Source organism: Phoca vitulina, unplaced genomic scaffold (genome assembly GCF_004348235.1).
Source record: "Phoca vitulina isolate PV1807 unplaced genomic scaffold, GSC_HSeal_1.0 scaffold11, whole genome shotgun sequence".
Lineage (NCBI taxonomy): Eukaryota > Metazoa > Chordata > Mammalia > Carnivora > Phocidae > Phoca > Phoca vitulina.
Window position 1 is genome coordinate 45,659,066 of NW_022589714.1, and position 115,674 is coordinate 45,774,739.

The window sequence follows — 115,674 nt, forward strand, 5'->3', positions numbered from 1 at the left end:
TCTCAAAGGATTCTAAACAATCTTGAGAAAGAGAAACAAAGTTGGAGGTCTCACATTTCCTGATTTTAAAACTAACTTCAAAGCTACAGTAATCAAAACAGTGTGGTATTGACATAAAAAACAGACGTATAGACCAATGGAATAGACTACAGATCCCAGTAATAAACTCTTGCATATATGATCAAATGATTTTTTTTTTTTTAAGATTTTATTTATTTGCGAGAGAGAGAATGAGAGACAGAGAGCATGAGAGGGAAGAGGGTCAGAGGGAGAAGCAGACTCCCTGCTGAGCAGGGAGCCCCATGTGGGACTCGATCCAGGGACTCCAGGATCATGACCTGAGCCGAAGGCAGTCGCTTAACCAACTGAGCCACCCAGGTGCCCGCGATCAAATGATTTTTGACAAGGGTGTCAAAACCATTTAAAGGGGAAAGGGCAGTCTTTTCAACAAACTGTGCTGGGAAAACTGGATACCCACATGCAAATGAATGAAGTTGGACCTTTACTTTGCACTATATACAAAAATCAACTCAAAATGGATCAGAGACCTATGCATAAGAGCTAAAACTACAAAACAAGAGAAGAAAACATAAGGGAAGAACTTCATGACATTGGATTTGGCAGGGATTTTTTTGGGTGTGACACTAAAATAAAGGCAACAAAAGAAAATATAGATGAATTTCATCTCAAAGTATGAAATCAAAGTATGAAATCTGCTCAGGTCTCTGGGTAAAAACAAAAGCAAAAACAAAAACTTGGATCATACACACACACACACACACACACACCTGTTAGAACTAATTTAAAAATTCAGCAAAGTTGTAAGATATGAAATCACACAAAACAAGTGGTATTTCTATATACTAACAATGAATAACTCAAAAAGGAAATTAAGAAACAATTCCATTTACAATAGTAATGAATACAATAGCAGTGAAAAGGCAACCCATGGAATGGGAGGCAATACTATGAAATCATATATCTGATAAGGGACTAATATAGATAAAGAACTCCTACAATTCAAGAACAAAACAACCCAAACAACCTGAATAAAAAATGGACAGAGGACTTGAATAGACATTTCTCCAAAGAAGATATACAAGTGAGCAAAAAGCATGTGAAAAGATGCTCAATGTCACCAGTCATTAGGGAAATGCAAATCAAAACCACAATAAGATATCACTTCATACCCATTAGGATGGCTATTATAACAACAACACTCCCCCCAAAATAGCAAGTGTTGGCAAAGATACAGTGAAATTAACACCCTTGTGCATGAGGCTGAAAATGTAAAATGGTGCAGCCACTGCAGAAGACAGTATGGTGGTTACTGAGAAAAACCAAACAGAATTACATTATGATCCAACAAGTCTACTTCTGGATATATATCCAAAAGAAGTTAAAGCAGAGATTCGGACAGAGAGTGAAACACAAATGTCCACAGCAGCACTATTCACAATAGCTAAAACGTGGAAAGGACCCAAATGCCCATCAGTGAACAATGGATAAACAAAATGTGGTCTATGCATACAATGAAATATTATTCAGCCTTCAAAAGGTAGGGAATCCTGTCACAGGGTATGACATGGATGAACCCTGAAGACATTCTGCTAAGTGAAATAAGCCAGACACAAAAAGACAGATATTGTATGATTCCACTTACATGAGGGACATAGAGTAGTCAGATTCATAGAGACAGAAAGTAGAATGGTAGTTTCCAGGGGCTGGAGGAGAGGGAAATGAAGAGTCATTTTTTAATGGGTACAGTTTCAGTTTGGGAAGATGAAAAATTCTGGAACCGGATGTGGGGATGGTTGCACAACAATGTGAAAGTACTTAATGCCACTGAACTATATGCATAAAAATGGGTAAAATAGTAAATTTTATGGTATGCATATTTTACCACAGACAAAACAAAACTTGGAAATTCTTTTTTTTTTTTTAAGATTTTATTTATTTGAGAGAGAGAATGCACACAGGCAGGGGGAGAGGCAGAGGGAGAGGGAGAAGCAGGCTCCTCGCTGAGCAGGGAGCCTGATGCAGGACTCAATCCCAGGACCCTGGAATCATGACCTGAGCTGAAGGCAGATGCTTAAGTGACTGAGCCACCCGGGCGCCCCAAAACTTGGGAATTTTTTCGTCCAGAGTGGGATGGATATTGAGTAGTGGTGGTGGTGGTGGGAGTAATCTCAGCAGAAATAAGGTAAAATCATGTCTGGAGGGAGCTTTCACGACCCAGGCCACTTGGGCCATCCACGAGAGAAAACAATCCTCAGCTTTAGCGCACAATCAGAAATTATAAAACACATGAGGAACTGAGCTCCTGCGAGCAGCAGCATACAAAACAAATTTGAGATAATAGAACAATCTGGAAGACTTTCAAATAACTATATTAATGATGATGAAGGAAATAAATAGGTAGCTGGAAAAGGGAGCAGGCAGATTTAGGAGGTAGAATGGAGCGTGGTGGGAGAGAATTTGAAGAGTTCAGGGGCTTGAGATAGAAATAGGGAGATTTAGAAGAAAACTTCCCAGGGAGTAAAGTGCTGAGACCCCGCCTGGAGGGGGCTGGACAGAAACGGGAAGGCCAAGGTTCTCAGATGCCTCCCAGGCAGAAGCAGGCAGGGTGCTCAGGCTGCCCTGTGTGGCCACCCCCGAGGCCTCTGCCTGGCCCCTTGACAGCAGGGAAGAACAGCTTTGTAGGCTCAGTACACTGGGCAGCATTCACTCGCTCCTCATTCATTCATTCAGCAAAGATTCACAGAGCTTCTCTGATGTGCCAGGCGCTGAGCTGGGTAAGATAGACCTGGTCCCCACTGTCATGAAGCAGGAGATCCACCAGGAAACATGAATAGCGTTGTGGGGAGAAGAGTGTGGGGCTTTCTAGCTGGGTGGCCTTGGGCAAGCTATTTCCCTGCTTGCTGGCCTCGGTTTTCTCATCTGTATATTGGACTTAGAACAGAAGCCACTCCATAGGATGGTTGGGAGCATTAAATGAGTTAATACACAGGTAGGTCTTGGGATAGTGTCTGGCACCTTCTAAGTGCTCACTGAGTTAGCCAGTATGAATGTATTTTTATTATTATTATTATTATTATTATTACAGGTGGGAGAATTAACAGGGCCTCAAGTTGTAGCAGAGAGAAAAAAATACAGCAACCTCCTCGCCTTTTCCCCTGGGCAGCTGGAAGGGGAGGACACGCATAACTCTAAGGGGCTGGGGCGCTGGTGTGAGTTGGGGGTGGGGGAGGGCGGAGAAGGAGGAGCCTGGTTTGCCTGAGAGCGAAGGGTGAGTTGGGAACAAAGACTTGGGAGGTTGACCATAGCTAGCCTCCGCGTCTGGGGACAAGGGCGTGCGGCCAGGAAGGCCCACTCTGCACGTGCACATTCCCGAGTGGTTCTCAGAGCCCTTGCCACGTGGGCGATCTCATTTACTCCTCATATGACAGCTCTGAGGTGGGTCTCGTCATCACCGCACACAAGGAAACGTGCTCAGAGAGGTTCTGTGCCTGAGGTTGGGGGCGGCTGGGACCAGAGCCTGGGAGCTGCCGCTAGGGGGAGCAAGAGAGCGAGAGAGCGGGAGAGCGGGCGTTGCGGGCCCGCTGCCAGGAGAGAGAGGCGGGGAGGACAGACGGGAGGTCAAGTTAGGGGAATGCGAGAGGGAAGGAGAGGGGGAGGGAGAGGTGACAGAATCAGGCACACAGAGGATTGGCTGTGGTTTTCATCAACTGTGTTGTTTTTTTTTTTAAAGATTTTATTTATTTATTTGACAGAGAGAGACACAGCGAGAGAGGAAACACAAGCAGGGGGAGTGGGAGAGGGAGAAGCAGGCTTCCTGCTGAGCAGGGAGCCGGGTGCGGGACTCGATCCCGGGATCATGACCTGAGCGAAGGCAGACGCTTAACGACTGAGCCACCCAGGCGCCCCTCAACTGTGTTTTTATCTGTAAACCAGGATTGGGAGGAAATAAACCTTTTCTTTGTTATTTTTAAATTTTAATTAATATAAAGTTATATATAATTTATTTCTAAATCTAAACTTACATAAATATATATTTATTATTTCTTTATTATTATGGAGTTATTATCAATACATATTTTACATCAAGTTTCATTTCGAATAGCAGTATACTTGCACCACAAAATAATTAAGCCAGAGAGGGGAAAAAAATTCCACCTCTAGTATTTTCTTCTTATCTCTGAGCAGGTGCTCCTCCAAGTGTGGTCCGTGGCCCAGTGCCATTCTGCCAGATGTTCGTTACTGTCCCTCGGCACAGCAGGTGCAGAAAACAAGAGCGAGACTTGAGAAACTCCTGCAGCAACCCAGCAGAGTTGTTCTACATCTGGGGAATCTGGGATTTACAAATTGGGGCTTGTATTTTGCATATCTGCGTTTCATTTCATTTTTCTAATAGTTAATTTTTTAACTTTTTATTTTGAAATAATCATAGACTCACAGAAAGCCACAAAGATAACACAGCGTTCCATGAATCCTTTGCCTAGTGTCCCCTCACGGTGACATCTTCTATAACTGTAGCCCAATATCAAAACCAGGAAAGTGCTGTTCACTGAATGACAGCCTTTGGTCAGATGTGACCTAGCCGTATATGTGTGTGTGCATATAGGTGTCCGTGTGTGTCGTTCCGTGCTGTTTGCTCTCAGATCCTGCAGTCCTCACGACAACCAAGACACAGAACCTAAAGCAGCTCTCTGCTTCTACCCCTTTAAAGTCACGCACGCCACCCCTAATGCTGTCCCTGGCAACCACGACTTTGTTCTCCGTAGCTATACTTTTCTCATTTTAAGAATTCATGTAAATGGGGGCGCCTGGGTGGCTCAGTCGTTAAGCGTCTGCCTTCAGCTCAGGTCATGGTCCCAGGGTCCTGGAATGAGCCCTGCTCGGGCTCCCTGCTCAGTGGGGAGTCTGCTTCTCCCCTTCCCCCTGCTCGTGCTTTCTCTCTCTCAAATAAGTAAATAAAATCTGAAAAAAGGTGGGGGCTGCAACGGGTCCCTGGGGCCGCACAACAAATCACCACAAACTGGGTGGCTTCAAACAACAGAAACGTATTCTCTCACAGTTCTGGAAGCTAGAGGACTGAGATCAAAGTGCTGGCAGGGCCCAGCCCCCTCTGAAGAATTCTTCCTGGCTTTTCCAGCCTCGTGCGGCTGCTAGCAATCCTCCTGTTCCTTGGCTTGAGGCTGTGTCACTCTGCCTGTTGTCACATGGCCTTCTTCCCTGTGTGTCTGTGGCTTCCCATGGCCTTCTTGGAAGCACACCAGTCATTGGATTTCGGGCACACCCTAATCCCAGAGAACTTCTCCTTAATTTGATTACATCCGCAAAGACCTTATTCCCACACAAGCTCACGCTCACAGGTACCGGGGGTTAGGACTTGAACATATCTTTCAGGGGGACACAATTCAACCCACAACAGTGGCTAGAATAAAAAATAGAGTCAACCACAAATCCTGACCAGGACGGGAGGAACTAGATCCTTCATACACTGCAGCAGGAGAACAGTTTGAAAGTTTTTATAAAACTAAATACATACTTACCATACATCTCAGCGATCACAGTCTTGAGCATTTATCCCAGAGAAACGAAAATTCACGTTCACCCAAAAGTCTGTACGCGATGTTCATAGCAGCTTCATTCATAATAAACAAAACATGGAAACAACCCGAATGTCTTTCAGCCAGTGAAAGGTTAAACAAACTGGGTACATCCCTACCATGGATATTGCTCAGCCATAGGAAGGAGTGAGCTGTTGATACGTGTCACAAAGTGGCTGGATCTCCAGGGCATTCATGCTCAGTGAAAAAGCTGATCTCAAAGGCTGCGTGCTATATGATTTCATTTACATGAGTTCTTTTTTTTTTTTAAAGATTTTATTTTTACTTATTTGAGAGAGAGAGAGAGCATGAGCAGGGGGAGGGAGGGAGAGGGAGAAGCAGATCCCCACTGAGCAGGGAGCCTGATGCAGGGCTGGATCCCAGGACCCTGGGATCATGACCTGAACCAAAGGCGGATGCTTAACCGACTGAGCCACCCAAGGGCCACTTGCTGCAGCCCTTCTGATAGGTGCGTGGTGAGGTCTCATGGGGTTTTCATTCGCATTTCCCGGTGGAGAAGGAGAGTGAACATGATTTTATGTGCTTGCGTGCCATCCTCTTTGGTAAAGAGGTTCATGTCTAATGCCCATTTCTAGTTGGATTGTTTTGGTTTTTTTCCACTGTTGAATTTTGATAGTTTTTATTTATTTATTTTTTAAGATTAATTTATTTATTTGAGAGAGAGATTGAGAGAGAGGCTGTCCTAAGCAGACTCCGCACTGAGCGAGGATCCTGACACAGAGTTCGATCCCACGACCCCGAGATCACCACCTGAGCCGAAACCAAGAGTCGGGCGCTCAACCCATTGTGCCACCAGGGTCCCCTTGAGAGTTTGTAAAAAGACTGGTCCTTTGATAGATGTGTGTTTGTCATTTATTTTTACAGTACTTTACCAAACTTGGTTTGTGACGGACTGGAAATGTTATGAAAACAAGCTGGTCCTTCGCCTCTGATCATTTGAGAAGCACAGTCCTAGTATGTTTCCCTCCTCTTTCCTTAATGCAACAATAGCACCCATACTGTGTTGGCTCCTGATGTTTGTCCCCCACATAGTTCGTTGTAAATAATTTCTCCAACTTGCTCTGTATCCTTTAAACCACCACCCACAGTGTTTGCACCATATGCCAGAGAAGGGCTGTGTATAGCTTCCTCAGCCAGTCCCCAAGCTCAGACATCAGCCTATTAACCACTGGGGGACTTAGGGACAACTGTGACTCACTAGCCTTTGGGCACAAGGCCTTTTCTTATATTTTGGATATTATCTTTTAGTTCCCATTCTCACCACTGTAGCTCAGCTCACTCTTTTATTAGGGTTCCAGTGTCAGAGTCAGGCCAGGTTGGCACTTTTTTTTTTTTTTTTTTTAGATTTTATTTATTTATTTGACACAGAGAGAGGGAGAGCACAAGCAGGGGGAGCAGCAGGCAGAGGGAGAGGGAGAAGCAGTCTCCCCGCTGAGCAGGGAGCTTGATGCGGGGCTCCATCCCAGGACCCTGAGATCATGACCTGAGCCGAAGGCAGATGCTTAACCCAGTGAGCCCCCCAGGCATCCAGGTTGGCCCATTCTTTCCTTGCATGGAAACAAAAGGTCACTGGTGCTGAATGGACCCCGCACCGCCCCAGTCCCAGCCACTTGATGGTAGAGCAAGAGCGAAACTTCACTTTGATTCCATCACAGTGGCTCCAAAGCAGGGGGAGCAGAGCGTGAGAAAAACAGAGATCCTTTTATTTTTATTTTTAATTTTTTTAAACAGAGATCCTTTTAAAGGACAGACAAGGGCCTCAGAGAGCATCAGAGAACCATGTCCAAGGGTGGAAGCCAGTCTGCTCAAAATGCTGAAAGAGACAGTCCTGATTTAGGGGGTCATAGAGAAGAAAATGCCAGGCCTCCTTCCCTCACACCCATTCGCTTTATGCCTCTTCTGCTGCCCCCCAGGCCGCCAGCTCACTTGGAAACTGCTGCCCTGGTTTTTCAGACCCATGTGTTGGGCAGCTGCGAACAGGCTCCCCCCCGCCCCCCTTTTGTCCTGAATCAAAGTATTGCCTCTCTTCCGGTTTCCCTCATTTTGCTTCTCACTCTCTTCAGCCCTAAGCAAGGGAAGCGAGATCTGCAGCTTGTCATGGACCACCTGGGCAGGTCCACCCGAACCCCTCCACGGCCCCTCTGCCCAGCGGGGAGACTGAAAGCCTCTCTCATCCCCCCACCCCACCCCCCCCGCACACATGCCTGGCACTTTCCCAGTTTGTGGAGTAGCTTCCTGCCTTTGCGTCCCCTGGGCCCCCACACGTCCTTCCTGTCACTCCGGCCTCAAACTAAAAGTGATACCTGTGTAGGGGAACCCTGCCAGCCCCTTAGAGTTTTTTCTTTCTGAAGCAGTTTCAAGGACCCCTCTCCGCAGTCTTCCTAAGATGGTGGGGTGTGTGGGGGTGTCCCCGGGGAAGGGAGCCACCATGGAAGGGCCACCTGGCTCCTGTGAGCCGGCAGGCCCGAGTTGCTGAGGGCATGTGCCTCACTCACCTGGAACCCATCGTCCCTTCCCCTCCAGGCCGCCCTGGGAAGCCCCCCTTCTTTGGACGGTGAGTTATCTTTGTGCTTCAGGGTCCTGTCTTCAAGACAGGGCCCAGATCTTTGTCCTTTGGGGATTCTCCAAGCCCAGCCAACACGGGACAGCATATAAACCGGGGCTCGGCAGATTTTTCCTAACAGCAAGTAAAGGCAATTTAATTTGGTTTAAGTATTTTTCAGTTAAAAAAAAAAAAAAAAGACATCTGAAAGATTGTACTCACTTATAAATAAGAATGGTGGGTTCAAAACTTGACTCTATAGATAGGACCAATATGTTAAAAATAATGCCCACCCCGCCTCCCCGTGATCAGGAAGGAGAGAGCAGAGGAGGGAGTCACACAGATGAAGACCCAGGGAGAGGCCAGGGAGGCCAGACAGAGAGGCCAGGGAGGCAGACTGAGCACCAGAGGAAGAGAGAAAGAGCAGGTCAGGGGGGTTCAGAGGCAGAAGCAGGTCGGACCCATCCAGGCGCTAAACATGTCATTCACTAGGTGTGGCAAAATCACTGACCCCTCAGACTTCACTTTGTTCATATGTAAAATGAGATCCTAACATCTGACCTCAGAGTTGCTGGGGTGATTCAATAAAAATGAAGGCCAAACACTTAGCACTTGGTAAATGGTAGCTGTTTTGAATAGACAGAAAGAGGCAGGAGGTTCCCAGAAGCCTCAGCAGGGGCTGAATGGGATCTGCTAATCGGGTCGGGGGTCTCATGGCTCTAGGAATGGGCGCTGAGGGGCTCTGAGGAGAGGGCGTCACCCCAAGGTGGGGACCATGACGACGTACTACCCCAAAGAGGAGGGCCTGGCTGCCTAGCTGACACCAAATATTAACCAGGCCCCGGCTCTTCGCAGCTCCGCAGAGGCTCCCTCTCCCCCCTGAAGGACCAAGCTCAGCCAATGCCCAAAGCGTGTGGCCAGGAGCCCTTGGCCTCCCCAGGGCTAGGCGCCTGGCCCAGACCTCCCCTGGGCCGCTGGCTTCCCGGTTCACATTCCTGACAGGGCATAGCTGTCCCAGGACTCTAATGGGTCATAAATGGCCCTCTTTGATGAGGCTGACCTTGCTGTCCCTGTGTCTTCAATCAGCTAGGACCTGTCAATTTAGGATGACTCCACCCCAGTTCTATGCTGAATTTGTGCAAGCCCCTTCATGAGTATGCAGGCATAAAACTTCCCCGGTTCTGGAGGGACACTGCTGTGGGAAACATGCCCCAACTTGTGTTCTCCCAACTTGTGGCAAGAAAAACTCTTCCTTTTTCCACTCTTTGGCTTGGTTGTGTCTCTGAGCTTTACACCCACCAAGAAGGGAACCCAATTTGGGGTACCAAATTTTGGCGACCCAGATAGGACCAACCAATTTGGGGTCCTCCAGCTCTGAACAGGTGACATGGTGGGCAGCTCATCCAGGGAATGCTGTCTACGTTGCTGGGGAAGCTGTGGGAAAGGGCATAGGAGAATCCCTCTTGGCACCTGATTTGTTGGGTCCTTGTACCTCGACTGGCTGAATGGACTCAGTGGCTGCTCTGGTCTTTTTTTTTTTTTTTTTTTAAGATTTTATTTATTTGACAGAGAGAGACACAGTGAGAGAGGGAACACAAGCAGGGGGAGTGGGAGAGGGAGAAGCAGGCTTCCCGCGGAGCCTGGGATCATGACCTGAGCCGAAGGCAGACGCTTAACAACTTAGCCACCCAGGTGCCCCTGCTCTGATCATCTTAATAGGACAATCCCTTCAGAGAGGCAAGTGGCAATTACCCCACAAATTAGCTTTAGGGCTCTGCCCGCATCTCAAGGGGGGAAAAGGAAGGACTCAGGGTCCACACAGTTAATCAGGTCTGGTCAGATTGGCTCAGAGAGTCTGAGGGATTTGTCAGGGAGCAAGAATTCCAATCCCTTTCAAGGGGCCTTGTAGCTGGACTAAGAATCAAATTGACATGAGAAAGATTAACAGGGAAAAAAATTTAATAGCATATGTACGGGGAATCCACACAGACACGGAAATTCCCAAGACAGCCAGGCAAAATAAGGTCAATATGTCATCCTGAACTAAGAAGAAAGGGGTAGGGATCTGGGACTTCAGAGGAAAGGAATGTCATTCACAAGACAATAAGAAGAGTTGTTTGGTAAATTAGATGTTTGCCCTGGGATACAGATGGGTCACTCAGACAAAATTTATCTCTGGTAGTAACACTTATTCTGTGAAAGACCCCAATATAGATTCTTCTATGTAATTAAAGGACGGGCAAAGGTTTCTCTTGAGCCCACAGGATCTCAATTGCCTTCAGCTGAAATAATCTTCATGCCAGAGTGGCCCATCTTGGGGCGGCCTGCCTTTGGCCCCTAGAGATCGTAAACGTCCCTGTCTTCTTGAGTCCTGGAGGCTGATGAGGGAGGACTGATCATTGAAGACCTCAATGAGATAGATCACAGGTTCTGGGAAGTATTTGTAGAGAGGCACCAGTTTGGTAAACTTGAGCAACTTGAGTGTGCCCTTTTAAATTATCCATTGGCGGGACGCCTGGGTGGCTTAGTCGGAGAAGCGTCTGCCTTTGGCTCAGGTCAGGATCTCAGGATCCTGGGATTGAGTGGCGCATCGGGCTCCCTGCTCAGCGGGGAGCCTGCTTCTCCCTCTGCCTGCAGCACCCCCTGCTTGTGCTCTCTCTCTCTGACAAATAAATAAATAAAATCTTTAAAAAAAAAAACATTTTTTTAAAAAAATTATCCATTGGAGGCACCTGGGTGGCTCAGTCGGTGAAGCGTCTGCCTTCAGCTCAGGTCATGATCCCAGGGTCCTGGGATGGAGCCTCGCATGGCTTCGGGCTCCCTGCTCAGCGGGGAGCCTGCTTCTCCCTCTCCCTCTGCCCCTCCCCACCGCTTGTGCTCTCTCTCGTTCACTCTCTCTCAAATAAATAAATAAAATCTTAAAAAAATAAATAATCAATTGGAAGAGTTTACTTACCAGCTTTCTGGAGAAGGAAATTTTCAGTGGGCTCAGAGCAGCTGAATCTGTGTCTCCACTAACCTTTATTATAGACCTTTTGGCAGTTGGAGACAAATCCTTTACAGAGATCCAAGGATATGGGGAACCAAACATTGATCTTGCCAGACAGCCTGTTAGAGGGCCTCCTGAGTCATTGCAAGTTTTTGGGTATACCCCAATGACAAAGAAAACTTGTTTTCTTTTATAATACAGCCTGGCCTCTGTAGGAGGCCAGGAGAAGCGGCCAGAAAACGGCTTGTTAAATTATAGCATACTCCAATAGCCCTATTGTAAGGAGGAAGAGAAGTGGGATGAGATTCCTTATGAACAATGCTTAATGGCCTTCCACCAGAATAAGGCATTGCAGAAGAAATGTGGGTTTAAACCTATCCAACTATCTAACTCAAGGGGTAAGACCATGCTCTTTTGGAGCGACCCCTGAAGACCCCTTAGACTTCCCTTTGCCCCAAAGATCCTGAACAGTTCCCCGGCCCTCAGCCCCATCTGCAACTCTGTCCCCTCCAGAACCTGAGTCTTTGCCAGATCCTGACCCATTTAAACCGCCTCTACCTTAACTCAGACCAGGGAGAGACTAATGGCAGACCCCCTGAGCTCAGCCCAACCACTGCTAGGAGTGGTAACTCTTATCAAAATGAGAACACTTGCCCTCTGACACAGATGGAGAAGGAAATTTGATCGCTGAACATGTCCCCTTCTCCCGCTCAGATCTGTGCAGCTGGAAACCGGATACTCAAGGACTCAGGGCAGACCCAGAGGGCTTTGTGCATCTGATGAGCACTATTTTTATGAACCATAACCTCACTTGGGGAGACATTCAAAGCATTTAAGTACCCTGCTTTCAAGGGGAAGAGAATGCAGCTGTCTTGCTCAGAGCTAGCAAGGAAGTGGACAAGCAACATGCTACCCAGCCAGACCGAATTATTTGGAGACCCGCTGAGGAGTCCGCGCCAGCCGCAGACCCTCACTGGGACCCAAATGCCTGGGGGGACCGGGAAAGCCTGGAACGTGATAGGAACCCACTCCTGAAAGGTATTAAGCCTGCCGACTGAGCCAGTGAACTGGGGCAAGGTAGGCGACATACAACAAAGAAAGGATGAAAATCCCTCTGCCTTTTTGGAGAGGATTGCAGATTGCCTTAAGCAATACACCCCCCTGGACCCTGAGGATCCAGGAAGGTCAGTAGTAATAAACATCTATTTCATATTTCAGAGTACTCGGGGTATTCACCGCAAACTTCGAAAGATTGCCATAGGACTCAACACCCCTATCTCCTAATGGGTTGCAGTGGCCTTTAGGGTCTTCAATAAACCAGGATGTGGCAGAAGAAGAAAAGGAAGCAAGAAGAAGAAATAGGCTGCCCTGCTGGCAAGGGCATGGCGGGCCATTCCGGGTGACCCAGGAGAAGAAAATGGGAAAGACACCGTGGGTGAGTGCCTCCTGCCCCCAGCACAGACCTGCAGGCCACCAGCAAAGCTGGGGCCTAACCAGTATGCTTACTGCAGAAAGGAGGGACATCGGAAGAGGGGGCTACCCTGACCTTCCCCAGAGGGAGGGCGCAAGCTAAACCCTCCTCCTTCCAGCTCTCTGGAACTGAGGAAGAAGATTGACCGGTCCTGGGGCTCCCAACTGGCTCCTCAAAGCACCACCCCAATCTCCCCCACGGAGCCCTGGGTTCCCTTAGAGATAGAGGGAGAGCCAATCGAGTCTTTGCTGGCCAGTGGCGCCACATTTTCAGTGTTGAGGACCCAAAAGGGCCCCCTCTCCAAGAGAGGATGTAACATCAAAGGGGTGTCAGGAAAGAGAAATACAAGAAAAGTTTTGGAGCCTCTGACCCGTGAAATAGGTTCAAAACCTTTAAAGCATCCACTTTTGTGTGTTCCAAAAGGCCCAATCCCTCTGGCAGGGAGAGATCTGTGGGTCAAACTGGGAGCCACTGTACATTTAAACTAAGATCAAGTTGGGATCAATGTGCCCAGAGCACAGCGGGGCTACACTTCGGGGCTCCTTAATGAAGATCCTGCTGTGCCAGGGCCTATTCCCACCCACATCCTTGAGCAAGTGAGGCCAGAGATTTGGGCAGGAGAGAAAGTAGGCCGAGCTGTGAACTCCCAACCTGTGAAAGTTTTAAGGAAGTCAGTGGATCGCTGGCCAAGAGTCAAGTAATGCCCCCCTTGACCAGAGGCAGAGAAAAGGAGAGACCCAGTAATAAATAAATCACTAGGCCAAGGCTTAGTAAGATCCTGCCAATCTCCCTGCAACACCCGATTTCACCTGTAAAGAAGCCAGGAATGGAAGAATATCGGTTCGTTCAAGATCTAAAGGCAGGAAATGAGGCGACACAGGTTATGCAGCCTGTGGTCCCAAACCTCTACTCTGCTTGCTCACCTCCCAAGCGAGAGCAGGTTTTATACTGTCCTGGACCATAAAGATGCTTTTTTCTGTACATCCTTAACAAGGGCTCACAAGAGCTGTTTGCTTTTGAATGGGAAGATTCCCCACTTGCAAAAAAAGCAGTAGTATTGCTGGACTTTTAAAAACTCTCCCACTATCTTCGGGGAGGTCTTTTTTTTTTTTTAATTAAAAAATTTTTTTCTTTCGAAGATTTTATTTATTTATTTGAGAGAGAGAGCACCACAAGAGGTGTGCACAGGCAGGAGCAGGGGCAGAGGGAGAGGGAGAAGCAGACTCCCCACTGAGCGGGGAGCCCAGGACCCCTGGATCATGACCTGAGCTGAAGGCAGACACTTAAGCAACTGAGCCACCCAGGGCGCCCCCCCCCCTTTTTTTTCAAGATTTTATTTTTTAAAATAATCTCCACACCCAGTGTGGGGCTCAAACCTATAACCTTGAGATCAAGAGTTACATGCTCCACCGACCGAGCCAGCCAGGCCCTCCTCTGGAGAGGTCTTGGGTCAGGATTTGAGAGGACTGCACCTAGAAAAGGGGACAGTCCTCCAGTCTGTTGATGACATTCTTATGGCCAGCCCAACAAAGGAGGACTCAGATCAAAATATGATAAAGGTTCTGAATTTTCTAGCAGAGAGGGGATATAAAGTGTCAAAGACAAAGACCCAGATGTCTAAGACAGAGGCCAGATATTTAGGATTCTTAATTTCTGAAGGAGAGGAGACTCATGAGCCAGTGTGCATATTGCCGGAAAGAATTTTTTTTTTTAAAGATTTTATTTATTTATTTAATTGACAGAGAGAGACGCAGCGAGAGAGGGAACACAAGCAGGGGGAGTGGGAGAGGGAGAAGCAGGCTTCCTGCTGAGCAGGGAGCCCGATGCGGGGCTCGATCCCAGGACCCTGGGACCATGAGCTGAGCCGAAGGCAGACGCCTAACGACTGAGCCACCCAGGCGCCCCCAGAAAGACAATGTTAACACCAGGCCACCTCTCAAGAGGGCTGTTCAGCTTCGGGGCACACAGCCGAGGGAGGAGGGGCAAGTAGATTTTGCTGGGATGCCTCCTGCACCAGGTGGCTTCAAATATCTCCTGGTCCTGGTTGGCACTTCTACTGGCTGGCTTGAAGCTTTCTCTTGCAGAAGAGAAAAAAACCAGGGAAGTAGTTAAAGCCCTCCTGCAGAATATTATTCCTAGGCTGGGGCCACCTCGAACAGTTCAAATTGACAGTGGGCCAGCCTTTACCTCCAACGTTTTGGCCGGAGTTGCTCACTCCTTGGGTATAAAATGGAAACTGTGGGGCACCTGGGTGGCTCAGCCAGTGATGGTGTCTGCCTTCGGCTCAGGTCATGATCCCAAGGTCCTGGGATTGAACCCCACATCGGGCTCCCTGCTCAGCAGAGAGTCTGCTTCTCCCTCTCCTTCTGACCCTCCCCGGCCCTGCTCATGCTCTCTCTCTCTCTCTCTCTCAAATAAATAAAATCTTAAAAAAAAAAAAAAAGGAAACCGTATGCTGACTGGAAGGCCCCAGTCTTCAGGCAAAACTGAGCAGGCTAATCAGACCTTGAAGAAGACATTGGCCAAATTGTGCCAAGAATCCCACGAACCATGGCTAAAGCTGTTGCCCATAGTTTTAACCCACTCCCAGGCGGCCCCCACAAGAAAGTAAAGACCCAGTCCCTTTGCAGTGATGAATGGGAGGCCGTCCCCGGGGATGAACGGGGCCCGGCCTGAAGTAGATGTGGAGACAGAAAACGCTGTAAAGCAAATAGTACAGTAAGGGCAAGTTGTGACGGGGCCAACCTAAGCTTCCTGTCCCCAGCTCATCCTTATGAACCAGGACACTGCGTAAATGTACAGACATGGAAAACAGGAACAGCCTCAGCTCGACTACGGCCTTATGGAATGGGCCTTATCTAGTACCGTTGGCCACTCACCCTTCCCTTCAGCTGGATCCGCCATCCCAGAGTAAAAAGAGCCGCTGAACCCCCGTCAGGCAGCAGAGAAGGGGACCAGGCGAACTACAGCTGTGAACCAGCATGGGTTCTCAAGCCCCTCTTCAGAAAATCTCAAGTCCCTCTTCAAATGGATTTCAGTTCGTAAGAGAAAACTAAAGGTAAGTCTAAAGCCTAAGTCTTCGTGGGAAATGGCTCCTTTCCTCCTATTTTGTCAATGGGACAAAGTCTTGGAACCTACGGATGCCCTCTCTCACCAGCCCTAGAAAGCCTAGCAAAGAAAGATAACCTTTCCTCTTATTGGTTGCGTGCTCGATGGAATCACACTGGGGATGAGCCAAATATAGAAATACCCCTTGTACCAGAGGTCTTTGTAAGTGTTCCGGTTAAGCCAACGGATATAACTATATAACTTACTCAGTAAAGGGGGGGCTGCCTCTGGGATCCCCTTCCCAGACAGGAGAATCAGATGCAACTTACCATGAAGTGGTGGGAATAGTACACACCTTGCCTTTCAGTGCTGTCATATGCATGCATGGTCTGCATAGACGGGAACAATCGCTTGGACCTTGCCAGCTTCCCTCTGCGATTATGTGGTAGGATACAATCCCACCATTCTCTAGTTCCAGTAAATACAAGCACCGAGTATAAGGTTAATGCAAGCCTCGCTTCAGGTAATAAAAAATATAATGCCTCTGGGAAATGGGAAGCCGAGTTAATCGGAACTAATCCAAATGGGAGTGAATGGGCTATAGATCAATAGTCTGGTAACACTCGGCAGCTTGTAAATGGTTCCCCTGAATATAACCTGACCAATTCCACCCATCCCTGTGCAATCCCTCAGCTCATGCCCTACCCTAATCTGCCGCTGAGCCCGTACCCACCTTTCCCGCCCTTTGTGCGGATGACTCTATGCCAGGAATAAGAACAGAGGGTAGAGATCTCTGGAAGCCCAAGGACCCTGCTGTAAACACTGATACTTGATCTGCAGAAACTAATCATACGTGGATCTGGGCCCAAGGGTACCCCACAGCCATCGTCCTAAAGGGTACTTGTTAACTTCTTCCTCTGTGGAAGAAATCTCTTGCTTACCCTCCCACAAAAAAAAGAGAAGGTCCTGTGTGGTGGTCTTTATTCTGCTGGAGGTTTATAACATGACTTCCCTGAGATCAACAGCCCCTATCTCTAACTTGGGCTCATTCCTAGCCACCGCCCTAAATGGGTCAGGAGTCCGATCAGGGGATCCGGGCTAAGAGGGACGTGGATTTTGGCATTTTAAGCACAAACAACCCCGTAATAGACCAGAATGGTGTTGGTCATTACTATCTACAGGGGCCTTTCCTGGCTCACTGAGACCCCAGAACTAGAAAAGTCCATCAGAAATATATCCATTCTTGGGGCGCCTGGGTGGCTCAGTCGTTAATCGTCTGCCTTCGGCTCAGGTCATGGTCCTAGGGTCCTGGGATCGAGCCCCGCATCGGGCTCCCTGCTCAGCGGGAAGCCTGCTTCTCCCTCTCCCACTCCCCCTGCTTGTGTTCCCTCTCTCACTGTGTCTCTCTCTGTCAAATAAATAAATAAAATCTTAAAAACAAAAGAAATATATCCATTCTTATTCAGCAATCTTGGAAAGCAACCATAGTGACAACAGAATCCCAGAAAACTGCCCTCCATTCTCTGGCTGACTTAGTATCACAAAATAGAAGGGCGCTCAGTGTCATCCCAGCCCAGGCAGGAGGTCCCTGTGCTCTCCCGGAAGAATGTTGCTTCTATATCAATACCTCTAACCAAGTTGAAGAAAGCCTAGAGGTCATAAAAAGAAATGTAGAAATAGGGGCGTCTGGGTGACTCCATTGGTTGTGCGTCCACCTCTTGGTTTCAGCTCAGGTCGTGATCTCACGGATCATGGGACTGAGCCCCACATTGGGCTCCCCGCTCACCCTCTGCCCCTCCCCCCACCCTCTCTCTCTCTCAGAAATAAATACATCTTAAAAAAAAAAAAAGAAGGGCAGCTGGGTGGCTCAGTCGTTAAGCGTCTGCCTTCGGCTCAGGTCATGATCCCAGGGTCCTGGGATCGAGCCCCGCGTCAGGCTCCCTGCTCCGCGGGAAGCCTGCTTCAGGTCCCTCTCCCACTCCCCCTGCTTGTGTTCCCTCTCTCGCTGTGTCTCTGTCAAATAAATAAATAAAATCTCTAAAAAAAAAGAAATACAGAAATATTAGAAAAATACTGAGCCGTGGCCCTGGGACTCAATCTTTGTCTATTTGGGGGATGGTTTTCATGGTGATGACCTTCGATGGACCCCTGTTAACACTTAACACTACTGTCCTTTTATTGTTTGGCCCGTGCATCTTCAGACTCCCAGTAAACCTTGTCACAAATTCAGCTTCAGCGCGTTCTGCTCAAGGGACACGCGGGGGAAAACAAAACTTGTCCAGCTTTCGTGAGAGTCTCACTCTTCCAGCTGGGGAGACCGCACGCCCATTCTGAGCAGGAAGCAGCTACAGAAAAACGACCTTCGGCCCTATGCCCCTCAAGGAGGAGGAGTGGTATATCTCAAGGAGGGGCGTCGTAGGCAGATAGGGTTAGGGGTCCTCGGAAATAGGAGGACGAGACAGCGCAGGGGAAGTCATTTTAGGCCTGCAGCCGTTTTGTGATCTCTGCCTGACCGACCGCACTACCGGCCCAAGCACGTTTCTTGCAGAACTTCCTGGGAGATGTAGAAACCGCGGAAGAACAGACCTCAGTAGTTAAGGCTTTTAAGGGAACAAAGGAACGTAAGAACAAACAGCCACTCCCAGGCCAGGAGATAGCCTAACCATAGTAGAGACGAGAAATCAGGGGTAAAACGCCCAGCGCTGTTTCAAACGGAAAGATCGACCTGATGCAATCGTTCAGAAAGGATTTGAAGCCTTTTGAGTGCTCAGATTCCGGACATGGCAGAGCCTGAGAACTGATGATGCTGACCCTTGCTGGCCCTCATGACTTTAACCAACTGAAACCTGTCAACTTAGGATGACTTTTACCCCAATTCTATATTGAATTCCCCTTTGTGCAAGCCCCCTCATGAATATGCATGCACCCTTAGCTTAACATTTCCCCAATGTTGTGTTATATGCAACTGATGAATCACGAAACTCTACCTTTGAAACTAATAATACACTATATGTTCATTAATTGAATTTAAACGAAAAAAATTAAATGAAAAAAAATGTCCCCAGTGTCGTTATTTGAAGAGACCCTGCTTTGGGAAAGATCCCCGGTGTTCTCCTGATTTGTTGCAGGTAAAACCCTTCCTTTTCCCGCTCTTCGGCGTGGATGTGTCTTTGGGCTGGACACCCAGCAAGAGGCGAACCCAGTGTGGGGTAACGTCCTTAGGAGTATGGGTCCCGGCTTGGTTTTGGAGCTGGGGTTGGGGAGCCTGTGGAAAGGGGCATGTGGTGGGAGTGCGGGGGCTGTGGCTAGGCAAGCGGGAGGGACACCCAACAGGTGTCTGTGACCAGCAAGTCAGCCTCTGCAGGTGTTTGTGCCGGACCCCATCATAGCTGGAAGGCTGCTAGATAACCATAGCCATGAGCACCAGAGGAGAGGATGCAGGACCCTGGTGGTGATAAGGGAACAGCCGAATGGCACACATAGGATAGTGTGGATGCAGGATGAGGAAGGTTAGATGTCCCCATACCCAGTCCCTTTGCCCAGTCTCCCAGGCAAGAAATCCAAGCCATTTTGGTGTCCTGTCTGTCCTATACTCAGTTTCCATCCCAGTGTGCACCAATGTCCAGCCCAGCTTCTTTAGAAATGTTTTACTATTGGGTGGCTCAGCTGGTTGAGCATCGACTCAGTTTTGGCTCAGGTTGTGATCTCAGGGTCATGAGATTGAGCCCCGTGTTGGGCTCCACGCTCAGTGAGGAGTCTGCTTGATATTCTTTCCCTCTGCCCCTCCCTGCTTCTCTCTCTCTCTCTAAAATAAATAAATCTTTAAAAAAAATGTTTTACTATGAAGTGGTCATAGTAAAAGACTAAAAGTATAGATAATAAAAAAGCATAGATAAAAGTATAGATATAAAAATATAAAGTATAGGGCGCCTGGGTGGCTCAGTTGGTTAAGCGACTGCCTTCGGCTCAGGTCATGATCCTGGAGTCCCTGGATCGAGTCCCGCATCGGGCTCCCTGCTCGGCAGGGAGTCTGCTTCTCCCTCTGACCCTCCCCCCTCTCATGTGCTTGCTCTCTCTCATTCTCTCTCTCAAATAAATTAAAAAAAATATATATAAAGTATAGATAATAAAAAAGATAATAAAGATGGAAGGAAGGAAGGGAGGGGGAGAGAGAGAGAGAAAGAGAGAAAGAAAGAAAGAAAGAAAGAAAAAGAAAAAGAGAAAAACAAGTTTTAGCAGGATCTGACCCAGGCTATCCAACACAGTAACCACTACCCACATTTGGGTAAAAGAAAAGATAATAAAATAAAGTATAGATAATAATATAGATAATAATATCTGGCTTCAGAGATAAAACATGGAAGCCCCCAGCATCCCTTCTCTGGACGCAAGCATTCTCACCTTTCTAGATGTAACCTTGGTCTGAATGTGTTGTTTGATATTTGCATGATTTCCATTGTACTTTTACTAAGCACTCCGTATCCACACAACGTGTAAAACTAGTTTGTATGTTTTAAAACATTAGCACTGTCCGAAGGAACTCTGTGGACCTGTTCATTATCTGCACTGTTCAAAATGGTGGCCACTAAGAGCATATGGTTATCAAGCACTTGAAATGTGCCCAGTGTGATTAAAGAACTTCATGTTTTATTTTAATTAATTGAAGTTTAATTTTTTTTTTAAAGATTTTATTTATTCATTTGAGACACAGAGATACAGAGAGAGAGAAAGCATGAGCAGGGAGAGAGGCAGAGGGAGAGGGAGAAGCAGGCTCCTCGCTGAGCCAGGAGCCCGATGTGGGGCGTGATCCCAGGACCCCGGGATCATGACCTGAGCCAAAGGCAGACAACACTTAACCATCTGAGCCACCCAGGCGCCCCTTAATTAATTGAAGTTTAAATAGCCAATTGTAAATCAAAGTAAAAATCAAAGCCAAAAGTAAATCAAAGGCTGATGATTCTCAAACACCCCCTTCACATGTGTCTTTCCTTCTCAGGAACCCAATGGCTCCTACCGCCTGTCGCATCTGAGCTCAACTCCTCTGCTTGGACCCAGGCCACCACGACCTGGCCTACCCTATGACGCCCTGTGTTTGCCAACCTCCTTCCAATCCCCTGCACACATCATGGTGTTCCCACCTCTGTGCCTTCATTTTCCATGTCAGGCTCCCATCTCCTCCTGCTGGAATGTCCATCTTCCTGCCCCTCCTTCACATACTGAAGTCCGTTAATACCTGGGAGAGCCTTGCTCAGGTCTCACCTTCTCTGGGAGAGGTTCTCACTCTGCAGCATCCGTGAGGAAATGCTCATGAAGAGCCTGCCCTCAGGGAGCTCACAGCCTGGTTTTTGCCGGTGATTCCCATCCACTCCGTTCCCAGCTGTCCGCACTTCCCTTGCAGCTTAGTGTGGACGCAGCTGTGGAATGGCAACGTGTGTGGGTAAGGCCGGCGTTCGCCAGGAGTGAGGGGCAGTCATGGCTGGCTTCCTGGAGGCCTGAAAAGGAAACTGGAGGTGGGAGGACCAACCACAGCGTCGCCCTGGCCCTCAGCTCCCAGCGTCGCTGCCCTGGAGGCCCTGAAATGGGTGCTTCCCTGGGCACTGCCAAGAGACTGACGCATATAAACAGGAATGCTTGTTTATAGGCTCACACTTCTCTCTGGAGACACATCACACGGGAACCCAAGTATGCCTGCTGTATTTTCTTATATTTACTAGATTTTTTTTTTTTTTTTTTTTAAAGATTTTATTTATTTATTTGAGAGAGAGGATGAGAGGAGAGAGAGAGCACATGAGAGGGGGGAGGGTCAGAGGGAGAAGCAGACTCCCTGCTGAGCAGGGAGCCTGATGCGGGACTCGATCCCGGGACTCCAGGATCATGACCTGAGCTGAAGGCAGTTGCTCAACCAACTGAGCCACCCAGGCACCCTATTTACTAGATTTTTGTTAGCATAGTTTCAATACTTTCCCTTGGGGGGGTGGGTGGAAAATAAGATTTTTAAAAATTTTATTTATTTATTTGAGACAGCGAGAGAGTGCACACAGGTGAGGGGCAGAGGGAGAGGGGGAGGCAGACCCCTGCTGAGCAGGGAGCCCAATGTGGGCTCCATCCCAGGACCCTGGGATCATGACCTGAGCCGAAGGCAGTTGCTTAATGAACTGAGCCACCCAGATGCCCCAAGATTCTTTTTTTTTCTTTTTAAACAAGAGAAAATGGAATATGGTAGGTAAGAAAATATGAGTTCCTGATTAGAACAGAGTGAAGAAAACTTGAGGTCAGGAAGGGAAGGAGAGAGAGTCTCAGCTCTACCTGGTGAGGAGAGTCCTCAGTTATGAAAGAGCAAAAATGGGGCTTTTGTAGCAAGTACTAAATGGTTGTGTAAATCAATACTTGGTTAATATGATAAAAATGTTAACATTTGTTAAATTTTAGTGGTGGGCACAGATGCTGTTGGAATTGAGAATATACCCAGAGGGTACAAACAAAAGACCTGGCCCGAGCAGCCACATTAAGCACAAGACATTGAAAAAAATGGTATGGTAGCTATACAAATATATGGGAAAAAAATGAAAGAGAGGAACACGCATATATAACTGATGAAAACCAAGTCTAGAAGAAAACGTCATCTAAAGAACAGAAAAAAATTCCCTATAGCATGCTGAACTACAGAAAAATTAAATAACAACATGATTTCAAGAAAGTAAGCAAAGATGAAATGACAGAATGAGGTAAGAGAACAAACTGAGTGCACTTTCATAAAACTAATGGATCAGAAATAACAAGTGGATATGGCTGAAAAAATAAATTGATCTAGAGGGGAGGCTTGAGAGAATTATGGGAAATGAGAAAAAAGATAAGTATTAAACAGAGAGAACACCATAGTTGTAAAAGATCAAGGTAATGAAACAAAGGAATAAACACAGCATCTGAAACAGAAAACCCCACAAATGGAAAAGAAAAAGTATTCATAAAGAACATATAAGCTGTGTAGAGACTAGACCTGAAGAGTTCTCATCACAAGGAGAAATTTTTTTTCCTTTTTATTGTATCTATACGAGATGACAGATGTGAACTAAACCTACTGTAGTAATCATTTCACAATATCTGTAAATCAAACCATCATGCTGGACACCTTAAATTTATACAGTGACTTGGGTCAATTATTTCTCAATAAAAATGGAAGAAAAAAAAAGAAAGAAAATATAAGGCATTTTTCCCCAAAAGAAGAATGGAAATGCAACTCAAAAGAGCACCCTTTAGTCCAGGAAAAACTGATAAAGAACCAGAAAGACGGAATTCTTCAGGCAGACAAATAAAAAAAAAAAGGGGGGGAAGAAGAAAATCGCCTTCATTTTAAGGGGGACTCTGAGGCTGGCCCGTCTTGTCCCTACCAACAGTCAATGCTGCCACATGACAATGTGATGTCCCCAAAGTTCTGAGCAAAAGGAAGTGTGATGCAAGAATGTTTTACTCAGCCAAGTTGCATTCAAGTATAAAAACCGCAGAAACATTCTCAAACACAGAAGGTAACAGCGTTCATGAGCCATGCTTGAGGAACTTTATGATGAAATTCAGCCAAGTAAGAGTCTGAAAACAATTCAGGGGTGAAAAGTGATGGTGAAAGTATTACGAGTGAGTCACAAATCAGCTTAAATATAAGATGAGGGCTATGTAACTTTGAGAATTATGGTTTCACAGCAGAAGGCAATGCATGGGTTTTGAGAATATCAATATACGTACAGATTAACACAAATTGAGAAGCAGAGGAAGAGATAAGGTGAGAGAAAGAGCAAGCGATTTGCTCATCTTCAGAGCCTTGAACCATGCCATTGAAAAAGAGAAACTTATTTTTAAAGATTTTACTTATTTATTTTTAGAGAGAAACAGTACACATGTGAGCAGGGGGAGGGTCAGAGGGAGAGGGAGAGAATCCTCAAGCAGACTTCCCGCTGAGTGTGGGGCCTGACGTTAGAAAACCTTATTAAGAATCATTCTAGTTTATTGAGGTTTCTCATAATCTTAACCTCAGAGAGATCTTTTAGGAACGGACATTTTTTCTGTGGGGAAGAAATGCCTACTTTGGTTTCTTTTTCTTCTGTTAGATTCACATAAAATTGCTTTCTTTTATTCTTTAAATAGCATGATTACTTCCATTTTAATAAAAGCATTTCTATCTCACCTAGCTAGAAGCATCCTAGGGATGCCTCATATACTGTTCATCTAATGTTATTAATTATCCCTGGGTGGAGATTTTCATAAGATCACATGAATTATCTTCAATTCTTTATAAGAAGAATGTATCACTTTGACAAAAATAATAAAGTCATTATTCTGGAAAAAATAAGTGTGAAATATGTCTTCAACATGGTGTCTGGAGGCTTGTCAGTTGGACTTAATAAGAAAGCCTAAAGGACATGTGTCATGTTGGAGGAATGTGCACTTATTAATAAGCTGGAATTCAAACTGAGCAAAAGAAAGGACATATCGAAGTTCACAAATAGTATCATGGGATAGGAATTACAACTTCGAACTAACAGCAACCTGGATGCAACTTGATCTACAGATTCCACACAACCCCAACCAGAATTTCAGCAAGTTATTTTGTGGATATAGGCAAATTGATTCTAAAGTTTTCTTTTGTTAAGACTTTTTTAAAAGTAATCTCTACACCCAGCGTGGGGCTCAAACCCACAACCCCAAGACCAAGAGTTGCATGCTTTGCCGACTGAGCCTGCCAGGTGCCCCTGATTCTAAAGTTTATATGGAGAGGCAAAGGATCCAGAATCACCAACACAGTATTGAAGGAGAAGAACAAAGTCGAAAACTGATACCATCCAACTTCAAGACTCAGTATAAAGCTTCAGTAATCAAAACAGTGCAGTATTGGCAAAAGACTAAGACAAACGACCAACAGAATCAATAGAGAGGTGAGAAATAGACCCATATGAATACAGGCAGCCGGTCTTTGACAAAGGAGCAAAGACAATACAATAAAGTGAGGATAATTTTCTCAAAAAATGGTGTTGAAATAACTGGACATCCACATGCAAAAAAAAAAAAAGGAATCTAGACACAGACCTTACACCCTTCATAAAAATCAGATCCTACCTAAATGTAAAACACAGAACTATACATCTCCTAGAAGATAACATGCAAGAAAATCTAGATGACCTAGGGTATGGTGAGGACTCTGTGTACAATGCTAGAGGCATGATCCATGAAAGACACAACTGAGAAGCGGGACTTTACTAAAATGTAAAACTTCTGTAGTACCGAGAGGCAATGTCGAGAGAATGCAGACAAACCACTGAGTGGGAGAAACTGTTTCTAAAAGATACATCTGGGGGCGCCTGGGTGGCTCAGTGGGTTAAACATCTGACTCTTGATATCAGCTCGGGTCTTGATCTCAGGGTCGTGAGTTCAAGCCCTGCATTGGGCTCCACTCTGGGCATAGAGCCTACATGAATGAATGAATGAATGAATGGCTGTTATTCAAAATACACAAAGAACTCTTTAAAACTCAACAATAAGAAAACGAACAACCTAATTACAAGGTGGGCCAAAGACCTGAATGGCACCTCAGCGAAGAAGCTACACAGATGGCAAGTAAACATATGAAACAATGTTCAACATCATGTCACAGGGAATTGTAAATTAAGGCAACAATGAGATTTCACTACACAACTATTAGAAAGGCCCAAATCTAGAACACTGACAATACCAAAGGCTGGTGAGAGTATGGTGTAACAGGAACTCTCATTCATTACTGGTGGGAATACAAAATGGTACAGCCATTTTGGAAAATTTGGCAGTTTCCTATAAAACTAAACATTACTCTTACCATATGATCCATCAGTCATGCTTCTTTGGATATTTAGCCAACAGAATTGAAAACTATGTCCATGTGAAAAGATGCACACAGATGTTTACAGCAGCTTTATTCATAATTGCCAAATCTTGGAAGCAACTGAGATGTCCTTCAGTAGGTGAATGGATAAACTGTGGTATATCCAGACAATGGATAATCGTTCAGCACTAAAAAGAAGTGAGCTATCAAGTCATGAAAAGACATGGAGGAACCTTAAATGCATATTACTAAGTGAAAGAAACCAATTTGGAAAGGCTACGTACCATATAAATCCAACTATCTGACATCCTGGAGAAGGCAAAACTATGGAGACAGCAAAAAACCAGTGGTTGCCAGGGGTTAGCAGGGAGGGAGCAATGAATAGGCAGAGCCTAGAGGATTTTGAAATCCTCTGGCAATGAAACTATTCTGTGTGATACTGTAGTGATGGATGAATGTAATTATACATTTGTCCAAACCCATAGAATGTATAACACCAAGAGAACCCTAATGTAAACTATGGACTTTGGGTGACAAAGATGTATCAACGTAGGTTCATCGATTCTAACAAATGTACCACTCTGGCCGGTAGTGGGGGAGGTTGTGTTGGTGGGGTGGGGGTACGGGGCCAGACAGAGGGTGTATAGGAACTCTTTCTGCTCAATTTTGCTGTGAACCTAAAAGTGCTCTAAAAAAATGAAGTTTTGTGGTTAAAAAGAAGAAGAAAAACCAGCCTAGATGTTTCTAGGAATTAGAGATGGTTCAGTAGAAGTGAGGCACAGTGAAGGAGGAGTGGACTGAGGCTGGAGGGGATGACCAGCACGTGTCCTGTGGGTAATGGAGTCACTGAGGAGTGCTGAGCAAGGAAGGGGGCACGTGCCTTAACAAGGGCACTGTGGCAGCTCTGTGGATGGTGAATGGAGAGGGTGGGGTGTGCTTGGGAAACAAGCAACTACTGGCAGAGTCGAGACAGGAGTGGAACTGTGAGGTTCTAACCTGAGACAGTGGCGGTGGGGCTGGATATGCAACAAGGAGGCAGAACTCTCCAGAGTTTGGTCCTGATCAGCAGAGGCTGAGAGAAAAGACAGGAGCCCTCCGAGGCTGCCACAGTCATGGCAGGAACTAGAGGTGCTTCTGGAGAGAACGGGTGGAATGAGCTCATGACACTCGCGTGTACAAACTAGGGCTCAGGCGAGAAGTGTGGGCTGTGTGCATAGGTTGGAGGTGACTTGGCCCCGGGTGGAGAGGACAACACAGGACTGAGATCTTGCAGGGAGAGTGTTTCTCCCAGGGAGAGAGAAAAGAGGAGAGCCCAAGGCAGGACAGGTGGGGGAGACCAATGTTTTGGAGACAGGCAGAAGAAAATACTACAAAGGAGACAGAAGTGGAAAAGAGGAGTTTCAGGAAGGGAATAGTGAGTCTCACAGAAGCCAAGTGCTACAGAGAGAGAAGGGGACTGAAAACTAGTGATTTTGCCACCTTTTCACATGGAATCAAGCCCTCCTCCCTTTTTTCTTGTTGAAGTCCAGCTTTCAAAAAGGTAAGTGAATAGCACCATGGAATGGGATGATTTTTGAATTTTTGAAGAACATATATTAGCTGGAGCAAAGGATGAATATACATTTTGTAAAAACAAGTATTTTTATTTTTATTTATAAGATTTTTCAGAGAGAGAGAGAGAGAACGAACACAAGCAGGGGGAGGGACAGGCAGAGGGAGAAGGAGATTCCCCACTGAGCAGGGAGCCCGATGTGGGACTTGATCCCATGACCCTGGGATCATGACCTGAGCAGAAGGCAGACGCTTAACTGACTGAGCCACCCAGGTGTCCCAAAACAAGTATTTTTAAAACTAACTCCGAACTTCTTGACTAATAATCCAATAATCATTGAGCAGGATGTGACTTAGCCTCAATAAGAGAACAGTGAAATAAATGGCATATCCACACCATGGAATATCAGCCATTAAAAAGGATTAGAGCTACACCAGCTGACTTGAAGAAAACTCTGGGACATACTGAGTAAGCAAAGCAACAAATGAGTGCCTGTAATATGACAGCATTTTTGATAAAGCAATGACAAAAATCTTGATTTATGATTATGATTAGAGAGCATGGAGGAGACCGTGGAAAGACACACAGGAAGGGAGTAAGCAATGTGGAAGAGGGAAAAGTCTGCAACAAGAAACGCAGGAAAGTAAGACAGGACACTAAGCAGCATGTAAGAAATAGGGTTGTTTTTTTTTTTTAAGATTTATTTATTTTAGAGAGAAAGAGACACAGAAAGAGAGCATGAGTGGGAGGGGCAGAGGGAGAGAAGATTTCAAGTAGACTCTGTACTGAGCGTGAAGTCTGACGTGGGGCTCAATCCCACGACCCGGAGATCAGACCTGAGCCGAAACCAAGACTCGGACACTCAATTGACTGCGCCACCCAGACGCCCCAAGAAATAGTTCTATTTATACATTTATATAAAACTTGTGTGTAGATAAAAAAGAAATTACAAAAAAAAATATGAACACAGCAAAATGACTTAACTCAAACCTGCACTGGGTTAACTGAGGGCCGAGTGTGGCCCTGATCAGTGGCAGCTAGCTACCGTGGGCCAGTAAGGGGCCTGGCTGACCTCCCAGGAGAACCGAGGACATCCACAGGGGAGGTGACACCATGATGGCATCTGGACAATGTGCAGCCAGCTGGGGAGACAGAAAAAGGCAACCAGGGTCTCATCTGATTTCTAGGCAAAGTGCAGGGATGGGGAGAAAAGAGGAATCTAGGAAAGCTGGGAGAGAATGTGAGAGAGGACAGCGCCAGTGGGGACAGGTGACCGGGAGGCCCCTGAAAGCCCCTCAGGGCTGCCTAATGAGTACGATGTGGTTAGAGGTCTCCTGAGTTATGGGGGAAGAGAAATCTGGAAATTTAAGAATGACACCAAGTATAGCAAAGTTCTTATCAACCATCATACACACTTTTAATTGCAAAAGTAAAAACTTTCATTTACATACATTCTTTACATGGCGGAAGTCTTTACAAGTTTGCAGTACATTAAGTTACCGTCAACATTCTGCACCGAACATGTATTAGAACAGCGCACACCATCTGGAGCATGCGTGGTTGGGACAGGTGTCTGCCTCCCTCGGCCTACTGGAACCTTCCCTGGTTCCCTTGAAGATGCACGGCAGCTGTCCCAACGCCTGTCCCTGACGAGGGTGGGGAAGAGGCTGAGCATTAGCTGCTGGCTTAGCTCTGCCCCTCCAGTCTGCTCCCCCAGCCTAGGTGTCTGTTACTGACCCTTCCACAGGAGGGAGGGAGGAGAGAGACCACAGCCAACATGTTTCTGAGGGGGACACTATGGCAACAAGTTGGCGGGGGGGGGGGGGGGAAGTTGCCGGTCATGATGAGACTAGGGGTTCTTGGGAATGCCATGTGTCTGTCTGATCCTGTCACAAATTCTTGTGGATAAGAGAGAGTTTGTTTCTGAAAGGGCCAAAAGTGTCCTGAGGAGCTGGAATCTGGAGGCTGGGACACGGCTGATCTTTGAGTAAAAGTGGCTTCACAGGATGACCTCACCTACCCCACAGAGCTGTTGTGAGGAAATGAGGTTAACTAAGCTTGGCACAGCTGATGGCCTGACTGCCCAGTTTCTGTTTGAAACTCTAGACTGGTTTCCCTTCTCTGCTCAGGTGCCTGCAGCTGGGGCTCATGCTTGGATCCATGCTGCCGATTGACAGACGCACTAAGTGGAGGGGAAATGGTCTCCGGGTCAGCCCCAGCCCCACCATGTCTGGACGGTTCCAGGCCTCCACTAGGAGTTACATAACATTTCTTCTCTCCACTCTTCTGAAAAGCTCTGGACATTTCCCAGTCTCCGGAGAGAGGAAAATGACAGATGTATTTAGCTCTAATGCTTAAATTATGCAGGGCAGGGAAACCAGACACTAAGGGACCTGGACAAGAGACAAGCTGGCTGGACGGTTTCTCACAAAGGCCAGCGCATAAAACCATACTGTGTCCAAGGGTGGGCCGACTTGGGTGTGGTGCAAACAGGGGAGCACCTGTCTGTCTTCTTGGGAGATGCTTTTGTGGAAGAAGCCACTAGATATCAGGAGGCTGGGGCTGAGGAGGCCAGGGAGATGCTGATGGCGACACAGCGTACTCCCAGAGCCTCCCATTTTTCATTTGCTACAGGGCTATCCCCATAAGCACTGGCACCTTCCAGCCTCCTGGCCCAGACACCCATCGGCGCTGGGTACAACATGCATAGCTCCAAACAGAATCTCAATCTAAAATGCCATTTAAACCAATATTGCACTGTATGTTAACTAAAATTTAAATTTAAAAAAAGGGGAGAAACGCCATTTAAAGCACATCCCACATTGCTTTCCTTCTTCTAATTTTAGTGGGTGATGGGTCACCGCTGAAAGTTAATGAGTGTGAACTCGTGAACTCAGGAGTTTCTCCTCCATCACTAGGAGAGCTCAAAAGCCTAAAGGACCCCTCTGATTAAGAACTGATTCTCAAGAAGTCACGATCACTTCTCTCCATGTAACCAGACAGCTTTGGCTCTTTCCCCTACAACTTGGCCTTCTCCTGTGGGCAAGGATTAGGTAAGAAGTGAACATTTGCTTTGGGGTTTTGAATGCTCATTATGGAAGCCACTGGTGAAGGAGCAAACTCTCATCCCAGACTATATTAAAATGAGTGAGGCCATTACCTGCAGCGAAGGAGACTGAGAGTTTTTAAAAAACAAATTGCTCCTACACAGAGGTCTATGCTGGATTTGGGAAGAAGGGACGAGAAAATGGAGAGCTGACAAACAAGTGAGGTAAACTCTAAAGGGAGCCACAACTGGAACTGGGCAGAGTCCCTCTTCTGGTCACACATCTGGAAACGTGTGTGATGGGAAAATGGCTGGACACAGCTTAAAGAGCTTTCAAATGGGGAGGGAGAAAGTGAAAGGATTTTTATAAAAGTCATCTGGTTAGATTCTCTCCTGTTCCCTTTCTGTCCAAAACAATCTTGAAAACAAACCCTGAAGAGTTCCTGGCTTGCTGACCCTCTCCCGAGGTCCTCCTGACCCAGTGCAGACACGCCCCAGGCAATTAAACCCACAGCTTCGCTCTCGGGCACCACACTGTGCTGAGGCAGGGAAACAATGTGCTGCAAAACCAACTACCTACTGACCTGCAGTTAACTGCTCTAAGCCCTGTAAAATGCTTCCTGTAAAATGAGGATCTAACACCTACTTGACAGGACTGAGTAACGATTAAAGGAGATCACGGAGATTGAGGCCCTCTTAGAATGGACTGGACAAATGTTACTATTCTTTCCCTCAGAAAATGAGTCCAAATCTGCCCATTTCTTAAACTGTTTTGTTCTTCACAAAATAAGTAGATTCTGTGTATTTGTTTTTTAAGATTTTATTGTTATGTAATCTCTTCACCCAACATGGGGCTCACGCTTACAAGCCCTGAGATCAAGTGGCATGCTCCACTGATTGAGCCAGCCAGGCGACCCTAGATTCTATGTTCATAAACCATAATATTTTACTCCCTCCCTTCCCTAAAAAAATTGAGTGTGGGGAGAGGATAAGTTCTGCCTGAACAGGTGTAATGTCTTGTCAATACCTGGCCCCTGCTGACGTCAGGGCATCTGGACATAAATGCTTCAAACTGGTGCCAAAGCAGCCTTTCTCCCCAGAGAGAGCTGGGGATACAAGTCTCTACTCTGGGTGCCTACAAGAAAAGTGAACCTAACCCACGTGTGGAGGTCACCACCATGTCACCTCTTCGTAAACACTCGAAAACTTGTGAGCATTTTGTTCTTCTTATGGTGGAGGTGGGGGGTTGGTTAGGTAGTCCCACCATGCCCCCCGACCCTTCCTCCTCATCTTGATGACCCTCTTTTGCACACAGGGTCATGCGGAGGGACTTCTGCTGCTCCCATGAGAGCTGGGTGAGCAGCACCCTCACACAAAGTCTCGGGCTGCCAATCCAGGCCATTCCTGAGGGAAGCCATTCCTGTGTTCTGCTTATCAGAATTGCCTTCAGAAGAAGGCAAATTACTTCTACGTATCCAGTAATTAAGAGCTGAAAACTCTCTTTGGAAAATTTCTCCCTTAACAGAAATTGACCTTCAATTCTGAACAGGATAGATTTTAAGCTTAGGAAATGCACGAAAATCTGTTTCTTTGCGGCCACACCATTTTTTTGTTGCACTGTAGACAGCTCAGGGGCTTAGGGGACTTTCCAGGAGATGCCTCAGAACAGCAACACATGCCAAGGGTTTCTCAGTTTTCAGTTTTGAGCTGAAGTGGATATTTTATGAACATTTAAGGTGAGAAGGGCAGGAGTGAAATGGGGAAGGAACACAGGGTAATTCATAAAGACAAAATAGAAATCTCAATCATCAAAACAGTTTCTTTTCCTTCTAAGAAACCCTCTTTTGTTAACCCGAAGGGCCCAACTGAAGAAAACTCTAAGGAACTTGTTTACATATAATCCTTCTCCATGCACAGCAGGGGTAAGGACACTGCAAAGGCTCGAAAAGCTTGCGCAAAGCTGGCCTTGAAATGATCCCTCTGAAATAAGACCTCTTAAATCATAACTGCTCAGCAGCATGACTTTTATATGTACAAAAAATTTTGTTTTTCCTGTATTAACCCACACAATGCGCAGACTTGTTTAAGGAAAAATTCCCTCAGGTACCGTTTATCCTAATTTCATTGAAGTCCATGGAGGCCGATTATTTCCACCCTGAGTTCTGTGAACCATTCTTGTCCTTTACAGGCTCACAAAGCAAGTCTTTCAGTGCCTTGCTGATCCCCACGGCTGCTCCTGCTCGGGAGATGTGCTAAGGGAGGGCCCAGGGATAAGGTACAAGGACACCTCCAAGCACTCAGAGGAAGGACCCTGCAAGGAGTCACACCTCCTTCTCTCGCCACTGTCTGCCTCTGGTCCATTCACTCTGCCATGGACACCTGTACTCATCTGATTTCTGAGATTCAGAACCAGGGGCCACAGTCGGGTTTTTTTCTTCAGCTTGGTGACAGCATGACTAGAGGCCAGGTATCTAGCAGCCTCAATAAACGAATAAAGGGGGAGAAAAAAAGAGGAAGAAAAGTATCCTTATTTATACCATTTGATTAATACATATTAAAAGCACTTGGAGAAAACAATGAGCATAGGGAATCACCCAACTGAAAGAACATAGCTTTATATTTTTACGAACAATAAAAATACCTCACCTTGTTTCCTAGTACAAAGAGAAAAATCATTTTAAGACAGAAGATCCCAGAGTCGCACACCCAGCTGGCAAACACGTTGGGTCTGGAGTCCCTTCCCCAACCACATTACAACATCAGCTTGACACAGCTGTAAAACATCTTCCCTGCAGAAAGCTGGACCCTAAAGATCAAACCCGGGGAGGCACCCTCTCCCCAGGCCAGCGCTCTAACTCATCCCCTCTGAAGACACTTGGTAAATGCAACCCAGTTGACAGAAACTGTGCTGCCTCAGCAGTAAAGGGCTCTGGACCAGCCAGGGAGGGGGGGACCGGGAGTCCAATTTCTGAGAAACCATCCAGATAGGCAAGCGAGAAGGGAAGGGAGCGGGGGGCATAAGACCCTGATCAAATGGAGGGAAGTATTACCTTAGAAATTACCATTTCCATTACAATCAGACTCCACCCTGGCATCACTGAGACTCCGAGTCATGGACACTGGGGAAAGCAGTGCCTTTCTCGAGTGCAATGAGATTATTTAATCCTGTTTCACTGGCTTCTAGATTCCATTCTGCTGGGGAAACTGCAATGACTTCTTTAATCAGGCATGGCTTTCCACAGAAGTACAGGCTGGTGTGGCCAGGAAGACAGGACAAGCAGGCTCACCTGGTAAGGGATGGCTCTGAAGTCAGGACTTGCTGGCTGCCCTCTCTGTGGCCAGGGAGCCGGCAGAGGGGATCAGGCTGTGCGAGAAAGGGAAGGCACCAATCCCGTTTCCTGCCTGAGGGGCAGCCTTGAGGCTGCGGTTCCAAAAGGTGTGGAAGATGGAAGAGCCCAGTCTCTCACAGGCAGGTACTGGCAAAGTCCTGGCCAAGCAGCTACAGGCTGGAAGAGTTGGGAGGGCCAGGCTGTGGCCACGACCTCCAGCATACGGCTGGCTCATACACGCATGCACAGGGCAGGTAACTAGGGAGCCTTGGGAAGCGGTTCATCGTTTTTATTTCTCCCCTTTCAGTCTGGTCTTCAGCTCTCTAAGTTGTTCCTCTGTACAGTCCTTGCTTCCTATACTTCTGAGAGGGTGGTTCCATCACAGACGACCAAAGGCTGGACCCCTCTGGCTATCACGTAGACCTTCCAGTGGGCAGCGCTGGCATAGCCTTGAAGGGAAAGAGCAACAGGACAGCAGGTGAATGTCAGGGACGGGGCACACCTGTGGGCAGGAGCAAGGCAGGTCTGCCTCGCATAAACAGCCCCAGTTCTCAGGCTTCCGTGTAACCTGACATCCAGCAGGAGCCACTGTGAACCAAAGCGCCTCATCACCACCACTAGCCTGGGGAACGAGGACTCAGTTCAACAGGTGTACAAAGGCAGGATGCTCCAGATGAGGCTGGAGCTGGGCATCAATTCTCAGGCCCGTGTCATCTTTATCAGCAAGAAGACAGGACGAGTTCCGAGGGGGAGTAGGACCCCCCCCATCCAATTCCCCTAATGTGATCTCTAATACCATCTCATTATAGAACATCCCGATTAGCTCAAACCAACATGTCCTGAATCGTGTTCTGCAAACAGCAGCATCCCGCAAGATAGTCCAGGGAAAATGGGTTCCGTGGTCAAGGAAGTCTGAGAAACACTAGGTTCCACCAAGGCTTCTGGAGCCTTCGGTACACTAATGTGCACTATATATTGACAAGACAGGCAGTTCACAAAATCAACTGACCCAACAGCCCTATTTGCCAAGCGCCTTTCTAAGGGGCTCCTGTTCCCATCCCCAAGGGTCATCAGTGATCTGAGGAACGGTTAAGGAAACACTGACCTATATTACAAGTGGCGTAAAAGTAAAAGCTTTAAAAACTTGAACACTTCAATAATCTCCTGATGGAAAATTCTCTGGAGTATGATGTACCTTACCTTTCTTTAAACTGAGAGCACTGAACAGAATTTAACCTCTACTTGGTGACTCAAGAAAGGTCACTATGGGCAGTGACTCTTCAATCACTGCACACGTGTGGGCTCACCAGCGTCAGCCTCCGAGGCCTGACCCCTACATTGTTCTTGAAAATGCCTCTCACCACGGGTTTTCTGGTGATCTGTGTCCCTGTCCCCTTCCCCTTGGCCTTCAGAGGCCAATGTTATTTTGTCAAAAACCACAGAACCTGCTTGTCACAGCGTGATTCTTAAGGGTCCCCAAGGTGCTGGAGCTGCCAGCTGTCCTACAAGTAGCCCTGAATTATCCTCCTTTGCTGTCAGGGTCTGCTTTCCTGTCCTTGTCTTTATTTATTTATTTTTAAAGACTTTATTTATTGAGAGAGAGAGAGAGAGAGAGAGAGAGAGAAAGAGCACGATCGGGGGAGGGGCAGAGGGAGAAGCAGACTCCCCGCTGAGCAGGGAGCCCGATGTAGGACTCAACCCCAGGACCCCGGGATCATGACCTGAGCCGAAGAAGGCAGACGTCCTCTCGGTCCTCGTCTTTAACTGTGGCAGCCACAGCCACGGCTTCTGTTTCTGCCACTGCTTCAGGAGCCCGCTGTCCTCCCCAACCCCGCCACCCCGTTCTTCTCCCAGACCTGCCCTCTTCCTCTTGTTCTAGTCAGGCCCCCATCCTTCCCCACATCACTGTCCTGTGGCTGGCCTTTCACAGACACTGCCGCCCACAGGCCTCCTTTCCTTCTGGTCAGCAAACCAGCCAGTCAGAGCACGGCAGGTGATCATGCTTTGGATCTAAGGCTTTCTGCACTATTCCCACCAGGCTTTGATGCTCAAATCTCCTTTGATCACTGCCAGTCATCCATTTACTCCCCTTAATTCTATAATTTGCATTCTAGATGTCTGTGGGATCCAGAAACCTAAACTTTGGATAACTGAGGTGTTGTCTGCAGTTGTCTGAACTGTCAGGCATTTGTAGAACAGAAGACAGAAACTATTTCAAGCATCACTATACACTCAACCCCAAATGCCACACAGACTCGTGCAACAGTCCTGCCTTATGGAAGGGTCACTCCACTACAGGAAAATAGCTTCAGAACAATTTCTACACAAAAATCCTCTTTTTGCAGTAATTCCCAAGGGCCAGGCCAGCTGTGCTCCACTATCAGTTAATGCTTAATTTGTGCATTATTTTCATTTCTAAACTGAAAAAAATTATGTAATGTGGATTAAAGCTTGTCAGAGTTTGCAGTCTGGACCCTACTTCCAAATGAGGGGAAAGGTTTCCAGCGACCAGGGTCTTCTGAAGAGGTAAAATTAAAAGAAATCAGTTGGGAAGACCAGCCTGGGCTCTGTCACGGGCACTAGGCTTCCCCTAGGCTTCGTGAGGCAGAAGAAACACAGAGGGCAATAGTAACACTTGGTATTTGCTTCTGCCAAGAAAACTCTACTGTCAAACCGATTGCTACGGACAGCAGTTGATTCAAACCTGCTTTTTTGGAATAGGTTTTTAGACTATAGTGCACAGAACAGGCCACAGTTGGGATATCATGGAGCCAAGGGTGAGTCATGACTATGGGGTGGGCCCCCGGCTGTGGGACCCACACGGAAGGTAATACTTCCCCACGGGGCTGTTGCCCTTGCATACTGCTTGCGCTGTTTTATGAGCAAAACAGGCAGAAAAAGCATTTCCTCGAATCTAGAACTGTACCTCCCCGGCCTGACTCTGTTGCAGTGGACACGTAAAGCTTAATGCTTTGCCTAGCTGATGGGAACTTGGGATGGTCACCTCTCCTCTCTGGGTCTCAATCTCCTCATCTGAGAAATAAAGGATGGCTCTAAGCATTTCCCATAATGCCTTCTAACTGGAAACTTTTAAGACCGATGGACACATCACGCATTCTAAATGTATATACAAGGAAGCATTTCTCTGTGCTACGTTTCCTCCTTAGCATATTGTTCCACCTAAGCATAAATATTGACTCTGCCCATAAAAGAAGCCTATTTTTGATTCTACTTAATTGAAACTTTGTGAAGACAATATTTAATTCTCACAATCGTTTCTGAGTTGAAAACTACACAGATCCTGCGGCTGACCTTGCCCCCGGGGCCCCACCTACCAATGTCCCCTGGCTCTAGCGGCGTCGCCAGCGACTGGCAGTGCCTTTGGCACTGGGCGGGGGGGACGAGCTGCAACACTGCCTCACCGCTGCCAACGATAAACAGGTCATGCATCCTATGCAGCTGGAGGAAAAAAAACAAGGGAGAAGGAAAGGGAAACAAAATAAAAACCAGTGGCATGGGAGATTAACATACAAAAATATATATATGGCTCTGACTTTTCTAGCAGCCTAAGCGAAAAAGAAAAGAGAACCAATGACACAATTCACAATTATGCCCAAAGGACAAAAACCAACTAGTTGCTCCTAAACCTGGCATCTCCTGGTACTGAGACCAGGGACTCAGTGTCCCTATCTCCTGGTACTGAGATCTCTTCTGTGGGTTCTCCTAAAGAGACACTGTGATTTAGCGGGAGACTTCCTCAGCCCCAGCCCTAACACAGATCTAGCACGAGCTTCATAATTCACGGCTATTTCTAGCCACAGCTCCAAAGGAGGCTGAAGGCAAATCATCTACGTACAATTTAACAGACGTCTAGGAGAGGCCAACACATAGTGGTCTAAGTATATGATCTTCCAAGGGTCTGGTTGGATCCAGACTTTTCAGAGAAATAGATGGCCTGCATTTCCTTTGGGCAATGTTCCATGGAATAGTACTTCTTGCTGCCAGGGTTTGGAGGAGAATTGAACAGCAGGAAGTTCAAGTTCACACTTCTGGGCAAGACCTGGGTGAACAGATATATCACACTACTGATGAAAAACTAATGACAGTAAGAATGGCCTTAGATTTCGAACCCTAAGAAGGCAGCCAGGCTCTGCGCCCCCACAGTAGCGACTGCACTTGGGAGGGCAGACTACCGCCACCAACGCACAGAGTTCTGTGCCAGGTCCGGCTGCGAACCCTGGTCTTGGGGTGGGCAGGGAGTAGGGACAAAGGGAGAGGCCGGGCTGATCTTGCTCAGGCTTTTCTTCCAACCTAGATGGTGAGAGAAAACCTTTAGGGCCTCTCCTCCCTGTCTCCACCAGGAAAAGCCTTTCTATGCCCACATAACACAAGGGTCTGAAGGCCAGCTCCCCAGGCCACATCCTGGTTTGCCCTCCAGAGCACTGGGTCCCTCCAGAGCTTTGGTCTGGGCCCTATCTTCTCCTGTCCCCAACCCTGGTCTCTCTGTTACTCCCACAGGTCCTGGCCAGGATGCTATTTCCATGGCAACACTAGAGCCATTCAACTGCCAGCATCGTGATAGAAGGACGACTAAGGAGGACTAGTGGCTTACGACTGACTGGCAGAGGCCCTGACACCTGCAGTCTTAAAGAAATCCCAGGACACCAAAACCCAGTGGATGTAGCTCTTTTTCATCCAGGCCTGAGAGGGGGTGGGACCATGTGCCTCTACCCCCAGGAGGGGAAGAAACAGACAACGGGATGGAGCAGGCCAGCCCCAGGCGACCCTGTGGACTGGGTGATGTGGGCCTGGGAGCCAGCTCCTCACCTCTTTCCCCAGTGCCTCTTACAATTGGATCCCCACTGCTTATTTTCTATCCCAAGGCTGCCCCACAGACATATGACTTTACCGGGCTCTAGGGTCCAGGGATGTGGACAACAGGGTGGAGTAACGAGGCTGTCGAGAAAGGAGAGCCTGGGCCAGGGCGGGGAGCAGATGCTCTAAGAAACCAGACTCTCAGGATGTTTGCCTATTTGGATCACTCCCCTTCCCAAAACATGCTTGAGAACCACAAGATGACTCTGATAGGCGTCTGAGTAACTTAGTATTTACCTTCTGGCTGGGATCCTCGGTGTTCCTGTTAAGCAGACTGGTGAAATTAACTTCAGATTCAAGTGGGAAAACCAAGATAAAGATAAAAGCTCTCGCCCAGAATTATATCATCATTATGAAGATGAAATCATACTACGGCCCTGAGTTCTAGCCGGGAACAGCAGAATAAACTTCTTTAAAATCTGAGGCAAGAGCCCAGCACCTCCACCCTACTGCTGGCAGACAGAAGTTCTTACTTCTAGACAAAATGATTGTTTTTTATAGGCTTTGAAATTCCTTTACCACGATTCAGCAAATTTGGAGCCAAACAATAGTACTGGGAGGTTGAAAACACAACCCGAAGTTGGTAAGGGTCACAGTTTGGGAAATTTCATCCTAGTAATTCTTCCAAACCAATCTAAACTCAAAAACCTTCCTCAGGAATGAGACTCAACAGGAGAGCAATTCAGAGAAAAAAGTAAAAAGACACAACATAGAACAGCTTGACTCAGTCCACTGGCCCCAGAGAGGTAAATGGGGGCTCTGGGTACTTGGCCGTGGACTAAGTGTTGCTATCCAAACTGGTCTGCCTGCCTCAGGCACATCCCGGCCACCCTTTAATCCCCAACCCTCTCACGCTTTTCGCTTTTCCAGTTCTCCACCTGAAGTTTCTCATTTGTTTATTTCTGGGGAAAGGTAACCTGGAATGGGGGTTGGTGGCGGGGTGGGTAAAGCCCTCCTATTAACTTGCTGTGTCCTTGGGCAAATCATTCACTCTCTCTGGAGCTCAGTGGCCCTATCCACAAAATGAGTAAGATGGGCTGCTCATTTATAGCTTGCCTGCTGTCTACTTTGAGGTGGGGAAGTCAGACTAACTGCATCCTTGAGTCCCTTTAAATTTCAGGATTTTACTTTCTAATGTAGAAAAGCAGCTTGACCTCAGGTGTCAAGGGCAGGAAACAGATCTGCAAGGTAACGAGACTTTCTGTAAGCATGGCTTTGTGGAAGGGTGGGCCACTGCAGGTCTCCTGGCTAGCAACAGGCGGAGAGAACTGTAGATTATGTGGGTGTCCCTTCAATTCACCTTCTGAGTTGACATGCAGGGAAGGAAGGGATTATGACATCAGCCCAGGTGCCAAAAGAGGAGAATTCTAGACCCAAGTCCTCTCAAAATTACCTACCTTACTACCCACAATAGGTTCTGGTTGAAGAAGGAAGCACTTTTTTAAAGAGGCATCTTTTGGAAATGGCAGGTAGGTGAAAACAGGAAAAAGCTCACGTAAAATGTGTGCTCTGTTTAGAGGTCTTCTCCTGTAAAAGTTTGAAAGAGACAAAAGCAATTCAGCTGGGCAAGCCAGCTTCTATCTCCATGACTAACAGAGAGCTAAGCAAGGGTGGGAAAACTGTGGGCGGTGGGTAAACAGGGAAAAATATCAGGACAATATCTTAAGTATTAGGTTAATGAATAACAGTCATGCCAAATCAATTAATTGTGACATGCACACGTACACACATAACTCCACAGCCAATAATTTGTCCATGTGGGTGGGGTGTTTATAAAATCCAGCTAAAACAACATATAGAGGAAGGAAAGAAATGGTCCATTCATTCTATCTTGGAAAAGAGACTGAAGTAACTAACAGCAGACCAGGCGGGAGAACAGAAGGGAGGAGGAGGAGGCAAAAATCATGAACTTTCTTCTAAGGTGGTATGGCATGCAATGGGAAGCCTGACTAGTTAAACCAGAGTATTCGATCAGGCAAATAAATGGCAAATTTTAAAAAAGACAGAAGCATTGAGAAATTATCTAACAAAAAGACCAAAAAAGCAATTTTAATTCTCTTTTGGAATGGTTCTAGAAGGAAACTGGCTTTCCTTCTTTTTTTCTGGAGAGCAACCTTCACCCCAAAAATGGACCATGTTTTCTTTTTCTTTTTTTTAGAGAGAGTGAGCGTGACCGGGGGAGGGGCAGAGGGAGAAGAGCAGACTCCCTGATGAACACAGAACCTGATGGGAGGCTCAATCTCGTGACCCTGAGATCACGACCTGAGCCAAAATCAAGAGTTGGACGCTTAACGGACTGAGCCACCCACGCGCCCTGACCATGTCTTCTACAGGACACAGGGAGGAAGAGGGAGACAGACCTGGGTTTCAGTCCTGGCTGGGTGACCTTAAGCAAGGTACTTAACCTCTCTGATTCCCACTTTTCTGATCTGAAAAATGACAGTGATAATTCCTACTTCCTACAGCTATTATGAGCATCACCAGTGAGGAACAGACACTAACCACTAAGGCACACAGCCTGGCACAAAGAAGTGCCAGGAAATGAAGTTTCCCTTCTATTCTTCATGCTTTCTCTTTAGCCCTCAACACTCAGGATGCACAAACACAAATGTTAAACATGTCCTCAGAAATAAATTATGATGCTATCAGGCAATCTCAGTGTGTACTTATGGTGACAGCCCTCTTGAGACACCTCTTGGACTCATCACTGGTTTTTCAACAGTGAGGTTCTATCATTTGACTTGAAGAGTGCCTACCCAGTGCGAGGCAGGGGAGGGTCTCAGTGGTAGCTAGTACTGTTCTCACACTTGGTCTGCCCGGTTTCTACCACATGCAGGCTAAGTGCCCTCTTCCACACTCACCACGGATACGGAAATGGGAACCACCGTTCGGGAAAGCAGCGCCACCACTTGTTGAAAAACGCTTCGCTGAAGCCTTCCGTTACCTCGGGGTACTGGCACAGGAAACGCTGAAGCGCCTCTGACAACAACAGCTGTCCCGTCTTGGCAAGGCAGAAAACAAAAGCAAGACAAAAACCAACACAGGATTCCTTCTCAGGCATGTCACAGAGCCTGATGCTTGTGAGCCATTAAACGGATAACCTATCAGTGGGAGAATCAGGCTTCTTGCTCACCTTGATCACCAGAGGATGGAGTCTCTCAAATTTCTTCGGGGTATCTTCCAGGAGCATTACCTTGAGGGGTAATTTCTGGGCACAGCCAGTGCAGTTGGCAGGGATGGGGTCTGACTCATTCTGCTCACAGTTGTTTGTCCACCAAGGGTCAAAGTCTGTGAGAGGAAGGGATATGGAGAAGGCAGATGCAGAACACAGCGGGTAAACCCTCAGCCTCAGCAATGAAAGTAAAAAGGAAAGATACAGTGATTTTTAAAAGCTAACGATGATCAGCACTGGTGACCTCCGAAAAGGTACACGTGAAATAAGTAGCCTCTGAGGAGGGTGTAGATGGCACAGGGGAGAGGGGTGGGCAGGAGAGGTATGTTCTTCAGTATATTCTTCTACACTTCATGGAAAATATTTTTTAATATGTATATGTATCTCCTAAGTCAAATCAACTACGTCAACCAGTTGGAGAAGATATTCAGCAATGTGGGGATGGAGATAGAGCTGTCCCACTGTTTTTTTTTTTATAAAGATTTTATTTATTCATTTGACAGAGAGAGAGAGAGAGAGCACAAGTAGGCAGAGTGGCAGGCAGATGGAGAGGGAGAAGCAGGCTCTCTGCTGGGCAGGGAGCCGGATGTGGGGCTCGATCCCAAGACCCCAGGATCATGACCAGAGCCGAAGGCAGCCGCCCAATGGACTGAGCCACCCAGGCACCCCTGTCCCACTGTTTTCTAACCCGTGACCCAAATGTCTGAAAGTCTACAGCACATGGGGGAGGGGCAGGCAGAAAGGGTGGTCCCACCATCAGTGATGAGCCCCACTGTGTGTCGTCTCCAAGTGGAGGCCAGGATGTCTCTGGGAAAGAGGAGCGAGAAAAGATGGAGAAGAGACAGGACTTCTCATGGGCCCATCTCTGGGGTAAAGTGAATTGTATGTGCCCACTAAGTGCTCTGTGGGGCACCTGGGTGGCACAGTTGGTTAAGCTTGGGACTCTTGGTTTGGCTCAGATCATGATCTCGGGGTCACGGGATCAGGCTCAGATGGGCTCTGCGCTCAGCAGGGAGTCTGCCTGAGATATTCTCTCTCGCTCTGCTCCTGCCCCCCGCACCCCCCTTTTGGCTCTCTCCCAAATAAATAAATAAATCTTAAAAAAAAAAAAAAGACAGTGCTCTGTCCCAGCTCAGAAGTGGGTAGGGACCACTAACCATGGTGTCTAGCCCCCAGGGCTGCAGGTTGGTCAGCAAGGGAAGAATGGCCGACCAGTCCCTGATATGAGTGCTAGTTGCCTCGCCATCCCCCTTCTCTCGCAGGTCCTCTGCTGAAGAGTTGGCTCGCTCTCTGGATGCAGCCCTTCTCAGTGTTTCTAATGTTATTGCATTATTTCTTGTTTGCTTTCTGTTCCACTCTGGGTTTCCTCTGTGTTCTCTGAGATATGTGCTTATGATAAACTCTAATTTGGATCCAAAATTTTCACAGATGGTTTCTGATTAAAACCCAACGGAAACCAAATCGGGAGAAAGCCTAGAACAAAAGACAAACAGACCACCAAATGTGGCTGAAATTAAGTCAATTCTCTGAACCAATCAACACACTTGGAAACTGACTCCTAACCACAAAACATTTGCTGCAGTTGACAGCAAGTGCCCTTTCCTTGTTTTCTTAAGGCAACAGTAGTGGGGCGGAGGAAATCCCCACCAGGGAAGGACTGCATTTGTTCTTAGCTTGTCTCCTGAGCACCCTCCAAACACCCTCCATCTCTTACAGACAGAACCTGTTTCCTTGAGGCAGCTGCCACCTCCCCTCCTCACGTGCCTCAGTTGTGGGCAGACTGCCAGCCAGGGGACCCTCTGCTGCCCCCTTATCCTGCCAGGGGCCTCCAGGGACAGCCAGGAACCCTCCTGTGGCACCTGTTTCAGGTGGCACACCGAGTCTGCAAAGTTATGCTTTTTTCTTCTGGGATATTTTTTTTTTTTTTTGAGATAGACGGGGAGAAAGAGAGAGATTATGAATGGGAGGTGGGGGCAGAGGGAGAGAGAAAGAATCTTAAGCAGGCTCCATGTCCAGCACAGAACCCGATGCAGGGCTCAATCTCATGACCCTGAGATCATGGCCTGAGCCAAAATTGAGAGTCGGGACGCCTAACCGACTGAGCCACCCAGGCACCCCTCTTCTGAGATATTTTCAAATGTTCCTAATTAGAGGTCAAATACAATGAATTCTTGCCCAAATACAAGCACTCTGGGTAATGGACATACAATGAGGCATAAGTAATCATAACAGTATGTTACAATTATATAAGTATTTCAGTTTCCAAAGTCCTTGTGAGGGAGTTCGAAGGAAGGAAGGGGAAAGGACATCGACGTGCTAAATGCCAGGCCCTGGGCTGGTCATGTTCACATGCTCTATCATTTCTTTTTTACTATATGATTATCGAGGAGGCAGTGCTCTTCTCCCATTACAGATGAGCAAGCGGAGAGTGAGGGGCGACAGCAGTAACCAAGGCACCAGAGTGTGTTGGCAAGAGCACAGAGCGGGTGGCAGGAGAAAAGAAAAGTAGGATGGCTGTGATGAGGGCTTCCAGGGCGTGAAGCACTTCTGACTCTGAGCAAAACAAGAAACCAGCAAAGGCCTTTGGGTAGTGGTTTCCAATGCTTTAGGAAGGTTATTCTGGGCTGTGACTAGAGTGTCCGAGAAGAGAGAGGCTGGGAAGAGGAAGACTGGGTTGTACTTTGTTTTTGTCCTTTTTTGGGGGGCGGAGGTTGTACCGTGATGAGAGGTGACATATAATGAGAGGTAAACTGAGGCAGTGACGGCACAACCTACAGATCTAAAGAATGCTGTGTGCTGAGATTGCCCAAGCACGCCTCTCCTAAGGGGGCCCGGACACAGGAGATGCTGGAGACCTGCAGACTGATCATGACGTGTTCCTGCAGGCATGTGTCCTATTCCAACTGAGTCAGTTAATTATGGCAACTTCTCCAGGAGGTAAGAGTCAAGTGTCAGGAGAAAGGGGCATCTTAATGTATACCAAGGTGCTTTAAGGGCTAGGGGCTAGCAGTGAGCAGTTCTGAACCTAAGAGCACAGAGAGATCATTTTAGCTGTGACTTATTGAATTTCAGTTTTATTCTGAGCTTAAGACACTCCTGGGATTTCCAGGTAGAGATGCCCTGAAAAGCAGGCGGAGGAAGAAAACCCTGGGAAGGAAAAATCAGGAAAGAAAAAGAGAGACTAGAGTACTACAAAGAGGATTCAATAAGGTGGCAGAATGTAAGGTATACACATCTAGACACATGAACATCAATTACCTCTTCCTCTCCTAGCTACAGTCATTGCAAAGCTGAAATGGAAAATGGCCTCATTCATTACTAGCAGTAAGCTTCACAAGAAAGGTAAAACTATAGAATTTGACTGGAGGACATAAAGTAAGACCTGAATAAACAAACATATCATACCGTGATCCTGGATGGGAAGACTAACTATTAAAAAGAGGCCAAGTCTACCCCAAGATATATTTAGCAGAACTTGGATAGTCTCCCATCAGAGTTCTTACTGGTGAAGGTAGGGGTGGGGTGGGGCTGTGACAATCTCATTCTAAAGTTTATCTAGAAGAGTAAATGCGTGAGAACAGCAACAGGCAATAATCCATCCCCTGCCCAAATTAACTCTGGAAATAATTTCAGGGCCAGAGGTGTCCTTGGTTATATAAATGACTTACAAAGTCTGGTCGCTGCCTCAAATCTATGGAGGACGCCCCCCCTTGGGCCCAGATACCACTGGAGAATACAGTAAGAGCCTATGTCACAGACCCTGCGCAGATGGTGGACCTGAGGACCCTCACCCCTGACTGCTCATGGGTCACTGGACGGCTCGAGCTCTCTCCATGCTGGGCGTGAAGAGGGAAGGACTGGAGGGAAAGGGCATTATTCTGCTTTCTCTGTGTAGATAAAACATTAACAAAAAACCTCAGCTTTACTGAGATTTAATTCCTCGATCATAAAATTCATTCATTTAAAGTGTACAATTCAGGGGCACCTGAGTGGCTCAGTCGGTTAAGCGGCTGACTCTTGATTTCGGCTCAGGTCATGATCTCAGGGTCCTGGGATCGAGCCCTGAGACAGGCTCCGTGCTCAACGGGGAGTGTGCTTGAGATTCTCCCTCTCCCTTCACACCTCCCCCCCAACTCATGCACTCTCTCAAATCAATAAATCTTTAAAAAAATAAACTCTGTAATTCAGTGGCTTTTAGTATATTCACAGAATTGTAGTAACTATCGCTATTATCCGATTTTAAAACATTTTCATCACCCTAAAAAGAAACCCTATACCTATTAGACACTTTTCCCATTCTAACCCCTCTCCTGCCAGCCCTAAGCAACCACTAATCTTTCAGTCTCCATGGATTTGCCTATTCTGGTATTTCAAATAAACGGAATTGTGCAATATATGGTCATTTGTGTCTGGCTTCTTTAATTTAGCCTAATGTTTTCAAGGCTCATTCACGTTACAGTGCGTATCAGTTGACTTTCCTTTCTATTGCCAAGTAATATTCTGTTACATGGATATACTACGTTTTGTTTATTCATTCATATGTTGCTGGACATTTCTACTTTGGGGCTATTATGGACAACGCTCCTATGAATATTTGCATACAAGTGTTTGTGTGGACATGTGTTTTCAATTCTTTTGTGTACATACCTAGGAGTGGAATGACTAGGTCATTTGGTAACTCTGTGTTTAATTTTCTTTTTTTTTTTAAAGATTTTATTTATTTATTTGAGAGAGAGCGAATGAGAGAGAGAAAACACCTGAGAGGAGATAGGGTCAGAGGACGAAGCAGACTCCCTGCCGAGCAGGAAGCCCGATGCGGGACTCGATCCAGGGACTCCAGGATCATGACCTGAGCCAAAGGCAGTTGCTTAACCAACTGAGCCACCCAGGCGCCCCTGTGTTTAATTTTCTGAGGAACTGCCAAACTGTTTTCCAAAGCAGCTGCACTATTTTACGTTCCTGTCATCTGCCTATCTTTCTTGGAGAAATGTCTATTCAAATCTTTTGCCCATTTTTAATTGGGTTGTCTATTATTGAACTTTAAGAAAATAAATTCTTGAAAAAGAAAAAATAATGAGGCACTTGCTCTTCTAGATGTAAGAACATAGTAGCATTCTATAAAGCTACTGTAATTAAAAGACTACAGTCAATCCTCACTATGTACAGATTCTGATCTGTGAATGTGCCTACTCCCTGAAATTTATTTGTAACCCCCATCAATTCTTGTGGTGCTTTTGCAGTCATCCCCAGCCATGCACAGTGGCAAAGCCTAGCTGAGGTGGAAGAAGGTGACATGCGGCCTTTTTGTTTCACCTCTCAAACTGTAAACGAGTGTCCTTTTCACCGTCTATTTGGTGCTACATTTTTTTATATTTTTATTGGTGATTTTGCTGTTTAGAATGGCTCCCAAGGAGGTTATGCATTTGTGGGGACAGCGGTATATGGGAACTCTCTGTACTTTCTGCTTAATTTTGCTGTGAACCCAAAACTGCTCAACAAGTAGTTTGTCAATTAAAAAAATGGCCTCCGAGCACAGTGCTAAAGTTCTAGCATTCTTAAGTGCAAGCAGGCTGTGATTTGCCTTACAGAGAAAATATACGTGTTAGATAGGCTTTGTTTAGGCATGAGTTATAGTGCTGTTGACTGTGAATTCAATGTTAATGAGTCAACAATATATATTAAATAAGGTATCTTTAAACAAAAACATACATAAAGTATTCATCAATTGATGACAATGTGGCCAGAGACTCTCAGGAACCCAACTCTGATTTCCCCTAAGGGCAATGGGTCAATATTCACTAATTCACTATTTGCAGGGACTTTATAGAACATAACCATAGCAAATAATGAGAACTAACTATGTTCTTATAAAGTAACTGACAAAAGGGTCAATAAAATCAAATGAAGAATGTAATAACAAATCCAGTGTACACACACACAATGAGAATATTTAATTTGTGATAAAGGTCAATTTTAACTCAGTGAAGAAAGGATGGATACAGTAAATTATGTTGGGACAAGTTGCCACCTATTTGGAAGAAAATAAAGTTTGATCCCTACCTTTCACTATACACTGAAATAAATTCTAGATAAAGATCTAAATGGATAAAACAAAATTTTAAAAATAATTAGAGCAGAATATGAGATGATTTTTATAATTTTGGGAGAAATAAGGGCTTCCTAAGCAAGACACAAACCAAAATGCCATGAAGAAAACATGCAAACAATATTTGCATATGAGACAAAGAACATCTCTAATGTACAATGAACTCCTATTTAATAAAAAATGTTAAAAGGGCAAAGAATATGAACAAGCAATTCACAGAAAAATAAATATAAATAGCTGATAAAACATGAAAAGGCATCCAATTCCAGTAACAATCAAAGAAATGCAACTTAAAATAAGACACCATTCTTTGGTTTTCTAACTGGCAAAACAATGACAATATCCGGTGCATATATGCTGTTTTTTTTTGTTGTTGTTGTTTTAATTAGAGAGAGTACAAGCAGAGGGAGCAGCAGGCAGAGGGAGAGGGAGAAGCAGGCTCCCCGCTGACCGGGGAGCCCAATGAGCGGGGAGCCCAATGTGGGGCTCGATCCCGGGACCCCGGGATCATGATCTGAGCCGAAGGCAGACGCTTAACCGTCTGAGCCACCCAGGCACCCCGCATATATGTTGTTAATGAAAGTATACATTGGTATAAGTTTATGAAAACAATTTGGGTAGTATTTATTAAAATTTAAAATGTGCATGCCCTTTGACCCAGCTGTTCTACTTCTAAGAATATCTTAAAGAAATAATAGTACATGTATATAAAGATATCTATATATGAATGTCCCAGGTGCATTTTTTTATAATAGCAAAAAAAAAGGACAAAAAAAACTCCTTAGAAACTTAAATTATGGAATATTCACAGAATGGAATAATATAAAATCCGGAAAAGTATACATACTGGGTTGAACAGGGTCCCCCCCAAAATTCAAGTCCTTCTGGAATGTCAGAATGTAACAACAATTGGAAATACGGTCTTTGCAGATGTAACTAATTAAGATGAAGTCACACTGAAGTAAGGTGGGCCTTAAATCAGCTCTAAATGGTATCCCTATATGAAGATGAGAGGACCACACAAAGACACACAGAGGAAAGATGGCCACGTCAAGATGGGCACAGAGACAGGGGTTATGTTACCACAGCTACGGAACACCATGGATTGCTGGCAACCACCAAAAGCTGGAAGAGGCAAACAAGAATCTTCCCTGGAGGGAAGAGAGCCTTACTAACATCTTGATTTTGGACTTTAAGTCTACAGAATTGTGAGAGGATGAATTTCTGATGTATTAAGCCACCCAACCTGTGGTACTAGCGGAAGTATGTACATAAGCCCCTTTTCTGTGTGCGTGTACCAAAATATATTTATCTGTTAAGTATACCTATCTGTACAGCCACGGAAAAATTCAGAAGTATGTTTATCAAACTATAACCAGTGGTTGGTTGGGTGGAAGAGTTAGAGGAACTGAGAGAAGTTTTTTTTTTTTTAAAGATTTTATTTATTTATTTGACAGAGAGAGACACAGCGAGAGAGGGAACATAAGCAGGGGGAGTGGGAGAGGGAGAAGCAGGCTTCCTGCGGAGCAGGGAGCGCAATGCGGGGCTCGATCCCAGGACCCCGGGATCATGATCTGAGCCAAAGGCAGACGCTTAACAACTGAGCCACCCAGGTGCCCCGAGAAGTTTCTTTATTAAAACTGTATTTTTAAAAATAAAAATCTTATACCTCTTTATTGTGTCTTTATATGTGTCTTATGTATTTTCCAAATAAAAATGTCATTGGAGACCATGAAAACTTAAGCTGAGAATATCAACTACGAAACGTAGAGTTCAGTCATCTTAGAAGGCAGGCCTCTGGAGAGGTACCTGACAGGAGCAGAGACACTGGCCAGGCTGGTGGCCAGCAAAGAAAGAGGGAAATGATGAGGAAAAATGGATGGGGTAGCCTATGCCATCCATCTAATTAGGGGAGCCAAACTTCAAGAGGGAGAGTCACTTTTGATCTCTCTACAGCCTTGAGATCACCAAGTGGATGAAGAATGTGCTTATATTTTGGTGGGAAAGGACTGAGGAATGGCCAGGTAGTAATTGTCTTCCTCCCCTTCCCATAAAATCCCCAACAACAAAAGAATTACCCAGACTCCCTACTTGGCCTCCATCTACCTGAAAAGGCTTCATCCGATGTGTTCTCTACACAACTGGCTAGAACCATCATACCACAAAGTGAGCAACCTGGAAAATAGCCAACAGCACACAGCAGACCATCCCATGCCATTCTGTACACAGCTCTTCTTCAGCCACCTTACATGCTGCATCTCACTTCTTTCCAGTCCTCTCTTTCTATCCCCTCCCTGCAGCATCAGACAGAAAGGCCTATGGAAGCTGGATAGTCACCTCCTAACTTTCAATGTCTAAGGTTTCTTTACTCCAAATAGCCTCCTTATATTAGCTATTTTTTTTAAGATTTTATTTATTTGAGAGAGAGAGAGAACATGAGAGAGAGAGAGAGAGATCACGAGCAGGGGGTGGGGTAGGAGGAGAAGCAGATTCCCTGCTGAGCAGGGAGCCTGATGCAGGACCGATCCCAGGACCCCGGGATCATGACCTGAGCTGAAGGCAGACGCTTAACTGACCGAGCCACCCAGGCACCCTATACTAGCTAGTCTATATTTTAAAAAGGTATGACAGAGAAGTGAAATCCTACATGTTACACACACACACACACACACACACACACACACACACACACGAGGAATATTAGTCACAAAAAAGAATGAGATCTTGCCATTTGTGACAACACAGATGAACATAGAGGATATGTTATGCTAAGTGAAGTAAGTCAGGCAAATATGAATTACTATATGATTTCACTTACATGTGGAATCTAAAAAACAAAACAAAAAAAGCAGCAAGAGACCCATAAATACAGAGAACAAACTGATGGTTGCCAGAGGGAAGGGGGGTGAGGAGGGATGGGCAAAATGGGTGATGGGGCCTGGGAGGCACAAGCTTTCAGTTATGCAATGAATGAGTCACAGAGATGAAAGGTACAGCTTAGGGAATGCAGTCAATGGTACTGTAACAGCGCTGTATGGTGAGAGACGGTGGCTACCCTTGTGGGGAGCGCAGCATGACACAGACTTGTCTCATTACTGTGCTGCACATCTGAAACTAGGGTAATATTGTGTGTCAACTATACTTCAATTTAAAAACACGGTTTCTAACTGTGAGACTTTAGAATAGTCAATCCCCTGGCACACCAGTCTCATCTTTGAAATGGACATAAAAACGGAAACCACTCTGACTGCTGTGACTACTGAGGAAATACACGGCCCAGTACATGACACAGGGCCTGATATCCAGTAAGTGCTTGACAGAGCTGCTATTATCACCTCAAATTTTATTTGCAAATAAAAGAATAGGACATTCCCTGAGGTCCGAGCATTTCATCTCTGGGCACTGGCCTAGACTCTGATTAGGTCCTTAGTTCTAAGTCCACGAATGATCTACTATTCTCAAAACTCCTTGATGTTGCCGGATCTTTCAACCTTCCCTTGAAAGTTCACGGATACATGAAGTTCCAGTTATGCAGGACAGATCAAGAGATACATTTTCTCATTGTAGATGGGAACTATTCCAGGCCTCCTCAGTATAAATGGGTGTCACAATTAAAAATTATAGATGCCTAGGGGTGCCTGGCTGGCTCAGTCAGGAGAGCGCATGACTCTTGATCTCAGGGTTGTGGGTTTGAGTCCCATGTTGGACATAGAGATTACTTAAAAATAAAATAAAAAAAAAAATTACAGATGCCTGAAATAAACAAAGTAACTGGGCCTAACATGAGGGAGCCTGGCTTGGCTGAGGGCAGACACAGCAGGCAGTACGTGTGGTGTGATGGACAGAACGCTAGACTAGAGTTAAGAAACAAACGTTCAAGGGCCAGTTTGGTATTTTTAGCTGGGTAAGCAGGTAACTTCACTTCTCCTGTCCTCCATTTCCTCTTTATAAAATGGGGCTATGCATTAGATCAATGCTAAAGTTCCTTTTTAGCTCTAAGACTCAGTGATGCCATGGAAGGGTGAAAGCCAAGAGTATGGCTGGTAAGATCAAAGTGGGTAAAAAGAGGGCGCCTGGGTGGCTCAGTTGGTTAAGCGACTGCCTTCGGCTCAGGTCATGATCCTGGAGTCCCGGGATCGAGTCCCGCATCGGGCTCCCTGCTTGGCGGGGAGTCTGCTTCTCCCTCTGACCCTCCTCCCTCTCACGCTCTCTGTCTCTCATTCTCTCTCTCTCAAATAAATAAATAAAATCTTTAAAAAAAAAAAAAACAAAGTGGGTAAAAAGATAGGAGGCTGGGGGGGAAAACAAGAACTAAGAATGTGATTGCAAAGAGAAAACTATGGGTTAATAAGATAAAGGATTTAATCAAGTAACAAGTCAAATATTACCTGTAAAGGTGCAGACAGGAAGATGAGCTGGGCTGAATGCCTAGGAAAAGACTAGATCGGGAAAATTCTAAAGGGCCAAGAGCTTGGCTTATCTTTGGATCTGTAGTACCAGCTGCAAACCTTGTTCCAGGCACTAGGGAGCTGAGAGCTGAGAGTGAAGAACTCCAAAATCAAGTATTTTTTTTCCCCCCAAATCAAACTTAGAGCTAGAGTCTCCAGGCATACTATGAGGCTACACACTACTCCCAGCAGAAGCTAAGAGATCAGACTCTGAGGATAGGATGCCTGGGTTCGAATCCTGATTCTATGACTCACTAGCCTTGGGACCTTGGGCAAGTGACCTAATGTCACTGTACCTCGGCGTCTCCATCTTTAAAACAGGCATAAAACCAGAACTTACCTCACAGGGATATTGTGAAGATTAAATGAGACAATATATGGAAAACCCTTTGAACAGGGCCTGGCAATCTGGTAAGTACTAAGTAAGTGTCAGCTTATTTATTTTCTGCTGCAGAGTGGGAGGTTGACGTGAGTCACTAGAGAGTCACCTCGTTCTTCTCATCAAGAGGATTCAGGAGCAGGGTTTCCTATCCAAGGCTGGAACCTAGAAAAAGAGCCCCACTTATGTTGCCTTTTGTTCCCTGGCTGGAGTCAAGAGGAAAAAGTACCAGAGGTCGGCAGGAAACCTGGCACCATTGGTGGCAGTGCCTCGGGTACCTCAGCACTGCTCCCACCATTGCCCTTGGTCATTCCCAAGGTGCCACTGCAAGGAGTGTCAGATGACTGGGGGGGAGGAGGCGGGGACGGGTGACAGGTTAGACAGACAGGCCAGCCCCAATATGCTTGCGGGCTTTCCTTCAGGGAGCTGAATCTGCCATGCCATTCTCTCTACATTTACTTTAAAGGCATCACTAAGTTGGAGCGCCTGGGTGGCTCAGTCGTTAGGGTCCTGGGATCGAGTCCCGCATCGGGCTCCCTGCTCAGCGGGAAGCCTGCTTCTCCCTCTCCCACTCCCCCTGCTTGTGTTCCCTCTCTGTGTGTCTCTCTGTCAAATAAATAAAAAAAATCTTAAAAAGGTATCACTAAGTAATCCTGAATAAAAGGCAGCTGTTTTTTGGTACCATGACATTAGGAATGATAACTTACATTTTTTCCTTTTCTAGCCCTCTTACAGGCCCAGCAGTTCCTATTTCTTGTACCTAATTCTCCCCAATATGTTTCTATTTACCCCTTATAATATTATGCATTCTTAAGTTTCCTTCCAAATGCTATGCAATATGCTGTTCGTTTTACATGGCCACAGCTTCCCAGAATGATCACACACAGGAAAATATGGTGCATCAATATCCACATTTACAAGTAAAAGCAGCACTTTAATAGAGTCAACAACATTAGAGAGCTAAAACCCCACCCTTCCAATGCTCTCTCTTTACAACTGAGCTCCAAGGACTCATTTTATTTCCATCTGCAAGGCAAAATATTCATTTGGAGTGGACCCAATAGTTAGGCTTGTGGATGAGATGCTATGGTTTCTTGAATTACTAGACTCTCACTTAGAGAATAAGCAATCATGGTCCAATGACTCTCACTTCCTAATTTAATAGCCTGTGGAAATTTTCCTTACAGGATGGGGAGAAAAAAAGTAACTGCCATCAACTTGGTGTTAAACACTGCTAACTTCATCTCTATGAGCCAAAGAGCAGAAGATACCTTGAGGGAGGCAGTGACAGGAAGAAGGGAAAGGAGGCTAATGCATGTGAGGATGCAGTACAGGCTGGCCTGATTGAAGTTTCTCTGGATCTTTCCCCCATGTGCTCTGGACCTTCCTGACAGGGGTGCTGGAAATGTCACTTTTTTTTTTTTTTTTTTTAGCTTTGTTGATGACATTTCAAAAACAACCCTCTCAATAAATACAATGAAGTTATGTCCGGAATTAAAAACTTTCTATATATGAGCTAATTAAAGAAAAAAAAACCTCACAAGGCTTTTTGTTTTATAATGGTCCCTTCCTCTGATTTTAGTATAATTTTGGAAATCTTTCCATAATTTCCTCCCTCAAGTGTACAAAAATAGCTTTCAAAGGAGACTCAATCCAAGTGATTTTTATGACTGATTAGGTCTTGGCTTAAAGAGGGGCATTATAAAGTGTAGTTTCCACTAGGAAATTTTTCCTGAAAGCAACACTGAAGAGAAAACATACTTCCTGAACAGTTATGCTGGAACCTAAAGGTTTCAGAACATGATTACACAAAAAGTTCTGAAATCCATCTGTGAAATTAATTTATGTATTCCTTCATATGGGCAAATAAGATTAACACCGTCAAATAACAAAATCCCCTCCACTGTTTCTCAAAAAGTAAATTTCAAGTCTTATCATGTTATGTTATTCTCAGAAGGAAAGTCCTCAAATGATGCGTCAGACTAGAAATTCCTGTGGTGCACTTATGCACCGTTACTAAGTTTAAATGCTTTTTAAATTCAACTTACTGGCAAAACTGTATACTTAGGAGCACTAAATAAGCACACTGTGAGACAGAGAGAAAAGACTAAACTAAAAGACTGTGACAAACTGGGACAAGAACATAGTCAAACAGGCAAGGACTATTCAAGGATCTGGTTAAAAGCAAGCTGGACTCAGATGCTTTCAGTAAATCAAGAGCTATTTATTAAAATGCCTATTATGGATAGGGAGCACAGGAGAGAAAGGGTAGAATAATATACATTCAGATCCTTCCTAAAAACAAAAACACTCATCTCTACCATGTGTGCTCTGGCACTGGGGGGGGGGGGGGGGGGGTTGAATATGGCTCCCCCAGAAGTGTTTTTCTGGCAAGTTTCTTAATCTCTCTGAGCCTCAGTTTCTCAATCTGCAAAACAGGGACAATAAAACCCATCAGTCCCCACAGAATTAAGTGAGACAAAACAGGGAAAGTGTTTCTCGTTATATGTCAATACATGTTATTTCCTTTCCCATCATATACTGTCAAGAAAGCTGTATGTCAGAAGTAGTAAAATGCAGCATTCTACCTGGAAAGGGTCTGTCTTCATCACCCCCATGCAGAGGAACTCCCTTATTTTCTGGCATATACTTCTTGGTAATGGGCAAGGACATCAGCCGGATGTGATGGATGAGTGAGCGCCAGGTGTGAGCTCCAGAAAGCACCGGTTCAGGTGGTAATGGGCTGAAAGGTTGAATCACAAAGTAGGCAGTGAGCAAGATTAATCCCAGGGTTACAAGGACCTACAAGGAAAGACAGGGAAAGGATTAATAATTGTCCCAGCAAACAAAATACTTTAATGCCAAGAAAAAAACCCGCCTCTTCTATTTCCAACGTGCCTTAGGAACTGATCCATTTTCATAAACAAGCCATTTACATTCACTTTTTTTTAATTTTTATTTATTTATTATTATTATTATTATTATTATTTTTTTACATTCACTTCTGAAAGCACTGAAAGTTTGAGAACTATGAGGACTGCAAGGCTCACCAAGCTTCTATCATACTACCTGGGGCTATTAAAAATTATACACAAATACAGTTTAAAATACACACAAATACAGTTTAACTATAAATATATAGCTTTTCTTCTAGGATATTTAACAAAATAGTCAAATTTCCTAGTAACACACAGTTACGAGAGCAAAGGCCAATTTATTCACAGAAAAACTAAGGTTTAGTGGTAGAATCAGTGGACAGTAGTTTTTGGGGAGAAAGTTGAAGAGTTTATGCTCTGTAAGGTATCTCCACATCAGAACACATTTTTACCTTATAAATAGCTATCAGGAGAGGGTACTGGGGTGGCCCCCTCTGAGGTTCATTCTTTTCCAGCAGCTGTCGGATAAATTTTTCAATTGCCTTCTCTGACATGCCACACTGATGGCCCGTTTGTCTCACCAAATCAACAGTCTCTGAAAGTTTGTCATAAATGCTGAGCTCATTGGCAGCTAGATCCATGTCTTCCAATACAAAATCCCTGGGAGAAAGAAAATAAATGTAAAAAGGACGGTTTCTTTCAAGTACTTCCACCTCAAAGCTCCTTCCTTTAGAACAGTGCTTCCTGACCATCTGTTGGGCAGGACCAGCTTTGTGTTTTTCCTAATCCACCGCAGGCCAATGTTTTTGTAAAACAAAATCTATGTCTAGACAATGTCAAGTTAGTGCTACACAGCTTTTAGGTGTTCCTTAATTGTGGGCTGGTAACAAACTGTTTATAGACCTGCACTGGTTCCCAAACACTTTGAGGAGCACTAGTCTAGAGCACAAACAAATCCCTAATGGGACTCTGAAACACTAGTACCAAAATGATTTCTGAAACTAATCACAAGAGGTCTGCTACTGGTAATTTACTTAAATAAAAAGAAACACAATATGGAGTGTTGTTGATGTTATTTCTTTGCATTTACATCAGATACGCCTTTTAGGAACATAAGAGGAGGAACTAATCACTGAAAGCAAGATTTACTGCGGGGAACACGCTGATACGCTTTGTTATTGGCAGAGCAAGAATTTCAAGCAACACAAAAACCATGGCACTGGGACTCTTCAGACCTTGTAGGCTGCAGTCCTCAAGCTTTTCCGCAAATATGATTTGAGACAATAAAGAGCCTTTTATCTGTATTTTACATACTTAAAAGACCTAAGGATCTTTGATTTCAAAATTCAATTTTTCTCACAGTTACTTCAAAGCCAAATTGTTTCACAGTGGCCACAGAACAAAAGGTAAAAACTAGTGAAGTAGAATACATTTGTAAAATGCAGTTAAATTTAAATTTAGAGTGCTTGTGCTACAAAACAGTATTTTCCTTCACTTACAGAAGAAAAATTGTGCTTGGGATTTATGTTCTCTTCTATTGGTCTTTTTTTCCCTTAAATGTAGAGGTCCTCTTGTCTCACATATCTCATCCCCAAAGTGCTTCTAACCCCAAAAAGCACTGACTGGGTACAATTCTATTTTTTCAGTAAGGAGATGCTGCCACCTGTAGAGCAGGGACAACAGTCCTGGAGCTCAGCGGAGAAAAGCAGGCCCGCAGTGCCACCAGCCAGCGAGCACCTCAGCCTATCTCCCCTTCCAGCAGCGCCTCCCGAGGACTGTCTGGTCCTCTTTATGACTGTTAACCCTTTAGTTCACTAGTTTTGAAGTGTGCCTACACATTAGAATCACCTAGAGAGTTTTTAATGAACGCTCATACCAGGGCCTCAACCCAAACCAATTAAATCAGAATCAGACTTTTAATGGTGAATTAATAGGCAGGGAATCTAGACTTTAAGGAATTGGCTGGGGGAGGGGAGAAACCCCCCACACCTAATGAGGCTAAATCCCTTCCCCAAAGTCTTTGCTCTTGCTCAGTGTGTTTTTTATAGGCCATCTAGCCTTTCATTTCAAGGTTCAGATAAAAGGATGGGTAAACTCTATTTAAAAATGTGTATTTTCAACCAATGGTGCTGGGACAACTAGATATCCACATGCAAAAGAATGAAGTAGGACTCTTTCTTCTACCATACACAAAAATTAACTCAAAACAGATCAAAGACATAAACTTAAGAACTAAAACTATAAACTAAATCCTTAGAAGAAAACATAGGGGGAAAATCTTCATGACACTGGATTAGGCAATGGTTTCTTAGATATGGCACCAAAAGCATAAGCAGCAAAAGAAAAACTAAATTGGACTACACTAAAATTTAACAATTTTTGTACTGTAAATGATACCTTTTAGGAAAGTGAAATGACAACCCACAGAATGGGAGAACATATCTGCAAACCATATATCTGATAAGAGATTGATATTCAAAGTACATAAAGAATTATTACAACCAATAATAAAAAGATGGCCCAATTTTAAAATGGGGAAAGGATGTGAATAGACATTTCTCCAAAGACGATACAGAAATGGCCAATAAATTCATGAAAAAATGTTCAACATCATTAGCTATCAGGGAAATACAAATCAAAACCACAATGAGACACCACTTCACAACCACTGGAATGGCTATAATAAAAAAATAAGATAATAAGGTGGCAAAGATATCGAGCACCTAGAACCCTTGTACATTGCTGGTGAGAATATAATACGGTGCAGCTGCTTTGGAAAAGTTTGACAGTTTCTCAAAAATTTAAACACAGTTATGATACGATCCAGTAATTCCACTTGTAAGTATGAACCCAAGAGAATTTAAAACATATTTCCACACAAAAACTTGTATACAAATATCCAAGCAGCATTATTCATAATAGCTCCAAAATAGAAGCAAGCCAAATGTCCATAAACTACTGAATGGATGGATAAAATGTGGTATATCCATACAATGAAATATTATTGGACAATAAAAAGGAATAAAATATTGATCCATGCTACAACATAGGTGAACCTTGAAAATATTATGCTAAGAGGAAGAAGAGAGTCACAAAAGATCACATAAGACTGCATTAATAAAATGCAAAAAGTCAAGAATAGAGGCAATCTATAGAGACAGGAAATAGATTAATCAGTGGTTATCCAGTGGAGGGAGAGGAGATGAATGAAGAGTGGCTGTTAGTAGATACAGGGTTTCTTTCTAGAGTGACAAAAATGTTCTAAACTTAAATTGTAGTGATAGTCGCACAACTTTGTGAATATACTAAAAATATACACTGAATTGTACATTTCAAATGGGTAAATTTTATGGTATATAAAGCTCCATAGAGACGTTTTTAAAATGTGTATTTACAGAATTTGAACATACGCCTGTTGTGGCATTTATTACACTACACTGCTATGATCTGGCTGAGTCACTTGGTCTGTTTCCGCATCCAAAAAATAAAAAGGACTGAACTAGGAGATTTGCAAAGTTCCCTCTAGCTCTAAAATTTTAAGAGCAGATGAGGACTTCAGGAGGTAGAAAAACTCAATTCATTAGAAATTAAAGACTTATATGCATTCCTCTATTACCGCTTCCTGTTATGCCATCCTATATGCCAGGCACCGTGCTAAGTACTCTAGAAACATTATCTTAGTAAATCATCACAGCAACCCCAGAAGGTAGGTGTGACTTTTTTTTTATCAAGTTTAATTTTAATTCCAGTATAGTTAACATACAGTGTTCTACCAGTTTCAGGTGTACAATATGATGATTCAACAATTGTATATATTACTCAGTGCTCATCATGGTTAAGTGTACTCTTAAGCCCCTTCACCTATTTCCCCCATCCCCCCACCAACCTCCCCTCTGGCAACCATCAGTTTGTTCTCTATAGCTAAGAGTCTGTTTCTTGGTTTGTCTCTCTTTCTTTGCTTTCTTTGTTTTGCCAAAAGGTAGGTGTGATTAATCCCATTTCACAGATATTGAAACTAAGGCTCAGAAAGGTTCCGTAACTTGCTGGGATGTGAAGTCAAGTGTGCCTGACTTCAGGATTGATGCTTTTAACCTTTATGCATGCTGCCTTCCTTACCAAGTATTTTCCTATTCTGAGCTGGCAGTGTGAAAACCACAACACCGTGTCCCTCAATTATCACAACTTAGTGGTTGAGAACTGGAAAAGTGATCAACTACAATGATTCCTGGAAAAAGAATAAAGCAGTAACTTATTACAATATTTTTCACATTGTGATTTTGTGAATAGTGATTCCAGAGACAGCATTTTTCTGTTGAAATTAACAGACATTCTATAAGCAAGCAAGGATAATGTTCAAACAAACTACAATTAATTACCTAACAATATCCAGTCAAAATCCATTAAAATTCAGTAAAGGACCAGAAAAGAGAGGAGTCAGAATTCTAGAAAAAATTCCAGTAAATAATTTGAAACTGTTGGAAGGTGGGGCACATGTAGGTATCCCTCAGGCAGCAGAGAACATCACATTATTGTGAACTGTGAAGGGAACAGAAGTGCAAGTGAGGAGAACTACCCACCATTGTAAACCTCTGCCTACTTCTAATACACATAAACATCTCATCAAACCCCCCGTTTGTACTGCAAAAACAATATGGTGTTTTTTTTAATAATTCAAGTATACAATGGTATTATGATACTGAATATATTTCTGCAAACTGTACACCCTTCTTCCTTGAGATTCTGACACATTTCCCAAATTACTGGAAGGGTCATTACTAATAATTTCATAAAGTTTCTAAGAGCACATAGGAATCTTTATAATAAGCCCTCCTTTTGGCTTTGGTTAGACCAGTGGTCCTCAACTGGGGGCGATTCAGGACAGGGGACATTTGGAAAGTCTGGAGACATTTTTGATGGTCACACTGGAGGGGTACTGGCATCTAGTAGCTATGATGTTAATAAACCACACAAAAAATATCCCTTTGGGTTGGGATTTCATACTAGCAAAGCAGCTCCCTTGCTGTGATCTGAAAGTCAGCCCTCAACACAAGGATTTGCATTAAAAAAAAAAAAAATCTTGTCCCTAAAAAAAAGAAATCAAACACAAAGTCATGGCTAAGCATCAAGCACGAGGGGACTGACTGAAATCAGCTGAGCCTTGATGGCAATTCCTTTACCTCCAGAAAGAAAGAAGATCCAACTCTGGCAGGAATGAGCTTTGCCACAGAGGGAAGTTCCAAAGAGTGAGCTTGACTTCTAACACTGGCTTATACCTGCAAGGGCACAGGCAGGGTCACTAGCAGAATTAGGAAAATCAAGGTATCATGCACCACCCTCAACATAATGAATTGCTAGAACCTCTGGGAGTGGGATCCAGGTGCACAAGTATTCCAACTCTTCCCTGTTGAGTAAAGGCACACCCCCAATTAGGAGACACTGCTTTAGAATACCAGTTCTCAAGTAGGGATGAGTTTGCTCCCCAGCGGACATGTGGCAATGTCTGGAGACATTTTAGATTGTCACAACTGGAGGGGCACCACTAGCATCTAGTGGGTAAAGACCAAACATCCTACAAGGACAGCCCCCCCCACAACAAAGAACTGTCCCACTCAAACTGCTAAGGGTGCTAAGGTTAAGAAATTCTGCTTTCAAGGGAGGCTGGGGTGGAGGTGAGGGGGGAGGTAAGCCCCAGGAGGCTGTTCACTTCTGAAGGAGCATCTCAGGAATAGAAGGAAGCCACTGACAGCTCTGATGAGATGTTCTCCACAATTCCTTCTGGGTCTCAAGTCTAGGAAAAAAACAGGACAGAGGCATAGCTCATAGAATGACTCTGATAGAACTTATCAATAAAAATGTTTAAAGCAGAAAACAGGTTAAGAGGTCACACTGAATGTAAACTTCTGCTTTGCCCTGTCTGATACAGAATTCCTTCATGGTTATAAATATGTCCTAAACACTGATTTGACATCACCCTGGAGGTTCTCAGTTTTCCAAACTAAACAGCTATGCCAAGTTAGGCAACTCTGAGATGCCATACTGATGCATCTAGCTAAAACATGAAAGGGGAAATGCTATAGTTCAAAAAAGAAAGTTTCAAAAGCCCATCTAAATATGTCCTAATCTTCAAAAGTGGGGACAATATCCCGAGTAATACTAAATTTTCTTTTTCTGGTACTAGGTTCTTTAGTGCTATGCTAGCTATGCAGCATGATAATCCATTCCTTAGTGTTATGAACAAATTCCATTCTCTTTTATCCAGTGATTCCCATTAACTGAAGATGTTCTACTAAAATGAAAAAAATGCAGCCTTTGGGTTGTAATAAAAACCGCTAAGAAAAAATAAACATCATATTTAAAGGAAAAATAGTTGATGAACATTAAAACAATAGGACTTAAAAGAGCAGGAATTTAAAAATGTAGAAGTGCTCAAAATTTACAGCTAAGGGAATTCTACTTTTTTGCAGTTTTAGCATCACTTGACTAAGTCCTCTTTCTGGACATCTTTGTCCAGTGAAACTTGGTGAGTCTGATACTTTCTTCATTCACTGAAAATATGCCTCTTCCACTTTTTCCAATCGCTTATTTTGAAAAATTTCAAGCCTCCAGAAAAACGGAAATACTACAATAAACACTTGTATATCCTTCCCTTAGATTGATTGTTAACGTTTGGCCAAATTTGCTTTACCTGTCTCCTCTCTGCTTTTGCCAGAACCATTTAAAAATCAGTTGTGACACATTATGAAATCACTTCTAAATATTTCAGCATGCATCTCCTCAGAATAAGGACACTGCTCTACTTAATCATAAGCAAAATTATCATACCTACTAAAATAACTCACTAAGGTTACCTAATATCCACTCTATAGTCAAATTTCTGTTAAAAAAAATGCCCTATAGTTTTTTAGAAACGCAGGATCCAAACAATAGTCACACATCACAACTAGCTGTCATATCTCTTTGGTCTATTTAAATCTAGAACAGATCCTGGCTTTTTTTTTTTTTTTGTCCTTTATGATATGAACATATTTGAAGCAGTAAGCCCCACATTTTAAAACTTATTTTTACCTGGTCTTATCCTCACCTTTTCTAGTTTCTACCATTAAAACAACAACAAACCCTTCCTCTCTAGAATTCCAGTGCTCATGTTTTCCCTCCCTTCATAGCCAAGCTCCTTAAAAAAAAAAAAAAAAAAAAAAAAGGCATTACTTCACCTTTTTTCTCAGGTCTCCATTTCTTTATTAACCTCTTGAAATTGTATTTCTGCCCCGCTCACACCGATATTGCTCTCACTCAGGCCACCAATAGCTCTCTACATGCCAAGTCCAAAGGATGTTTTCTCAACTATCACCTTACCTGACCTCTCTGCAAAAGCTGCTGCTGCTATCCATTTTCTCCCTCAAGTGCTCTCAAACCTTGGCATAATTCTCCTTTCTCAGAGACTATACCCCTGAATGTTGGTATTCATCACATTTGTCCTTGATCTTCTCATTCCCTCCATGGCTTTAACCACCATCTATTAGTGATTCCCAAATCTCTTCTCCAGTCTACAACTTTCCAGAACTCCAGACCCATCCATCTATCTATCTACCAGACACCCTGGCCAAAATTTCTTACTGTCCCCTATATGTAATGTGTCCGTAACTGACTATTTTCCCCCCGCAACCCATTTCTCCTACCATATTCTGCTTTGTAATTACTGGAAACACCAGTTCTCCAAATTTAAAACCTCTCTTCCTTCTTCCTCAAACACACTGATGAACCAATCACTAAATCCTCAATTCCACCCCCTGTATAGTTCCCACATTCATCATCTCCTCTTTAGCTCTACATAATGGCAGTTAAGGCCCTCAACATCTCTCCCATGGACCATCACAAAGATGTAATTAATCTCTATACTTCCAGTCCTCCTTCTCCTCTCCAATCCATCCTCTACTCTCTCCACAAATCTTTCTGAAACACAAATTGGTTCACGTTACTCATCTATTTAAAGCAACTTCTTTGAGGGGCTCCCGGGTGGCACAGTTGGTTAAGTGTCCGACTCCTGATTTTGGCTTAGGTCATTTCCTCAAGGTTGTGAGATCAAGACCTGCGGCCTAGTGTGGAGCCTGCTTAAGATTTTCTCCCTCTCAAATAAATAAATAAACAAATAAATAAAATAAAGCAACTTCCTTCAATCCCCATGCCCTGCTGTGGAACAATGTAGACAGTGGGTTAGGAAGGCAATGGAGTTGGAAAAAGCTGGACAATTATTTGATCTTCCATCTACTATGCAGCCATGAGATACTACTTAATCTAAGCCTCAGAGTTTTCATTATTTTATAAAATGGGGATAATTGTGTCTTTCTAACACTGTTGTTCAGGGATTACAAGATGAATGTAAAACATGTGTCCCAATACCCAAATTTAATACTTAATAATTGTTATAAGATGAAGTCCAAATTACTTAGCATGGCCCTTTATGACCTGGTCACTGCTCACCTGTTCAGTCTCATTTCCCATTCCTTCCTCACATGCTTCACTGACATACCATTTCATATCTTTTTGCTTTTGTACAAATAATTTCCTCTGCCTACAAAGTCTAGCTCCCATGCTTTTCAAATGAGTGAACTCCTTATTCCAGCCTTGATGTTTGTCCTTTGAACCTTAAACACAACTCGATCACTCTGTATTATACCTATTTCCATGTCTCCTCACACTAAATTGTTTCTTGTGTTAAAAAGAAAATCACAGGCCCCAAATGGTGTCCCTTAGGTTAAGTCAGTAAACCAAGACTTAACACCTAACCTAACTACAGTTTCAAACCCCCTAGAACTTTAACCAGTCAACATGGAATTTCTGGTCAGCGCTAGAAAATTTACTGATAGAACTCATCCCATTCCCCTTAGGAGAGTGACCTTGCCTAATTAAAAAAAAAAAAAAAAAAAAAGCCTTTATTCTACTCTCTCTACCTTTTTTTAAGATTTTATTTATTTTAACTTATGTGTTATTATTTTTTTAGGTTTATTTATTTGACAGAGAGAGAGGACCAGCAGGGGGAGCGGGAGCAGACTCCCCACTAAGCATGGAGCCCAATGCCGGGCTTGATCCCAGGACCCTGGGATCATGACCTGAGTGGAAGGCAGCCGCTTAACTGACTGAGACACCCAGGCGCTCCCTAATTATTTTTGGAGAGAAGGGGGGGAGGGGGAGAAGGAGAATCTCAAGCAGACTCCCTGCTGAGTGTAGAACCCAACACAGGGATCAATCTCACAACCCTGAGATCATGACCTGAGCCAAAATCAAGAGTTGGACACTTAACTGGTTAAGCCACCCAGGCGCCTCTCTACCTTTAAAAACCTTTCCTTTTCTGTAGCCCTTAGGAGCTCCCCTCTACTTGCTAGACTGGATGCTGCCTAATTAATGAATTGATTAATAAAGCCAATTATATCTTTAAAATTTACTCATTTAAATTTTTGTTACTTAACACTTGAAACCAAAGATAAATGGAGAAAATAACAGAAGAAACTAAAAACAGGCATGGAAATTCACCTCAGGAACATGGAACCTGATCAATGTCTACTAAGCAAATTTATAAAAGAAAGGACCTAAGGTGATCATTCTTTTCCCAAACTAATTTACCTAACGCTTTATTCATTTTACCTTTTATTCTTATTCTTAAAAATATATCAACCTAAGAAGGATTTAGATGAGTAGATTAGGAACCTCCCATTTAGACAATCTGTGGTGGTGTAGGGCAGCTGTAGAGGAACAGGGATTCAAACTGGGTCTTGAAAGTTGTTTTGGTCCAAAGCAGAAAGGCCTAACTGGGCAAACAGGATTACTCTTTGGTACGCAAGTTGGACTATGTGAACTTCTGTCAAACCTTCAATGTAGCAAAGTTGCATTTGGGTTGTTCTTTAGAAAAGAAATTGTGATAAACTCAAATACACACTTTTATTAAGGGAGAAATGCCGATAGAGGATTCCACCATGGGAAAACCAAATGGCAACCAGAAAAAGTCAGAATAATAAGTATCTGGGAGTAGTTTCTACTATAAAATGACAACTAAATATTTTAAATGTATTCGCGAATACCAAGGCTATGCAGGCTCTTAAACAGGAAAAGGTGTGACAGGATTAATGGTCTTAAGACACTATGGAACACGGGGCAGGCGATTTTTGCACTAAAAGGTGATTACAAACAAGTTCATCGGGTCAATAAACCAAGTCATACAACTTTCTGAAATTCTAGATGCTACGGTTATCATATACCAAATCCGCACTTAAAAGAAAAAAAAAATTCTTTGACAATTATTAGAAAAAGATGTTGGGGGGAGCGGGAAATCTACTCCCAATATACAAAAAAATTAGAAATCCGTCAAAAGGGCAGTGAAATCTAGACTTTGCTGGCGCCAATCGTGTTTTGGACACTGCCGTGACGCCTGCGAAACAGGTTCAAGCAGGGTCAACCTCGCTTTGCTCGGCCCCACGGAGCCAAGGAAAGAAAAGAGGTCTTAAGGGAGTCGATCCTGGCGGGGGCGCGGAGGGCGAAGTTGCCGGGGCTACAGTCTGCGAAACACCTGAGGCTCAGGAAAAGGGTTTGCGCAGGGGCAAGGGGCTGCGCGAGGATGTCACAGACGGGCGCGCCGGTGAGGCTGTCACAGCGCGGCCTCCCCCCTCCCGGCCTCGGGCCCCAGTCACTCACATGCGGGGCCCGCGCCCCCTCGGGCTCCTCCCGCCTCGGGGACAGCTGCCGCCGGGCGAGGAGGGTAAGCCGACAACTTCCTGCTTCCGGGCGCGCAACCCGGAAGCAACTCCCACGCCACAGGCGAGGCCGCGCGCTCTAGGGTAGCTCCTTCTTCACGCCCCGCGCTTACGTCAGAAACAACCCGCGACGTTGCCGCGCGCGCCAGCGCGCGAGCAACTCCCGCGAGATCTGGAGAGCACGGGTTCTTGCTCCCCCTGGCGTCAGGTTTTTCCTGTTCGGTAGATTTCAGTCCATGCCGGGGTCTGTCCTCTGGCTGCGCTTAAGGCGGGCTTCGCAGCTGGCCTGATCCATGCAACAAGCTTTTATTGAGCCCCCTGYTACGTGGCGGGCAGCGTGTTAGGCATTAAGGGATGGGAGGGGGAGGGATAGGTAATGGAGGGCTTGCCCTTAAAGCCTCCGGGGGCTCGTCTAAAAGTAAGACAAGCAATCACTCAAATGAACACACAGCTCACTCATGAATATTTATTGAAGCTTACTCTGCCAGACATTACCAAGACCTTTATATTCATGAAACCAATTCAACAACCCTATCATATAAATAGTTCCTATACGGGCCAAGGGCAGGCCACCCCAAGATGGGGCACTTTGGCATGATGATTATCTTGAACTAAAAGCCATCAAAACCCAGCAGTTTTAGGAAAAGCTCTCTACCTCCCCCTCAGTTACCTGCCTGTACCAGGAAGAGAGCTATTAACACAGATTCCTCTTTACCTAAGAAACTTACAGGGCAATTTTTGTTTTTCAAACATCTCACCTTCCTGCTAATAGAAGGGAGCCTTTCTCTTCTTTGTATCCCCAGACCCTTGCCCCTGTCCTCAGCTCAGGTTGTCTCATATAAGCCTCATGTTGGCTGTGTTTGGAATTGTGTGTGTGTGTGTGTGTATTCCCTGCATATATGAAACTAAATTTGATTTTCTCCTGTTAATCTGTTGCAGGTCAATTTGATTCTTTGTCCAGCTGGAAGAACCTTGAAGTGCAGAGGCAATTCTTCCTCCTTGATGCCCCACATTTATCCTCATACCAACCAAGCTGAGGTTTATGGAAAGGTTAACTTGCTCAAGATTACACAAGAGTGGTGCAGTCACAATTTGAACCCCAGCTCCTTATCTTGCCCTGTCTTTAGTGCCAAGATCCTAAATGCTTTCTATTAGAGATCTGCCATCAAAATATACTGGGTTCAGACTAATAAAGCTAACTACAAAGGCAGTGTGATACTGATGCAGGGATAAGCAAACTAATTAAGCAGGATAGAGAGACCAAAATGAGAACCACACATATATAGACACTTGCTTTATGACAGGGAGGTACAACAGAGGAGTGAGGAAAGGATAATGCTTCCAATAAATAGTTCTGATTGATAAATAAATAAATAAGTAAATAAATAAATAGTTTTTGGTCAGTTGTATATCCATATAGGAAAAAATGAAACTTGACTCCAATCTCACACCATACACCAAAATAAATTCTATGTGTATTATAGCTCTACATGAGAAAAACAAAACAATAAAACTTTAGAGCAGCTCTGTCCAATACCATGGCCATGCAAGTGACTGTTGAGTACTTAAATGTGGCTAGTCAGAATTGAGATGTTCTATAAGAGATAAGATACAGTGGACCACATTAAAATTAGAAACCACCTCTGATCACTAAAAGACACAATTAAGAGAACCAAAAAGACAACCTATAGAATGAAAGAAACCAACAAAGAGCTTGTGTCCAGGATACATAAAGAACTCTACCAATAAGAAAAAGACACCTGGACAGCCAAATAGAAGAATGAGCAGAAGATTTGAACACAAAAAGATAATACCACAAAAGAGGATACCTAAATGGCAAATACACATGTAAAAAAGTGTTCAACTTCACTAATCATTAGTTGTTAGGGAAATGACTACGAGATCTTGCTTCAATGGAAAAGACTAGCAACACTAAGTAAGTGTTGATGAGGAGGTAGAGCAACAGCAACTCACACACTGCTGGTGGGGATGTAAATTGCTACAGCAATTTAGGAAAACAGTCTGGTTAGCTATTAAATTATAATATACATATAACCTATGGCCCAGCAATTCTACTTCTATGTATATACTCCAAAAAATTCACATACAGTGCACCAAGATACATACAAAAATATTCATAGCAGCACTATTTGTCATAGACACAATCTGGAAACATTCCAAATGCCCATTAAGAATAGAATGTATAGGGGCATGTGAGTGGCTCAGTCAGTTGAGTATCCGACTCTTGATCTCAGCTCAGGTCTTGATCTCAGGGTCATGAGTTCAGGCCCTGCATTGGGCTCCATGCTGGACATGGAGCCTACTTAAAAAAAAAAAAAGAAAGAAAGAAAGAAAAAGAAAAGAAAGGATAGAATGTATAAGACATGTAGTATATTCATGCAACAGAACGCTACACAGCCACTGCACATAACAACATGGATATATCTTGCAAACATAATGTTAAGCAAAAGAAGCCAGACACACAAAAAATACTTCATGACTTCATTTGTGTAAATTTCAAAAACAGAGAAAAACAATCTATGGATTTAGAAGTCATAAAGCAGTTACCTTTGTGGGGGAAGGGGTACTGATTGGTAGGGGGAGCTTCTCTGGAGTTGGAAACATTTCTTGATTTAGTGGTGGGTTTACTTCATAATCATTAATTGAACTGTTACACATAGGATCTGTCCACTTTTCTGAATGTATTCAGAATTTAAATTTTTACTTAAAAAAAGTATTCTGGGGGTGCCTGGGTGGCTCAGTCGGTTAAGCATCTGCCCTCAGCTCAGGTCATGATCTCAGGGTCCTGGGATGGAGCCCCACATCAGGCTCCTTGCTCAGCAGGGAGTCTGCATCTCCCACTCCCTGTGTCCCCCCCCCCCCCACTGCTCATGCTTTCTCTTTCTCTCAAATAAATAAAAAAAAATTTTTTTAAAGATTTTATTTATTTATTTGTCAGAGAGAGACAGTGAGAGAGGGAACACAAGCAGGGGGAGTGGGAGAGGGAGAAGCAGGCTTCCTGCGGAGCAGGGAGCCCGATGCGGGGCTCGATCCCAGGACACTGGGATCATGACCTGAGCCGAAGGCAGACACTTAACAACTGAGCCACCCAGGCACCCCTCAAATAAATAAAATCTTAAAAAAAAAAAAGTACTCCGGGGAGTCCACAGGCCCTAGAAAGCCCATTTCTTCCTGGCCCCTCCTGCCAGTCTCCATACCACAGCCTGAGTGACACTTCCAACGTACAAAATCTAATTTTGCCACTTCATATGTCCCTATTTTTCTTTTTCTTTTTAAAAGATTTTATTTATTTATTTGACAGAGAGAGAGACAGTGAGAGAGGGAACACAAACAGGGGGAGTGGGAGAGGGAGAAACAGGTTTGCCGCCGAGCAGGGAGCCCGATGCAGGGCTCAATCCCAGGACCCTGAGATCATGACCTGAGCTGAAGGCAGCTGCTCAACAACTGAGCCACCCAGGCGCCCCTCACATGTCCCTATTGCCCTCAGAATCAAGTTCTAAGATCCTCTATGATTCCCTCACACTCAGCTCCAGGATGGCCCAAGAAACACTCTCTGGCTTCCCAAGCTCTCTATAATGTTCCAGATCTACAAAGAGGAGAAATCTCTCCTGGCTTCTGGCTAACCACCATTTTCCAGATCTCAGCTCAGGTTATCACTCCCAGGGAAATTTCTGACTACCCAAAACCAGCTCTGGAACAACAAACAGAGGTCAGGAAGTACCATGTGCTTCTTTATTACAACTCTCATTCCACTCTCTTGTAGCTGTATTTGTCTGTCTCTTGTAGGATGTGAGTTGCTTTGGGGCCTGGCACAATGTCTGTGACCTGTCTTTATTTTCCTCAATGCCTAGTGGCTGGTAGGTGCTCCAGGAAAAGATTTAGGGAGAAAGTGATCTTGGAAGTGGCTGTAAGGATTCAGACATTGGAGACTGAGAATGGACATTTCAGGCATAAGACATGGGAATAAGAAGATTCAGAGGAGGGAAGATATGAGCACATTTGGAGAACGTAGAAGGTTAATCTGAGTGAGGCCAAAGCTACTTATGGAAGAAGAAACAATGTTTAAAGATCAGTTTGGCATAGGCAGGAAGAACTTGAATGCTAAGACTTTGATCTGAGGGCAGTGGGGAGCCACTGAAGGTTTTTGAGCAGGGTTGTGACATGATCAGAGTTCTATTATGGCCATATAAATCTGGTGGGATGGACAAAGGCTAGATTGGAAGAAGAAAAATTAACTTTGGAAAGTTCAAGGGAAAAACAACTTTGATGGTCTAGGTAAAAGGAATGGAAGAACAAGAATCAACTCAAGGAAGATTTCCCAGGTAATAACAAATCAGAAAGGCTGCAAGGTAATAGAAAGTCTCAGGAGAGGAAGGCAGGGGAAAGGCTTGGATTTCAGCCCATATTAAATCCTGGTGGGCCTTGGAGCTGATCATTTCCTCCTGTTGGTCACTCGGAGCCCTCCGCTCTAAAACCTGGCCGATGGGAGACAGGGAAGAGACCATGAGTGTGAAAGTGCTTGGAAATCTGTAATGTGTGTGGGATTGTAGCTGAGAGAGGGTGAGGAGTCAAAGATGTGTCTGGTGACTAGGACCACAGTGACTGGGGGCATAGGAGGAGTAACTGTCTGCGGGAAAGGATAGGGAGGGAAATGATGGGTGAACATACTCATTTCTTTAGTCTTGGCTTCTATTTAGAAAAACCCTTGAGAAGGTTTCCAGGGACTAGCACTCTGTACCACAGAATGGCTTGTTTGTGGGCTGGTGCCTTAGCCCTGCCCCAGCCACTGGAGGCTCCCCCTGTCCATGTTCTGGTCTGAAACAGGCACTGGGGGGAATGCTGAACTGAACCAAACTAGGACATGGTCCCAAACATGGGCTTTTAAAAATCTACTTGGAGGGGAGAGACTAAGTGACAACAATGAAAGGTGGCACAGGATTAAAAACCAAGAAGGGAGAAAGTCTACTTAGAGACAGGAAGAATAGAGAGGTTTCCTGAAAGAGTTGGGACAAAGGCTTGGGTGAGGTTTGGGAAGAATTGCAAAGAAAGGAACGGCCTGAGCAAAGGCCTCAAAGTGGGAATGCTTGTGGCACATTTAAGACATGGATGAAATAGCAGGAAATCAGGCTAGGGAAGTCATTGAGGGGCCAATGACCAAGGGCCTTCAAGCCTAGGCCAAATGGTTTGGGAGTTTATTTTAATAGACAAAGGGAAACCATTTAACATTTTGTGGCAAAGAAGTGACATACTATATCTCGGGAGGAAAGCTTTGGCTGCTGCTGCTGTGTGTTTAGGATGGGTTAGTGGGGAAAAGCCAAAAGGTAGGGAACCCTACAAGGGGGCTTCTAAAATAATCCTGATGTTAAAGGTCTGAAACAGCAGTGGGAAGAGGAAGGAAGGGATACAATTTGGGTTATCTTGGGAAAAAAGAATTGACAGATCTTGATGATGTATCACTTATATGGAGCAGAGAGAAAGAGGATGATCTTCAGTTCTCTAGCCCAAAAAATGATGTTTCTGTAAAAGTTTATAATTTTGTTTTTAATAAAGGACATTTATTCAGAAGACACATTAAGCTTAACAGAATAGATGAAGTAAATATAAGCTACTCTGAGTAATTTAATATGGACTATTAGTTATAACTCAGAAAAGAAATCTTTGTCAATTCTTCCTTGTAGTCACCCAATGTTCTCTTGGGGACAAAAAGGCTAACAAATACTGACTCTCTTGAGGAAGGATTTTGGAATGAGACAGCAAGACACTGACTTATTCTTGTGTAAAATCCCAATGCATCCTCACTGTGCCCTAAGCCTCCCAAAATATACAGTAAGGAACTACATAAGGTCCAGAGAAAGGCAACTCAAATAACAAAGGACAGAATGGACCAATGACGATCACTTTCCTGTCCAGCTCAAGGGTCACAAAGAGGACATGAACACGAGACTGCAGAAGGTGTAAGATTTATTATAGCTTACATTACACAGCACTCGTCAGTTTAAAATGTCAATTTTCTGCCCATTAGTCATTCAACAAACCTGAACACCCTATTCTCAGTACCCTGTGAGAAGGGCACAGAGATGGAGGAGGCCCGGCTTGCTCACTGTCTAATTTGATCTTTACCACATTGTATACGCTTATTCCTACCTGACAACTAAGGGAACTAGGGTTGAACTGTGGTTAAACATGGAGGCTCACGGCTGGGGTACTTTGAGCAAGTTACTTAAGCTTTGTAAGGTTCAGTTTCCTTAAAGGAAAAAGGGAATAGTAATATCTACCTCGTAAGGTTTTGAAGATTAAGTGTTGTCAAAAGGTCAGAAATAGCAGAAGTAAAACCACTGCATGACCGAAATAGTAATTAGCAAAAGTTAATCATGTACAAAAAATAGTTTGCAAACTGGAACCACTCAAACTGAACGTGGGATGAGAGGTTCAGAGGTATATTGCCATGGAGCAGTTCATATTGTGAGGAGGCAGTGGCTTTTTACTCTTCAGATCAGTTAGAATATTAGAGTTTTCCTAGTGATAGGGATGGGTCACAAGTAGTTACTTCACATCCATTTTGAGAACACTTTAAGTTTCCTTTTTGATTTTCAGAGGCATTAACAAGAAGTGGCCCAAATTAAGTTTTGCTTATTTTACAGAACAAGCTGAATTAAGATTTGCTTATAGGACTAAACTGGTTTGCTTGCTCAGGAAATTTTCAAGTCTGGTCTCCATTTGTGTTTGATTTTAACAGTGTGAAAGTACATAATAGTGCTTAACTCGATGCCTGATATAAAGTAAGAATTCATTTAGCCATCGTTATTAACCAGTGTGCAAAGCATCTATAATATATGATTACTTACCCCATTTCCTTCTCGTCCTCCCTCTAAACTTCGCAGGGACTCTGCGTCTCTTTAGCCCTGAGCAAACCCTCCTAACAACCTTCTATCCCATCTATCCCAGCCAGTCACTCTGAGCCCTGCTTTAGCCCTCATCTCTTTGATCTTCATTCTCCTTTAGCTCTCTTTCCTTCTCATTTTCTTCCTGGCCCTTCTCCTTCCTCTCTCCCAGACTCTTTGTGGAGTCTGGAGGCTCGGGTTTGCTCTATGACTATGGACAAATGAACAAGTCATTTCACTGCTGGGTCTCAGTTTTCACAACTGAACAGTGGGAACAATAATATCTACTTTACAGCGTTGCTTTGTGGAGTAGATAAGAATAAAGTGTAGTGCTACGTAAATTGTACAGGGCCTTACAAAGGTCAGAGACTGGCAACTCATTTCCATTCCCTTTCAGGTCCTTGCCCTTTTGTGGAACTAGGAAATTATCCCAATTGAAAGTTAGGATATTAACTCCAATCGGAGTGCAGATTTGCTGGCTGTTTCCGCCTTCCACGCCTAAGCGAACCAATCAGAGCGTCCGGAGAGTGCCGCGGTCTCTTCACCTGGAGACCACCTCTACAATGGAGCTTGCACTTTTCTCCGTCCTTGCAACCAGCTTTTTCCCGCCTCGCATCCCGGTTTCTCGGCCTTGGAAGGGAGATTCTTCTTCTTCCTTGTCTCTGCCCCCCAAGATCTTGGCATCGCAAAGGTTGAACGACGAAGACCGGAAGTGTGCGCAGCAGCGGAGGGTCCCCACGAACAGACACCGGAAGTAGCTTTGCTGCAGGATTCGGTCGGCTGCGCTATGGCGGCGATCCCCCCAGACTCCTGGCAGCCGCCCAACGTATACTTGGAGACCAGGTGAGAGGGGTCGGGCCTCTAGGGCTGGGCTGGCGGAGGCGACGCGGAGCCCGGGCTTTGCCGCGGGGCTGGGTTCCCGGTGCGCTCCCCCGGGAGCACGGCCTCCTCGTGGGGAAGCGTGCAGCGGCGGGCTTGGGGGCCGCCTGGGGGCTGAATGGGGACCGCCACCGTCCGCGTCCGCGCTCCGCACCGGCTCGCCCTGAAACCTCGGCGACAGCTGCCCGGTTGCCCTCCTCGCACCCCGTGGTTCATTCATCTATTCATTCGACAAGCATGTGTTGAGTCTACAAGCAGGCGACGTCGGGTCTGGAATCAGGATAGAGGTGCATAAGACACACTGCCTTGCATTTAGGACCTTGCAGTGTAGTGAAAGGGGCAGGTCTGTAACTACTGAAGTTGTAAGTAGTTAGTTGTATAAACAAATTACTAGGAAGGCACCGGAAGAACCGCATTTCCCCACCATCAAAGAGCGGTATCATTGAGCACCAATCAGCTAGTGCCATGCGCCTGACGTACAGCATCTCATTTAGTTTAAGCCACTTAGCAACTCAAATCATGTAGGTATTATTCCACTTTCTCTCCCATTTTAGCAGGGGAGATGACAGAATTTACGAATTAAATGATTTGACCAAACCCATATATCTAGTAAGGGACATTTAAATTGCCTCTTGTTTTTTGTTATGACAAATACTGGAATAAATACCCTTACACATACTGTATCCTTAGGCACATTTGTGAGTTTTGCTATAGAACACTTTGAAGTTGAAATTGCTGTCAACAGGTGTGCAGATTTCACAATTGTATAGGTATTTCCTGAGTGCCATTCCAAAAAGTTATTCCCTGTATTTAAAAAATATGCACCAGAATATAAGCTCCATGAGAGGAAAAGCACCTAGAACCGTGCCTTGCACAGAGTAGGTGTTAATCCCTGTTGAAAGTTAGTAGTGTGAAGGATAAATTGCTGGTAGAAAGGCTTTTAGAAAGCTATGTTCTAGCACATATGAGATAGATAGATATATATATATTTATAGAATGCTTACACTGTGCTTGGCACTGGGTATCCAGGCTATACGGAGTTGCCTCAATTTTCATATTCTTGGAGCTTAAAATCTAGGTGAGTGATGGAGTGGAGGGGAAGGCACCTGCCTGTATTTTCCTTTTTCCTTTTCCTTAGCTGTATTTCAGGGGGAAAGTGCTCATCCCGTTTGGTAGTATAGAGATTTGAAGTAATCAGGTTTTGCATTTGTTGTGCCCCTCCTAAATACACACAAAGTGTACTTTTTTTTTTCCATTAAAATTTTTACAAATAGGTAATATATTTACATGGTTCAAAAATACAAAAGTTTAAGAAAAGATACTCATTGAAAGCCTTCCTGCTTCCCATTTACCCAGTTTCTACCCCCACCCAGAAACTCATGCATGTATAAATAAGTACAGATTCCTGATATGTTAATGTCCTCCTTTAAAAAAATATCAAATTAACTGCAATTTTTTTCCTAATTTAAGGGTTGGTTATATGGGTCTCCCACGATCGGTGATTTTTTTTTTTTTTAATATATAAAGCTCGTTCGAATTTTTAGTCGTCCACAATTATTTTGTTTAAAAGAAGTACCAGAAGCTCCTGTGTGTTTTACTCAAAGAAGGTATCTGTGTTTATGTTATTTACATTGTGATTGTGATGTTTTCCTTGGCTGAGCATGAAATCTGATGTGTATTACAATTTCATGACTTAATGTAAGCTTGAAAATAAAGAGTGCTGGATCAATCCCATAGTATTCCTGCTGCTGCGACCTTGTTCTTGACTGGAGCTCTACTGTCCTCTCTCCCTGCAGCATGGGGATCATTGTGCTGGAGTTGTACTGGAAGCATGCTCCGAAGACCTGTAAAAATTTTGCTGAGTTGGCACGTCGAGGTTACTACAATGGCACCAAATTCCACAGGATCATCAAAGACTTCATGATCCAGGGAGGTGACCCAACAGGGACAGGTATAGTTAAGCCGACCTTGGCTGAATTCAGCAAAATAGGGAAGGCTGATAGAGGAACATGTGTAGAGGGGAAAAATCAAGAATTTGGTTTTGGTTTTAGACACATTCCATTTGAAATACTTGTCAGATCTTCAGTTAGAGGTGTTGAATAAGTAAAGGGATACAAGTGTGGAGTTCATGGAAAGGTCTGGGATGGAGGTACAAATTTGGGAGTTACTGTCATTTAGCTGGGATTTATTAGTGAAATCGGTGGATGCTAACGTTAGTTTCAAAACCCCTTGCTTCTTGGTCTGCATCTTCTCTCTGATTCCTGCTCCTGCTTTTTTGCCTTTAAATAAGTTTGATATCCTCTGTGGCTGTCTTTTTTCTTAGTCCTGTTCTTCTTTGTCATTCTCAGTTCTCTGTTTATCCTTTATGACCAGAGGCATTCAATTTCTTTAATGTGTGTGGACACATGTAAAAAGTACAGTATAGGGGCGCCTGGGTGGCTCAGTCGGTAGACTTGATTTCGACTCAGGTCATGATCTCTGGGTCATGAGATTGAGCCTTGTGTGAGCTGTGTGTTCTGCGTGGAGTCTGCTTGAGATTCTCTGTCTCCCTCTGCCCCTCCCCCTGCTTGAGCACTCTCTCTCTCAAAATAAATAAATAAAATCTTTTTTAAAAATACAGTATATATAAGAAACTACAAAAAAGAACGCTCATAAGTATACTTCCTAAAGATTTCTAACCACTATTAGTGATTAATTATCCCTGCAACATTCCCACTTCTTAGAAACGACTAATGTTAACTGTTGGTGGCCATTATTCTAGGCATTTTTCTTTTCAGATACCTATTCACAAGGATGGATGGATAGATGGACGGATGGATAACTAGCTAAATGGAAATAATTTTAAGAGAATAGGCTGTGTCATGCATGCTATTTTTTTAAAACAAAAAAAATTTAATTTTATATATGTAACCAAAAAATTGATTTCCTGCTATGTAAGGTGAGGCAATTAGTACTTAAATTTCTACCCATTCCTATTGTTTAGGAAAAACTCCATTTTGCCTGCCTTCTGTGTTGGGAAAAACCTAGATCTTCCCTTCTGTGTTTTTCTCCTGCATGTCACCTTTACTACTCACACAGATCACTTTGCTTCTGACCCTCCTGGTCACCAAATGTATGGAGGTTTACCCCCCACAAGCAATTCTGTGACACCAAGTGAGTGTCTTACTATTTAAGTCAGTTCCAACATCATCTAACTAGAGATAGCATCAGATCCCACAGGTTAAGGCCCAGTCCCACAAGATTGCCCCCTGCCCCACTTCAGTCGCAAGCCTAGGTTATCAGATGTTCCAATAACCCCCCCCTTAATTTGCCAGAGCAGCTCACAGAACTCGTGGAAACAGTTTACCAGTTTACTAAGGGATATGGTAAAGGATACAGATGAACAATCAGATGAAGAGATGAATAAGGTAAGGTTTGTGAGAGTCCTGAGGGCAGGAGCTTCTGTCCCTATGGATTTGGGTGCATCATCTTCCTGGAAGGGATGTGTTTGCCCACCTGGAAGCTCTCTGAACCTTGTACTCTTGGGATTTTGAGCAGGCTTCTTCATGTAGGCATGATCAATCGTTACCTCCATTTCCAGCTCCTCTCCTCTCTCTGGAGAAGCAGGGGTGGGGAATGGGGGACCTGGTGGGGACTGAAAATTCCAAACTTTTAATCATGGCTTGGTCTTTGTGGTGACCAGTCCTCATCCAGGAGCCATTCAGGACCCCACCTGTCTCCTTAAAACAAAAGATGCTCCTAGTGTTCTTATCACTTAGGAATTTAAAAAGGTTTTAGAAGCCCTGTTTCAAGGACAGGTCAAAGACCAAATATTAGGGGTGCCTGGGTGGCTCAGTTGGTTAAGCGTCTGCCTTCGGCTCAGGTCATGGTCCCAGGGTCCTGGGATCGAGCCCCGCATCGGGCTCCCTGCTCCGCGGGAAGCCTGCTTCTCCCTCTCCCATTCCCCCTGCTTGTGTTCCCTCTCTCGCTGTCTCTCTCTCTCTGTCGAGTAAATAAATAAAATCTTAAAAAAAAAAAAAAAAGGCCAAATATTAGAACAACAGATTCTCCTAGTGTTCTTATCACTTAGGAAATTACAAGAGTTTTAGGAGCTCTGTACTGTGAGTACCGTGAACCAGGGATAGGTATATAGATATATGTAGATATATCCATATATCCATATATCTTCTATTACCTCACACCTATACTCCCTCCCTCACTCTCAGTTTTTGTCATTAGTTTAATTTTTCCTTGTCAGAGTACATTTTCTACTCTGCTTGATTCCCTCAGCTACAGTATGGGTTCTGCATTTCAGAGGGTTCAGTGCCCACCACTAGACTTTTCTGTTCCCAAGTGTTGGAGGGCAGACTTTCCTATTGAATGGTTTGTATTGCAAGGGCTAGGGGGTGTTATATTTTGTAACTCAATCATGTTTGAGAATTTGAAAAAGACCACGATTGGGTCTACTGTTCTTGGGCCACACTCGTCCCCTCAGATCGGTTTAGACAGTTATGCTCTGTTGCCTTCTGGTTTTAAGCGTGGCTTTGGGGAATACTGAGGCCAGATTTACTCCTTCCTTCAGCTCAGGGGAAAATGTTTTGATTTGTATTTTTGAATATTTTCTCTGTTACTTGCTCTGATTTTCTATTTCAGGAAACTAGTTATTCTCTTGTTTCATGACCTCTGCCTTCCATATCGATTACATTTCTTTTGAGTGTGTGAGATGATGTTTTTCTATTTTTTCCCCACATCCACTGAGATAATGTCAGACCTTTACTCTGTGCGTTATTCAACTCTTGGTCACGTCTGTTCTGTTCTTTACTGCTCTAATTGATTCATTAGCTCCGTATTGGTGTCATGGGGCTCTCAATCTGTTTCCTTAGTCTGCAATCTTTTCACCTTATTCTGTTGATTTGTTATCTTGTCTTTGAGCTCTTGTTGTATTGGATTCTTATTTCTGTTGAAGCATCTTTAGCTTGAGACAGCTGCAGAGAAGCCCTTCTTGGACTGTGTTTTTCTCCCAGACTGAGTTCCTGAGGTGTTTTTTTGTTTTGTTTTTGTTTGTCTTACACACTTTCTTTTTCTCCTTCCAGTTGGGGTGATATGTTTGCACAGTCCCTGTGCCATTTCTGTTCATCTTGCCCATGCCTGCTGTCGGCATTGATGCTGTCCGTACCTTTTATTTGCTCGGATACGGTATAAGTGGATTCTCTTTGTCATTGTCCCCACCCTTGTGGGGCCAGTTGTTCTCCCCAGTCCAGATGCTAGGTTGCTTTCTCTTCATTTTATTCCAGCCTGATGAGGTGGTGGGAGAGCTAATGTAGAGTGCACCTTATGGGAGGACTAGCCTCTGTTCTGTTTTCCCAGCCTCTGTTAAAGTCCTGCCCATGGGTCCCCTCCACCAGTCAGTGGTATCCCTCTCCCCCAACCCAGGAGTCCCCTGAGAATAGCTGTAGCGGAGGCAAAAGATCCTCCTACCCTTTTTCATTCATAGCTGGGTCTCTATAACAAGACAGATTGATGAGAGAAAAGAATACAAATTTGTTTGCTGTAAGTTTTTTTTTTTTTTAAGAATTTATTTGTGAGAGAGAGAGAGAAAGAGCACAAGCAGGGGGGGAGGGACAGAAGGAGAGGGAGAAGCAGACTCCCTGCTGAGCAGGGAGCCCGATGCCGGGACTCAATCCCGGGACCCTGGGATCATGACCCAGGCTGAAGGCAGATACTTACTTAATCGACTGAGCTATCCAGGTGCCCCTGTTTGCTGTAAGTTTTGAGTACACCACGGCCTTGATAAAAAAATGAAGACCTGAAGAATAGGTTATACCTGAGTGTTTTTGTGCTAGGTTTGACAAACAGTGGAAATTTGTGGGAAAATGTGATAGGACGAAGGGGGTCTGAGCTAAATATAGTAAACTGGGGAAAACAGCAAGGCCTGTTCTTTCAGATTCCTCTGGGGGTCCTTCTGTCTTAGAGATGAGATGTTCTTTTCCTGCAGGTATAGGGACGGCCCCTCTCACGTGAGGGTCTTAGGACCTACTTCAGGGGAAGGTCAGAATGTCCTTTTTTTTAAAAAAGATTTTATTTCTTTATTTGACAGAGAGAGACAGAGCGAGAGACGGAACACAAGCAGGGGGAGTGGGAGAGGGAGAAGCAGGCTTCCCACCGAGCAGGGAGCCCGATGCGGGGCTCGATCCCAGGACCCTGGGATCATGGCCCGAGCCGAAGGCAGACGCCCAACCGACTGAGCCACCCAGGCGGCCCAGAATGTCCTTCTTGTACCTGATGTTTCTCAAATTCCTTTAACTTGAAATTCAGTATGCCAAAGCACCATATTTTGGGGTAGTTTGTCCTGAACCCCATCATGGCCAGTGCTCCCCCCCTCCTCCCAAGGTGCCAGGTGCTGGTGGCCTGCCATGTTGCTCCCAAGCGCCTCTGGTATGCACAGGCTTCTGCCATTAGGGGCTTCTCTTTAACTTTTTCAGGGTTGCTAGCCCACCCACCCTTCTATTGGCTTCTTAGAATTGGAGGGTATTTGTAAGAATCCTCTGGGTTACATTTCTTCTTTCCTGATTACTACTTTTAGAGAGTGCAGGCAGAAGAATCGCTCATTTCTTTCCTTGGTGACTCTTTTCAGAATTTTTGTAATAAGTTTGTTTCCTTTTTATTTGGTTGATGCTGGTGAATTTGGGGCTTGGAAACAAATGGAATTTTGTGTGTGTGTTTCATCGGGTATTAGGGGAGGCAGGGGCCAATCCTGCTTCACTCCACTTTTTTTAAGATTTATTTATTTTAGAGAGGGAGAGAGAGAGAGTGTTCGCGCTTGGGGTGGGGAGGGGCAGAGAGAGAGGGAGAGAAGCAGACCCCACACTGATCACAGAGCCCGTGGGGCTGGATCCCAGGACCCTGAGATCATGACGTGAGCAGAAATCAAGAGTCTTTATTTATTTATTTATTTATTTATTAATTAATTAATGAGAGAGAGAGAGAGAAACAGCATGAGAGGGGAGAGGGTCAGAGGGAGAAGCAGGCTCCCTGCTGAGCCGGGAGCCCGATGTGGGACTCGATCCCAGGACTCCGGGATCATGACCTGAGCCGAAGGCAGTCGCTTAACTGACTGAGCCACCCAGGCACCCCTTCAATCCACTTCTTTATCTGAAAGTGTCCTGTAAACACTTTGATATACTTCTTTCCTGTCTTCTTCCTCTCTCTTGTTGTTGTTTAATTCATAACACCAGTGAGCTGAGAGAGTCCATGATGAGTGTACAAGAATTGGAAGTGACTCCGATCTGAGTTGCTCATGTCAGAGCTTCCCTATATTTCTATAATCGGTTTGCAATCCTTCATAATGTCACATTTCCATGAAGCAATTTTAATGAAATTGAATCACTCAGAAGATTTCCAAGTAATTGCATCCAGCCTCAAGTATAATGAATGATTGAGCCGGCAGGTCTGTGGTAGAAGGTAGACAAGAGTTAGGCCCTCCTGGGTCACTGATGTGAACGGCTCCCTGATTAGGTAACACGTTTTTTGCCATACATCTCAGATGAGCAGCATGAGGCGTCCTGGGCTCATCAGCAAGCCAGTGTACTGTTTCTGTCCCCAGCTGTCCCTCAGTCTGGCTACTCTGCGACGGTTCTTTCCATGGTTTTTTCTTATACACCTTTGCCAGGTGTTTTCTCAATTCGAATATCTTTGACTTCCTGCTGGATTTTAAAGTATTTTCCCTCTTAAATTTCTCTTCTTGTAATAACTATATGCCGGCTTTTTCCTTAGCTGTTGGAATCTCTTTTTATCTGCTTCTACTAACTTCTTCCCTTTCTCTCCTCCCTATAAGACGTGGCATCCTGTCAAGCCCTTCCTTTTGCTCTTCACGCTCTGCACTTAACCTCTCAGTGCTCACCAGCTGGCGTGATTGCAGTGATTAATTACGTGCTGATTATGCTGTGCATCACCCTCCCTCTCACTTCACGTCTCCTCTTGGTAGCCCCAGGAACACCTGAGATTTAACGTGTTGAACAGCAAGCTCATTGTTAATTTTATTCATTTGATGAATATTTGCTAAGAGTCTGCTGGGTATCCTGTGCTATTCTAAGTCCCATGAAGAGACTTAAGCATTAGAAGCCAAGGCATTTTCTTTTCCTTGCAGCGCTCCCTTCTCTGCCAGGAAGACAAGATAGTTCTAATAAGAAATAACTAGAGAGTGGGGCGCCTGGGTGGCTCAGTCGTTGGGCGTCTGCCTTCGGCTCAGGTCATGATCCCAGGATCCTGGGATCGAGCCCCGCATCGGGCTCCCTGCTCGGCGGGAAGACTGCTTCTCCCTCTTCCACTCCCCCTGCTTGTGTTCCCTCTCTCGCTGTGTCTCTCTCTGTCAAATAAATAAATAAAATTAAAAAAAAAAAAAAAGAAATAACTAGAGAGTAATAATATAATATGCAAATGTACAATTGTACACTCTGGATCACGTATGTAACAGAGGTTGGAATAACTCTTGGGAGGACAGGGAAGGGCATTTTAGATTTAGGAAGAAGAAAGAGTACAGAGCAGAGGCATAAGTGACAGAGACCTGTCAAGGGTGAAAGAGAGCCCAGCACCCCACATGTCGTGTCTCACATGCTGGACCGGCTCTGTGACATAATCTAGCCACCTCTCCGTGTCCAGGACAAATGTCTATGGTGTGATTTCTAAGGTCCCTGAACTGCATGTTTAGGGGACAGTTAAGGGGACAATTGGGGACAGAGTGCACAGAGTAGTTAGAGATAGCACGGTGCCTAAGATCAGACCAGTTCATGGAGACGCCCAGACAGGAGTTCAGATTTGATCTAACATCATTCTGGAACCATTTTGGGTTCCAGAGTTTCTTGCGTCTGGGATAAGAGAAATATATGAGGAAATTTAATTCAGCGGTAGTATATGGCAAGGTCACTTAGCGTGGGGTGAACAGCCCGGGTCGTAGAGCCCGGTGGGCTTGGGGTTGAATCTTAGCTTCACACAAACACTTATTAAATGTAGACGAGTTACGTGACCCTTCTTAGCTGTAAATGCGGAGTGTGCTTTGGTTGTATGCACCTCATGGAGTTGTTGTGAGTAGTAAATGAGCTGATGTTTGTAAAACGGTGACTGCAGGCTTGACACAAAATGGGATCTTAAAAAGATGTCATTTATTATTTATTTTGGTTGTTAACTTATCTAACAAATGTCTTTTGGACTCCTGCCATATTCCAGGCATTGTTCTAAGAGCTGGGGAGGTAGAATAGTGAAGAAGAAAGCCCTTGTGAAGCTCACATTCTAGTGGGTGAGACAGTTAACAACTAAGTACGTGATACACTATCAGGTCAGGACAAATGATACGGAAAAAATACTGTATAAGCAGGGATTCTCAACCTTGGCACTGTTGACATTCTGGGCTGGATAATTCTTTGCTGTAGAGGGCTGTCTGTGCATTGTAGGATGTTTAGCTGCGTCCCTGACCTCGCCGTGCTGGATGCCAGTAGAACCCCTCAGTGTGACAACTAAAAATGTCTCCACACATTGTCCAGTGTCCCTAAGGGGCAAAGTCACCCTCAGTTGAGAACCCCTGGGATAGAGAGTGAGGAAGGTGCTATTTTGGATAGTGTGATTAGGGAAGACCTCTCTGATAAGGTGGCATTTGAGCAGAGCTCTGAATAAAGTGAAGTAGTGAGGCTGAGAGTGTCATGGGCAAGGACACTCCAGGGGGGAATAGCAATCAGAGGCCTTAGACCAGAGTGTGCTTGGCAAGAAACAGCACAGACCAGTGTGCTGCAGTGGGTGAGTGAGGGGAAGAATGGTAGGAGATGACTTTGGAGGGTAGCAGAGCACCGGGTCATGGAGTCTCATAAGTTGTCGTGAAGACTTTGGATATTGTCTTAAGTGTAATGAAATGTCACTGGAGGATTTTGAGCAGAGGACTGCCATGATAAGGCTTGTTTTAAAAGGATCCCCCTGGCTCCCATGTGCAGAATCAACTGGCGTGGAAAGAAGGAGACCAGGCTGGAAGCAAGGAGACCAATTGGAAGCTTTCGTTGTTGTCAAAGCCAGAGTTTTTTTGTATTGGTTCTGGTCCTCTGGGAAGCAGATGCAAAGACAGAGTTAGACATTCAGGACACTGATTGGGATAACACCTGTGACAGTTAAAGGGGCAAGGGAGCAGGGGTTGGAAGGAGAGGTCTTCAGACGTCAGTGCAGGTCTGATCTGTGAAAGGAGAGGGGGCAGAGGGAAAGGAGCCAGTAGAGAAAAGGAGCCACCAGTAAGGCAGGATCTCAAGAGGGATGATGTCAGCTGTCAGATGCTGCTCATGGAGCAGGCAAGGTGAGGCCCGAGGATTGACCATTGGATTTAATGACTTGGTGGTCACTCATGACCTTGACGAGAGCCAGGTCAGTGGAGTGGTGAGGGCAAAAGTCTGAATGGAGAGGGAACGTTCAGAGGCAGGAGAGGAAACCAAGACACCAAGTGCTGACAGCTTTTTTTTGAGGAGTTTTTCTGTGAAGGGATGCAGAGACATAGGGGGATACTTGGAGATGGAGCTTTGTGTTTATTTTTTAAGACAGGAAATATTAATACCACTTTTTTTTTTAATGCTGATAGGAATGATCCACTAGAAAGAAAACTTGATACAGGACCGGGAGGAATTATAGTTGCAAAGTTCCTTAAAGGTGATGGGATTGTAGTGGTGGGATAGTCCAATGAGCAGGGTATTCGTACAATGTATCAATAAGGGAAGAAGGACAGCAAATAGGAGGACATGTAGGAAGGGAAGTGGATTCCATGGTGAGAGCTTGTGGAGGTCAGAACTCTGCCTTTTTGTCAGTGAAATAAGAAGCAGGGTTACACTCACGGAGCACGGAGCAGCGAGGGAGTGGTGGAGGTTTGCCCACAGAGGAACTGCCGTAAATCAGAGCAGGCCAGCCCCCAGGATGAACTGATCACTGCCTACAGTTCCCTTTCCCGGAAAGTGCCCAGGTTATCTGAGTGCACGGAAACCATGTAGTGGAAAATATGAAGCCAACGCAGTATTATCAGTGATGCTGAGCTCCCTTTATCTCCTAACAAGCCTGTGAGGCAAGTACTACTGCTATTCCTACTTTTCCGACAAGGAAACTGAGGCTTGGAGAGGATAAGTATCTTGCTTAAGGCCACACAGCCAGTAAGTGGTGGAGTTGGGACGGAAATCTGGATCTCTGGCCCCAGAGGCAAGTGAGAAAGAGAGCACTCCTAAGACGGACGTGCAAAGCTTCTTGGAGAAACGTAGCTTTCCCACGGTAGATCGGGTATCTGGCATTTGCCCTGGTAATCCAACAGCAGCTCTGCCAATTAGTTCCCCCTAGCAGAAGACTCTGTTAGGAATGGATTGTATCAATTTGGGATGCTTTTGGCTACAAGTAACAGAAGGAAGAGAGCTTTTGTTTTTCTCAGGTAACAAAATGTCTGAAGGTAAGCAGTTGTAGGCATTGGTTCAGCTGCCCCCCAGAGCTGTCAGGGACCCAGGCTTACTATGTCCTTCCATTCCACCTCTGTTAGTGTGTTGGCCTTTGATCTCAAACTTGTCTTATGGTTGCAAGATGGCTGCTGCTGCTGCTCCTGACATCACCTCTGCTTTCAAAGGAGGAAGATAGAGAAAGAGCTGAGGGTGAAAGACAGCAGGAGTGTGTTTGTCCTTCTTTATCAGGAAAGCTGTAGTTTTCCCAGAAACTCTACTCAGCAGGCTTCTGTTTGTATCAGTAAGTCAGAAGTGGGTCATCTGACCACCCCTAGCTGCAAAAGGAACTGGTCAGTACCTGCCTTCCTTGTCTCTGAAGTTGAGGCAGGCCATGGAGAAGGGGTTAGAGAAGGGGTTAGAAATGCTCAGAGGACAGCTAACCTGCAGTTAGATGCTCTCTTGCCAGAAGAGAGGTTTTTGATTGGTTTGGTCAGTGGCCTTCTGGTGTCGGGTGCCCCAGGCGGAGCTTTCACCTGGGCCTCCTGATGGGTCATTGGCCCACCTGTGGCCTCTTTGGGGCTGGATATTAAGCCATGGTCCCATGAGCTGTGGCATGGGAGTTGTGGGGATAAGTAGCACTAAGTATGGTAATCTTTGTGTGAGAAACCACTCTGCATGTCTTAGGGGCCACTCCAGTTCATTGTGAGGTTTCTACAGGCAATGAGCAGGAAGAAGAGACATCAGAGGAGAATGGGGGATAAGGGAAGATTTTTTTTTTTAAAGAGCAGAAGCACAGATCATAAAAAGATGAAGGAATTTCAACTGCAAAAAATTCTGTGCGTAAGACCCCAAAAAGAGTGAAAAAAAGTCCACCAGAAGAATTTGCAAAAGCATTCACTGACCAAGGACTAGTATCCAGAATACGAATCCTAATAATATAACGTTTATATATACATATATATATATATATGTATATTATAAATGTCAAACCACTCAGTAGGTAAGTGGCTGTTGCCAGACGAGGAAGGGTAAAGAGCCAGTAAACATGAAACTGCACATCTTCAAGGAAATGCAGGTTAAGACACAAGCAATCTGACACCTCTTGGCCTGACAAATGTTAGAAAGTCTGGCTGGAGGACCTAGAGCAGTAAGAGTGAGCACTGTGGATAGGGGTGCACATTGGGGCCACTTCTGGCAAGATATTCGAGGACATGTGGTAATGGGGAAATACCCAAACTGTGATCCTGCCTGTCTGCCGTGAGGTGTAGCCCCTGAGCGTCTGCGCGTGTGTCTGGGAGACAGTACGAGAATGGTTACTGCAGCATGGTTTGTAAAAGCAAAGACATACAGAAAGGATCCTAAATATCCCATCAGCATGAGAAAAGAGAAGATTGGTGTTCTAATTGTGTGGTGGAATGAATGCTGCAGAGAGCTGCATGGAACCAAATGCATAAATATCACTTACACAGAGAAGCTCGTTGCAGAAGAATCCAAGGAGTATAATAGCATTTATATAACCCTAAAAACATGCAGAGCAACAATACATTTTTTTAGGGATGCACACATAGGTGGTAGAAAGGAAAATGCATGGAAGTGACAAACTCCTGGTCACCATAGTGGTTCCCCGAGGGCAAAATGTGAGTCTTTGACACCATTGTTAGCTGAGGGGAGGGGGGAGGGGGGCGCGGAGTGCACGGGGTGCTGCGGACACGGGGTCTTGGACTGGATTAGTCACCCTGTTTCCTGAGGGGAAGGTGCAGTTGTTCGTCACATTCTTTGTCTCTTTTGTATGTCTGAAACACTAAGTACGTAGACTAAATGTTGAAAACAGGACAGAAGAGTGAAAGAACTTTCCGGGTACAGAGTTCAGAAACCAGACCAGTGCCTGGCTCCTGTTGCACCTGCCCGCACGGCGGAGTTTTGCCTGCGAACCTCCCAGATGGTCGGCTTTGTATGTGATCGTTGGCATCTGTGTAGCCCGTCTGCACCAGCAAACTCTTTGATCACGGCTGTCCGCTCCCATCTCTCCCCTGTTCCACATGCCCAAAGGAATGTTTTGATTGGAATGATTTGTCTTTCTGACATTTTGTTGCAAACCCTACTGGGTTGAATTAGTTCTGAAACCGTAACATATTATGTAGAAATGGTGCTGTAGAGACCCCAGACTAGTTGCAGCTGGTCCACCTTTGCCTAGTGAGTACAGAGGGGCCTCCGTGCTCTTCCCTCTCATCACTTGATGACTGAAAACCCCTGGCTTCATCTCTGACTCTTGACTGGCTCATCCCTTAGCCTTCTTGTTTGCGGTGCCGTTTACATGATGGCTTTCAGTTCCTAGAGGACAGGGGCCCTGAGGTTTCATCCTGGCGGCCCCCAGCTTGCAGGGTCACACTTCCAAGGCTCAGCCCACGATGGACAGCCACTACTGAACTTCATCCTCCACTCGCTCACCCAAGCCCCAGACTTAGGGCTTGACCACGCTTTGCCCCCTCAGCCTTCTCTTTCATTTTCAGCCCTAGCACTCCCACTCACCATCCCCTCCACCCCCAACCTCAGGCAGGAACCTTGACTCCCTAGTCAGAGAGAATGTATTGGTCACATAATTGCTGTTTAAAAGTATGCTGGCAGCTCTTCCACAGGAGGCCTACACGCCGCCGCTGGGGCCGCCGCCATGTCTCTAGTGATCCCTGAGAAGTTCCAGCACATTTTGCGAGTACTCAACACCAATATCGATGGGCGGCGGAAAATAGCCTTTGCCATCAGTGCAATTAAGGGTGTGGGGCGAAGATATGCTCATGTGGTGTTGAGGAGAGCAGACATCGATCTCGCCAAAAGGGCCGGAGAGCTCACTGAGGATGAGGTGGAACGTGTGATCACCATTATGCAGAATCCTCACCAGTATAAGATCCCAGACTGGTTTTTGAACAGACAAAAGGACGTGAAGGATGGAAAGTACAGCCAGGTCTTGGCCAGTGGTCTGGACAACAAACTTCGTGAAGACCTGGAGAGACTGAAGAAGATTAGGGCCCACAGAGGGCTGCGCCACTTCTGGGGACTTTGTGTCCGAGGCCAGCACACCAAGACCCCAGGGCGCTGTGGCCACACCGTGGGTGTGTCCAAGAAGAAATAAATCTGTAGGCCTTGTCTGTTAATAAAATAGTTTATACACCTAAAAAAAAAAAAGTATGCTGGCAGGTTGGAATTTTGGGAATGAATTTTTAAAAGGTTCGGTAGCTGGGTACTTTTCCAGAAGGATAGGTAGCTTGGGCCAAGCGGGAGATTTCTCTGAGTCTGTTAGGATTCACCCCCATTCCTCTTTGCATGAGAAGTGTTTTCTTCCAACTGAGCCATCCTGGCACCCCTTCGAAGTGTTTTCTTCCAGGGGCTCCTGGGTCGCTCAGTTGGTTAAGTGTCCGCCTTTGGCCCAGGTCATTATCCCAGGGTCAATCTTTAAAAAAAAAAAAAAAAAAAGAAGTGTCTTCTTCCAGAACCAGGGGCTGTGACAGGCTGTCTTTGGTTGAACGTCCTAAAAGTTGATGGAAGGGATTTTCACCTGGGAGGGCCTGGGGGAGAGGGGGATGTGGTGCTTTAACGTCCTACTTTCATAGCAGGCTGTAGAAGGAGGCTAGCTCCCTGTGTCTGGGCTGTTTTCTCGCTGCCAGGCAAGCAGAGTAAGCTGATAAATGCAATTTTCACTTTGTTCCAGGCTGTTTTGTCATCTTGGAGAAACCAAAGTAGTTCAACAAGTCATATTTATTTTACTAAATAATTGATTAGGAGAGTTGCCTCCTATTAGGACATTTTTTTCCACTGGGAAAACTATATTTATCATTTTGCTCTAAGAACAGAACCTGGGTGCACAGTACCACACTCTCGTGGACATAATATAAATAGCATGTAGTGGTGATGTTGCTAGCAGATCATTCCTAATCCCATGTTTCTTTATAATAGCCTTTGATATACTGCCTCTCCTGTCAATGGACTCTGCCTGCTATAATATTATTCCTTTCTGCCACATTGCCACTTTCCACCATCTCTCTTCTCCTTAAGCTGGGTATTTTTGACCAACATGAATGTTATTTTCCTTCATTGCCGTCAAGGACAGCAAACAGGTTTTAATTCTTGTGCCATCTCTAATCCATTAAAAATGGCTGCTTGGAGTTCCGAGTTGGTAGGATACAGATCGAAGCTCAGCAGGGAGGAATGCTGATTGGTTAGCAATGTCTATGATGGGCACAGGGTTAAGGCTTGGGGCACTCCTGTCTAAAATACTCCCTAAAAGTTAAAAATTAAGAAATCTCTTAATACATCAAATTAAAAATGGTAGTTATCTGTAGATGGTTAGATTCTAGGGGACTTTAATGTTCTTTTGAGAATGTTCTATGCTTTCTGCATATTTGACAGTGAACGTGTATTACTTTAATACCCAGAGAAAAACACTTTTAGTGTTATTTTGAAAAGAAACATCTTACCTGAATGAAACCAGTGATTTGAATGTGCTGTGTCAGTGCTTCATTCTGCTGCTGGGCTCTGTAGTTGCGATATGCTTAGCAGGGAGCTAGGCGTGCTCACTGCTTTTTCCTTTCCTGAACTCCAAAAACTCTTTTGACCCTGAGCCATAATTCTTGCTGTGAGTAGAGCATGGGACTGATAGACTGGTCTCTCGTCTTCTAATCTGGCAGGTCGGGGTGGTGCATCTATCTATGGGAAGCAGTTTGAGGATGAACTTCATCCAGACCTGAAATTCACGGGTAAGTATATAATCTGGCGGCGCGGGTGGCAGGGAGTGGATTTGAAAAGCTCACTCTTGGCTGTGATTCCGGGTGCATGCCTGACGCCGTGGCAGGGTGCCACGGAGCTGACCAGCTGCGGCGCCACAAAGAGCCCTGGTGGGTTAGAGAGAGTGACGGACACCTCTCTCTCCTGCATAATTCACAGTGCTGGTCTGAGTGTTCTAGACTATGATTGTTGAATGTTGCTGTTGCAAACTATAGGAAAGCGAAAGCTTCCTCAAAGAGGCCGAGAGACCTTGCTGGGATTTTGCGAGGCGTTGGGAACGCGGTCCAGCGGTTAGTGGGGATCATCATGGATAGAGAAGCTGGGGAGTAGGCGAAGAGTAGGAAGGCGGTTGTTGGAGTAGGGCAGTGACGGCCTTTGTGTAAAGGCAGGGAGCCTGCCCTCGGTGGGGGGCAGGGGGGAAGAGTGTTTGGGTTACATGGTTGACAATGGAGGCCAGAATAAAGTCTGGGATGGTGGAAGACGCGCCCAGCTGGAGCTTTGGGGGTTATTTGTACTCTTTCTTCATTTTTCCCACTAGGGGCTGGAATTCTCGCCATGGCCAATGCGGGGCCAGACACCAACGGCAGCCAGTTTTTCGTGACCCTAGCCCCCACCCAGTGGCTCGACGGCAAGCATACCATTTTTGGCCGAGTGTGCCAGGGTATAGGAATGGTGAATCGAGTAGGAATGGTGGAAACAAACCCCCAGGACCGCCCTGTGGACGATGTGAAGATCATTAAGGCGTACCCTTCTGGGTAGGCTTGCTGCTGCCCTGCGCTCACCCAGATCTTCGGAGATGGCCCCAGTGAACCAGCTTCCAGATGACCTAGAAGGACACGTGCTTAAACTCCATTTTGGCCTTGCAAGTCACAGAGCTCAGGAGACCTGGGGGCTTGGGTGAGTTAGAGATGGAAGTATATTTTAAGAGGATGCTTCTTTTCTCTTCCCCTGGTGCCTAGGTTGACAGAGCGTTTGCAGAAATGCTCGTAAATGATCATTCACGGGGAACCGCTCATTGCAAGTGAGCATACTGCCCCTCCTGGCGTGTGTCTGTGCTGATACACTTGGAACAAAATGAAGCCGACTCTGTCATTCCATAGTGCCTGACCAAACTTCTTCCTGCAGAGATTTATATTCTGGCCTACACCGCAGTCTTCAGTGGCTGACAGCCACAGAATTCAAAACCAAGTAGTGTCTATCAGCCTTCTTAACTCTGTGCACACCCTATTTCAGTCTCCTACATTTGTTCTTCCGGGAATGTATGCATCTCTATATATATTTTCCCTCTCAAAATCAGAACATCAACACTGCTGTTTCTGACACTTAGACATCCCACGCAAAGCCACATTGAATTTTTGCCAAATGAAAAATGCATCCAGCAATCAAGTTTCTAAGAAGGTGTCAAGTGGGGAATGATAATGTGTAATAATCAAGAAAGGAATTTATTAAAAGGAAGCAGAAACATTGACCATTTTTTCCCCAGGAAGGAGTAGAAATCTGTAGTGAGCCATAAAGACAGACTATGAATTCTCCTGAAAAAGCAGTATTGTCATAAAGGAGAGGCACCACTTAAGTTTTTTTAACCTAAGACTAGAGAAACTAGTTACAAGATTTTATATGTTTTTTAAGTCTTTCTGGTTTTTTTTTTTTTTTTTATGGGGTAAAGAGAAAGGAACATCTATGTAATACATAGAAACTTCCCAAATAAAATGCCACTGATGGTTGACATTGCTGCTGTGGTCTGATTTTAAATACTACATGAAGTTTTATTAAAGATTTTTTTTAATTTATTTGACAGAGAGAGAGAGACAGCGAGAGAGGGAACACAAGCAAGGGGAGTGGGAGAGGGATAAGCAGGCTCTCTGCTGAGCAGGAAGCCCGATGTAGGGCTCGATCCCAGGACCCTGGGATCATGACCTGAGCCGAAGGCAGACGCTTAACGACTGAGCCACCCAGGTGCCCCCTACATGAAGTTTTAACAGTCATTTTAACCTGTAAACCCTCTCAAGTAGTGTTGCAGGGCTCAGCTTCAAGATTTCACATTTTAGGTTTGTGCATCTCCAGTGGACTTCTATTCAAGAGCAGGTCTGACTTTAAAAAGACAGTACCAGGGGCGTCTGGGTGGCTCAGTCAGTTAAGCGTCTGCCTTCAGCTCAGGTCATGATCTCAGGGTCCTGGGATGGAGTCCCACATCGGGCTCCTCGTTCAGCGGGGAGCCTGCTTCTCCCTCTGCCCCTCCCCCTGCCCGTGTGCGCTCACGCTCTTCTCTCTCTCTCTCTCTCCCTCTCAAATAAAATCTTTTTAAAAATTTAATAAATAAATAAATAAAAAGGCAGTACCAAAGAAAGAATCTAAATGATGTCGATTGGCAGTTCTGAGTGAGGGAGAATCACCTGTAGAGGAGCCAGGTGGATGTGCTGGGAGACCTAAAGCATGCCTTGAACTTGCAGGAAATCTACCTTCCTGTTGTTCTGGACCCAGAGGCAGTACGTACTATACCTTCCTTAAATTGATAGCTCCCTAATTGAAGAGTGGATTGTAGCTTTAGTGTTTTTCTTTATCAGTCCATGAATTTTGGAAATGATGATTTACTTTATGGAATGGCCAAAAAGTTCTATTCCCCAAGCATTCCCCAGGTTCAGCCTCTCTTTCCATTCCTCTCTTTCTTTTCTCTCACAACAAAAAAGCAAAACCCAACAACGAACTATGTAAATGGCTTTATAACTTCAGCGGTGGTGTTGGGCGAAGTACTGTTCTAGACTCTGGGGAAATAGAAACTTCTTTTGGCCTAGACTGGGCAGACATAATTGGATCCACCTCTAGGAGCAAAGAATAAGATCCCCATCCACTTATCTCTCAGAGTTACAATCCTGAAAATACCCATTTTCACCCGGGTCATGGGGGTGGTGGAAACATACTATCACTACTTTGAGAAGGAAAAAAGGACCTGAGTACAGTACTCTTGGTGTACTTGACCACACACAAGAATCACTGGGGGAGCCTGCTAGGAAGCAGATCAGGATTCAGCATCTGGCCAGAGATTCTGCATTTCTATCCAGCTCCCAGGAGATGGTGACTCCTGATCTAGACACCATACCTTGAGTAGTGAGATCCCAGAGGTCATGTTTGTCCACCATGACATTGGGGGTGGGGAAGATTTTCCTAAGAGCATGGGGCGGTCAGCACCATAACCCAATCTGCCTCCTTGACCGGTGGTGGCCTTGGAAGAGTGAAGAAATTCAAAGCATAGAATGAGCTTTAACTGCCTCTGGCTTTGGCTCCTGAGACTAAGCTTTTAGAAACTTCCCTTCTGCCTTTTTTTTTTTTAAGATTTATTTATTTATTTGAGAGAGAGAGCATGAGCCGGGGGAGGGGTAGAGGGAGAAGGAGGAGCAGACTGCCCGCTGAGCAGGAAGCCTGACAACGAAGGGGCTCGATCCCAGGGCTCTGTGACCTGAGCTGAAGGCAGACACTTAACCGACTGAGCCACACAGGCGCCTCTGCCCTTCTGCCTTTTATTCCCACTTTAGTGCACTGTGGACATCAGACCATGGTGCATGGTACTGAGATCCCTGTGTGGGCACCAGGGTGGGTACGATGGTTTAGGTCACAGACATCACTGAAAATGCAGGGGAGAGATCATCAGCAATTATGACATTGAAGGAAAAGGGCTCTGGAACCAGACTGGGGTTCAGATCCCAGCTTCACCACTTGGCAGTACTGTGAAGGACAAATTTCCTAAGTTCTCTGCACCTTAGTTTCCTCAACTATAAAATGAGGATAATGGTCCTGGCCTCATAGGGTTATTGTGAAGATTTAAATGAGCTAGAACAGGTATCTAGAATAAGCACCAGCATTTAGAAAACAGCTTGTGGGTACTACCAGTGGCCCCTGAAGCCACCGTACACCTCTCCTGCCTCTTCATGCCAACGTTGTCAGCACCCTGACCTTGTACAGCTTCTCCCTCCCCCTGGGCTAGCCTCTGAGAGCAAAGCCCTCGTCTTGTTCCCCACCAGGAGCCCCTTCAGCACCTCATGCAATTCTTTGAAGTTATTGCTGAATGAATCAAATTTAAAATTGTTCTCTGTCAGGAAAAGATTAAGATCCATTTGCTGAAATAGCCTTACCCCATCTCCAAACCCAGGCTTTAGCTGGTATGGCAGCAAAGCCTTTCCGCTAAGCCCTCTGGAAGTCCTCAGCTCGATTTATTTTTGGATTTGTGTCTCCAGAATACGTCAAAATAGCTTTCCCCACATAAGGGAAATGATTCCTACCCCCAGATACTCGAGCCAATCTGAGCCGTCACTGTGGCCCCTTCTGGCACCACATTCTTGCAACGTGTGGAGGAGGAAACATTGAAAAGCACATTTTTTCTGAGTGGCAGAGTTTACTGCCTACAAAGTAGGCTTCAGGGCCTCAGAGCCTCATTGCCTACAGAGTAGGTTACTACTCTAGGTAAATACCAGAATAGGGGTTTTCCAGCAGCATTCTTTTACAGATAAGAGAGAAGCAAAATGCAGGGGAAGAAAACAAAGGAGAGTCTCACTCTAAGGTGGTCTTGGTCTGGTTTTAGAAATTGGATCCTCCTTTGTTCTTCCGAATGGGTAATTCATGATCCCTGACTATATCTGGAACTACAGATGCCCAGTTCGGGGAAGAGTTTGCGGACAGACACATGTGAGCTTTTGTGTGACCTCTGGCGAAGCACTTCACCTCTGGACCTTGGTTTCCTTATTTGTCAAGCGAAGATTAGAACTAGGCCCCTGTTAACCCTAAATTGCCAAATCTAGGTCATTCTGAGAAGATGCCTTCAGTTGCCAAGTTTCCACTTAGCGTGCTGTTCTAGAAGTTTGCCACTAGGGGCCACTGTGAATACAGTTTAGCCTTGCAGCTGCTTCAGAAGGAGAGGCCTACCATAGCCTCTCAGGATGTTCCTAAGCCAGGCCTGCCACCCCTGGATGTGGAAAACCAGCAACTATTCAGACTGCAAGAGGCCAGAATTGAGATGTCAGCCTGGCAGTAAGTCTGTCCGTTGGTACATGCCAACCAACCCTCATTCCTGTCTAGATGGAGGAGAAGCCCTCTGTGCATGGCAGGATCGGTGGAGGCCTTGCGACCGCAGGGCCTGGTTCTGTAGCATGCCTCATTATAGAGAGCCAGTTCCCGTTTAGCTGCTTAATATTCTGCTCTACAGCTGAATTCATTCATTCAGTAAGTAATCTCAGAGACCCGATTTGACGCCCAGCAATAGCAAATATTTTTATAGAATCAAAGTCAACAAAAGGAAGCTTAAAATGAAAAGTTATTGTTGCCCTTGTTCCATGCTCCATGGAAGCTTCTTATTTGTATTTTTCTCTTAATCCCCCAACTCAGTCTCTAAGGTTGGCATTTGGATACCCAGTTGCAGATGAGCGAACTGGAGACCAAAGGTAAGTAGCACAAAGCCTTGTATGGAGTGAATGAATGAATAGAATATCCGGTCCAGGGTTGCAAGGCTAGTAAAAGGCCAAGGCTAGGACTTGAGCTTGGGAACTTCTGATCCCAAGCATGGCCCTTTTATCTCCACTTTTGGCATATGGGGGAGGACGATGACGTACAGAAAAAGAGAATGACTTGGTGGCAGGGCAGGGCTTAGAACTTGAATCTCTTGCCTTGCAGGCTGGCCTGTCCAATTTGACTGTTGCATCCTAGGGTGTCCCCAGGCAGAGCTGGCTGGGGAGGCTCCAGGCTCAGCTATCTCTAAGTTCCTTCCCAGCAGCCTGAACCAGGCCTGCGGAGGCACAGCAGGAGGGAAGCGGGGGGAGGGAACACAAATGACCCTAATCAGTGTTTTTATTGGATCATAACTATATTAGCCTCACAACTCAGCGAATCTCACAGAAATCACTTTCCTCTCCGTGAGGATCTAGCCGCAGCTCCGTTAAAAGCTACTGGCCCACGTGTACGGGTGAGGAAGCTCTTGTGTAGCAGAAGCAGTGGGGGAGGAGGGAGAAGCAATATTTCTACTTCCTCATTACACTGACAGGGAAAATGGCCATTTCACATTCACTGTATAAGAAAAACCCCCAAAGGAGAGGGAATCCAAGGTTCACAATTGTCTTTTCGGCAACATTCAGCTCAGAGGAAATGTTCTCTTTGTGCCTCCCTTTTTGAAAGCATTTGTGATGCTGTTTAAGATAAAACAAGAGTCGGGAAGGAACTTGTGTTTGGGGAACATACCAGGTGCCAGATGCTTTCCATGTATTATTCCACTGAATCTCTCTGAAGGCCTGTGAACAAGGCATCATAATGCCCCATTCACAGATGCTTCCATTCCATGGGTGAAGGCTCCACTCAGTGGGCTGAGCTTCAAGCTGCGGGTCTGCTCTCTCCCTCCACCATACCCTAAACTCCCATATGTTCAGTTTCTACCTTTGCTCCCTCCTTCTTCCCCTCAAAAAAACATGGAAACTAGTTTTCAAACCAGGTCACTGCGTGCCCATGGCAGCTTCCTTCACCCAGCCTCCACCTGTAGACTGAGGACTAACCCCCACTCTGGTCTAGAAACTTCAGTGAGGGGCGCCTGGGTGGCTCAGTCGTTAGGCATCTGCCTTCGGCTCAGGTCGTGATCCCAGGGTCCTGGGATCGAGCTCTGTGTCGGGCTCCCTGCTCAGCGGGAAGCCTGCTTCTCCCTCTCCCACTCCCCCTGCTTGTGATCCCTCTCTCGCTGTGTCTCTCTCTGTCAAATAAATAAATAAAATCTTTTTTTTAAATAAAAAATAAAAACTTCAATGTTTTGATGATGGTATTTTTCTTCCCTGGTAGCTCCCAGCACATCCTCATCTAATTAGAATCTCGTACCAACTTGGAGGGGATGGTAGTGTGGGTATTACTCCCAAGCAGAAATGCAGTGAGGGGTTCAAGGTCACAGCGTGAATGGAGAAGCGGGCAGTCGGCCTCCAGGCCCCAGGCGTGCACGCAGGCAGCCTCTGAGCCTGTCAGCAGCAGCTCTGGGAGCCTGACACCTGAGCCTCACCCTGGCTCCTGATAGAATTATCAGAGAACTGGGGAACACATACTTTCTGTAATCAGGGCAACTTTTCTTAGCCAGGGGTGGAGGAGGCAAGATGTGAAGTGTGTCTGATGAGCTCCTCTTCCAGGGCAGGGCCCAGGGTTAATAAAACCCAGGCAAATCATGGCAGACAGCTGGAGATGCAAGCAGGCGGGCTCCAGGGGCCGGGCCACTGGGACTTGAGCTTCCGCACAAAGCCAGTCTTGTGGCATTTTGTGCACGTTTCAGTTTTCTTCAGCAGCCAGGCAGGCAAACACAGGCAGCTTGGCATGAAAATTAATGTAGGCCTTAAAAAAAGTGTTTCATCCTCAGTGGCTTTTCAGGCCGCCCCACTACAGGTACAGCCAGGGGAGATGCTAAGGAGCAATGGTGACAGAGTCTGAGGGCTTGTGTGACACCGCAGCCCTGAGCCCATTAGCCCGAGGTAGGGAGGGGGGAGAGTCCTTCAGCCAAGGCAGACCCTCACAGCAACTGGGGCAGGGGAGAACTGAGAGGGGCTTCTGGGAATAGAATCAATCGAGGCCACCCAGGTACAAAGCCAGCTGTTCTGTCCCTCACCTGGGCCTGAGCATGCCACTCAGGAACGTGACAAGTGTGTCGGTGGGAGGCTGGGACTTCAGGGAGGGACACAGTCGGCTTTTAAGCTCGTGAAGAAATGTGTGGACTCACCCTCCATTTCCCAAGATGCTCAAACAAGAGGAAATGGGCTTACATGAAGTGCAGAGAGGGTTCAGAGGCCCAGGAGCAGACTGGCTGACTGGCAGTAATGTATTCAAATGCAATTAAGTCCAGTGAAAAGAAAGAGGGAGGCTGAGGCCCTGGAAAGGCCAGGCTGTGGAGGACCAAGGTCCAAGGCCTGCAGAGCGCACCCCTTGCTAGTGGGGAGAGGAGGGAGAAAAAAAAAAATCCACCTAAGAAAAGAGTTTTGGAAGTTCAGTGGAAGGAGAAACTCGGTCAGGTTAGAATCTACTCTAACTTCTTGGAAGTGCTAGGACCTGAAAGATGGGGAGGATTTGGGCATGGCAGAGAGGAAATGGCAGGAGGAAAGGCCAAGGGCAGCCAGGTGTCACTGGTTCTGGTTGGGCATAAAAGCCCGATGGTGGGTGTGGGGAGGTGGACAATCCCCTTGGCTTTTATTGTGGAAGGCCCAGAGATGGCACATCTGTGTTTATTGATCAACAGAAAGTCGAGGGGACCCATCTCTTCTTGAAGGAGCCGAGGTGAGAGAAGATCCCCGAGACTGATTCTAATCAGAGCTCCTGTTAGTTTTTATCTCTAGTGGTACAACCTTGGGCGAATCTCCTCTCTAGGACTCAGTTTCCAGATCTGTAAAATCTAGGTAAGTTGAATTATCTTTAAAGGCAGCAGCACTGAGCTTTCTAATATCATAAATAACAATACTGGGCTAAATACTGGATTAACTATTTGGGGGAGGGTGATAGACGATGATGTCTATGCTGGATGAAGCGGGAAGTGGGTCAAGGCCCCGAACACAGACCATGTGCAGACCTGTGAGGGGCCAGGGGCCTGGACCATGTTGGCAGATGCTGAGGCTCCTGGTCAGGCCCTGAACGAGGCCTGGAAGGAGGCTGCATGGTGTTGGCCTGGAAGGAGGCTGCATGGTGTTGGCCAAAGACAGGGGCTTTGGACCACACAGTCCTGGGTCTGCATCCTGTCATCGCTTACCTGTGTGAACTTGGGCAAGTTAAGTTACTGAACTACTTCAGACCTCAGTTTCCTTATCTGTAAAATGGAGCAGATGATGCCCATTATTTGACAGATTTCTAGAACATGAATTCAAAGTGAGTGCTCCAACTCCACTGGACAGCTTCTGAGGAGACTCGTCTCTCTATCCCTGGTGATGAACTAGCACAGCTAGTTTGTGCAGCTGGTTTGGCACCAAGGAGTATTTGCCAAGTAGGACAATAGCATCATGGAGTTGACGTGAGGATTAAATGTGTGACATGTTTAATTCTCCCTGCTATGCCTACTCTATGGCGGGTTCTCGGTAAAAAACAAATACATAAAAATCCCTTCCCTTCTCTGTGGTCCCGGCCAAGGGACCCAGAGATTCTCGGTCTGACAGTTGTCGACCAGTTCAACGACTGAATTCATTATAGATGCTCACTACATGTCTGCTGGACAGAAGGCTAGACGAGCTGTGCGTGGTGGGGAAGACTCACGCCCTGTTTGGGACCGGTAGGTGGAGGCCGAGGGTCCTCCTGAATGAGTCCATGTTTCAGGAAGGGGTGGACTTTTCATTTAGTCATTTGACATACTGAGCACCTGTGACATGCCAGGCACTGTCTCAGGGGTGCGGATGGCACAGTAAACAAGGCAAAGTCCTTGCGTGTGTAAAACTTCCATCCTAGTGGGACACAGACAAGGAAAATGCTATAAGGGACAATAAAGCAGGTCAGGGGAGGAGAGTAATGAGGCGCTGTGTTAGGGAGTGTGGCCAGGAAAGGTTCCATGCAGAGGGGGCATCTGGGCAGAGACCCGAGGGACTGGGCTGAGGGAACAGCAGGTACAAATGTCCCGAGACAGGAGTTGCAGGGCCAATGAGGAGGGCGGTGTGGCTGGCATGGGGTCAGTGAGGTGAAGAGAAAGATGAGTTGAAGTCAGAGAGGTCACAGGGAGGGGAGGGGACTGAGCCCATAGCCCAGTAAGTCCTCTTACCACAGAGTGACATGCAAGCCAGGGGAGGATCTCCAGCAGAGGAGCACCAAAACCTGACTTTGGTCTCAAGTGGATCCCATGCTGCTGGGAAGATTCCAGTAGCTAGACTGTATGGGGTGGGAGGCCCCCCTGACTTGGGAAAGCCTGAGTGGCTAGAAGGAAGAAGGGAGCAAGAGAAGTGAGAGAGGAAGCTAGTGCCCACTGGGCTGCCACAGATGCTGCGGCAGGGAGGGGTAGGAGGGGCAGACCCTAGGGCAAGAAAGGCTGCTGGGTGGCAAAGGAAGCGTCCTGGGGCTTCTCTCTGCCCCCATGACACCAGGACCCAGCTAGCTGGTGCTATGATCTGGGGAGAAGCGGAAGGGAGGGGCAGCGTGGGGTTCTAGTGGGGATGGTAGGGCGTCTGGCTGGAAGACCGCCACCCTCAGGGAGGAATGGTGTTTGGAGGTGTGGAGAGCTCTGCACTTGCACTTCTTCCTCCACCCCACTAGAACATGGCTTCTCCCCACACCTTCTCAGGCAGGTCCTTGCTGTTCTTCGGTACCTGACCTTGCTGTTATTGGTGGAGTTTCTTATCAGAGGAAGAGTTCAGGTGACCTTGAGTGCATCATTCTCCCTCTCTAAGCTTTTTAGTAAAAGAAGGGGTTTAACTAGATGGTCTCCAACCAAGCCCCTTCTAGCATTTCTATTAATGGATGGAATCAGACACTACATCTCTCCCACCTCCTTACTACCATGGTGGCTTCAGGTTTCTGTCATGCCCTCTATCTTTCCTTTTCTCCCCAGGGCTGCCATGTACGGTGGTGGAGGGTATTCACTGCACAATGACACCCAGCCAAGGGAGTAAGTGTAGGCTCAAAGCCAGCCCACACTCTGCTCAATGAGCCATGTGCCCTGTCTGGCTCAGGGTTTCATTTACCCAGAGTAAAGAACACATTTTTCTAGTTCATTCTAAGGTGCAGGATGGGCAGCCGCCACTGTCCTGTCCCACGCAGAGTCCTTCTTCTGCTCTTCTGTGTCCCTTTTCTTCTACCATCACGAGTCTGACCCAGGGCAGATCTGAGGGCAACATTTACACGAAGTGTCTTGGGAGGGTGGGTAGCAGCTAGCTCCTCTGTGAGGATCTCAGCCTCCTAAACGCCGTGGTGCTTTTCCTCTCCTTATCAATGCTGCAAGTTGCCTCTCGAAATTGCTCTGCCATCATTAACACTGCGGATTAGGTCAGAGGAGAGCGTGTTTGCAGTCTTGGATGGCAAAGGCAAAGCGCTGATGCTGATTATTCCAGATCTTCTGGGCATGGCCCATTCCGTGCTCACAGTTCTTAATCAGAGGGACGAGCGCTGGTTACGTGGCCGGGGAGGCCAGGGCCATGGTTGGTTCCGATCTGGCTGCCGGGCCCAGACAACACGTCCCCAGCACCTGCTGGCCTGGCGGCTGGCTTGCCTGAGCATCCCAGGTGACCTCAGCAACTCGGCACTAGCCGATCCCTCAAAGGAGAAATGACCCATCAAACGGCACGCCTGCTGGCTGCTTTTGAATCATCGGCAATTCATTTGAGCAAGGACTGTGAGCATTTTGCCCTGGGCCTGACCAGCCAGCTTTGTGTTCTGCGGCTCACTCTGTTGGCCATGTAGCTGAGGGGGGTCATCCAGACCACCCGTCCTTCAGTGTCTCCTTCTGAAAAGCTCCTGCGCCTGGAGGAGGCCTTGCATCATGGCCCCTCACCTCCTGGCCTCAAGTTCTACTGCCTCCACCTTCACCCTGTGCTCCAGCTACATCGTCACAAAACAGCAACCGTCAGCCACTGACCCAATGACTGACCAAAAATTGGTGTATCCACAGCCCTGCTCCCTCACCCCTCTGGCGGGCTAAGTTTGAGGCATGTTCTACCTAGTCTGCCAGAGCTTCTCAGTGGGAATGAGCCCTAGCTGCCCAGTGATAACCGGCTTGCTAAACCACCCGTATTGCCTACTTACCTGTCTTACCTCCCCACGGGGTGTTTCCTTCATCTCCCAAATAAACTACTCACATTCAAATCTTTCTCTCAGGGTCAGCTTCTGGGGGGACCAAACAGACATCATCTTCAATGCCCTTCTCAAGATCATCTTTTTTTAGAGAGAGAAAGAGAGCGCGCTCATGGAAGGATGGGGGGCAGAGGGAGAGGGAAAGAATCTTAAGCAGGCTCCATGCCCAGCACGGAGTCTGATGCGGGGCTCAATCTCACGACCCTGAAATCATGACCTGAGCTGAAATCAAGAGTTAGACGCTTAACTGACTGAGCCCCCCAGGCACCCCCAGATCACCTCTTTTTGCAGTTTCCCCTGACTGTCCCTTGTTTCCACTCCTGAGGCAGAACTGTTGGCCACTCTTCTCCGTGCCCAGGGCCTTTATACCTACATCAGCAGCACCCCTCATGCTGCACTGTGGCTTAAATGTCTGCATGTCCTGGGACCCCTACTAGCCTGTGGACTCTGGGGACAAAATCTTTCTTGCCTCTTTATGCTTGAGCCTAGGACAGCCCCTGGCACAGAACAGGTACCCAAGACAATGTTTTGCCAAAACCCAGCAATGGAAATGCAATGGCTGAGAGAGAATGCAGAGAAATAGACAAGTAGAGACTCCTTCCAGAAAGAGGCCCTGAGGCTGTTCTCCCGGATGCTGTCACATTACAAGGTAACATGATAGAGCTTCAGTCTCACTACTCACCTGTTGAACAACCTGCAGTGGCTCCCTATGGTTGGGAGTAGGCGCCTGATTTCATACATGGTTTTTAAGACCATCAACTGGCCCCATCCCAGGAGGCAAACTTGGGTCCCAACGACCAGGGTTCAAATTCTCACCCTACGAGTTCCCACCTGGTATTCATGGGCAAGTTCCTTAGCCTCTCTGGCCACTAGCTTCCTTATTTATTAAATACAGATAGTAATGCCTCACACCTATAATATTTTGAGAGTTTAAAATCATATATGGTCCTTGTGAGATATACTAAAACCACTGAATTGTATACTTTAAAATGGTGAATTTTAGGGGCGCCTGGGTGGCTCAGTTGTTAAGCATCTGCCTTCGGCTCAGGTCATGGTCCCAGGGTCCTGGGATTGAGCCCTGCATCGGGCTCCCTGCTCGGCGGGAAGCCTGCTTCTCCTTCTCCCACTCCCCCTGCTTGTGTTCCCTCTCTCGCTGTGTCTCTCTCCGTCAAATAAATAAATAAATCTTTAAAAAAATAAAAATAGGGGCGCCTGGGTAGCTCAGTTGTTAAGCGTCTGCCTTCGGCTCAGGTCATGTTCCCAGAGTCCTGGGATCGAGCCCCGCATCGGGCTCCCTGCTCGGCCGGGAGCCTGCTTCTCCCTCTCCCACTCCCACACTGTTCCCTCTCTAGCTGTCTCTCTCTCTCTCTGTCAAATAAATAAAATAAAATCTTTAAAAATAAAAAAATAAAAAAAAAATAAAAAAATACAATGGTGAATTTTACTGTATGGGAATAATATCTTAAAAAACAAATTAAGCATGGTGTCTAGGCAGGAGTAGGCTCTTTGAAAATAAAATGGTGGTTATCAAGAAGTTTCCCAAGTGGCCCTAGCAGTGGACCAGGCACATAGTAGGTATTCAGCAAATACTGGTGGAATGAATGGATAACATATTCCACAAGTTTGTTTGGAACATTGCCTAGGAGAGCTATGTGGGGGGTGAAAGGGGGGAGGGCATAGAAATTACAAGCCCAGTATTGCATCTCTCAGGAAAGGAGGCCAGAATTATTCTCTGGGGAGATAGGGCCACAGGCCCAAACCGAGAGTGGGGACTTCAGACCCACACCTGCCCCACAGCCATGGGGATCCCAGCGCCTCTCCCCCTTGGTGTCAGTCCCAGGTAGCAGAAGGAGTCCAGTCGAACCGGAGCCGTGGGTAAACGGGAAACACTTAACCTAGGCCAAGGAATATGTTCTTATATTCATCTTTGACTCTGGCTGTTTCTAATGTTCTGAGGATTGACTTCAACGCGCCAGTTAGGGCCCAGCTGCCAAAGGCATGGCCCAGAGGGCGTGGCTTTTCCGGGTCCAGCCTCAGGCACTCGGCATCCCCGGGTCCCTCCCCGGCGTCGTGCGGTGGGAGCAGAAAAGGGGGCTCCATCTCAGCAAAGCTTGCATTGAGGTTGAGGAGGGGCTGCGGGGGATTTTCTGGAGGCAAGTCTATGCGTGCAGCCCCGGGGAGATGCCACAGCGTGGCGACCCTGGGTCTGGAAGAGCCATGCTGAGGCAGGGTGGGGCCTGTCCTGCCCTGAGGCCACGAAGGGCTTGGTTCCGGAGTGGGAGGCGCCTGAGAGGTGCCTCCACTGTTCCCTCGCTCTCAGGGCAGGGATCAGAGCCCAGCACACGGCAGGCGCCTACTCGGTGCTGGTTGGGTAGGAGCCCATGGAGGTCCGGCCACCCTCTCAGTCTGGTGGAGGAAGCTTCTAGACCCCAGAGGCTGGCTCAGCTGTGTGATCACGACAGGCCGGGGATGGGGAGGGAGCTGACGTGTGGCTTAGGTGGCTGACTCGGGGTGGCCAGGCCCGGCGGGAGCCAGAGGAGGATGAAGGAACAACCACGCACAGACCCTGCCTAGGCCCAAAGGCCCTCCCTGGGAAACCGAGGAGGCCCCTCTGGGCACTGGGGTGGCCCCCACACACCTCCAGAAGAGATGTGATTCTGTTTATAGACCGACACCCGCCCCGCCCCCCCCACCCCCCCGTGGGGCGCACCCTCAGCAAAGAGCTCCCCAAGCCTCTTGGGGGAGGTGATGTCTCTTTTGCGCAGGTCGCTCCCCCCTAGCTCCGCACAGACCCTTCCCAAACAGACGCCGGGTGGGTCACAAAACCCTCTCCCTCCGCGGGTCGGAAACCCCTGAGGGGGTGGGGTGGGATGGGGTGGGGTGGGGTGGGGTGGGGTGGGGGCGGGGGCGGCGGTGGGCGCAGAGGGAGAAGTGCACGGCCCGGACCGTCTCTGGCTGTCACCCCCCCATCCAGGCTCCCAGCATCTGGAGCCGCGTCCCCACGCCCGCCACGCGCGCACACACACGCACACACAGAGCCTCACGCTCACACAGACACACTCACACCCGTGCGCAGACCCCGCCCGCGGCCCCGCCCCGGCCCCTGCGGGCGCCCCCTCCGGCGCTCGCGGACCCGGCACGCAGCCCGGCCCGGCTGGCGGGAGGCGGCGGCTTCGGGCAGATTTGATTTTCCCGCAGCCCAGGCGCCCCGGAGCCCGAGCCCGAGCCGAGGAGGTGGCGCTCGCAGCCGGGTCTCCGGCCCCGCTGCCGCCCGCGCCGAGACCCAGCGAGAGGCGGCGCGGCCCCGGCGCTCCGGGCTCCGCGCTGCCGGCGTCCGGCCACCCCCGCCGCCCGCGCCCGATCCGGCCCCCCACGCCCCTCTTCCCTCTCCCGCACCCCTTCGGTCCCCTCCCGAAGCTGCACGCCCCTCTCCCCATACCCGGCTCCACGACTCCGCGCGTGCCTCCCGGTGCCCTCTCCCCGCGCCCCTCCGCCTCTCTCCGCTGCGCCCCAGCTCCCTGGGCACCTTGCCCCTCTCTGCTGGCCCCCCAGCCTCCTCGTCGCGTCACCCGCACCCCCTCCTCTACCCGCGGCCCCCGCTCCCTCCGCCCCCCTTCCCTCTCTCACTTCCCACGCCCCCTCTTCGCGCTCCTCTCTCCTCCCTTTGCCGCCCAGCGCCGGCTCCGGAGTTGGGGGAGAGCCCAGGGTTTCAGTCGCTTTGGAGGAGGCGTGAATCGCGCAGGGATTGACTAATTGGGGGTGGGGGGCGCGGTGGGCGATGGAGCAGCCCGAGGACATGGCGTCGCTGAGCGAGTTCGACTCCTTGGCGGGCAGCATCCCGGCCACCAAGGTGGAGATCACCGTGTCCTGCAGGTGAGCCGCCCGCTGGCCGGGTCCCCCTGCCCCGCCCCTGGACCCGGAGCCCCGCGGCGCCTGCCGCGCCGACCCTCTACCCTCGCGCGCCCCCTTTCAGAGTGTCCTTGCCTCCAGGACGCCCCCTTGCCTGTCCAGCGGGAGCCCCTGCCCAGCCATGGGTGGTGACGGCGGAATGGGAAGGCAGGCTTGGGGTCGTATCTCGGAAAGTTTGCACTCCAGGCTGCTGAGAGGAGAAATGCAGACACAGGAACAGGGGGTCCAGGCGCCCGAGGAAGGAGAAGGAGGTAGTGAAAGGCTATCCCAGGCTATTTCTGATCAACTCCTCCCCAAATAGAGAAGTGAGTGATTTGCCCCATCCTTCTCAGCCTCTGCCTTCTGTGTCCTTCTCTCTTCTCCTCTCCCTGCTCCTTTGCCCCACCACCCTCCTCCTCTCCCCACCCACCCCTGTCCTAGACCCCAGGATTTAAAGCTTTTCTTCACCTCCAACAGCAAAACTGACTCGTGGAAAAGGATCAGATTGATTCATTCATACTGAGCTGTGGATAACTGATAATAACTTCAAGTGGCATCATTAAAAAAAAAACAACAAAAAACAATAACTTAGGTACAAAATCTTAAGCCAAAGGACTAGAACACTGAGTGTGGAATTTTGGAGTCCAGTAGGGGAGGCGAGGTGTGTTTTTGTGGGCTACCACCCCCAAATCCTCAGTCATGTCACACAGACTTTCGGGGTATCTCCCCCAGTTTCTCCTATCTGAGGAAAAGGCTGCCCCAAGCAGTAAGGGGGTACTGGTGGAGAAGGGGGATTCCTCTCTAGTGCAGTCATGACCTAGGGCTGGCCTCCTGTCACTGCCTGGCTGGGGCTGGGAGGGGTACTGTGGCCCAGGCATAGCCCCCCTTGACATTCCCCTGGAGAGGCCATTCCTCCTGCCCCAAATGACAAACAGCATTTCCCTAGTCCTGGCTCTGCCCTTGTTCCAAGTCGCCTGCCCCATTTTTGTCCAGGTCCCTCTCTGGTCAGACCCTTCACTCACCCTCGCGGCCTCCCAACCCTCTTTTCCAAAGTTGTGGCATTGGTGTGTGTGTGGGGGTGTAGACAGAGCCAGAGGAACTGGGCTGATGTGTGAGCAGGGGAGGGACTGAGGGGATTTGAGGGTGAGTGGGAGTGAGTGCTGGTGAGGTGGAACATAGCTGTCCCCCACCCCCATGCTGGGCCCTTCCTGGGCCTCCTGTGATAGCTCCCACATGCCTCCACCACAGTCCCACACATCGCTATCAGAATTATCTCTTGACACCATTTGCATCTTGCCATTGCTCTGCTGGGAGATTCCTGATGGCCCATTAGCTCCAGTCTCACCTCCTCAGCCATCAACAGTTGCCATGGCCTGCCTTCCCTCCCCTGTGGAGCACACATCCCTGCGCCTGATGCTCCCTCCCAGCTTGTCAGGCTTGTGTCAGAGCTGTCTCCGGATCCTTGTCACCGCTGAGCTCTGAACAGCTGATGCCCCATCCTGAATTCACCCCTCCTTCATCTCGGCCAGTTCGTATCCCCCCATCCTGAAAAGCCTAGCCTCCTGCCCAACCCCCCACTTCCAGCCATCCTTTGCACCCATGAGACACCCAGCCTGAATCACAGTCTTCTGTGTCCCCTGGGTCCTGAGTACTCAGCCTGGGCCAGGGGGTCACTCACAGACTGAGCACTCAACCTCTGAAGACATGTCAGGTGTGGAGACTTCACCCCTCCCCCCCCCAAAGCAACTGTATAAGCATTTGAGGTCAGGGATCCCCACCCTGGCTCCCCGCCCATGAACCCTGCACTGCAGTGGAGAGGCGAGGAGGCAGAGAGCACATGGCATGGTGGCTTTGGAGTCCAACACCTTGAAATGGGTGCTGCTCCCCGCTTTGGGGCAGACTTTTAGCCTCCATCGCCCCCATTTGTCAATGGGACACAGTGAACCTGTATTCGAGCAATCTTACTTGCTGAGGGAGCTCACATGCTTAGAAGAGTGGTTGGCATGTAGCAGATTCTCAACAAATGCCACTGGAGGAGTCAACTCCCAGGAGGAGAGGATCGCGAAGCACCCAGCACACTACGTCGCACTTGCTTGGCGCACAGTAGGTGCTCAGTGAGTGGCTATGATGATACCTGTAAGGTGGTAGCACTTGGCCCCTTCTGTTTGCTCCCTGAAAGTGGAGGTGTCCAAAGGATGCAAAGTTTTTGCCTAAGAAGTACCTAGGGATGCATCTGAGTGCCTGGGGGATGTAGTTTGGGATCGCCCCTGGTACTGCTTCCCTCTCAAGGGACATGATCCATCAGCCTGAGGAGGGCCTGACTCAGGTGGTCTCCTGAAAGCCAGAGGGTGGGAAGTGGGTTCTGGTAGGAAGAACGAGGAGGCAGGAGTCACCTGGAACAGAGGGGAGGCAAGAAAACAGTCCGGGTGGGTTTGAAATTGTAAATCCATCTCTTTGCCTCAACCAGACCCAACTATCTAGGTTCTAGAAGAGAGAGAGATGAGAGAGAGAGAAGGAAAAGGGGGAGGAGGGCGAAGAGGAGCATAGGGAGGAGGGAGGGCGGCACAGAATGGCTTTCTCCAGCATATTCTACACTCCATGGTCATAAGTCTTCCTCCACTGTATCCCATGGTCGGCACTGGCAGGGTCCCAGGAGAGGAGGCTAGGGGATGCCCTGCCCTGAGCATCCAAGTGACCCCTTCTGGTGGGCAAGAAATAGTAAGGCGGGCAGAGGGCTTGGTGGGGTGGGGTGAGAACTCCAGGGGGCTTTAGAATGGGCAGCTGGGAGCCAACATTTCAGGTAACTGGAAACTAGCATTTCTGGGAGCCAGTTACCTTCCCGCTCTGCTCTTAGGAAGGTCCCTGCCACCCCCTGCAGCCCCAGTAGCCCCTCTGCACTTGCCTAGGAGAAGACCCAACCCCCCACCATGCCTATCCTAGGGCACTCCTAGCTGAGCATAGCTGCCTGGTAGAGGGCACGTCTGAGCCCCAGCGCAGGACCACCACGGAGGCCTGGCCAAACCTCCCCTAAAGGCACATGACACTGTGGGATGGACATATTTGGGTCCCTGCTTTGGGTAGAGTATCTCTTGGGTGATCTATAGTCTACTCCCAAACAGTGGTTTTTACCAACTTTGGTAAATTCAGGGTCAAATATTGTAAAGCTTCTGGTTGTTTGGCTCAATGGTTAGGAACTTGAGCTGTGGGATCTGTCTACCTGGGTTCAAATCCCAGCCCTGTCCTTGTGACATTGCATGAACTACTTAACCAGTGCCTCAGTTTACTCATCTGTAAAAGATGCACACTAATTCTTATCACAGCTATGAGGATGAAGTGGATTCATCCATGAATGGTCATTTATTTGCCTATTATCTGACACCTGAAAGTAAATTTAAAAAATCTGTCTTTCTAGTTGGGTCCCAGGGTTTCTGTGGGTCCTGGAGATCTGATCCATCTAGAGATTCTTATTCACCCCTCCCCCCTCCAGCTTTATTGAGATATATTTGACATATCATGTACATTTAGAGATTCTGAGGGGTTGTTTTGGGGGTGAGTAGGGTAAATGGTTTGTGGAACCACATACTAGCAGACACTGTAGAAAATGTGAGCCACAAGCTTCTCCTTCCTCTGATGGTCTCTTCCAGACCTTTCCTGACTGTTAGCCTCCCTGCCAGACCCAGTCAAAACTCAGCTATCCAGGAGTCCCATTCGCCAAAGTCCCACTATTTTTCAGGTCTCTCTATGCAGGGATCTGGACCAGCACCGTGTTGCTTAGAAAGAGCGATTTGCATTTTTTATGTAACAGGAAACCTTTGCACTTCCACTGGGGTCCTGCTGGAAGAAGAGATACAGTTTCACATGGTGGGGCTCCTGAGACCCCTCGGGAAGACAAGGAGGGGAGGGTCCAGAGGTGGGCAGTTGCTTGGCCCTGCTGGGATCTCTCAAGCGGCTGTCCTGTCCCTGCCAGTGGGCGGGGCTGGTGGGCAGCTGTTGTTCTGCTGTCTGTTCAGGTTGGCGGTTTGCTGCCCTGGGGCTTGAGAAGCAGCCTAGCTCAGGAGCTGTGCCCTGGGCCTCTCAGAAGGGGGTGTGAATGGGCTCTGAATGCTTTCTTCTGACAGGCATGGGGAGGGCAGCTCTGGGGAAGGAGGAGCTGGGCGTGGCAGCTGTCAAAGCCAGCGCTGGGAAAAAGAGGTCCATCCAGCCACTGAATACTCCAAGGCCCCGGTTAGTGGAGCCAGGGGAACGAAAACAGTGGGATTTACTGAGTGCTCACTACATGCTAGGCGCTTTACATCTGTATTAGGCTGAACCATATGCAGTTGCCTATATTCAACTGTTTTTGACCTACTTGAGTAGCAATTTGGTTCAAACTAAGATTATGATATTAATTTCCAGTTGCCGCCTAGTGAGTTACCACAAAGCTAGCGGCTTTCGTTAAAGCGAAAGCAGTTTATAAACTCACGGTTTCTGTAGGTCAGAAGCTTAGGCACAGCATATCTGGCCTTTCGGCTCAGGGTCCCCCCCAGGCTGAAATCAAGGTGTCTGCAGGGGCTGTGATCTCATCTGAGGCTCGGGGCCCAAGCCAAGCTCATTTAGATGGTTGGCAGAATCGAATTCCTCGCAGCTGTGGGAGTGAAGTCCTGTTTTCTTGCTGGTTGTTGGATCGGGATGGTTCTCAGCTCCTAGAGGCCGCCCTCAGGTCCTAGCCATGCGGGCCTCTCACAACGTGGCAGCTTCCTTCTTGAGAGCGGGCAGGAGAGGCTCCCCAGTCTGCCATGACAGGGTCCTATATAAGTAACAGTAATCACAGGAGTGAGTATCCATCATATTGCCAGGTCCCACCCACACTCAAGGGGAGGAGATTGTGCAGGTTTGTACTCGGGGGTGGGAGGGTAGGACTCTCGGGAACCATCTTAGATTTCTGCCTTCCAGAATTACTGTATCTTTTTAACCTGACGACAATCTTACAAGGTAGGGAGTAGTATTTTTCCTTTTTTGCTGATTAGGAAACCAGAGCTCAGAGAGGTTAAGGGACCCGCCCAAAGTTACAGTTAGCACATTGTGGAGAAAGGGCCCCGAATCCAGTTTCCTCAGACTTCAAAGTCTTGAGGGCTTCTTGAGGTTGGGGGTTGGGGTCTCCATGAGGGTCATGGGAGGGGCCTGGGTACCAACGATAGTAGTTGTCACCAAGGAGTTGGTGTTCTCTGTCCAGGGATGGGAGAGGCCTTCCTGACTCAGGGATGCCTCTGGCCCTGGGAGGCAAACCCAGAACTGGAGAAATCCCCAGGGAGCAGAGACCAGAGAGTCATGGGTTGGCAGCCAGCTTTCCATGGCATCCAGACCATATGGTGGTAGCTTACCATCCCTCCTCTCCCAGCTCACAGTTCTCCCTGCTTAGACCCAAGGCCATTGCTAGAGATGACCTACCATTGGGAAGAGAGGGTGGGGAGGAGGTAAGGGGAAGAAAGGCTGGAAAGCTTTGGAGCATAGAGGGGTCAGGTTCAGCTAGGAATGCTTTGGGTATCAGAAATAGTGGCTCAAACCCAAAATATATTTATTTTTCTCAAATCACAGTGAGTCTGGAGGTAGGTTATTTCAGTGTGAATTTGTCAGCTCACTTTGCTATCAAGGACCCAGCTATCTTTCTGCTCTGCCGTCACCCCAAATGGTGGGCCTCATTGTTACAAAATGGCTGCCTCTGTTCCAGGCATCACAACCACATCCAAAGATAGGAAGTAAGGAGGGCAACTGGGTGGCTCAGTGGGTTAAGTGTCTGCTTTTGGCTTAGGTCATGATCCTAGGGTTCTGGGATCGAGTCCTGTTTTGGGCTCCTTGCTCAGTGGGTGTGGGGAGTCTGCTTCTCCCTCTGCTGCCCCCCACTCATGCTCTCTCTCTCTCTCAAATAAATAAGTAAATAAACCCAATAACAACAAAGATAGGAAGCAAGGCAGAGGGCCAAAGCCCTCTCTTTGACAAGTTCTTTTTATCTGAAAAGCACAATCCCTCCCAAAATCTCTCACCAGACTTCCCCTTCTATTTCAATGGCTGAAGCCCGGTCTCATGTCCACCCGTAGACTAACATATTCATTAGCATAGGCTGCCATAACAAAACACCATAGACTGGGTGGCTTAAACAACAGAAATTTATTTCCCACAGTTCTCGAGGATGGAAGTCTGAGATCAAGGTGTCAGCATAGTTGGGTTCTGGGGAGGACTCTCTCTCTGGCTTCAGATAGCCACCTTCTCACTGTTTTCTTATATTACAGAGAAAGAGAGAGCAAGCTCTGTGGTGTCTTTTCTTATAAGGGCACTAATCTCATCATGAGGGCTCACCCTCATGACCTCAAATTATCCTAATTACCTTCCAAAGGCCCCGTCTCCAAATACTGTCACATTGGGGATTAGCATTTCAATACATACATTTTAGGAGGTACACAATTCAGTTGATAGCAACAAAGGACAGGAACCTACCTTCTAGGACTTTGAGCATTTTCACCAGATACCTGAACCAATGTGGATTTTGTTAGCGGGAATGAGGCATGCTTGCTGGGTGGACAGCCATGGCCTCTACCACAGGAGGCTTTCGAAGAGATCCATAGGCTACCTGAGCTCCCTAGGGGTACCAGGGTCCTAGAGTTTGGTGTCTCTGAGGACTAGCTCCTCAGATTTTCCTGTGGTCAGTGGACAGCCTGTGTTAGGTGACCAGGGACTTATTTTCCAAGCACAGCTTGACCGGATCCTGACTACCTCTCTTCCTGTTTCCTGGGCAAGAAAAAAACCCAAAAAACTTAATGTGATAAGTTGGCAAACATTCCTGAGCAAAACATTGCAAAGTGCCTCTGTCCTCTACTAACACTCGCCTCTGATGGCCTAGCATAGTGCCTGAAGGTCCCAATAGGAGATCTGTATGCCTTTGGACATTGAAGAATCCTGGGCAGGACATTGAAAGTCATTGAGATTCCTGGCTTACTCTCTCTAAAATCTTGGCCAGGTCATTAAAGTTCTTCAGCCTCAGTCTCTCCATCTGTAAAATGGGGGGAAATATTGGTCCTGTCCACATTCTATAAGGTTGTTATGAAGACGAAAAAGATTATATTTGTGAAGTTTTATATAAACTGGAATGTGCTAAATAAAATTAATAATGAAAATAGGTACCAATAACTGAATACTACTGATACATTCATTCCTTCAATAATTAATACTGATCCTCATTTGCTATTGAGAGTCTTCACAGTTTGAAGTGCCAAGAATAAAGTGGTGAACAAGATACACAGACCCTCTCATGGAACTCATAATGGTGTGTGTGGGGGGAATAGAACAAATATATACATTTTTTTATTAAGCCAATAATGTCTGATAGAGACAGGTGCTCTGCAAATAAGTTTGGGGTTGTTGGGGACACTTTAGACAGGACAAGCAGGTGACATTGAGCTGAGATCCAAAGGAAGAGAAAGCCAGCTGGGGGAGGATCCATAGGGAAGGTGATTCAGATAGGGAGAACAGCAAGTGCAAAGGCCCTATGGCAGAAGAGACCTTGGTATTCTTGCAAAACTGCAGGGAGGCTGGTGTGGCTGGAGCAGTGTGAGATGGGGGAGGGAAGGAGAATGAGCTTAGAGAGAAAACGGGGGTGGGGCAGGGGGGAGCGGTGTGGAGGGGGTGTACGGGTCGTGGCCTTGTGACCCGTGCTAAGGAGTTTGATACCGTAACAACATTTGAGGGTTCGCGTTGTTAAACAGGAGTAATGTGATCTGATTCATTTTCTTTCTTCCTTTCTTTCTTTTTTAAGATTTATTTATTTATTTTAGAGAGAGAGTGGTGGGGAAGGGGCAGAGGGAGAACGAGAGAGTCCCAAGCAGGCTCCGTGCTGAGCTCAATCCCAGGACCCTGAGATCATGACCTGAGCTGAAACCAAGAGTCGGATGCTTAACCGACTGAGCCACCAGGCGCCCTAATCTGATTCATTTTCTACAAAACTTTGCTTATTGTGAAGAGAATGGGCTGGTGGGGGTGGGGTAGGGTGGGGGAGAAGCAGGCGTTGAAGGCCACTGCCAGGCAGGAAGCTACTGTAGCACCCAAGGGAGAGACAGTGGTGACGGTGGCATGAGGAAGAGTGGATAGATTTGGAATGTGTTTTTGAAGGAGAAACTTTAAGACTTGATGAATAGGACAGGAGAGGGCATAAGGGAGAGAGGAATCCAACATGCTTCCTGCATTTCTATTTTAAGCTATTGCTTTCGTAATGGCAGAAGGCAGAGTGACCCCATAGACAGATGAGGAAACTGAGGGTGAGTAGCTTGTCCAGGGTCACAGCGCTACCATGTGGCCGTGTGGGGACCCAGCGTGGATGCATCTGAGGCCGGAGCTCATGCTCTCTTCCTTGGGCCACGCAGCATGGGAGGGACGATTATTGCAATAATAATAATAATAATAATAATAATAATAATAATAATGCAAACAGCCCCAGGAAGGAGAGCTCTTTAAGCCATGTGCAAATTGCTTTTTAGACTTCGGTGAGGTGGCTTGGCAGGGAGACAGTGCTTGTGGGTGAGGAGCGGGATCTGAAAGGGGAGATGGGCGAGAGCCAAGGGCTGGGCGCCAACATCCCTTTCCTCCCTGGCTCCCTCCTCTTCTTTTCATGGATTGCTTCTGCGTGTCTGGATGGAGAGCAGGGCAGGGGGAGATGGACAGCCCTCCAGTTCTTCTCTTCAGCCGTTCCTTTGGGAGCAGCCCTGATGAGGGAGAGTGAGAATGGGAGGGGGCACTGCTGGCTGGGATGGGGTTTTGGGAGACCCTGGGCTTGGAAGTGCAAACACTCCCCCATGGGCACCTCTAGATGGGCTTGGGCTTCAGAGTTCAATCTCAGCGTGTTCCCCCACAAGTTGGATGACATTGGGCACACCTTTCAGCCCCAGCCTCCTGGCATCAGTACATAGGGTGAATGGGGTGTCCCAGATTAAGTACCCGACAAAAGACCTGGTGCGGACTGTATCTGTGATTACCGTCCTCCTGCTGCCACGCTCTTTGCCTGCCTGCAGTGTTGGCCAGATGTTTGAGGTTGAATTGCTCTGTGGAGAGACGGGGTGTTGCTGACAGGCTCTTGGGGTCCAGGGATCTCTGGGGGCCTACTTGAGATACCTGTTTCTACCGGATGGTGGCTCACCTGTCCCCCGTCTGCTCCCCTTAAGGAAGCCGGACAGCCATATTGGGCAGTGGTGGGCGCGCAGGGGCTCGAGGTCTTGCTCCAGCGCATTTAGGGGGCGGGGAGGGGAGAACATGGGGCATCATTCTCCACAGGCCATTAGTGAGCACTTACTGAATGCCCGGCGCTGGATTGCAACTTACTACATGCTGGACACTCATTTGTTTTGCCCATATGAACTCTATAAATTCTCAGAAAACCCCTAGGAGAGAGGGACTATGATTATCCCCACTTTATAGATGGGGATGCTGAGGCACAGAGAGGTTAAGTGAGGACATTTACCTATTAAAGGGCAGAGCTGAGTTTTGGACTGAGAAGTGAGGCTCCAAATCTGCTCTCAGTGCCCCCCACCTTTTGTCAGACGGTGAAGGGATGCTTAGGGAGGGATATTGGGAAAAAGATGGACCATCTTTTCTTAACTTTTTAGCCTCATGAGCCTCTTTGGGAATCTGATGACAGCTCTCCAAAAAGAATGCATCCATATGTACCAATATGCCACATTTTGCTTACAGTTCCAGGGGGTCCATGGGGACCCCTGGTCCAGGGAAAGCTGAGGGTGAGTGCTCTTAATGTTTCCTGCTGTGCTGTAGCTGCAGCTCATCGCTCAGAGCAGCCGTTCGGCATTCATGGGCTCTGCTTAGAGACGACCAGGGGTGTGATGGTCGGTGTACCCAGCAACTCAGCTCAAGAGCAAAGGTGTCTTGGCCTCAGACTGGGGCTCCCTGAGGGCAGGGCTGTGTCTCCCCTCAGACTGGGGCTCCCTGAGGCAGTGCTGTGTCCCCCCTCTCAGACTGGGGCTCCCTGAGGCAG

At 46.5% G+C, this 115,674-nt stretch overlaps 4 protein-coding genes across 9 annotated transcripts in view; 3 read left to right on the top strand and 1 right to left on the bottom strand.

The window, feature by feature from the left end:
• Positions 1-28,471: 28,471 nt before the first annotated feature.
• Positions 28,472-66,170, bottom strand: CUNH6orf89 (chromosome unknown C6orf89 homolog). 5 transcript variants are annotated; one of them, XM_032409915.1, is made up of 11 exons: positions 65,994-66,170; positions 61,055-61,098; positions 60,488-60,583; positions 59,687-59,846; positions 55,763-55,970; positions 55,023-55,236; positions 41,463-41,617; positions 41,191-41,330; positions 39,727-39,856; positions 36,790-36,913; positions 28,472-33,903 (listed from the first exon to the last, which is right to left on the bottom strand). In XM_032409915.1, exons 5-11 carry the CDS (start codon positions 55,949-55,951, stop codon positions 33,809-33,811), a joined length of 1,047 nt encoding a protein of 348 aa, XP_032265806.1. In that variant the 5' UTR covers positions 55,952-55,970; positions 59,687-59,846; positions 60,488-60,583; positions 61,055-61,098; positions 65,994-66,170; the 3' UTR covers positions 28,472-33,808. The 5 variants fall into 5 exon arrangements, with proteins under 5 accessions (XP_032265806.1, XP_032265805.1, XP_032265803.1 ...); XM_032409914.1 differs by lacking the exon at positions 59,687-59,846; XM_032409912.1 differs by lacking the exons at positions 59,687-59,846; positions 61,055-61,098.
• A 7,306-nt stretch (positions 66,171-73,476) lies between these two features.
• Positions 73,477-91,712, top strand: PPIL1 (peptidylprolyl isomerase like 1). The gene is made up of 4 exons (XM_032409917.1): positions 73,477-73,797; positions 75,630-75,784; positions 89,930-89,998; positions 90,565-91,712. Exons 1-4 carry the CDS (start codon positions 73,742-73,744, stop codon positions 90,783-90,785), a joined length of 501 nt encoding a protein of 166 aa, XP_032265808.1. The 5' UTR covers positions 73,477-73,741; the 3' UTR covers positions 90,786-91,712.
• LOC116635646 (40S ribosomal protein S18-like) lies at positions 87,895-88,430 on the top strand. Its single transcript, XM_032409918.1, has one exon. It carries the CDS (start codon positions 87,919-87,921, stop codon positions 88,375-88,377), a length of 459 nt encoding a protein of 152 aa, XP_032265809.1. The 5' UTR covers positions 87,895-87,918; the 3' UTR covers positions 88,378-88,430.
• Positions 91,713-105,210: 13,498 nt separating the features above from the next.
• The window catches only part of CPNE5 (copine 5), an 88,654-nt gene continuing 78,190 nt past the window's right edge, over positions 105,211-115,674 (top strand). The window contains exon 1 of one of the 2 annotated variants that reach the window (XM_032409919.1): positions 105,211-105,650. In XM_032409919.1, the coding sequence (XP_032265810.1) occupies positions 105,556-105,650 (95 nt within the window). In that variant the 5' untranslated portion in view covers positions 105,211-105,555. The remainder of the gene's footprint in view (positions 105,651-115,674) is intronic. The other variant, XM_032409920.1, reaches the window with a different exon arrangement.

Excerpts from the sequence above, each read along its gene's own strand:
- LOC116635646 (XM_032409918.1), top strand. The coding sequence starts at position 87,919 with ATGTCTCTAGTGATCCCTGAGAAGTTCCAGCACATTTTGCGAGTACTC.
- CUNH6orf89 (XM_032409912.1), bottom strand. Across the intron at positions 39,857-41,190 it reads TTCCCATTTCCGTATCCGTG|GAGAAGACCTCTAAACAGAG; the intron begins GTGAGTGTGGAA and ends AAACTTTTACAG. Across the intron at positions 33,904-36,789 it reads GCTAGAGCCAGGGGACATTG|GCTATGCCAGCGCTGCCCAC; the intron begins GTAGGTGGGGCC and ends TTTCCCTTCAAG.
- PPIL1 (XM_032409917.1), top strand. The coding sequence starts at position 73,742 with ATGGCGGCGATCCCCCCAGACTCCTGGCAGCCGCCCAACGTATACTTG. Across the intron at positions 73,798-75,629 it reads AACGTATACTTGGAGACCAG|CATGGGGATCATTGTGCTGG; the intron begins GTGAGAGGGGTC and ends CTCTCCCTGCAG. Across the intron at positions 89,999-90,564 it reads TCCAGACCTGAAATTCACGG|GGGCTGGAATTCTCGCCATG; the intron begins GTAAGTATATAA and ends TTTTCCCACTAG.